Genomic DNA, 144,179 nt, shown 5'->3' on the forward strand with positions numbered 1-144,179 from the left:
GAACAGGACTGGACATTTCAGAAAACACATGCATATTTGGGGCTAGGAAGAATGTGGAGTCACCTTACCGGGCATTAACCAAGACCGGTGGAGAACAGTGGAAGTCTACGATGTTGCAGGCAGGCTCCAGGACCCAAAGCGTTGGACCAGGGCTGCCAGTATATAGACATAGACTGCTTGCTCATTGCTGACTTGTTGCAGACAGCTTCAGTAGCAAGGCATTGTGAGGTCACAGAGTAAGAGGTGACACATCTCTTCACTTGTTTGGATTGTACCCCAGCCAACTTTTCCTTTTCCTTTTCCTTTTCCTTTTCCTTTTCCTGGGGAAGGGTCAGGATTGGCATCAGTGCAGAAGGAATGGCACATCGGGCAGTTCAGCCCTCTGCACTGCTTCACCAAACTGCATTCCATGGAGGCACTTTGCAGTACTGGGGGCAGCCTGCAGTGGCTCCATTAATGACAAAGGCAAACACACCCTTTTTGCCTTTGTAGTTGGTATGGTTCCAGGCCGATTTCCTGTCCCCCTGGGCTATGGAGCACTCCCCTTGCTCTATCTCAGGGATAGGGCTCATCTCCTTAAGAATCCCCCTACAAGTAACATTCGCTCCTGCCATAATTACTATTAAATTTAACAAGATGTTCTGAAGCCTGAGCTGCCCTCCCTAGTCAGGAACGTTGTCTGTATCACACACCTGTGCCTGGGATAGCCCACGAAAGCTTATGCCCAAATAAATTTGTTAGTCTCTGAGGTGCCACAAGGACTCCTCATTGTTTTTGCTGATACAGACTAATCCCTGAGTCTTGTGATTCAACAGACACGCTCCCAGTATCCTTTCCCCCCTTTACATTTCCTGCACAGGTTTCACTGGCTGGACAGAGCTGCTGTGTCCTGTTTTCTTTCTTGCCAAACAATGAGCCTAAGATTTCTGCTTATCATCTTAACTACCAAACTGGTACAATTCACTGGTGGAAATCCAGAAATGAAGAGTGAATTTCAGTGGATGCTTCCCTATACAATCAGATGAAAAGCATTATCACTGACTTTTTCAGCACACTTTAACACTGATGCTGGCCCTGCAAGTAGGCAGATTTCAGACATGGGCATGGACAGACGGCAGAGAGCCTCAGCAGCACTCTCGCTCAGTTTTCTCTCGTTAATCTTCTCTATCACAGCATTTAGCAGCAGTTACTGGTGCGAAGGGACAAGAAAAGTTGCAAAACCTTTCTGTACAGATCAGAGGAAAGGGACTCACTGCATCCGCTTCAATAGCTCTGATCTGAACAATAGCAACGCCGTTCAGTATATCTGGGAGACAGGCGATGACAAGTTCATTGACCGAAAGTTTCACGCTGGCATCTGGTATTCATGTGAGGAGATTATTAATGGGGAAGGTGAGTGACAGCCAGACACATTTACTTCAAAAAGTGTTTAGCCAAAATGTTTCCTGATTATCTCCTGCTCCCTGTTCTCCTGCTGCTGTAGTGCTGTATGTTTTGTTGAGGGGGAAAGGTATCAGCACAAGGGTGCCACTTCTCCAGAGGGAGAAGATCCAAAGCTTCAGGAAGGATCGGAAAGAAACATGTTCAAATAAACCCTTAGAAATACTGTTATGAAGTTTAGAATGGCAGACTGCAGTGCAGATTCTTGATTTCAGTGATTAGCATTAGATGGTTAGATGAGCATTAACTGACTAGGGCTACCACCATTAGAAATTAACAAGATTTGCTCTTCCGGTGAGAGAAGCAAGTTAAAAGGCTTTTAATGAGAAAGGTTTTAAATTGTTTTTTACTTTTCTGATATTATCTGTGAACTGGATTAAAATAAACGTGTCTGATGGGAATAATCTCTTTAGATCCCTGATTGCAAAATAGGAAGGGCAATGTTATTTCTTATTTTAAAATGTCATGTTAATGTACATATCATGTTAATTTACAGCAGCTCTTGCAAATACTACAGAAATGTGAGGAGTGTTTCCTAAGTAAAGAATTTCAAGAGAAGCCCTGATTTTGTGCTAAGAATGACATTTTATTGTAAAAGAAATGGATTCTCTTTTCTGGGTTTCCTCATTCTCTGTGCCTCCCACTAAGGAGATGAAATTTGATCATTTTCATCATGATGCTGTCACTCCTAAACAAAGGCAGAAGGTGCATTTTTCCCCCGCTGAAGAATAACTTGGCCATTTATTAATCATAAATGGTTGTACATAACCTAGCCCCACTCTGAGTAACACTAAACACCGAAATGGCATAGAATGAAATTAGTTTGCCATAAAATGAAACTGCTGATTGATCTTGGATCTTTGTAAAATAAGGCTGTTTATTTAGTACAAGTATGGTGCGCACTATAAGTCCAGATATCCAAGTTACTACAGTTTCTGCCCTTGTAGTCCCAAAGAGAGAGAGAAACAGAAAAAGGACAACAGAAGAGTCAGATCACTCCAGACCTATAAACGTCAAACCCTCGGCAACTAGCAGCCATAAATCTGGGGGTCCCAATTCTGCTGTGCACTGGGCTTGACATCTTACATTGTAAACAACAGGGATCAGCAGAGAAGCCCCTCTGCTAAGACAGAACAAAGACTAAGAGATGGGAAACAGAGACATTCTGGAGGGGGTGATCCCTATAGATTGCAGAGGGGAGAGAGCTTTTATATCTTGTGCTGTGAGTGGCTGAAAAGACGAGCTGATTGGAATCAATTTAATGAGCTTTGTTCAGGGGGCTGGGAGGGGGGTTTGAGACTGACTTGTGAGCGCAAGAGGCTGGAGCCAAGTTTACACAACTCTATGGGAGCAGGAAGCAGGGGCATTCTTTCGATCACCTGGAGGGGAAGCAAAGTGACAGAGTTTGGAGGGGCCACCACCTGTCAAGGGAACTCTGTTTTCACAATGAACCTTTTGAAAAATAATTTGAGAGTCTTCACCTAAGTTCCCCCCCAGCTTCGTCTCTGGCCCCTGATTGAAAGCGGGAGGGATTCTCTCACCTACCTCCAAACAGTGAGGCCACCCTCCCTTTATTCTTTTCCACTGTATGCCCTTGGGGCCCAACTCCTTTGCCACTGCATGTCCCCAGCACCCAACTCCTCTGCTGCTGCTGTTGCTTTACCCAGGCTGGAATGGCTGCTATGTTAGCCCAAGCAAATGCTTCAACACACAGATAGGTGGCACTACAGAGGAAATCCATTCCCTGAATTCACCACTAGATGGAGAGCTCTGCTCCACTCTCATCCCAGCCCCAGTCCTCCCTGTTCTACTTAGGGTGATCAGATGTCCCGATTTTATCGGGACTGTCCTGGTTATTACGGGCTTTGCGTTATATAGGATCCTATTACCCTGCATGACCCCCCATCCCGATTTTTCAAACTTGCTATCTGGTCACCTTAGTTCTGCTCCACAATCCCCTGTGCATTCTTTTCTCCCTTGTTAGAGGATTGGCCCTTTTCCATAGAGTACCCTGGGGGTGGCCATCGCCCTACCAGCCCAATCATGCACACACACCATTCAGCCAGGACGGGGCTCTAGAGGAGCAGAAAGTGGGTGTGAGTGTGTGGTGTCAGTGGGGAAAGGTGCTGTATGAAGACATCTGGATTTCCTAGCTTTTGTTGGAGTTGCTGCTTAGGGGGCCAAGGCAGAAGGCCAGGCCAAATCCCCCTGGGCCACAGGAACTGTCCTTTCATGAATCAAGGTGAACTTTCTTTTCTTATTCTGTGCACTTAGCAGGACAGTGCCAGGCCATTCCTCAAACTCTGGGCCTCGCTTGTCACCATTAGCTGCATCTACTGTCCAGTCTCAACTCCTCTTTATTGCAAAAAGGTGTGCACATGTTATATGATCATACACATTTCATTTTTTTTGTTAAAAATACTATTCATTTTTTGGTCAAAAACTTTTGGTTTGGGGTTTTTCAGTTTTCCAATCAAACTCAAACATTTTAAAGGAAAACAGACATAGTTCATGAAAAATTTCATTTCGTTTAAAACCCAATTCTCAGTCAAAAACAAGTTAACACAAAATGTTCAACTAGCCCTCGTAAAGACATACCTGTGTTTAGGGTTAGGCTGGTGAACCACAGTTATGAAGGGAAGGGAAGCTGGGGAAGAGGGGTCCATTTTCTTCTCCACATCTGGGACATCACAAACTACATCACAAGAGATGGGGACCTGGCCTCTCCCATGCTCTCTACAGTGGTCTCTTATTGATTAATAAAGAATTAAAGGAGGGCAATCAGCCCTCTAATCAGCATGCCAATCTATTTTATGGAAGATAGATCTTGTCAAAATAACTTGATATCTTTTTTTAATGAGGTTACAAGTTTGGTTGACAAAATTAATTGTGTTAATGTAATATACTTAGACTGCTGTAAGACTTTTGACTTGGTACTGCATGGGATCTTGATTAAGAAACTAGAATACTAAACAATTAACATGGCACACATTAAATGGATTAAAAACTTGCTAACCGACAGGTCTCAAAATGTAATTGTGAAGGAGGAATCATCATCATCAAACTGGTGTGTTTCTGGTGGGGTCCCGCAGGGATTGGTTCTTGGCCCTATGCTATTTAATATTTTTACTAGTGACTTGGAAGAAAACATAAAATCATCACTGATAAAGTTTGCAGATGACAAAAAGATTGGGGGAAGAAGACAGGTCACTGATATAAAGTGATCAGGATCACTTGGCAAAGTAGTTACAAGCAAACAATATGAGTTTTAAGATGGCAAATGCAAATGTATATACAACAAGTACCAAAGAATGTAGGCCATCCTTACAGGATGGGGGACTCTATCCTAGGGAGCAGTGACTCTGAAAAAGACTTGGGGATCATGATGGATAGTTAGCTGAATTTGAGCTCCCAGTGTGATGCAGTGGCCAGAAGGGTTAATGGGAGCCTTGGATGCATGAACAGAGGAATCTTGAGTAGAAGTAGAGAGATATTTTACTTCTGTATTTGATGTTGGTGTGACTGCTTCTGGAATACTGTGTCCAGCTTGATGCTCACAATTCCAGAAGGATGTTGATGATTTGAGAGGGTTCAGAGAAGAGCCACAAGAATGATTACAGGATTAGAAAACCTGCCTTATAGTGATAGACTCAAGGAGCTTCTCTTAGTTTAACAAAGAGAAGGCTAAGGGGTGACTTGATTAGTCTACACGTATTTCGTGGGGAGCAAATATTTGATAATGGGCTCTTCAATCTAGCAGACAAAGATATAACACAATCCAATGGCTGACAATTGAGGATTGACAAATTCAGACTGAAAATAAGACATAACATTTTATCAGTGAGGGTAATTAATCATTGGAACAATCCACCATAGGCCATGGTGAATTCTCCATCACTGGCAATTTTTAATTGCATGTTTTTCTAAAAGATCTGCTCTAGTTCAAAGAGGAATTAATTCAGTGAAGTTCTCTGGCCTGAGTTATGCAGGCGGTCAGACTAGAAGATCACAGTGACCCTTCTGGCCATAGAACCCACCCCACCCCCACTCCCCATCCCCTTTCCCAACATCCACATTGTACCATGTTCTGAAGTGTGGGAATGTTTGAGTGGTTCTGCTTTGTATTCATTTGTAGTGTGGGTGTACTAAGCTGCTTGAACCAGAACTGCTGAACAGCTCTTATAAAACAGATAAAGGAGCTAGCGAACAGAAGCAAATGGAAGTTTTGTGAAGGAGTTCTCCAGGTAAAGGAGGAGCAACTATGTGATGCTTGGAGTGAGTTTGTTGTCTATTTGTTTGTTGTTGTGTGCTTGCTACTTGCCATTTGCTGCTTGATGGAAATTTATAGTGTGGTCTGTCTGAGGAGCTGTTTGCTGAGCCTAGCAGCCTGTTAGGCAAGGCTGAGAGCTTCCTAACAAGGTTTTAGCCTGCCATCCTTTGATCCCTACTTCCTGTAGGATCCCTTGATAAGGGGGCATGGCTACTGAGGAACAGGGGTTTAAAAAGCCAGCCCCTAAGCGACCGGAGGAGCTAGCGAACAAGGGAGTGTTGCGAAGGAGTTTAGAGATGGAGCGTGAAAGCCAGACACATCCAGCAGTCTAAATTTAGGCAATAGTGCCCCCATGATTGAAAGAGGGCTCTAACCTGCTGCTTCTGGTTAAGCCAGTGGCTAGCCCTCCTGCAGCTTTGCAAGGGGGGAGTGTGACCAAAAGCATCCCTGTATTCACACCCTACACACCACTGCAACAAGCTTTGTGCAAAATATGCCTTGTTCGGTATCACTGGAAAACTAATAACTTGCTGGTCAATAACATGGTGAACTGTGTGTAGCAATGTTGTATGTCAAGTTATGAATCCCCTGTATGATGTTATTATCACATGTTCAAACCCACACAACCCTACCTAGGCAAAAGTTGTTAATGAGGTTTATCCTAAATGTTACCTTAATTTATAAATAAGTAATAAACAGGGTCCTTGAGACAGCAGGGGAAAAAGATGGCAGGAGACAAAGCAACGTTGCATTTCAGCAAACACAGATGAGGAGAAAGAGCATGGAGCCTCCTTCAACACCAGACTCTATGTTGCCTTCTTTACTGCTTGAATAAACTTTACTTTACAGGGTAAGTCTCAGAAGAATCTACTTCAAAGGTTCATTGGATTATAAGAGAGAGGGGCAGAGAACCCCAAGTTATATCTCTGTCTTTCACCTAAGAAGACAAAGGCACCAGCATCTTTGGGCCATTGGGAGAGATTCTGACCATCTTGCCGGAAGACTGGGGGCGAGAAAAGCCATCTTAACAAAGCCTGGAACCAAAACTTGGAAGATTAAGTTTCAGACTTTTAGATGCATGTTTTCACTTTTATTTGCTTGTAAACATTTCACTCTTAGAATCATAGAAACATAGAATTGTGGGACAGGAAGGGACCTCGAGAGGTCATCTAGTCCAGTCCCCTGCACTCATGGCAGGACCAAGTATTTTCTAAACTGATAGGTGTTTGTCTAACCTGCTCTTAAAAATCTCCAATGATGGAGATTCCACAACCTCCCTAGGCAATTTATTACAGTGCTTAACCACCTTGACATTTAGGAACCAACCTAAACATCCATTGCTGAAATTTAAGCCCAACACTTCTTGCCCTACCCTCAGAGATTAAAGAGAACAATTTTTCTCCCTCTTCTCCCTCTTAAAACAAGCTTTTATGTACTTGAAAACTGTTATCATATCCCCTTTCAGTCTTTTCTTCTCCAGACTAAATAAACCCATTTTTTTATGTCTTCCCTCATACGTCACGTTTTATAGATCTTTAATCTTTTTTGATGCTCTCTTCTGGACTTTCTCCAATTTGTCCACATCTTTCCTGAAATGTGGTGCCCAGAACTGGACACAATACTTCAGTTGAGGCCTAACCAGTGCGAAGTAGAGCATAAGAATTACTTCTTGTGTCTTACTTACAACACTCCTGCTAATACATCCCAAAATGATGTTTGCTTCTTTTTTTTTTTTTTTTTTTTTTTGCAACAGTGTTACACTGTTGACTCATATTTAGCTTGTGGTCCACTATGACCCCCAGATCCCTTTCCGCAGTACTCCTTCCTAGGCAGTCATTTCCCATTTTGTATGTGTGCAACTGATTGTTCCTTCCTAAGTGGAGTATTTTGCATTTTCCCTTATTGAATTTCATCCTATTTACCATTTCTCCAGCTCATTTTGAATTTTAATCCTGTCATCCAAAGCATTTGCACCCCCTCACAACTTGGTATCATCCACAAACTTTATAAGTTTGTCATTATCTAAATCATTGATGACGATATTGAACTGAATCAGACCCAGAACTGATCCCTGCAGGACCCCACTCATTATGCCCTTCCAGCTTGACTGTGAACCACTGATAACTACTCTCTGGGAATGGTTTTCCAACCAGTTACTAGCTGCACCTAGATTGTATTTTCCTACTTTCCTCCTTCCCCTCCCCACAGTGCCTCCTGCCCACTGCTGAACAGTGGCGGGTGGGAAGTGCTGGGGGAGAGAGGTGGAGCTGATTGGCGGGGCCCGCCAGTGGGTGCTGAGCACCCATTCTTTTTTCCCCATGGGTGCTCCAGCCCCAGAGCACCCACAGGGTCGGCAGCCAATCTTTAGTAAACTAATTAAAGATTTATTAATAAAAAAAGAAAAGAAGAGCGTTATTAAAAGGTTAAAATGAATCATATACATTACAGCTGATTTCAGAGTCTCTAGATCAGGATAGTAGCAGTGATGTTAAATCTGCTAGCCTGCAATAAGTCTCTCTGGATCAATCCATCTTGTGGATGTTACCCAGGAACACAACATGTTTGAGATACCAATACATTGCGAAGATTTATAGCTTCATATACAATGACAATACAGGCATATAAACAGGATAACATTGTTCAACAGATCACAACTTTTCCGTTTTCCCTTGATACCTTACAAGGCATACTTTGTATAAGATTTATCACAATTGTGCAACTGTGTTGATACATCAGTGATCATACCTTAGTGTAAGCATGTGTGGCGCTCTGCACCTCAAAGCAGCACCCTGGAACCCACATCTTTCTTTTTCTACAGCATCAAAAGGTGCATGGGGGATGGAGTTGTGGGTGCATGGGGGTGAAGTTGGGAGTGCCTAGGGGATGGGGGTGCATGAGGGTGAAGTTGGGATACAAAGGGGATTGAGGGATAGGAATGGGGATGAAGTTAGGGGTGTATGGGGGTGAGGTTGGGAGAGACTGAGTCCAGCACTAGCTTGGACCTCTCTCCCCTCCCACCAGAGACCACAAATCTCCCTGAATTTATTTGAAAATGTTTGTCATTATGCCCTAACCAACAAGATCTGTTACTGATCACTTTGAATTGTAACAGTTTCAGTACCTGAGGTATTTGCAACCTTTCCATTTTCTGCCAGTCCTAGTCAAATACCCTTTCCCTTAGCCACGTCTGAGTGGTTATTGGGCTGCACAAGGACTGGCGACTCCAAGGCCTAGCTGCTTAAGTACCTACAATGTTTGCTTCCATTGTATTTAATTTAGATGGACTAAATGGGCCCAAAGAGTCAAAGGTTTTAACACAACTCTGGCAATGTCCAGCATTAAACAGTTTTAAACAAGATTTGGCGTTTTGTCTGCGGAGACCTCAGCCTGCTCAGTACAATGGCAAACAACGCATTAAAAATCTTTTTGTTAAAGATACAGAAAAAGGAGAAAGCGTTAAAGCATTTGAAATGTAAAGTATTAAGTAAGTTTTCATTTTAACAACAACCCTTATTCCCTTTCCCTTTAGGTAGAAAGAGTCTTTAGAAAAACTGCCTCCCCCTGTCTGACAGCCATTTAGATGATATTAAAAATGGTAATAGCTGTTCTTTTGGGGGGAAAGAGAAGTTAGTTGAGGAGGGATAGAGCTGTTGTTGCTATGGTTGTCCAATCCCACTTCATGGAAGATAAAACAAGACAAACACAGGAGTGAAAAAGAAAAGAACAGCAAAGATAGAAAATGCAGCTTCTGCATCTGGTGTTGACTCTCACTTGCAACCTCACTGATGGAGAAATATAGGCCCAGCAACATAAGCATGGCACATGGTGTGATCAACCACACCGAGACTTGGGAAACTTGTACCAGCATCACGCTGTTTAGGGAATTGATTTTATTTGCCTTTCTGGTCACAGTGTTGCAAAATATACAATCCTGGCTAAAGGACACTGTGTGTGTGCGTGGGCATGCGTATGTGACAAAGTCTCACATCCCAGGTGGTGTTCGGGATATAACTGGAGCCAGTGAAGGTGATGATGTCATCTGGATCCCTCTCTCTGCCTGGTCTGATCAGGACAGCTCTCAGGATCAGGATGACAAACACATAATGGTGACATGATGGATCCTGGAGCCCCAGGAGACAGGGAGTGTGGCAGCCATGATGGTGAAGATTGCGCCTTCCCCTTTTTTCAGTCAGCAATTGTCCCCTAAAATCTTTTTTGAGGACCCCAGAAGGGAGTGATGGGTGGAATACCCCATCCCTTCATTATTTCGTTCGCCAATTTGGCCTAAATTCTGACACACCAATTTTGGTTCATTAATTTCCAGTCCCACACTTCTCTTGTTTACCCAACTTGATCGTAACACAGTCCTTGAGTTATATCATTTGGCCTTTTGTTTGTACTAATTTGTCTCCCTTTTGCACCTTTTCTCATTAACATTTATTGTTATAAGTTATTGTGACACATTATAAACTTTCTCATAGTTTTTACAGTTGAGCTCACAATTCAGATAAATTTGTCGGCCCAATTATTACACCACCTCTGGGTTGTGGGACACCTCACACTCTACTGGCACCCTAGGTTTACTGAGCAACCCCAATGATTACAATGGTCTTGCTAGTGCCATATACAGAAATTGTATCACCTCCCTATTGGTACTCAATATTCCCCTGTTTATTCATCCAAGTATTGCATTAGGCATCTTAGCCTCACACTGGGAACTTCTCTGCATTTGTTTTCCACTATGCCATCTAAATCCTTTTTGAAGTCATTGCTGTCCTATCTTCTGGTTCATGTGTGTATGACCTTGCATTAGGCTATATCCTATGCAGTCTGAACTGCTCTTTATAACTGATCTGTCCTTATTATCATGTTCCACTCCACCATTTTTGAGTCACCTACAAACTTTTTCGAAAGTGGTCTTATATTTTCTTCTAGATTGGGTCAAAAGAAACCTGATGAGGTTCAACAAGGACAAGTGCAGAGTCCTGCACTTAGGATGGAAGAATCCCATTCACTGTTACAGACTAGGGACCGAATAGCTAGGAAGCAGTTCTGCAGAAAAGGACCTAGGGGTTACAGTGGATGAGAAGCTGGATATGAGTCAACAGTGTGCCCTTGTTGCCAAGAAGGCTAATGGCATTTTGGGCTGTATAAGTAGGGGCATTGCCAGCAGATCAAGGGACGTGATCATTCCCCTCTATTTGACATTGGTGAGGCCTCATCTGGAGTACTGTGTCCAGTTTTGGGCCCCACACTACAAGAAGGATGTGGAAAAATTGGAAAGAGTCCCGCGGAGGGCAACAAAAATGATTAGTGGGCTGGAGCACATGACTTATGAGGAGAGGCTGAACGAACTGGGATTGTTTAGTCTGCAGAAGAGAAGAATGAGGGGGGATTTGATAGCTGCTTTCAGCTACCTGAAAGGGGGTTCCAAGGAGGATGGATCTAGACTGTTCTCAGTGGTACCAGATGACAGAACAAGGATTAATGGTCTCAAGTTGCAGTGAGGGAGGTTTAGGTTGGATATTAGGAAAAACATTTTCACTAGGAGGGTGGTGAAGCACTGGAATGGGTTACCTAGGGAGGTGGTAGAATCTCCTTCCTTAGAGGTTTTTAAGGTCAGGCTTGACAAAGCCCTGGCTGGGATGATTTAGTTGGGAATTGGTCCTGCTTTGAGCAGGGGGTTGGACTAGATGACCTCCTGAGGTCCCTTCCAACCCTGATATTCTATGATTCTATGATTTTTTAGTCTCTAAGGTGCCACAAGGACTCCTTGTTGTTTTTGCTGATACAGACTAACACGGCTACCACTCTAATTTATAATTGTTTGGGAACCTGGACTCTGAATGTCCTGAGTTTTGTGCAGTTACTATAATAAATTTAGTGTTTTATTCACTTAGTTTGGGCTGGAAAATATAGTGCACGGTATAGTAAAACAAGTGCTCCTCTTGGGGCAGTTCTAAACTAAAACCAGCACGTACGTTTATACATGCATTCAGTGAAATGTCTTTCATGACAATTTGAATACAGGAGGACATTTTGCCTTTCTTTGCATTGTAGTCATCTAGTTCTGCATTTTATTTTTAAACTTTAAATTTGTATATGTCTTTTAGGTGAGAAATGTAGAAGTTTTATCAGTCTGACTCCACCTGCAGATCGAGGTAAATATATATTTCCAGTACTTCAGGGCTCTGTAACCTTCCTACTTTACAATTAGCATTCTAAACATTTTCCCCTTTGTGCCTTTGGAAATATCCCCTTTAATCTCTTACGAAGGCTTTGGGGGCTTTATTTGGGTTTTCCAAACTCCAAGATGAAGCCCAAATCTGATAAAATATAAGGGTGGGAGTTTCCAAAGCACTGGACCTGATTGTAAAGGTATTTAGACATCCAGTGTGGTGAGAAAAGCTGTTTTGTTCAACTCTTGCTTAGTCTAAAAGTTTAGGATTTAGAATGCGTGTTTACTTTTTATTTTCATAAGGAACTATCTCTGATCTTTAGGCCTACCACATATAATCTCTTAAAATCTATATTTGTGTAGTTAACAAACTTTTTTTAATGTTTTATCCTTATCCGTGAGTTTGTCTACTAACACGTCAACTCCCTTCTCACCTCAGTGGTGGATAGATAGTGCATTAGCTGAGTAGGATGAACAGGGTACTCTGAATTCTGCTTAGTGAGGCTCAGGGAGGGGGCATAGATGGCTCTTTGCTAACTTCCTGCCTCACAGCCCTGGGGTAACTTCAGGGGTGCTCTAATTTACCCTGGCTGGAACAACTCCCAAAGGGCTCTTCTATCAGCTCAGGCTCCCCACAGTGTAGTGAGCTCTGGCCATGCCTACTCAGACTCCTGGAGGCGAGAAGTGGGTAGTGTATACCTGGCTATGCCAACCTCCCTTTACACAAGGGGAATTCCAGCTACCCTGTAAGAGCAGGATTCCTTCCCCTTTGAGCCACGCGACACAGTGGCAGAGTTCAGGTTATTTTCTAGTGAACAATGGGTTATCTTATGCTTGTCCATGTATGTAGCACTTGTAGGAAATGAGACTACACAAATATCTCTTCACCTTCCATTAACTGTGGATTTCTGCATTCTGGTGTCTAATCTAACTGCCATTTTAGGCACCAAAATCCCAGAATCAGGTCCCACTGGGATTCACAAAACCCCCACTCAGCTGATCCTGAATGCTGTAGGTGCCTAAACTCACTCAGTGTCTCCATTCTTGCAGTAAAAGCTACCTGGGTTTCTGTTTCTGTGCTTTGCACAGTGCAAACCCATGCTAGGCGTCCACACATCTAAGTTCCAGAGCAAGTCACAAACTGGGGGAAAATAGGTGTTCCTCCACCTAGTTTGTCTGCGGGGCCCTATCCAGTGAGTGCTCAGAGCTTTGCCTATCGGATCAAGCCCCTACAGGTGAGCTTACATGGAAGAGTGGTGCGGGGTGGGGGAGGAGGAGGAATTCCCTCATAACTTTTAGCCCGGGGTTAGGGCACTCACCTGGGAACCCCCCACTTCAAATCCCACAGTCACCTGAAAGGAGAGAAGAGATTTGAAAAATGATCTACCATCTCCCTGGCGAGCATCCTAACCACAGGGCCATGGACTATTCTACTATGGCGACTCCCCCATCTCTCCTGTTGAAGCTGCTGCATTGTGGATAATAACTAAAAAAAAAAAAGGTATGGGAGTAGGGGGACTGGATCCTGAGTTACCCATCTCATAAGGGAGCACGCTAACCAGCAAGCTACAGAGTCATTCTCTCTCTCTGTCACGGTCTCTCTCTCTCTCTCTCATTGGCAACAGCTTCACAGGAGAGACTGAGGGAGGCCCTAGATCAGAATATCCCTCAGCCCAGGGATTAGGGCATACATCTGATAGATGGCAGATCCCTGTTCAAACTCCTTCTCCCCCACAGGCGGTCTCCCACATCCCAGGTGAGTACCCTAAGCACAGGGCTAAACGTTAGCAGGGATGTCTTTCTTGCTAAGATGGTGTAGGCACCTACTGACAAGAAAGGGTTTGTAGCTGAGAATCTCAAGCAGAGCTAGGCATCTCCCTGAAGCCCAGATTTAGGCACCTATCTCTGCCCCACCCCTTGCTCTGGCATCTCTCATTGGCTAGCTTACGCAAGGAGCCCCCTAGCATGCTGATGTTTGTGAATTGCAGTCTACAGTGCCTGTCTCTCCCCATTCACTCTATAGGAAGCCTAGGTTCCGAACTCAGGCTTTGTGAATTGCAGGGATTTTCTAGGCACCTAAAAGTTAGGTGTGGTGATGCTCAGTATGACTGTGTCTAAGTTCCTAGGTGAATCTAGCCCGAGGTGTCTGAAGTTGGGCATCAAAATTAGTGAACACTTGCCACTTTTGTCCTTAATCTTCTTGTGCCTCAGTTCCACACAGATAAAGTGGGAGTATGTACTGGGGGCTACAAACCCCATATTGAGCGTAGACAGAGGGAGAGGAGAACCTCTCCTGTTTACAAGCAAGCAGCTTGATCCCACCACCCCGCAGCTGCCAGAGCTGCCAATCACGGAGACAGGCACCCACAGCAGCAAACAATAAAGGAAACAAGACCTGATATCAAGGAGAGAGTTCAGAGATGGAAGGGGAGGCAGAAAGGCCTGGGATAGTAAAGGGGAGACAGCCCTGCACCAGGCTGTCTCCAAGAAAGAACCAAGAGACTGAAGCAGACTGCAAGCCCTATAATCGAAGGCCTTCTAGTCTTAATTAGAGGTGAAAGTCTAAGTATTGACCTGATTGAAGAGATGCTACGGGTAGTCAGCCAGGAGAAGCTGGAGCCCCTTGAAAGACCACACCAATGACCACCACAGGGTAATATCATCCCCTCTCTCAGGGGTGCTGTGAAAATACATTCATTAATGTTTGTAAAACATGAAATGTGATCCTATGGGGATAACTACCATAGAATGCCCAAGAGGAAATTACCAATTGTGTGTTCAGTGTAGGGCTTGAATGGTGTGTGGTAAATAAATAAGGTCTGAGGCCTCTAAATAAGGAGGACAAAAGAAATATTCAGTCATTGAGTATCATCTGTGCCATGCACTGAATAAGCTAAATTAAGTGGATAAATCTAATACTAGTTAATGCTTTAAAAAATCTAGAAGAAAATACAACCTCCTTCTTCAGGGCTTAAGCCTATCTTTAACTATTAGGGATCCAGATAAAACCTTCCTAGGGAGGGGCAGATTATCCTACACCTGCCCATTGCAAGGTTTCTTGCATCTTCCTTTTCAGCAGCTGTTATTAACCAATGTCCAAGACAGAAGACTGGGCTAGAGGGATCTAGGGTCTGATCCAGTCTGGGAATTCCTGGGTTAGAGAATGAACTAAGGTTGGTGGGATGTGGAAACAAAATGCATAATAAAAATGATTTCCTCTTCCCTTCCCTATGCTTTGAGGCAAACCCACAGCCAGACCAGGGCTGCTCACTCACGTGACATGATTCACTACTCCCACAGAGCCTGCACTGACTCAGCTCTCAGGCATGCTGCAGCAGCCTATCCCTGAGTAGGCTCTGGGTCAGATGACCTCAGGCACAGGTATTTCACTCAGCCCAGCAGAGCTGTAAGTTAGTCTGTGCAACAGCGCTACCTGGCTAGAAACCCTCCTACTGCCTCACAGAATCCCTAGGCTTCCAGCCTGACCCTAGCCTCACCTGAGTCATGTTCTTGCCTGCTTCAGTCTTGTCTATGGCCTGCCCTGACCCTGATCCCCAGATTATTGCACTAATTCCAACCCAGCTTTGACTTTTGGCCTGCATTGAGTTCTAACTACGATGCTGATTTCGCTTGTCCATGGATGATAATCACAATTCTGACCCACGGTCTGTCCCTGGGCCCCAGTTTCAGTGCTGCCTTCAGCCTGGTCCTAACCCTATGTTCAGCTTCAAACCTTGGTACCAGTTCTCACCCACTGATCCAACCGCCAGGCCTGACTGCCTACAATCCAGAGCCTGATAGTTTGCACAGACTCCACTGTAGTGGACCCCAGGCCTAGATGGACCACCTGGGTGCTGCAGCCCGAGAAATGTCATCCCAACTCCAGAACCTCGAGAACCAATTGCCCAGCTAAAGTTAGAGAATGCTTCCCTCCAAGTGCTGGTTCAGGCCCCTCCAGGATCTTTTGGCCCACCCATGTTAGAAGCCCTGGAGTGTGGTTCAAAAATTCCCTTGCCAGAGTGGTTTGATGGTGACTGCCACATGTTTTGAGGTTTTTATTAACCAGTGTCACCCACACGATCAGATGAAGGTGGGATTTGTTATCAATGTACTGTCTAGAGAAGCCCTAGAGTGGGCCTCACCCATCCTGGAACAGGTCAACATGATGCTTGGCCATTTTGAGTACTTCATCCATTTCTTCTTGTTAATATTCAGTGACCCCAACCAAGTATGCAACATCAAAGCAGCCCTATAGTTCCTCAGCCAGTGTTAGTGACCTGTCTCCACCTATGCAGTCCACTTCTGGAGCCTGACCACTGGTATGGTTTGGAATGATGCACCCCAAATCTATAATTTCCATTGGGGATTGAATGATGCTGTAAAGGAGGATCTGGCTCTTGTTCCCCTCCCCTTCCCCCCCCCCCCCACCATGCTGAGTTGGTACCCTACATCAAGCTTTGCATAAGAATCAAGAACCAGCTGCTCGAGCATTGCCTGGAAAAGAAATAGGCTTCTAACCATTCCCAGCCTAGTGTCAAGGGCCCCATGCATGTCCTTTGCCCAGTTCCAGACTTGATCCCATGCAAACTGATAGCACCAGGGAGTTCATCACAGATCAACAGAAGGATTACTGGTGCCGAAATGGCCTTGCCTGTACTGCAGAGAAAGTGGCCACTTCACCTCAGAGTGCTCTCACAATCCCAGACTCGCTACAGTGCCAGAAAACCACTCGATCCAGCCCCGGTAGAGGAGTCATGGCTGGACCTAATGCAGAGAGCAAACCCCCAAATGGATCTACTCTGCAGCCTACATTTGCCCATGCACCATTGGAGCACCACCAGCCACACCAGCAGATCCCCCTCCAGCTCTGGGTCCCAGCCACACCTGAAGTAAGCTGTACCCTGCTTTCATTGATCAACTCTGGGTTGTCCAGAAACTTTATGGACTTCACCTATGCTGGAGCCAACCATTTGCCCAGGCAGAGGAAGCGTGTCCCAGAGCAGGTGAAGACTATTGATGGTAGTATGCTGACTTCCGGCCAGTTTCCTAAAAAACAGCACCTCTCCAGGTCAAGATAGGAGACCACCAGGAAATTATGCAGTTTGACATTCTCCTGCTGATCATGAGCTCCTAGAATGGATCAGTACAGCAAAGATCTTCATCAAGCTTAACTTGCATGGTGCATACAACTTGGTCTGCATCAGGGAGGGTGACAAATGGAAAACCACTTTCTGCATCAGGTATTGCCACTATGAGTACCTGGTTATGCCCTTTGGCCTCTCCAAAACCATGGCCACATTCCAGTATTTCATGAATAATATCTTCAAAGATATGTAGACCAATTCATTCTGATCTACTTAGATGACATCCTCATCTTCTTAGAAAACCAGACTCTGCATGACCAGCGTGTCCAACAAGTGCTGAAACACCTCAGGAAAAATGACCTGTATGCCAAACCAGAAAAATGTGAGTTTGACTGCATCACCATTGATTTCCTGGATTACGTCATCTTGTCTAATGAGATCACTATGTATCCACACCATCATTGTGGACTGGGCCTGTGACATCCAATGCTTCCTGAGATTCACAAACTTCTATTGGAGGTTCATCACCCAGGTAGTGTCCCCCATTACCTAACTCTGCCATAAGAATTCCGCATTCATCTGGCAGTCAGAGGCCCAATGGGCTCTTGAGCAACTAAAGAAGGCCTTCATCTCTGCACCTATATTGAAGCACCCAAACCCATCCCAGCCTTTTGTTGTCAAGACAGACACTTCCAATTATGCCATTGGAGCAGCACTGTCAGAATCCCAGAGTGTCACCAAGCATTCTCCATCCATGAACATTCTACTCCAGAAAGCTAAGTCCCACAGAACAGAGCTACAAAATCTATGACAAAGAGCTGCTAGCCACCAGGACCACCTTTGAAGAGTGGCATCACCTCTCAGAGGGTGCATATTTCCCCATCCAGGTATTCACCAACCATAAAAACTCAGAACACTTGTGATCCACGAAGACCAAATCCAATGGTCCCTGTTTGTTTCTTTGTTCTTGTCTGAAGTTCATGCTGCATTATTGTTCTGGAGGCAAATGGCAAGCCTGATGTATTCTCCCACAAGAGGGAGTACCTTGATGGCAAGGAAGGACCATCTGAACTTTCCACCATCCTGAAGACCCACCATTTCACCAATGTATTAGTGAACATGGACCTCTTATCCCTTGTAAAATCCTCTCTACAGAGCTACCAGTTTGCGAGTAAACAGATGTTGCACAATACCAAGCCCGACCCAGGCTTCTCCATTAGAAATGGAGTACTTCCATTCAAATACTGTGTTTATGCCCCCACAGGCCCGTACCATCTTGCAACTCTCTGACTATGCCACAACTCCCCTCTGGACAGCTATTTTGGACATAGAAGACCACAAAACTGATTGTGTGACATTTCTGGTGGTCTAGACTGCACACCTCTGTGAGATCATACATTGACTCATGTGAAGGTTCCCATGCTGTATGAAGGTCCCCCATACTAAGCTGCTGGGATACTTGATCTCCCTACATATTTCATCCCAACCCTGGGAATCAATATCAATGGATTTTATTGTGGAGCTCCCTAACTCCAGAACTGTAGTCATAGATGTAGACCTTCTATCCAAGATGTCTCACTTCGTGCTCTGCTGTAAGATTCCCACGGCAGAAATGACAGCCCATGTTGTCTTTGACCATGTTTGCAAGCTGAATGGGTTATCTTCCAATATCATGTCAGACCGCAGACCGGATTTTGTCGCCCACCTTTGGCAGGAGCTCTTCTGCCTCTTAGATGTTGACCTACATCTCTCCACTACTTGTGATGCCCAAATGTATGGGCAGTCAGAACAGACATGTGGTGGTTTCCACCAGGACAACTGAGTCCAACTCCTACCCTTTGCAGAGTTTGTCTATAACAATTCTAAACATAAGTCTACCCAGCAAAGCCCCTTTTTCTCCAGCTACAGTTTCCACCCCAGGTTCTACCCATCATGAACCTCAACTTCCCACATCCCTGCAGCCTCTGATCTGGTCGAATACCTCCTTCATATCCAGGAGGAAGTAAGCTTGACACCACCAAGGCAGACTATAAGTGGTTTGCTGACCACCACTAATAGACCAAACCTCCCATCAGTGTTGGCTTTACACAAAACACTTGGACACCTCATGTCCCTCACACAAACTTGACTACTGGTACCTTGGTCCCTTCCTTGTCATTTAGCAAATTAAGTTGGTCACTTTCTGCCTCCAGTTACCCCCCACCGCGACATGTTCCATGTCTCCCTACTGAAATAGCACAACCACAACTCCCTGTCAGGATGAACAAAAGCTCTTTCTCCTCCAGTCATGGTGCTAGGTCAGGAATAATAACTGGTGAATCAGGTCCTCAGAGAAGCTCCTATACCTAATAGATTGGGAAGGTTATGGCCCAGAGGAGCACTCATGGGACTGGGAACCAGTGAGCAACATCCGTGGCCCCAACGTGATCTGTGACTTCCATCAGTCCCATCCCAACAAACCAGTCCCAGGAATGCCTGGGATGCACCCTCATAGGAGGGTAAGGAGAGCAACCCCACAACCAGACCAGGGCTACTCATTCAGGTGATATGACTCACCCCTCCAACAGAGCCTGCAGTGACTCAACCATGCTGCAGCCCAGAGCAGGAACTGGGTCAGATGACCCCCAGGAACAGGTATTTCCCTGACCCCACCAGAGCTGCAAGTTAGTCTGTGCAACAGCACTACCCAGCCAGGAACTCTCCTGATGCTTCATGTGTCACAGACTCCCTCGGCTTCCAGCCTGCCTTCAATTCTGTCCCTGTTCCTGCCCCCCAACCTTTCCTGAAGCTTCCTTCAGCCTTGTCTGTGCCCTACCCTGACCCTGATCCAGCCCTGTTCCTGACCTGCTTCAGCTCTGCACCCACCTCCTGACCCCAAGACCATTGCACTGACTTCAACCCAGTTTTGACACTTGTCCTGCATCCAGCCTCTGACTACAAACTTGAATCGGCTTGTCTACAGACATTGATCACAGTTCTGACCCACAGCCTCCCCTGGTTTCCATGCTGCCCTCAGCCCAGTCCTGACCCCATGTCTGGCTTGGACCACCACAACCAGCACCAGACCTGACTGTCTAGAACCCAGAGTCTGACACATGCTCTCTCTTCCAGAATGCAAACTGGGACACCCTCCCTCCCGCAGTGAATGGTAGTGTCCCCTCCAAGTTTCCACCCATAAACCTCACTGCTGTCCCTTGTGCTTTCACAACTCATGCATACTGATGCCAGCGGCAACTGGAAGTATCCAGCATCTCTGAAGATGGGTACTTCCCCTGCCCCAATGCTGTTTCAGCTTTCTTGCCCCACAGACAGTGCTCTCAGGAAGGCAAAGGGATTAATTTCATCAGGTAACCCCTAGATCTTGTATTTATGTGAAGGGGTAAATAACACTTCCTTATTCACTTTCTCCACACCATTCATGATTTTATAGACCTCTATCATATCTGCTCTTAGTCATTTCTTTTCTAAGCTGAATGGTCCCTGTCTCTTTAATCTCTCCTTGTATCAAGTATCAGGGGGTAGCCATGTTAGTCTGTATCCACAAAAACAACAAGGAGTCTGGTGGCACCTTAAAGACTAACAGATTTATTTGGGCATAAGCTTTCATGGGTAAAAAATCCACTTCTTCAGATTCTCCTTGTATGTAAGCTGTTCCATACCCTAGTCATTTTTGTTGCCATTCTCTGCACCTTTTCCTATTCTGATATATCTTTTAGTTTATATTAGCTGCAGTTAGACCGTTTTTAATCCATTTAATGCGTGCCATGTTTATTTTATATCTTTTGAAGTTTTTAATCAAAATATCCCTGTAGTAACAATTCAAATGCCTTACAGAAGTCTATGCATATCTCATCAACACTATTACCTGTATCAGCCAAACTTGTAAACTCAACAAAAAAGGATTATCAAGTTAGTTTGACAGGATCAATTTTCCATAAACCCATGTTGATTGGCAATAATTATATTACCCTCCTTTAAATCTTTATTAATCAAATCCTCTATCACCTGCACCATTATCTTGCCTGGGATAGTTGTGAAGCTGACAGGATCTTCCCTTATTAAATACCAGCACCACATTAGCTTTCTTCCAGTCTTCTGGAACTTCCCCAGTACGCCAAGACTTATTGAAAGTCAGTATTAATGGTCCAGTGAGCTACTCAGCCAGCTATTTTTAAAATTCTTTGCTGCAAGTTGTCTGGACCTGTACAACTTTAGTAGCTGCTGTTTAACATCCTCTTGAGACATTAGTGGAATGGAAATAGTATTATCATGTGATATGACTACATCATCCGTTTTTTTTCTCAAATACAGAACAGAAATATTTATTCAACACATCTGTGTTTTATGCTTTATTATTGATAATTCTACCATTTACATCTATTAACCGACCAATACCATTGTTTGGATTCTTTTTGTTCCTAATATGTTGTAAAAATTCCTTCTTAACTTTGCTGGCCATAGATTTCAGCTTGTCTCCTTTTGCCGCCATTATCAATTTTCTACAATTTTTAGCTTCTGATTTATTTTCATTACCATCAACTTCTCCTTTCTTCCATTTGTTATATATTATTTTTAACTTTATTGTAGCTGCTTTCATTTCCCCTCCAAACCAGATCAGTTTTTTGACCAATACTGTCTTCTTGCTCCATTGTAGGATTATTGCTTTCTGGGGATCTAGTAAAGTGGTCTTAAGCAATTTCCAATTATCAGTCACATTTTTCTGATTAAATTCCTCCTCCCAGATGATTTGGTTCTAAATTTATTTTTGCTTTGTGAAATTGCCCCTTTTAAAGCACCAAGTATATGTATCACTGGTCTGGCCTCTGTTCTGCTTGCATGTTATAAATGTGATCACTGGTAACTTACTTACCATTAATTTTTAGTTCTACGATCAGTTCTTCTTTATCTGTTAAGATGGAGCCTAATGTAGAATGTCTCTTTGGTATCTAAGTATGTTTAAAGTCAGAAGTTGCCTGGGCACCCTCACAGATAGAAATGAAGAAGAAAGAAATGTACTAAATGTCTGTAATGACTGCTAATATCAGTGCTATTGATTTGTCTTTCCAGGTGTTTTGTGGCTGTCTATTGTAGCAGAGCTACTCTATATCATTTTGCTTCTAACTGGAGCCACTTTGATGTCAATAGAAGTGTGCTACTACACTACAATCATTGATGGGTTAAAGCTCAACGCCTTTGCTGCGATATTCACTGTACTAGCAGGTACAGTTTAGGATTTATATATTGTAACTTTTCAAGATGTAACTTTGAGTTGCAATGCTAAATGCTTCTGTGGTAAAAAATTTAATTTATGGACCAGATCCTTAAATCAAAGAGTTTTGCCTGAATGAGGACTGCAGGCTGGGGCCCTGGATTTTTTAATACTACTGTAAATGGCATCATTCATTACATCTAGAAAATGCAACACAGAGAAATCCGACTTGGTTTCAATAAATATGCCCTTCCATACTGAGATCCAGATAGCAGAGCTGGACCCAGCATGGTTTTGTGGAAAATAGGTCTTGTCAAACAATATTGATATCATTTTTCAGTGAGATTACAAGTTGGGTTGACAAAGATGTTTACATAATAGATTTCTGTAAGACATTTGACTTAGTGCTGATTACAGATTTAGCCCTATACAAAATGAATGTAACACTTGTTACATGGATTAAAAACTAGGGAACTGATATATCTCCAAAGTGAATGTAAATGGGGAATCGTCCTCCTAAAGGAATGTGTCTAGGGTTTTCCCAGGGATCAGTTCTTGGCCCAGTACGATCCAATCTCTTTATCAATAATTTAGAAGAAACCATAAAATTATTGCTGGTAAAGTTTGCAAATGAAACAGTAACTGGAGGACTGGTACATAATGATTCATAAATAAAAAAAAAACCACAGTGGACCATTAGATCATCTAGTCTGACCCCTTGTATAACACAGGGCACAGGACTTAATCCAGTTACTCTTGTACTGAGCCTATTAATTTGTATTTTACTAAAATATGTTTTCCAAAAAAACATCCAGTCATAAGTTGAAGACATCAAGAGCTGGAGAACCCACCAGTTCCCTTGGTATTTTGTTCAGTGGTTAATCACTCTCATTATTTAAGATTTGTGCTTTATTTCTAATTTGAATTTGCCTGCATTGGTTCTTGTTTTGCCTTTCACTGATGGATTAAAGAGCCCTTAGTATCTATTATTTTCTTCTCTTGAACATACGAAAACATCCTAATCAAATCACCTCTTGTTCTTCTTTTTGATAACCTGAACAGATTGAGTGCTGTCACTGGAAGGCATTTTTCCCAGTCCTTGAATTATTTTTGCGGATCTTTTCTGCATCCTCTCCAAATTTTCAACATTCTTTTAAAAATGTGGACACTAGAACTGGACACAGTTTTCCAGTATCTGTTCCCCTAATGCATATACAGAGGTAAAATCACCTCTCTACTTCTTCTCACTACTACCCTGTACATACATCCAAGGATCACATTAGTCCTTTTTGGCACAGCATCCCACTGTGTGCTTATGTTGAGTTGTTTGTCCACAGTGACCTTTTCAGAGTCACTGCTTTCCAGGATACAGTCCCCATTCTGTAGGTTTGGCCTGCATTCTTTACTCTTAGAAGAATGACCTCATATTTAGCTGTATTAAAACACATTTTGTTTGATTGGACCCAGTTTACTAATGAGGCCAGATTGCTCCTCATGACTGCCCGATTATCATCATTATTTACCACTTTACCAATCTTTGTGTCAGCGATATTTTATCAGCCTTGATTTTTATATTGATCATTGATATAAATATTGAATAGCATTGGGTCTCAAACTGATCCCTGTGGAACCTGCTAGAAACACCGCCACTCAGTGATGATTCCCCATTGACGACTGCTTTTTGAGATCGGTCAGCTAGCCAGTTCTTAATCCATATAATGCATGCTTTATTGTCATTGTGTAATGCTAACTATTTAACCAGAATGTTGCACAGTACTAAGTCAGACACTTAGACTTCTGTAAGGTGCTTAACATCTACACAATTATCTTTATCAACCAAATTTGCAGTCTCATCAAACAATGAAATCAAGTAGCATCAATTATATACTGTCCTTTACTGTCAGCTTTCCCATGATTTTGCTGAGGATTGAGGTCAGGCTAACTGGCTTATACTCACCCATGTCATCTCACTTTTCCTTTTTGAATACAGGCACAATATTAGTACTCTTCCAGTCTTCTGGAATTTCCCCGTTTTCAAAGATAGATTAAAAACTAACATCAGAGGGCCAGACATCTCTTCAGCCAGCTCTGTTAGGACTTCTGGGTGCAAGTTATCTGGGCTTGCTGATTTAAAAATATTCATCCCTAGTTGATGATGTTCAACATCCTCCGTGGTTAAACTGGAAAATATTTCATCACTTTACATGATATCAGGACACTGTCCTGCTTCTTTCCAAATACAGAACAGAAATATTTACTGAACACATGTGACTTTTTTTTGCTTTGTTGTTAACAATTTTACAATCTTGATTTAGTAATGGACCTTGTTTAGTACCTGTTAGTAAATAATAATACCTTTAGTTCTTTCTTTCTGTATATTTGATTAATTTATATATTTACTATTCTTTAGAATCTTTATCTTAAACAAAGAGTATGTCTGAATTCTAAGGCCCAGAACACAGGTCTTGACCAATAAGTAACCCTATTTAGCAATTTATTCATGATGCTGTATTTAATAACTCTAGGGCGCTTTCATGTCTATAAAACACCAGATATTCTTGTAAACCATCTCCTTAACATATAAATAAAATGCTGACATAAGCATATATAGACTAGGGAAACTAATAAGAGATTATTGTTATAGTAGATGTTTTCTGTTGGGGAAATCAACATGGAAGAATGATTGTGGGGTAAGAAAGACTCACTGAGAGATATTAAATTGAACAATTGTTAGTGCTCTCAGCTGTAAATAATCATGCCTTCACACATGAGTCAGGTAAACTGAGACTGTATAGAAATGACATCACAACATATGTTTCTAGGAGAATATTCTTGGCAACTAGGTTTCCTTTGTCTGAAACCCTATACAGTAAAAGCTGTGTTATCCGGCACTTTACTAACTGGAAAGCTCTATAAACCAGCATTTCTGATCCTCATTGAAAGTCTGGTTTATAGTCCGGTTGGCGCAGGGCCGGCAGGTTCCCTACCTGGCTCCATGTGGCTCCCTGGAAGCATGTCCCTACTGCTCCTAGGTGGAGGAACGGCCATGAGGGGTTCAGAGTGCGGGAGGGAGTGCACGGCTAGGTGGCTCTGCCCCCACCCCACCCTGAGTGCTGGTTCTGCAGCTCCCATTGGCCGGGAACCATGGCCAATGGGAGCTGCGGGGGGTGGCGCCTGCAGGTTCCCGGCCTATGGGAGCTGTGGAGCCAGAGCTCTTGGTGTGGGCAGCATGCAGAGCTGCCTAGCTGGGCCTCCACCTAGGAACAGCAGGGACACGTTGCCACTTACGGGGAGCTGCCCGAGGTGAGCGCCACCTGGATCCAGCACCCCAACCCCTTGCCCTGAGCCCCCTCCTGCACCCAAGCTCCCTCTCAGAGCCCACACCCTGCACCTCCTCCTGTGCCCCAACCCCCAGCACTTAGGCCCCTCTCACAACCAAACTCCCTCTCTCTTAGTTAACTGGCATTTTTTACTTACTAACACCCCGTATCCTCCTAACATGCCAGATAACAAAACTTTTAATGTATAATGATAGTGATATGAAAACTTAAGTTGGGGGAATGAAAACTGTGCATCGCTTCCAGATGCAGGAAAGACACATATCCAGCTCTTACATTACAACCCTTTGTTGTCAGACTATCTATTTATTTCTGTATAGTGCTGTACTCTAATCTCTGATTAATAATCTTAGATTAAATAATTTCAACTGAGCCTGTTATTTCGACAATCGCGAGTCATTAACTCAGACATGCAACAACCTTTACAATTATTAGTGTTTCTTTTGTTCCTGGTATACTTAAACTCCTTATTGTCTTTGGTCATGCCAGCCATTTCCCCTGATTAAATTTAGCCTGCCCAATCAATTTTCTACATTTCTTATCTTCTAATTAATATCGACTACTATTTGCTGCTCCTGTTTTTCCCTTATATAAATTTGATTTCTTCATTTGCCCCCTTAACCAAGATAGGCTTTTAACCAAAATTGTCCTCTTTATTGCGATAAAGGCAGCTCAGATATACAGAGTGATCTGGATCACTTGATTAGCTAGGCTTATTTGAATATGTTTTAAAACAGAAAAATGCAACATCATACATCTAGGAACAAAGGATGTAGGTCACATTTTCAGGTTGAGAGCCTGTATCCTGGAAAGCAGTGACTGAAAATTATGGGCCCATGGTGGAAACCAACTGAACTTGAACTCCCACTGCAATGTTCTGGATAAGAAGGCTAAACTGATTCTTATATGTGTAAGTAGGGGAATGTCGAGTAGTAGTAGGGGAGGTATTACCTGAGTACATGGCTTAGTGAGACCATTATCAGATATTGTGTCCAGTTCAGGTGTCCTTGTGTTATGAAGTTGTTGAAATGTCAGAGTTCAGAAAAGAGCTACAAGAATAATATGCAGACTGGAAAACCCACCTCGGACTGAAAATCTACAGAAGCTCAAGCTATAAAGAGAAGGTTAAGAGGTGATTTGTTCATAGTTTATAAGCATCTACATGAAGAGGAGATTTCAGATAGTAGAGGGCTCTTTAATCTATCAGACAAAGGTATAATGAGATGCAGTAGAAGCTGAAGCTACATAATTCAGACTAGAAATAAGATGCATGTTTTTAACAGTGAAGGTAATGACCCATTAAAGCAACTCACCTAAGAATGTGGTGGGTTTTCCATTATTTTGAGTCTTTAAATCAAGACTGGATATGTTTCTAAAATATGTGCTCTAGTTCAACCAGAAATTATGGTCTTGATGCAGGGATCCCTATATGAAATTCTTTGGCCTGTGCTATGCATGAGGATCAGATCTGATGAACATAGGGTGTTCCTTGAAACCTTAAAAATGTATGAATCTATGAAAACTTTAGTCTGTTAGTTGGTGCTGGCCTTTTTCTGAGAGATCCTGATTTGTGTTTTCCCAGAGTGACCATATAGGATTGCAGAATGTGTAAATTTCTTTGAAGATCTTCTTCTATGGGTGATAGTACGTCTGTGTCCTTTAGTAGGATACCCAGGGTAAGAGATTGTTTCAACAGGGTTTGTAGTTCATTGACAGGTCCCTGTGTACTCTGCAGAACAATGTCACCAAATTCTGTGGTGGTAACCCCCAAATTCCACAATTTTTCTAATTTATTCTATCCCAATGAAATACTCTCTTTATTTGTCCCCACCCGCACCCCCACAGCCACAGCTCTGAAAAGGCTCATTGGCAGAACATTTGTCCCTGCATATTTTGGCCAATGATTGTTTACAATTATGTCTTTTTCACTCTATTCTCCAGACAGTCAGGCTGCCCAGGCCATGGCTGTTGTGTGGTTGTCTAGGTGACCCCACTCAGAACCTTCTTGTTCCAGAGTGTGCTAGGAAGGGGAAGCTTGTAGCCAAGTTTAGTAGTAAATTTCCCTGCTCCCTAGGCCTCCCCTTCTGCACTACTCTCTAGAGAGTTAGGCTATGGAGTCTTGACTGAGATGAATGTGGCAGATCAGAACTCTGGCAAGGGGTGAATTTTGTGGAAAATACTGGGCTGCAGAATGCATGATGTGTATTTTTTAAGAGATTTGGACTGAAGTTATATATCTCTGTTTGACTCTCCTTTCTGGCTTGAAGGCCTCTCTTTGCATGGTGCTTATATGTTATCTTGCATTTGTTATATGGAATGTGGATTTGATGAGGTTCTATGTTTTAACACCAGTTTTATTGTGCCTTGATCCTACACAGTGTCAAACGGTAATGTTTTCAAAAGTACCTAAATGACTTAGGATCAGATTTTAAAGTCTCCTAGAGATACAGATAGGCACCTAGTCAGATTTTCAATAGATCCTAGGCACCTAACTTTTACTGGTACTGGAATCAAGTCCTGCTGGGTGCCTGTCTGCATTTTTAAGCACCTAAATACATTTAAAAATCTGACCCAAAGGTCTAGATCCACAAAGGAACTCTAAGGCATTGCAATGCTGAGCGTTGCAGCGCCTAACCCTTGGGTGTCCTTCCACCAGCTGGAATCCAAGAGCCCAAGTTAGGCATCCGGCTCCCATACAATGCATGGGGAGAGTTGGGCACCTAAGAATGGGATCCACAAAAGCCATCTTGCTAAACTGGGAGTCACCTAAGCTAGCTTGTTACCCAAGGTTTTAAGAATCCAAAACAGTGGTAACTTAACTGTTTCATGCCAACCGGTGTCAGGAATAAATCAGTGGCAACACAACGCTCCGGCTGATGAAAGATTAACACAAGTAAGCATTCTGTTATCTAAAACTACAATTTATTAGATTTAAGTGCACACAGACCCAACAAATAGGTTTAGAACATCCCAAATATTTACCTAAAATCTGGGATGGTATTGAGTAAATTGCAGCAGTTCAACAATGACCGGTTGCTTCCCCACCAGGGAGTGAGTTGTCAGGAAAAACGCCTCTCAGGATAGCTTCAGAGGACTGCTTCAAAGTACACTCTATTATGTAGTCCTTTTTATAACTAACTTTTACAAAACACACAGATCATAGTGACCCCTACTGGGTCATCACTTCTCCTAATGTCAAATTACTTATCAACAAACATTCCTAACAATCTTAGTCATAATAAGCTTCTGTGTCAAAGGTGCCCCAAACCCAAGGTTCCCATCCACTTATTTTCTTTTGGTCTTAAATTGTTGATTCTTTTTCTCCCTTCCTGATTAGCAGAGACTGCAAGTCTGGCAATGTATTTGAACATGCCTCCAGAAGCTCTGCTTGTTCAAATTAACCCTTAACTAGGTGGTGGTCTATTTTATTAATTCATGGTGGCTGAATGCCGGTTCCAATTAGCTAAAATCTGGGGGGAACACATACCAGGGCAACAAGCTAATAGAAAATGCCAAGAAAAGGAGTGTGGTTTAAGCCCCACCTCTCAAAGGGACGTAATCACCTATCTCTGGGATGGTGGAAGGTTTCTGTCTCTGGTTAGGGTTTGGAGCTGTGAACCGTCTCCTGGAGTCAGGCAAACCTAAAATGTTTCTCTTGCAAAAAACAGTAGGAGAAAGAGGCAGCAGTAACCTCTGGGCTACCAGGTATTCTTGCATGGGGCTTTCTTAGTCTTTCTTGTTGAAGCTGTTCCACTATATATTAAATACCCATTGGCCCAGAGAGAGTGTAAGAATTACTCTATAGTTAGGCTTGGGAGAATTCAGATTTTATTTATTTATTTATGGTAATTTTAATGGATAATATCAATGTTATTTTAAAGTATTTTCAATTTTTTTATCAATATAAATTTTCACAGTTGCACAAAATTGTAGGGGGTCAGACAATCGGGGGTAGGGTTAGACTAATTATTTAATGACAGTAGATGCTGAGATTCAAAAAGCTAAAGCTTTATAACTCTTAAAACACACACTGTCAGCATCATGTGACAAAATATACAAAGTAAATAGCCTTCACTGAAATTCTAATTTCTCAAGCAGCATTTTTCTTACTTTGCTTACCCGTACATTTTGATTATTATAGATAGAAATATTTGTTTGCTGGTTTAGGTGTGTAGGATAAAATCAACATTTATCCATAAAAGTCTCATCCTTCCAAGCCTATCTCTAGTCCAGTGGTTAGGGAGCTCACCAGAGAGTTATAAAACCCATTCTGAAATCCCTTCTCCCAGGATTGATTGATTCAAATCAAAGTGACTTAAATCAGCAAGCAAAATTCCTTGATTTAAATAATTGATGACCATCTTGTTTTGCATTTATATTTTTTAGTTTATATAATTTAAAGAGCAGTTGATCCTATTTGTTGGTAACAAAACAAGTTGATTTGCAACTAAATATAGCCTTTACACTACATTTGGAACTTTTTTTTTTGCTAATCAGGAGGAAAGACACATTAATTAAGCAAGTATATAGCTTATTTTTTAATATTTTTATTATGTTAGAATATGGTAAATGATGCATTTCTTATTTGCTAAATGATTTTTTACTCGTGATTTGTGTCAAGTTCTAACTGGATGGAAATTGGAATTCAATTTAAAAATGCACAACAATGGTTTTTTTGCTACTGCTGCTGTTTAGTTAAATAAAACTACCTTAAATGTGCTGGATATGGGGGAGGGACGAAGTAATTTTATTAAAGCATGTTTTGCATTTAAAACCAAGCGGGATGTATTAAACGCAGAAAGTATTATCTGCAATTAGTGAATTGAACTGATTGTTTCTGGTCATCATGTGCTTCAAAGAATTTACAATTAATAGATCTCATCCTGTCACACCTCATTTTTATTCATCGATTTGGAAGAGGAAAACAAACTTGCCTGCTTTTTCAACTACCAATTGGTTTCTTAACTTTGAATAAACTAGTCATTGAAATTAGCAGGTTGAATAAACTGCAGAAGAGACTAGTACTGTCAAAAGCTATTTCCCCACTTCTAAAAAATCTGGTTCCAGGTACTCACAGTGGCTTCCACCGGTTCAGTGGTTTGACTTTAAAACTTTGGCAGCAAACATGTTAAACTGCTTAGCACTTTTTAAAATTTAAATTATTTTAATAGGTTATAGTAAGTTTAGGCCTTCATGTGTGTTATCAAAATTTCAAATATAATTTTAAATATTTTTATTTACAACATTTTCTTTTAAAAATAAATCTATCAGATTTAAATAAACACTGATTTACATAAAAATCTTTAATTAATAAAAAAACAAAAGAACCATTTGGTTTTTATTCACCCTGCCTTTACACACCAGGCAGAGGGTGGAATTGAGCCTGGGTGTTCCATATACCAAGTGAGTGCTGTAGCCCAGGGGTTCTCACAACACATTTTTGGAGGCCTCACAGTGAGGCCACCAACTCTCACTGGTGGCCTCATTGATAATTTCCCTCTAAAATACTTAATTAACTTTAGGAAAAACAATTAAATGTGCCGATTCACATCCAAATCACTGTAATATATATTTGTAGGGTGTTTTGGCAGACTCAATAACAAAAATAATGCTGCCTCCCTCTTCAGTCCCCCCACCCAGAGCTTAGACTGGGGCTTGCTGTGAAAAATGATATTTGTATATTTGTTAATATCACAGCACACTTAGTAGCTACCTGGGAGGCTCTGAAAAATATTAACAAACATACAAGTATCACTTTTCACAGATAGCTAGTATGTCTGCTGTAAAAAGTGATACTTGCATGTTTGTTAATATCACTTTTCTCAGCAAGTCCCAGGGCCCATTAAGCCCTGGATTGGTGGGGGAGGGAGAAGGCAGCAGGAGCCAGAGGCGATGGTGGGATGGATGCGGGCCCTGGGGAGGCAGCTGGGGCCCGGGGCAATGAGGGGGATGGATACAGGGCCGGGGGCGATGGGGGTGGATGATGATCCCCACTGTTTCATAGCCAGAGCCAGGGCCTGATGTCTGCTGCCATGCAGCCAGAGCTGGAGCTCAGTGACCACGGCCAGAACCCAGAGCTGGGGACAGGAACTTCGTCGCTGGAACCAGGCATTGGAGCCTGCTGCCATGCAGCCGGAGCTGTGGGTCAATGCCTAGGGCTAGTGCCTGCCACCACAGTGCTGGGTGCTGGAGCCCATGAGTGTATGGCTGGAGTCAGGGGTCAGCACCCACCGCTGTGAGGTTGGAGCCAGCACTCACTGCTGCGTGGCCAGGGCCAGGGGTCAGCACCTGGGGCCAGCTCCTGCCACCATGTGGCTGGAGCCCGGGAACAAAGCTGTGGGTTGGTGCCTGCTGCCGTGCAGCTGGGGCAGGGGATCAGTGCCAGGGGCTTGGTTTGCACAGCCGGAGCCTGGGGCCAGCGCTCGCCACCACATGGCCAGAACTGGGGTCCAGAGGCCGACTGAAGCTCTGTGCTTGGAGCCCGCTGTCATGCGGCTGGGGATCGGCGCCTGTGGCCAGCGCCTGCCACTGCACAGCTGGAATCCGGGACTGGAGCCGGGAGCCAGCACCTGCTGCCACACAGCTGGAACCAGGGGCTGGAGGCTGAAGGGCTGCATGGCCAGAGCCGGGCGGGGGGCGAGGGGGAGTCAATACCCGCTGCCCCTTGATTTGAACCCAGGACCACATGGCCAGGTTCCTGAAGTTCTGCTGCTGGAGCCTGCACCCAGTCCCCCTCCTCCCAACGTGGGTCAAGAACTCACTTTGCTCCTGCAGCATTGTGCGCCATCTCTCTCCAGAGGTGGTGCAGGATAGCGCATCCAGGAGCAACATGGAGAGAGGGGGAAACGCTGATATTTTGCACCCCCATCACCGCCAGGAGGCTGTCATGGCCACACAAAAAGGCCCTGGTGGCCATGTGTGGCCATGGTGGCCACATTTGAGAAACATTGCTCTAGCCACTGGGCTAAAAGTTATAAGAAATGCCTCTTACTCTTCCTTTCTCCGGAGCTCCCAGAGAGCAGCACAATAAGAAGTGGGGCGACCCTGAATGCAGTTGTATGAGGATATCTGCTGTCAAGAAACCAACTTTAGAGAGTTACAAATCTCGAGTTCCACTGTGGTCTCCATTCCATACACTGTCCCCTTGCAGATCCTTTATTTAACCCTCAGGGCTTGTCTTCACGTACAGGGCTGCTGTACCGCTCTAGTGAAGATGCTGCTATGCCGACCGGAGAGCTTCTCCTGTCCGCATAGTTAATCCACCTCCCTGAGAGGCAGTAGCTGGAAACTATCTACATGGAAGGTTAGGTCAGTTGCTCAGGGCTGCAGATTTTTCACAACAGTTCTATAGGTCTGTAGTGTAGACCTGGCCTCAGCCTCCCTGTCCCTCCTGCCACACTCTTTGCTTATTGTCACCCCTAGTTGTGTTGTATCTAGTTTGGATTGTGGCAGTTTGGGGCAGGGATCTCTTACAGTACACTCACGTTTATCTGAGTGGCATGGGGACATCCAAAACGTTCAGATAACCAAGCAGTTGGATAAACAGATGTGCTATTTTGAGCTTCAGTTTCACTGATATACAAATATGGGTGACAAAGGCAGTAATGCTGAAATTTGCTTAATACTTTGCACTTTATTAAAGAGTAAAAAATAACACTTTGAGTTTATTAAAACACCAAAATTGCATTAAAACCACAGTGGACGTAATTTAATTCTGAATGACTTAGCTCTTTCTATACAGTTTCTGCTTTAGATTCAACACAGAGCTTTTTCTTTTCAACATTGTCCTGCCAAGCTGCTGTTGCTGCTGAAATGGACTTAGGTCTTGGTAACAGCAGGTAACCACTCAGAACTGCTACACAAATACAAAGCCATTGATTAGCAGTAAAAGGCACTAAGAGGTAATTAGTGAAGAGAAGTTATTGGTGTGTGATTAACATAGGGATACATGAGAGACACCCTGTGGAATCGGATAACAAGGAAATTTGGATAACTGGAATTATGCTGTATATTTTGTCAGGAAAAACCTGACAGAATAAATGAATAAGTCACTAGGGAGGTGCCTGGCAGTGACTCCATAGTGTGGGTTGTACCACTGTAAAATGGGGTCTGAGCTCCCTGGCTTTTCTCTAAAATTAGGTGATCATTTGGTGGAAAGTTTCACACAGGGTTCACTTTTATGCCCTTTTGTGTGTAGTTTTTCTTTGATTTTCTCCTCAGAAGTTTTTAATGGAGGTCTTTCCGTTTGAACTCTGGCTGAAATGTGTCAACAGCAGCTCTCTGTCACAGCAAATTGCTCTCAGCACAAAAGGTGGCACAGAGGTGATCCTGAGTAGATGGGGAGTGCAATGGGGGAGGGTTATTTAAAAAAAAAAAAGTTGAATGTCGGGTCATTTTTGCCATTAGTTAACTGACAGTTTAGACTTTGTACCACAACCCTGGTTGAGAGCTGTGTGAACATAACATCTCGGTCAGGAGCTGCACTCTTTTGCCAGATTTTATCTTACAGAGAAAGCCTTATATTCAACTGATGGCACGTGGCGTGTCAGCCACAGCAGCTGACAGAAAATATTGTATCCATCATGAGCTGCACTTTGGCTCCCAACAGACCTGCCCCTCTGATATCATAAACCTGCCAGTTCTCCAGCGTGCTGCAGAAAAAGCAGGGAGATGATACCTGATTTATAATGTGAAAAAGAGGCAGAAAAATAATTAAAAACAAACAAACAAAACCTTCAGCATAAAGAAGCAACAAAGGATTTTAAAAATGATTAGATATTTTAATTTAATAATGAGCTGAGATTGATAATCTTTGATTAAATAATTGCATTTGAGCCTCTTATTTGACAATCAAAGATTAATACAACACTATACAGAAAGAATAGATACATTACTCTCCCCCTCCCCCCTTGGTGTAAGGCAAAGAGCTGGCCTCTGTGTCTCTCTCTTCTGTAACTGGTGGGGTGCTAGCAGTCTGCATTCCCCAACCCACTTCCAAACCCTCTGTCTTTTTATCAGGGATTAAACAAAGAAATTCCGTTTTGGAGGGGAAATTGCTTTTCTGTGGGTAGTTTCACTTTGTGTTCTGTTTTTGATGTTTTCATTTTACCTAATTACTTATGGAATTTCTTTTATGGTAGCAGTAAGTTACATGCTGGATAAGATAAAGGGAATTCTAATCCAGTCATTATTACTGATAGCTGTGACTATTGGCAGTTCTTAATCAGTTAAAAATCATCTTTCAATGGATCCTTATTTCATCCATTACAGAAAACGTCTGCACTAACAAGTACCTCTTATCAATCACAGAACATAATTACATCATAGGCACGCCTTATCAATCACCAAGTCTTGTTTACATCATACTTCTGCAGACTTTTTTTTTTAGTTTGAGGGGTCTTTTCCCACGACATCTATAGTCCCACAGACTTGGAGGGATGAGCATTAATGAGGAAAAATACAATACTCAATCACATGAATTTCCTGAATACAGGTCGCTCAGAGGTTGAGAACCAACAGTCTGTGCCTTGGAATTCAAACACTCTTTGCTAATATCCTAAAGATTCTGGAAGAATAGTTAATATGCAAAATAATTCAGTATACAACAAAAAGAGGACTAAAAAACGCTAATATTTACTAGCAAATACTAACACATTTATTCCCTTTGGAGGTAAAATTCTAAATCCGGTGGAGTGTAAGAGGAATGCAGAACCCTGAAGGGTATTCTGGTGAAGCAGTAGCTATACCATGGTTAGGAGTAGAGAGCTTATTTTACCTCTGTATTTGGAACTGGTGCAAATGCTGCTGGAATATTATGTCCAGTTCTAGTGCCTACATTCCAAGAAAGATGTTGATAATTTGGAGAGGGTTCAGAGAAGAGCCCTAAGAATGATTAAGTGTATAGGGAAAAAATGCCTTTATAGTGACAGACAAACAGAAAGTTAAGAGGTGACTTGATTACAGTCTGTAAGTACCTACATGGGGGAAAAAATATTTAACAAGGGGCTATTTAGTCTGGCAGAGAAAGATAAAACACTGTCTAATGGCTGGAAGTAGAAGCTAGACAAATTGAGATTGGAAATAAGGCATACATTTTTAATGGTGAAAATAATTAATTCATGGAACAATTTACCAGTGGTCACAGTTGATTCTCCATCACTGTCACTGTTTAAATCAATATTGGATGTTTTCCTAACAGATATGCTTCAGGTTTCAGAGTAGTAGCTGTGTTAGTCTGTATCCGCAAAAAGAACAGGAGTACTTGTGGCACCTTAGAGACTAACAAATTTATTTGAGCATAAGCTTCAGGAATTGTTTTAGGGAAATTCTCTGGCCTGTGCTATAAAGGAGGTGAGACTAGATGATCACAATGGTCCCTTCTGGTCTTAGAATGTACAAATATATGGTTTAAGGGTTTTCTGGTGCAGCAATAGCTGCACCACAGTCAGGTGTATACTGGTGGAGTGGTAGCTTTCCCGTAGTTAAGGATATTCTGGTAGAGTGGTAGCTGTATGCTAGTTACAGATACTATGGTGGAGCAGTACTCACACCATGCTTAAGGATAGTTTGGTGCCACAGTAGCTGTGCCATTGTAAAGGGTGTTTCTTGTGGAGCAATATCTATGCCACGGTTAACAGTATTCTAGTGGAGCTGTACCTTCACCATAGTTAAGTGTATAGTAGTGGAGATTACCTGCACAATAGTTAACGGTATTCTGGTGGAGTGGTAGCTTTACCATAGTTAAGGATATTCGTATGGAGTAGCTGTGCTATGGTTAGGGGTATTCACATAGAGTGGTACTTGCACCATAGTTAAGGGTATTCTGGTGGAGCAGTAGCTGCAATCTAGATAAGCATATTGTGGTGGAGTGGCAGCTGTGCCACAGTTAAGGCTGTTCTGGTGGAGCAGCACCTGAGCCATAACTAAGGGTGGAGTGATAGCTGTACCATTGTTAAACGTGTTCTTGTGGAGTGGTAGCTATGCCACAGTTAAGGGTAGATACATTTATAGTGAAAACAAGTAAAAGTTTATTTAACAAAGTATAGAAATTCAAATGATAGCAAGTACAAGAGTATTGGAAATAAATGGTTACATAGCAAATAAAATCATAACATGCATTCTATGGCACAGACTTATTTAACTAGATACTTTTCTGTCTCATAGCTGTGATCTTTCGTTCATGAGACAAACTTGCTGTCAGCTTGCCTCCTAGATGAAAGATTCAGGGTGTCTGTTTGCACACCCAGGTATATCAGAACAATCCATTGTCCTTATTAAGAAACAGGATCCCCCCCATCTGGTTGTATTTTCCTGTGGCTTTCCTCTCTTGCTGATATTGCAATCTCCTGATTAGCCTCAGGCTCAGGATGCCAATGGACGTGCAGGGTGAATGGACAGTGCCCATTACACAATGACCAGTAAGGGTCTGTTACCACCTTCCTGAAAGGAACATTCCTGAAATATGTCATCTCCTGGTTAACCTGCCTTAAAAACATAAATTTCAGTATAGACCTGTAACTCCTTAAATAAGAACATAAGAACAGCCAAACTGGGTCAGACCAAAGGTCCATCTAGCCCAGTATCCTCTCTTCTGACAGTGGCCAATGCCAGGTGCCCCAGAGGGAATGAACAGAAAAGGTAATAATCAAGTGATCTATCCCCTGTCACTCATTCCCAGCTTCTGGTAAACAGAGGCTAGGGATGCCATCCCTGCCCATCCTGGCTAATAGCCATTGATGGACCTATCTTCCATGAAGTTATCTAGTTCTTTTTGGAATCCTGTTATAGTCTTGGCCTTCGCAACATCCTCTGGCAAAGAGTTCCACAGGTTGACTGTGCATTGTGTGAAGAAATACTTCTTTTTGTTTGTTTAAACCTGCTGCCTATTAATTTAATTTAGTTCTTGTGTTATGAGAAGTAAATAACACTTCCTTATTTACTTTCTCCACACCACTCATGATTTTATAGACCTCTATCCTATCAGCCTTAGTGGTCTCTTTTCCAAGCTGAAAAGTCCCAGTCTTATTAATTTCTCATATGAAAGCTGTTCCATACCCCTAATATTTTTTTTTGCCATTTTCTGAAACTTTTCCAATTCCAATATGTCTTTTTTGAGATGGGGTGACCAAATCTGCATGCAGTATTCAAGATGTGGGTGTACCCTGGATTTATATAGCGGCAATATGATATTTTCTGTCTTATTATCTATCCCATTTTTAATTATTCTCAACATTTTGTTTGCTTTTTTGACTGTCACTGCACATTGAGTGGATGTTTTCAGAGAACTGGCACAGTCAAGGAACTATGATGTGATTGGAATAACAGAGACTTGGTTTCGTAACTCACATGACTGGAGCACTGTCATGGATGGATATAAACTGTTCAGGAAGGACAGGCAGGGAGAAAAGGTGGAGGAGTTGCACTTTATGTAAGAGAGCAGTATGATTGCTCAGAGCTCCAGTATGAAACTGGAGAAAAACCTGTTGAGAATCTTTGGGTTAAGTTTAGAGGCAAGAGCAACAAGGGTGATGTCGTGGTGGGCATCTACTATAGACCACCAGACCAGGAGGATGAGGTAGATGAGGCTTTCTTCGGGAAACTAACAGAAGTTTCCAGATCACAGGCCCTGGTTCTCAACCACCCTGACATCTGCTGGGAGAGCAATACAGCAGTGCACAGACAATCCAGGAAGTTTTTGGAGAGTGTTGGGGACAACTTCCTGGTGCAAGTGCTGGAGGAACCAACTAGGGGCTGTGCTCCTCTTGACCTGCTGCTCACAAACAGGGAAGAATTCGTAGAAGAAGTAGAAGTGGGTGGCAACCGGGGTAGCCGTGATCATGAGATGGTCAAGTTCAGGATCCTGACAAAAGCAAGAAAGGAAAGCAGCAGAATACAGATCCTGGACTTCAGAAAAGCAAGGAACTGATGGGCAGGATCCCCTGGGAGGCTAATATGAGGGGGAAAGGAGTCCAGGAGAGTTGGCTGTATTTTAAAGAAGCCTTATTGAGGGTGCAGGAACAAACCATCCTGATGTGAAGAAAGAATAGAAACATATGGCAGGCGACCAGCTTGGCTTAACAAAGAAACCTTCCATGAGCTTAAACACAAAAAGGAAGCTTTCAAGAAGTGGAAAGATGTACAGATGACTAGGAAGGAGTATAAAAATATTGCTTGAGCATGCAAGCATGTAATCAGGAAGGCCAAAGCACAACTGGAGTTGCAGCTATCAAGGGGTGAGAAGGGTAACAAGAAGGGTTTCGACAGGTATGTTAGCAAGAAGAAGGTGGGAAGTGTGGGACCCTTACTGAATGGGGGAGGTAACCTAGTGACAGATGATGGGGAAAAAGCTGAAATACTCAATGCTTTTTTTTGCCTCGGTCTTCATAGACAAGGTCAGAACTGCTGCACTGGGCAGCACAGTATGGGGAGGAGGTGAGCAGCCCTCAGTGGTGAAAAAACAGGTTAAGGACTATTTAGAAAAGCTGGACATGCACAAGTCCACGGGGCCAGATGCAATGCATCCGAGGGTGCTGAGGGAGTTGGCTGATGTGATTGCAGAGCCATTGGCCATTATCTGTGAAAACTCATGGAGATCAGGGGAGGTTGGAGGAGAGGAAGGTGATCAGGAACAGTCAACATGGATTCACCAAGGCCAAGTAATGCCTGACCAACTTGATTGCCTTCTATGATGAGATAAGTGGCTCTGTGGATATGGGGAAAGTGGTGGACATGATATACCTTGACTTTAGCAAAGCTTTTGATACGGTCTCCCACAGTATTCTTACCAGCAAGTTAAAAAAATATGGATTTGATTAATGGACTATAAGGTGGATAGAACACTGGCTAGATCATCTGAATCAATGGGTAGAGATCAATGGCTCGATGTCTAGTTGGCAGCCAGTATCAAGCGGAGTGCCCCAGCGGTCAGTCCTGGATCTGGTTTTGTTCAACATCTTCATTAATGATCTGGATGATGGGATGAATTGCACTCTCAGCAAGTTAGCAGATTACACTAAACTGGGGGGAGAGGTAGATAAGCTGAAGGGTAGGGATAGGGTCCAGAGCGACCTAGACAAATTGGAAGATTGACCAAAAGAAATCTGATGAGGTTCAACAAGGGCAAGTGCAGAGTCCTGCACTTAGGATCTAAGAATCCCATGCACTGCTACAGGCTGTGGACCGATTAGCTGAGTGGCAGTTCTGCAGAAAAGGACCTGGGGATTACAGTGAACAAGAAGCTGGATATGAGTCCATTATACTCCAGTTTACACCTTCAAAATAAGAGTTAAGTGAGGCTGAGGTGGGACATTGACTTTGTGCTCGCACCATCCCTTGCAGAACGACCTGAAATGATAACCATCATCTTCTTCATCACCATCACCTTCCCTCTCATCACTGGTGGCCATCATTCTGGCACCTCCCAAGGACTACATCTCTCTCTCTCTCGCTCTCCTACTGCCCATAGGCTGGGATGCAACTTGATAATATGTTATGCTGATGCCACTATGTTTGATGCATATTCAGTAGGTGTTTTCCCCCTTTTCCTTATTTGTAGTTCCTCCCCTTACTAACGTTGGAGTCTCCTTCTCCTATAGATTAGTATATCAGTGATCTCAACTTATTATCATATGCATTAATTCATTGTCGTTGCCCTCTTGTGCTTAGGTATCAGCAGATGTAGCTCATGTACCTGTTATTGTTATGTACAACAATTCGTTGCCTTGATACTCTTGTGGTTGGACTCATGTTCCTGTGGTCTGAAATTCCCCTTAAACGCTCTATTTTCAGCTCCCCAATATTTGGGTTTTCCATTGGGCCATTTATCTGTGCCAAATTTCATAGGCCTCAAGCCTTATGCTAAAACTGCTGAAGCTAATGTCTTACAGGATACAGGCCTATAGGTTCCTTGCATTACAGCTGAATATAATGAAGGCAAGCTAACCCTATGAGCTACACTACTCAGGATGAATTTCATATAAGGTTTTCAAAGCAGCTTAAAGGAGTAAGGCACTCCACTGCCACTAAAATTCAATAGGTTTTGTACACTTTAACTCCCTTAAATACCTTTTAAATATCCCAGCCTCATTCCCCAGTGTACAGTGAAGGTTTGCATGGTGCTGTAGAGGTGACCGTAACAACTCAGTCCCTGATAGAAGGGGCTTCCCATGTATGAGTTGCTAGTTTGTGGAGCAGCACCAGCAGTGTGGTGGGTGTTACATTCTCTTTACAATGCAAAGTATTTTTTCAGCTATTTTTAGACCTTTAAATACTTCACAAAACATTCTCCATATTCAGGAATAATCTCTAATAACGTGTCAGAAATGGTTTTTGCATGTGTTTATTTTTTAATATATCTTACAAAGTTATATTTTTCTAGGTCTCTTTGGCATGGTCGCTCACATGATGTACACAACTGTATTTCAAATGACTGTCAATCTTGGTCCAGAAGACTGGAGACCACAGATGTGGGATTATGGCTGGTCCTATTGGTAATTTTTGCATTAAAATATCTAACTGTTTCATTAACATTTAAATTGCTGTCTCTGCAATTCTTGTCCTCAAGTAACTAATGGCTCTGATTTGAGCTTTCCACTGAGGATGTAACACAACAACCAACTTCTTTATTTGTAATTTCTGTAGTCTTGTCTAATGGTATAAGGTCCCATAGTTCCAGGACAGCCAGTACCAGCACTACCCAGGGCATGCAGGTGCCATGGCTCCCACTCTATCACCCACCTTCAAGCACAGGACACGGTACCGCATGAGGAATTATTGGTTAAATTGGAAAAGATGGGGATATATATGAAAATCCAGAGGTGGATAAAGAACTGGTTAAAGGGTAGACTGCAGCGGGTAGTACTGAAAGGTGAACTGTCAGGTTGGAGGGAGGTCACCAGTGGGGTTCCTCAAGGTTCGGTTTTGGGTCCGATTTTATTTAATCTATTTATTACTGACCTCGGAACCAAATGTAGGAGTGGGCTGATAAAGTTTGCGGATGACACAAAGTTGGGAGGTATTGCCAATTCGGAGAAGGATCGGGATATCCTGCAGGGAGACTTGGATGACCTTGTAAATTGGAGTAATAGTAATAGGATGAAATTTAATAGTGAGAAGTGTAAGGTGATGCATTTAGGGATGACTAACAAGAATTTTAGTTATAAGCTGGGGACGCATCGGTTGGAAGTAACGGAGGAGGAGAAGGACCTCGGAGTCCTGGTTGACCGCAGGATGACTATGAGTCGACAATGTGACGTGGCTGTGAAAAAAGCTAATGCGATCTTGGGATGTATTAGGCGAGGTATTTCTAGTAGGGACAAGGAGGTGCTGCTTCCGTTATACAAGGCGCTGGTGAGACCTCATTTGGAGTACTGTGTGCAGTTCTGGTCTCCTATGTTTAAAAAGGATGAACTCAAACTGGAACGGGTACAGAGAAGGGCCACTAGGATGATCCGAGGAATGGAAAACCTTTCCTATGAAAGGAGACTCGAGGAGCTCGGTTTGTTTAGCCTAACCAAAAGAAGGCTGAGGGGAGATATGATTGCTCTCTTTAAATATATCAGAGGGATAAATACCAGGCAGGGAGAGGAATTATTTCAGCTCAGTACCAATGTGGACACGAGAACAAATGGATATAAACTGGCCGTGGGGAAGTTTAGGCTTGAAATTAGACGAAGGTTTCTAACCGTCAGAGGGGTGAAATTTTGGAACAGCCTTCCGAGGGAAACGGTGGGGGCAAAAGACCTCTCTGGCTTCAAGATTAGGCTAGATAAGTTTATGGAGGGAATGGTTTGATGGGATAACGTGATTTTAGTCAATTAGGCAATAACGTGCCATCGCTGGTAAAATGAGGGTCCGGCTGGAGAATCTTGCCTGTATGCTCGGGGTTCTACTGATCGCCATATTTGGGGTCGGGAAGGAATTTTCCTCCAGGGTAGATTGGCAGAGGCCCTGGAGGTTTTTCGCCTTCCTCCGCACCATGGGGCAGGGGTCACAAGCTGGAGGATTCTCTGCTACTTGAAGTCTTTAAATCACAATCTGGAGACTTCAACAGCTGAGTTAAGGGAAACTGGGTGGGTCAGCTTTTGTGGCCATCCACAATGGTCCCTTCTGACCTTAAAGTCTATGAGTCTATGAGACACTGTTGGGGGGCCTCCCACCCCTCTTCACCAATCAGGGGCCTTCTTGCCCCAAAGGTCTTATTATCTATTGTTACTATAGATGGGGCTTTTAGCACCCTTTATTATTAGGGTCTGACCCAGTATGGCCGTTCTTATGGTCTTAACTTCCCTCCAAGATTTTGTTAGTGTTGCAGTTCTTGGACCTCCACTGTTAGCTGCATTAGCAGAAAGTTCAGCATGCTGATTTAGCAGACCTCGATGTTGTTAATAAAGACCACAGCATGGGTGGCGGGTATAAGAGGCCAGGGGAGGCTAAGCATCCATAAACAGGGGAGGCTAAGCATCCGTAACAGGATGCAGCGCACGTCCCTTTGGAGGCTCACCAGCCCGCAGCCAAAAGGGCCCCTGAGCCATGGTCTCACCCAGGATGGAGTGGGGGTGGAGTGTGGGCAGGGCCTTGCGGGGAGGAGGCCAAGCAGGAGTGGGCCTTGGGGAGAAGCCAGTGCCCCTCCCTACTTATAGGGATCTTCCAGCGCTCGCGCCCAGCCTCCCCAAATGTAGGAGTCAAACACCGCTCATGGACCACAGGCTTGGTGGTGAAACCATTCAGCCAGGTTTATTGTCAGGAAAGTAAAGTACTAGTTCTCTGTCCAATTGGGCCAGAGGGACACTACCACATGTATGCCTGTGACAAGGTAAAAGCTCAGGCAACATAAGAGGATGCCGTCCCCTCGACTGAAGCAAACATGACCCTCCTATTACTTCTTCTTTTATACATTGATAGAAACAACTCATGTATTGGAATGGTGTCCCTAACCTCTGTTTGTCAGAAGCTGGGAATGAGCAACAGGGGATGGATCACTTGATGATTACCTGTTCTGTTCATTCCCTCTGGGGCACGTGGCACTGGTCACCATCAGAAGACAGGCTACTGGGCTAGATGGATCTTTGGTCTGACCCAGTAGGGCCATTCTTATGTTCTTATTACACTCTAGACGGTGTTAGTTACAACTCTTATAGTTCAAACAAAACATCCTCATCTATTATCCTGTCATTCCATCCTTATCTTACAAGGAGTCAGTGTGTTCCTCTACAATCCCTTGAGAATTTGTTTACTCATTTACTTTTGAAGTCTGGGTGTTTCTGTACCATCCTCTTAGGCCAGGAATGTGCTTACTTGGTATTAGCTAATACTTGGTGCATTGCTATTCTGCCAAGGCCAGGCCTACTCTGGTTCACAGCCTTTGGTTCACACTGTTAGTTATGCCTAAGGCTCTAGCAAGGCCTACACAAGACTAATTGAAAAATCAGTATTAATAGTCCAATAAGCTCCTCAGCTAGCTCTTTTAACAGTTTTGATGAAAGTTATCTGCACCTGCTGATTTAAAAATGTCTAACTTTTGTAGCTTCTGCTTAACATCCTCCAGCGATACTAGTGGAATGGAAAGAGTATTATCATGTGGTATGGCTACATCATCTGTTTTTTTCCCCAAATACAGAACAGAAATATTAATTGAATATCTCTGTCTTTTCTGCATTATTATTGATAATTCTATCATTTCCATCTAGTAATGGACCAATATCATTGTCAGGATTCTTTTTGTTCCTAATATATTGAACAAACACTTTCTTATTGTCCTTAACGCTGCTGGCAATTGATTAATTTTTTTGTCCCTTTGCATCACTTATCAATTTTTTACAATTCCTAGCTCCTGATTTATATTTTATATTCATTGCTATCAAATTCCCCTTTCTTCCGTTTGTTATTTATAGAAGACAAGGGGGCCTTGGGGAGGGGGCAGAAAGGAGCAGGTGGGGGGCTCGAGGAAGGGGGAGGAGAGGAGCAAGCAGTGGGCAGGGGTTCCTCGGAGGAGGGGGAAGAGAGGATTGAGCAGCAGGTGGGGAGTCCTCAGGGAAGTGGTGGACAGGAGCAGGCAGTGAGGGGGAGGTCTTTGGGGAAGAGGTGGAGTGGGGGCATAGCTTCAGGGGACAAGGCCAAGCGGTAGCAAGACTTTGGGGCAGAATGGGGGTGGAGCATGGGCAGGGCCTCGGGTGGGAGGAGGCTGAGAAGTGGCTGGGGCTCAGGGTGGAGCAGGGGGAGGGTCCATGGTCCAGGTACCGGTGGCCCCTCCCACTTCTAGGGAGCTTCTGGCACTTGCGCCCAGGCTCCCCAGATGCAAGAGTCTTGCATCTCCTATGCTGGGCACCAAACGTGGGGCTGAGGATTGCACTGGGTGGCAGGATGCCTAAACGGTAGATGTTGCAACACTCAGCATTGCAGTGCCGAAGTTCCTGGATCTAGCCCTTATACACTGTAATTAAGTCACCTCTCGATCTTCTTTTTGATAAGCTGAACAGACCAAGCTCTTTAAGTCTCTCATTGTAAAGTATTTTCCTCATCCCTGGAATAATTTTTGTGGTATGCTTCTGCACCCTTGTGGAGTTCCTTGGTCAGTTTTGTGAGGCAGGGACGGAGAAGGCAAGTAAATAGCAGAAACATGCCACTGAGCCCCATTCCCTGTCAGTGCAGCTGAGCTGCTTTATAGCCCTCAGCTACTCACTGTAAGCAGGGTCTGAACGAGCTCTCTCCTGCCATCTCGGGCAGGAGGAAAAGATGGGGGGAAAGGATGTCAGGAGCAGACTGTATTTGCATAGACACCCCTATTCTGCCTAGGTAATCAGCAGAGAGATATGCTGCCAAAGTGATCAATTTTTGCTGTTTCTTTAAAGATTCGCTTTAATATTGAATGCTGAGACAATGAAATATTGTTCTTTTTATTGTATGAGTAAAGGGCAGCAAAACTGGACTCAGCATGCCCTATTGAGGGGGGTCGCCCTAAATTGGATCTCACTTGTTACGCAGGGACTAGTGACGCCACATCCTAGTGAAAGTTAGAGAAGATGGGCACAGGTATCCTTGCCCTGTGGTGTGGTTCTGTTTAGTGGGTCTTTAGATTTATTTGATCCTTTCTTGTCCAGTGTGTAAAAGCAAAGCTGACTAGACTCAATTGTTGTTAGTGATTACTGGAGCTGCATGTACTGATATTCAGCTCCTTTGGAGCAGCTTCTTAGCCCACCTGTGGAGATAGTGTTGCAGTGAAAAGACAATGTAGAAGAGCTAACAGCAGAGATGTTCCCCACTACCCAGTGAAATCAGCAGAAAGTTGAAATCAGTGAGAATTGGGCTAAGTGGTGGAACATCAGAACACAGCATTGCAGAAAGAGGCAGCAGGCAGGGTAGAATGACCGTGGCAGAAACTGCAGTGATGTTGATGAGCAAAGGTGGAGGTGTTACTCAACTACGCTCTCCCCTTGGGGCCAGGAGGCAAACCCACCCAAATACACTCCTGGACTCTGGGGACATTTTATAAATGGAGATATCCTATCTCCTAGAACTGGAAGGGACCTTGAAAGGTCATCGAGTCCAGCCCCCTGCCTTCACTAGCAGGACCAAGTACTGATTTTGCCCCAGATCCCTAAGTGGCCCCCTTAAGGACTGAACTCACAACCCTGGGTTTAGCAGGCCAATGCGCAAACCACTGAGCTATCCCTCCCCCCGGCATTGCTGACCTTGGACAACAAACCGTGAATGGCATGCAGTGGAAGAAAAAGGGGAATGGCATGTTAGAGACACATCCATCTGTTGGACTTTCACATCACAAGGTGGAAAACAGAGCCAAAGGATTCTGCCCAATAGTGGGGCAGGGGGGTTATTTATTGGTTGTATACTTTCAAGTAATTGTTGCAGTGTTTTCTCAAATCAATGCTTTGTTTAGTTCTTTAATAAAAGGTTTCTTTTGTTATATACATTTTGAGTAAACCATTAATTTGGGAAAACAATTTTGTTATATTTTTGGGAAACTACACTTTCTATAATGGCTGTATACACGTTAGAGGAATGGAGCAAGGGGATGAATATTGGCCCTAAGACCTGCTTTCTAGTAGAGAAGTAGTAGTAGTAAAAAAATGAGCCATGACATGGGACCTGGGTGGCAAAAAGGAGCTGGACCAAAACCACTGTCCAACACATGCAGTGGGCTCCATGGGGCTAACCCACCCCTATTCAGCATGGCTCAGAGTGAGACTGAAGAGGAGGACACTACCATGGTGTATCTTAGAATGGAGAACAGATTCTGGTCTCTATCTACTGAACTTTTTTGTCTTTAAACCCCACAGGAGAAGCATTTAGGCCTGTTGCTAGCACACCCATTCCACCAGTGCAACCAGCCTATGGCAATGAGTCTGCCCCACCAGCATTCCCATATCTCTTGAAAAAAGACAGGACTCTGATGATACAGCTAGGTTGTTGGGCAGGGGGACATACAGGTGGAAGGTGTCCCTGATGCTCCAGACCCTCCACTATTGGAGCAAGAGATGCAGAGGCCTATGCCAGTGTCTGAGGGACCATCAATGGAACTGTTACCATCCCTTGCCAAGGAGAAGTCCTCACTGACCCTGCAATCACTATTCTCAATAATAGTGATAAGGTTATCAGGCCAGTAAACAGGTTAACTTATGAGCACCTGGGGAGGTTAGAGAAGAACTGATACATGTAGCTCACAGGTTTGAATCAGCAATAGTAGTCTTCTTAAGACTCTATGGGGAGAGTTCGTGGACCCGGTACAATATGGAGTGTGATTTGGCAGGACAACAAATTCTTGGCTGGGAGGAGAATGTAAGCAGGATCTGAATGAGTTTCCCCTGCTGTCTAGTGAAGAACTGGGGGGGAAAGCCTCAGGAGCAGATTGTATTTGCATAGACCCTGCCTAGGTGATAACCAGCCAAATCTGCTTGCCTAAGTGGTCACGTTTGGATATTTTGTGTAAAGATTCAACTTTAGTATGAAATGTTGTTATCCTTATTGTATGAGTAAAGGGCAGCAGCACTGTACTTCATATGCTTCAATTGAAATTGGACCTCACTCACTAAGCAGGGGGTAATGATGCCCAATCCAAGTGAAAGTCAGGAGTGGAGGTAACATTTTTTACCTGATGGTGTGGTCCTGTTAAAGTGTCTTAAAAGTTATTTGATCCTCTTCCTATGATGTTTTGGGGGTTTATTCATCCTAGTAAGGGGTTCTTTCACTTCTTGCCCTCTAACCTTGGGTGCTTCTGTGCTGTATAGCTTTGATTGAGACCTCTGACACCAGGATCCTGCTCACAGCATAATGGTCTCACTCTGGCTTCCACCAGCCCAGTTACTCCTTACAGAGTGACCCTAACAACACTTCTGGTCCCAATTCTCCCCAAAACCATCTCCCCTGCAGTGTCCAGTTCCTCTTATTGGAGACTCATAGAGGTAACCCCGAGTTCACTGCTTCCAAAGAGCCAGTATAGATAACAGCTTGGTAGCTCAGCTGGGGTTATACACTCCACCCTACTACACAGAACTGAAATGATTTGTAGTAAAAACTAAGAATAAGTTTATTAACAAAGAACATTGTGACAGGATGCACCTGGCCCTTTGTCCCCTGACTGGAGTCCCTGCAATCCCATTGCACTCTGCCCCAGGAAGGAGTAGTGAAGGTGAGTCCTGCAGGCCTACCTAGAAAGGCTACACCGAAGCAGCCAATCAGAGCCCAGTATGCTCAAATAAAAGGGGCTGCACGGTTGAACAGCTCAGTCTCTGGCTAGGATTAGAGGGCTGCTCTGCTCTGGCACAAGGTGTTTGGAGGGCTGCTTTTACTGGACCTGAGAGAGAGAGAGAGAGAGAGAGAGAGAGAGAGAGAGAGAGAGAGAGAGAGAACCTAAGAACTGTAACCCTGAGGTGCTGGTAAATAGATAAGGTAAGAAGAATCCCAGGGAAAAACAGCAGCAACTAATTAAAGGAGGCAGCATGTGGCTGCTCTGTGTAGGATCCCTGATTTAGGACCTGGAGTGGTGGGCAGGCTTGGGTTTCCCCACTGGGAAAGTGGCCCAAACAGTGAGAAGGGGACATGGCTTTTTAGAAGCCTGATCTAAGGGTGGGATTTAAAGGGCCCAGAGATAGAGCTGAATACCCTGGTGAGGGCTAACAGTTTGTGAAACTTTTATAACCCCTGGAAGGGAGTTACTTTTTGATTATGTGACTTGTCTGGAGGGCTGAGCCACTGAAAACCTATCTAGTGAGGTCAGCAACCTACAGGGAGCACCAGGAGCAGGAAAAGGCCTGCAGTACTAAATGGAGCAGCAGGTGGTGCTCAGGTGAGTGTCCCTCATTACCAACACAGATTTCAATGATTTCAAGCAAGAGTGAAAGAGCTATGAAAGGGTTACAAACTGTTTGAAGAAAAACACAGTTCTCACTCTTTGGTTGGTTGCAGCAAAGTCAGATACTTTATTTTCTCAAGCAATTGCGTAGAGGGAGAGAGTGCACTAGGACACAGGGTCTCTCCCTCCTAGGCAGGTCTTTCTACAGGTAAACAATTACAGCAAGCCTTTTGTTACAGACAGTAATGAGCAACAGCTGCATTTTGTTTATATATAGGTCATCCTGATATCTTATTTTTCTCACTTATTTAGACTCTAGTCTACATTCCATATTATCTACACATTATCTACACAAGGTCGCAACAACTTCTCACACAGTTCTTTCCCACTCGCCTCACACAATCCTTGCTTCTACAAATCTCACGTTATTAGGGTTACAGTTAGCCTGACTCTTGCTAACAAACTGTCATGCATTGCAATCCCCTTCCTGTCAGTTCTTTCTCTGCTTCCACAAAACAAAATGAAAATAACGTGCTTTCTAGAGTCTAAAACTTAATTCTAGCAAGATATAGCTTCGCTTAACATAAGTTATCCGCATGCTCCAGCTTGTTTCAGCAGGAGGGACCCTTCTTTCATAGATACTCACTTATGCCAAGAATCATTTTGTTCTAAAACACAAAACTATGCTGTTTAATGTTCATACAGTTGAAGGCGAGCTTTGAACTTAAGTACTCAGTTAACTCTGCTTCATCTTGAGCTGTGTAGTTCTACAGTAGCTGTTAAAACCTTCCACTAGGAGTCTGTTCCCCCATTTAATCCATACTTTATAGCAATAAATGGATAGCTTGATCACTTTTGCTACAATGTATTTGGGAGACACAGTAGTATGATGTGGATGCAAAACTGATGTCACTTTCTAACAAGCCTTTTTGTTGACAGCCTTGCATGGGGTTCCTTCGCTTGCTGTATGGCTGCCTCTGTCACCACCATTAACAGATACACAAAAACTATTTTGGAATTCAAGCGCAAACGAAAAAAGCTGGAGAGAAGATTAAAGAATAAACGCAAGTTTCCAGATCCTGGAGTTCCAGAAAAAGCTTGGAATATGTATGTCAGCTCTTTTCATAACACTACAGAGGACTTGGTGCATCAGTTAAAGGACATACATAATCCAGCCAGCATTTCAATGTTTGTAGATTTAAACAATATCCCTGAGCCACACCGTGAAGAGTATTGCTAAATATGTTCTACGATATTTATTAATTTAAAAATGTATCTGTATAGCATTATTTATTTTTTGTAAAGATCAATGCTTTTATCAATGCTTCAAGCAAGACATAGTGTTTGTGGAGCTGATCCAGATAGAGTGGTTCATAAAAGACAATAAGCCATATTCTCCATTGTCCTGCATCTTGTACAGCCATTTACACATGTGCAAAGTGGGTGTGAACACTACTACATCAGCATAGCACTGGCTTACACCCACTTTACTAGTGGAAATGACAACACCAGGACCATGGCAACAAAGAATCTGGCCCACAATTTGGTCCAGAGCTGAAATAGGTTATTTATCATTAAAGATGCAACCTCCCAGCCAAATTCAGCACATTTCAGGCTACACTGATTAGTTTCACCCTGTGATGGAGGTCACGGGGAGCCACATTGTGGTAACTCAAATAGGATAAACTATAAGGAATGGGGTAGACAATCCCCAAAGCTGGTGGATATTCCAATACTTAAATTTACCAAGCCAGCACAAAACAGCTTCTATAATACCTTGCTAGTTACCCAGAAGCCAGCAACAGAGTTCCCTTTAAGTAACCCAGCCTCAGGCCTCCACCCAGACACCCAAGTCAAATATGATGAGGATTACTAAAAATCTTATTCATCATATAAGAAAGTTCTACCAATCCCAAAGGATCAGACAATTTACCCTCCAGGGTAAATGAATATTCCAGATCTTACACAAATACACGCTTACAGCCAATTCTTATGAACTAAACTAAAATTTATTAAAAAAGAAAAGAGAGAGCGTATTGGTTAAAAGATCAGTATACATACAGACATGAGTACAGTTCTGAGATCAGATTCATAGTAGAGATGGTGAGCTTTGTAGCTGCAAAGAGTTCTTTCAGAATTAGTCCACAGATTATAGTCCAATGTTCATATTCAGGGTGATCCAGATGGGACTGGAGATCTCAGTTTTACGACTTAAGCTTCCCCTGCATGAAGCATCAAGCAGATCTGAGATAAAAAGGATCAGGTCCCAAGAGTCTTTTATATAGTTTTCTAGCAGCCTTTTGACCATACAGTCCTTAGGCAAACAACAGGCAATCATCCAGACTCTGAAGTAGACCTGTTTCCTAAGCATCACTGGTAATTAGCTACATGGATTAACATAAGGCAATTTATGCATTAGGCAGTTTTTCACAAACTTTAAAGAGACATACAGACAATGACATTATTTCACCCAAAATTCATCTAAATGTTAATATTCCCTTTTGATCTCTGAATCAATAGCTATAGTAATAGACAGGAACTGTCTGTTTACATGGCTAACATCTAACAAGATATAAATAAACATGTACAATTAGTATCACCTCTAATTCTCTAACAATACAGGTTTGCATTTCAAAGTTCTAGCCTATCTAACATGGAATGGCCCTAATTACCATTTACATACTTTTCTAACATGTCTCTAAAGGTTGAATTTGGGTCATTTATCCTGCAGGAAGCTTAACCCTTTCTGGCCATGCATCACACACCAGAAGGATGGTGGTGGAATTCGAGGCCTATAGACAAGCTGGAAGTGATGGGGTGAATGAGAAACCCATGCTGTGAGTGCTGGTGTTTTTGTGCCAAATGACCCCGCTATCACTATGCTGATGTGCATGTTGATTGGGAGTCAGTTTACTGAAGACCACATGATACAGTGTCTGTGACGGTATTCCAGGCACAGAGGTCTGTGCAAAGTTCTGGTTCCCCTTTCATCTTGCAGAATTGGAAGGAGCAGTGGAAAGGATTAAAGTCTTGGAAAGATTTTCTTATGAGGAGAGACTGTTTAGTATATAGAAGAGACTAACAAGAGGGGATGTGTCAGAAATATACAAAATAGTGAATGGTCTAAAGATGGTAAATCAGGTGCCTTTATTTGCTTATTTGCAGAAGGGGATATTCTATTCTATTGAAAGGCAAAACATTGAAAACTGATTAAAATAAATATGCTTTTACTTAACACATAATTAACGTATGGATATTTCTGTCATAAGATATCCCTGAGGTGAAGATCTTAGTAAGAGTTTTAAAAAATTAGATGTCCCTAGGTATAATGATTACATCCACAATAACATTTGGTAGGGAAAAGTGAGAGCGAGATGAACCTTCATATTTCAGTAAATAAGCCAGCTGCTAACTGAGAAGGGTTAGGAAGGAACATCCTCTATGGGATGGTTATTTCATAACTGTCTACTACAGAAGTTTCTTGTACCTGTCTCTGAAGCTGATGGTGCTGGTCAGATCAAGACAGGAAACTGGACAAGATGGACCCTGGGCTAATCTGCTCTACCAATCCTTGTATACAGATTGAATGGTCCCATGGATTCTTACATGTTTTTAAAATTGTAGATTTGGAAAGATGAAACTTTTTTTTTTTTACTTTGTGAGCATTAATGTGAATGAGAAGCTTTGGGAGCAGGAAAGACATCAGTCATGCTCACCACAATTAAGTGTCATGCCTGAGGATAGACAGAGGTGGATAGAAAGCTGGCTAGATCATCGGGCTCAACGGATAGTGATCAATAGCTCCATGTCTAGTTGGTAATAGTGTTGATGTCATAAACTTAGACTTCTCTAAGGAATTTGACTGGTATTACACAACATTTTGATTAAAAAACTAGCACAATTTAAAATTACTGTGGCACACACTGAATGGATTAAAAGCTGGCTAATTGATAGGTCTCAATGTATGATTGTAAATGGGGAATCATCATCAAGCAGGCATGCTTCCAGTGGGGTACCACAAGGATCAGTTCTTTGCCCTATGTTATTTAAGGATTTTATCAATAACCTGGAAGAAAACACAAAATTATCAAGATAAATTTTGCAGATGACACAAAAATAGGGGAAATGATGAATAATGAAGAGAACAGGTCACTGACAGAGTGATCTAGATTGCTTGGTAAATTGGGCACAAGCAAACAATATGTGTTTTTAAACAGTTAATGTAAGTGTATGCATCTGGGAACAAAGAATGTAGGCCATACTTACAGGATGGGGGACTCTATCCTGGGAAGCAATGACTCTGAAAAAGATTTGGGGGTCATGGTGGACAATCAGCTGAACATGAGCTCCCAGTGCAAAGCTGTGGCCAAAAGGGCTAATGTGATCCTGGGATGCATAAACAGATGCTCAAATAGGAACAGAGAAATTATTTTACCTCTATAGTTGGCAGTGGTGCAATCGCTGCTGGAATACTGTGTCCAGTTCAAGAAAGATGTTGATAAATTGGAGAGGGTTGCCTTTTAGTAATAGACTCAAAGAGCTCAATTGATTTAGCTTAACAAAGAGAAGGTTAAGGGGTAAGTTAATTACAGAGTAGAAATATCTACAGGAAGAACAAAATTTTAATAATGGACTCTTCAGTATAACACAATCCAGTGGCTGGAAGGTGAAGCTAGACAAATTCAGACAGGAAATAAAGCATAACTTTTTTAATCGTTAGAGTAATTAATCATTGGAACAATTTATCTAGAGTCATGGTGGATTCTCAGTTACTGACAATTTTTATATCAATATTGGATGTTTTTCTAAAAGATCTGCTCTAGGAATTATTTTGGGGAAGTTCTATTGCCCATGTTATATAGGGGGTCAGATTAGATGATCAGAATGGTCCTGTCTGGCCTTGGAATCTATGAATCACTTATTACAACAGGGCCTCAACCTGGCCTGCACTTCTTACAGTGCATGTTTGCATGTGCGCTCCCCCATACGCACATTCTTTGGGTGCTAACACTTGTGGTGATGATACAAATAAACTGCTTTGAATGGATACTTTTATCGCAGAGCTTCTTTTTTTTCCTCAGGAAAGCACTACAAGGAACAAAGTGAAGGTGGCTAGTGCTTTAGATGTAGATTTTCATCCACTCAGACATTTCAGTTAACCTTGACTTTGAATTTCCCTGGTTTAATGTTTGTTTTTTTATAGCTACAAAAGTTATTGTAACGGTTATTTTCTCTTATTTTACTAATAGGTACTTTGGGCTAGATCCACAAAGAGACTGCTATGTTAGCCACCTAACTCCCCTGAGATCCTCAGCCCCCCTGTTCAGATGCTGACTGTTCATGCAGATACATAGTTTCTGCCAGCAAAGTGCTACATTTTTTCCAGTGGGTATGCACATGTAGTTCAGTGCCTTAGCTCAGACCTAAGCCCCAGTAGGATTCTCAAACGAAGTGTGCCTCTGTCTATCTCACCTACAGAGCCCAATTGAATAGGCATGCTCAGAATATGTCCACTAGATCAGGCCTGACACAAAACACAGAGAGGGTGTGGTGTGTTCCAGAATACCCAAGAGCCCAGGGGTTAGGGCAGTTAGCTGGGATGTGGGACTTCAAGTCCCTGCTCCATATTAGAGCAGGCAGGGGCGCCGACTTCCCCTCTGCCTGGTAGGTGCTTGACCCCCCACCCCGCCCCTGGCCCAGCCCCTGGCCCCGCCCCTGGCCCATCTCTTCCCGCCCCTGCACCGCCCTCGCCCCACCCCCATTCCACCCCTTCCCCCAAGTCACCACCCCTGCCCTACCTCTTCTCCACCTCCTCCCCTGAGCGCACCACATCCCTGTTCCTCCTAGAAAGTCCTAAGCACTGCCAAACAGCTGTTAGGCAGCGGGGGGGGGGGGGGACTGTGGTAAGTGCTGGGAAGGAGGGGGAGGAGCGGGGATGTGGCACGCTCAGGTGGGGGGAGAAGGAGGCGAGGAGGGGGGAGCTTGGCAGCTGGTGAGTGCGGAGCACCTGCTAATTTTTCACCATGGGTGCTCCAGCCCCCACAGGGAAACTCCTTTTGTGAGGTGGTGTTTAGGCCACATCCCTTTCCTCAGCATTTCCCACTGGCTAGCTTAGGTGGCTCCCTGCTCAGCATGCTGGCTTCTGTGAAGCCCATGCTTAGGCACCTAACTCTCCCCATGCATTGTATAGGGAGCCTGAGTGCCTAATTTAGGTCTAAGGATTCCACTGGTTTGCAGGGTGCATATGAGTTAACTGTTGCAATGGTCAGTGTTGTGAGGCCTGTCCCTTTGTAGCTCTAGTTCTTTACTCTCAACCTTAATTTCAGCTTCACGGACAGTTTTGCCTGGGATTTCCTTAGGCTTGAGTTTCTTTGCATTTGTAGTGTGTTCACTACATATGTGGGGTAGGGTTGCCAACTGTCTAATCACACAAACCCAAACACCCTTGCCCTGCCTCCTGCCCCTCCCCTCCCTGAAGCCCAGACCCTGCCCTGCCCCTTCTATGAGATCCCTCCATGCTCACTCCATCCCCCCTCCCTCCGTCACTTGCTCTCCCCCATACTCACTCACTTTCACTGGGCTGGGGCAGGGGGTTGGGATGTGGGAGGGGGCATGGGCTCTGGGCTGGGGCTAAGGGGTTTGGAGTGTGGGAGGGGACAATAATGTTCAGTAGATTATGAGTTTTTAAATAATACCTCAAGACATACTTCGTACAAAATTTATCATGGTTTTGTTTAAAGGATATACATAGGGGTACAGTCTGTCATAGAGAGTTCTTTTAATCTAACAGAACAAGCCCCCCACAAGGGGAATGTAAGTCTAAATAAATTCAGACTAAAGAGATAGTAGACATTTTTTAAAAATAAGAGTATTTAACTGGTGGAAGATCTTACCTAACAATATGAGAGATTCTCAAGATTTCTTTTCTTTCTAAAAAAGATATTCTAGCTTAATCAGAAATTATTCCCTTATATGGGAATTTGGCATCCCTACACCTGCTTAGCAAGTGTGGTTCAGTTTAGGGTGACCACCTCATTCATGGTATGCTAAGTACAGTTCTGCTGCCCTTTGTTCATACAATAAGGATAACAAAATTTCATTATCCCTGCATTTAATACTAAAATGAATTGTAACCCCAAACCAACTAAAAGGGATCACTTTGGCAAAGCAGCTCTATCTGCTGAGCATCTAGGCAGAATAGGTGTGTCTATGCAAATATGGTCTGCTCCTGAAGTCTCCCCACCCCCCATTCACCACTAGATGTTAGGGGATAGCTCATTCACACTCTGCTTATGCTTGCTAGCATAGTAGACAATCAAAGCATCAGACTTTCTGAAGAATTCTGTCCTGTCCAGATAGAACTGTATAGCTGTACAAACTCTGAGGTAATTCCATCTTTCTCCTCTAGGGTTAGAAGGATAAAACATTTATTTTGGTTAAGATGATATGGAGCTATGGTAGGAATTTTGAAGTAATTTGAAATACTATTTTGTCAGGAAAAGTCTGAAGAAAGTGTTCCTTAATTGAAAGGCCATTTAACAAATTGATCCTTTTGGCCCAAGTGATTACCACAAGAAAAGGTACTTTCATAGTAAGGATGTGGTAGTCATAGGTTTGAAGGCTTTTCCAGCACTAAATTCAGCTTCCAGTTTTTGAGAGGAATTCTGATAGGAGGCAAAACCTTCATTACTGCTTTAAATATACATGGAAATATGCTGATGTGAAGGCCAATTTCTTTACCACATGACACGTGCCAAGGAAGCTAAGACAAACTCAGTTGATAAAGCACAACAACAGGGAATTGTGGGACAGCTTTAGCAGTCCTTTGGGTGCCATTAGAATTAAGAATCTGTTTCAACAAAATCAACATATGGGGTCCCACATCACACAAACAATTTTGCAAGGGACTTCTCCAGGTGAAGGAGGAGCGCTTATGTGACCCTTGGGGTAAATTTGTTATCTGTTGTATGTATTTGTGTTTGTTGTGGTGTGCTTGCTGCAGGACTGAAATAGACCATGTGGTCTGTTTGTTTGGGGGACCGTGTGCTGCCCGTGTGGGTGCTGAGCCTAGTGTCCTGCTAGGCAAGGCTGAGAGCTTCTTAACGAGGCATTAATCCCTAAGCCCTTTTGCACCCATCAGCCCATAACCAGGGGGTGGGGCTACTCAGGAAGACTAGGGCTTTAAAAAGCCCGCTCCTAAGCGACCAGAGGAGCTAACGAACAGGAGCAGCTAACAGGGGAGTTTTGCATGGGAGCTTACAGGGAGAGTGGGGGGCTAGATACACATAACATTTCTTAAACTTTTTTAAACTTAAAGTCAAAAACATCCCGTGATATAAACAAAACCTCAGCAAAGGAACTAACTTCAGCAGTAAAAAGAGAATTCAGGCAGAAGTCCAGCAACAGAGTTGGGGCTACCCAGTTTATTGCACCCAATGCAGCATGTATGCTTACCTGCCCTATGGGCAGGTGGTGTATATGTGCATTTGGTGCAAGGAGCTCCTGGCCCTCAGAGACCATGTATGGGCTTTGGAGACCAGGATGGCTGAGCTGGAGGAGCTAAGAGAGACAGAGAAGTACATAGATGAGACTTTCCGGGACACAGTAGAATGGTCCCACCCCCAGTCTGACAGCCTCTATGCTGTTGAGGAGGATGAAAGTCCCGGGGAAGGAGAACATCCAACTGGAGCAGAGTGAAACGATCCAATAGATGGGACACTCCTCCCAGATGATGTTGTGGTATCATCTCACATTAAGGATACCTCTCCGGGGGAGGGAACTCCAGTTATTAGGAAGAGACAGGTATTAGTAATGGGCAATTCAATCATTAGAAACATAGATAGCTGGGTTTGAGATGATCGGGAGAACCGCATGGTGACTTGTCTGCTGGTGCGAAGGTTGTGGATCTCTCGAGACATCTAGATAGACTTATGTGTAGTGCTGGGGAGGAGCCGGTGGTCATGGTACATGTAGGTATTAATGACATAGGGAAGGGTAGGAGAGAGGTCCTGGAGGCCAAATTTAGGCTGGTAGGTAAGAGATTGAAGTCCAGGACCTCCACGGTAGCATTCTCTGAAATGCTTCCAGTTCCACGCGCAGGGCCAGTTAGACAGGCAGAACTGCAGGTCTCAATGTGTGGATGAGATGATGGTGTAGAGAGAAGGGGTTTACATTTATTAGGATCTGGGGAACCTTTTGGGAAAGGGGGAGCTTATACAGGAAGGATGGGCTCCACCTAAAGCAAAAAGGAGGCACTTAAATTTAAAAAAGTCATTGAGCAGTTTGTAAACTAAGGGCTGGGGGAAAGCCAAAGCGTGGAGGAGCACATGATTTGGACAGAGACATCCCTTAGGGGAGAATCTACTAATGGAGATTGTCTATGTCCTAGTAAGGAGGAGAGGATGGAAGATGATAAAATACAGGGAGGATTTAATGAGAAACAGTCAAATGAAAAAAAGGCCCATCCAATTACATTGTGTAATGGGAGACAGCTAAAAAGTGACCAGTTTTTAAAGTGCTTATATACCAATGCTAGAAGTCTAAATATTAAGATAGGTGAACTAGAGTGTCTTGTATTAAATGAGGATATTGATATAACAGTGTAACCCTTCTGCCCCTCTAAGTTGGCAGCAACAAGGGCCGGGTGATCTGAGTGTATCCGGGCTGGGAATCCATAAACTGAGAAATATTTTTCCCACAGTACTCGAGCGACAGTGGTGGCCCTCTGATCACGTGTGGGATATGCCTGCGCATATCGCGTATAATGGTCAGTCACTACTAGAATGTTCCCAATATTCCTCCTGTCTACTTCTAAAGACAAGAAATCAATGCATACCAGCTCCAGAGGCTTGTTGCTGGTGCTATTCTTCAGATATGCAGCCCTCATGGGCAGAGTTTTCCTTTGCACACATCGAGCGCAGGTCTCACATTTCCTGCGAACATCTTCAGCCATCCGGGGCCAATAGAACCTACTACGAATAAGTTCCAGGGTCCTCTCCATCCCTAAATGTCCAAAGTCATCATGCAGGGCCCTCATGGCCAGGGCTCTGTACTCTTTCGGCAGCACTAGTTGAGTCCGTTGCTTTTGTAAAGGGTCTGTGGTCACTCGGTGTAGCACTCCCTGAATCAGTTTTAGTTTGGTCCATTCTCTCAATAGTAGTTTACCCTCTGGGTTAGGTGGGACAACCGCGGCTGGACTTCGCCCCTCCCTTTTGGCAAGTAGTGTATCACGAATGTCAATATCTTGCAGCTGTGCTTCCTGCCAGTCAGCCGCATTGAGCATGGGCAAAGGAGATTGGTCCAACGCAATATAGTTCACTGAAGCAGAAGGCACGCATTCAGGGGGCAGGCCCAAAGCTTCTGCAGCACATCCATGAAGGCTCTCATGGGCCTCTGGCTCTCAGCGACTCACACTGCAAATAGCTCTCACTCCATCTGTGGGTATCACAGCAACTCCTTGTGCCTGTGGACGCTTGGACAATGCATCTGCATCTACATTGCTTCTCCCTGATCAGTATTGAATGCTGAAGTCATAGCTAGCCAAAGTGGCCACCCATCTTTGCCCTGTAGCATCCAGCTTAGCACTTGTTAACACATAAGTCAGTGGGTTGTTGTCCGTCCACACCTGGAACTGAGCACCATACAAGTAGTCTCGAAATTTCTCAGTGATGGCCCATTTCAAGGCCAAAAACTCCAGCTTGTGGGTGGGATAGCGAGTTTCACTATCAGACAATCCTCGGCTGGCAAAGGCTACAGGTTTACGTTTGCCTTCCACCTCCTGGTACAGTACTGCTCCCAGACCCTCCAAACTGGCATCAGTATGCAGGATAATGGCTTGCTTGGGTCAGCAAAGACTATGACAGGAGCATGAGTTAGGCAAGTAATGATTTCTCGAAAAGCCCTTTCACATCTTTCATCTCACCGTGGCCCAAATGGTTCGAAGGGGCCATAGTGTCTCTGTACAGGAGGCTTTGGGGACCTCCCCTTATTCTTGGTCTTAGATTTGTTCTTGCTGGACTGCTATCCCTTGGTAAGATCATTCAGAGGTTTTAGAATCATAGCATAGTTTTTCACAAATCTGCGGTAGTAGCCACTAAACCCAAGAAAGGTCTTGAGTTCTCTGTAGTTACCTGGACAAGGCCATGTAGTGAGTGCTTCTATTTTATCGGGATCAGTACTCACACCCTCTTGGGACACGATGTGACCCACATACTTCACTGAGGTCCTGCAGAACTGGCATTTGTCAATTGAAAGCTTCAAACCATAATCCTCCAACCTATCAAGCACTTTAAGAAGTCTTTCTTCATGCTCCTCCAAGGTTCTTCCAAACACAATCAGGTCATCCAAATAAACTAACACTTGCAGTAAATTCATGTCTCCCACAACTTTCTCCATAAGACATTGAAATGTGGCAGGTGCTCCAGAAATCCCTTGGGGCATGCGTTCGAACTGATAAAACCCTAATGGACAGATGGAGGCTGTCTTCTCCTTATCTTCTTCACCCAGAGGGATCTGGTAGTATCCACTCCGAAGATCCAACACAGAGAACCACTGGCTTCCCAGCAAACAGTCTAAGGCATCTTGGACTCGGGGCATGGTGTACTGGTCAACCACAGTACGATGGTTTAGGGTGCGGTAGTCAATACACATCCGGATTTTCCCATTCTTTTTATGGACCACCACAATGGGTGAGGCATATGGGCTGCGGGACTCCGTAACGATGCCATTCGCAGCCAGCTCCTGAAGATGTTGTCGCACATCTTCCATCTCAGAGAGAGCAGTCCTCCTAGATCTCTCCCTGAAAGGTCGAGAGTCATGTAATCTGATTTTGTGCTCTACTCCTTTTGCACATCCCACTCATGCAATGAGAACACCTTGGATCTTTCACAAAGTTTCCTCCGCAGGCGATCTTTCCACTCCTCGGACAATGGTGAATCTCCAAAGTCAAACTTTGCTGGGTCTATTGTTGGAACTTGAGTCTCACACTGGGGTTTTACAATTGATTCAGGCTCAAAGAGGTCTGCTATCTTTTGCCCTTGCTTCACAACAACATCTCGACTTGTTTCATTAGAAATCAGTATAGTAACCTTTTCCTGGTCTTCAGCAGGTAGGGTTATGATGCCACTGGGGACCAGCACTCCTTCCAGGAGCTCTCCTTCAACCGGCTGCTCTACCATTGCTAATGTCCCTTTACTGCCTTTCAGCCTGGTACTCATGACAAGCACTTCCTGCTCTGTCCTTGCAGGCACTACTAAGGGGGTTGTGCCCATGTACTTCAGCGCCCCAATCGGTAGCTCAGATGTCTCCTTTTTAGCGTTCTCAATCTTCCTATAGGCTTCAGCATAAAGCGTATGGATCATCAGGGTATTCAGGTACTGGTCCCCAGCCCGTCGTCTGCAGTAATCCGCGAGCACCTTGAAGAGACTGGAGTTGGTCCCTATCAGCACAGACACGTCAGGGCATATTAAGGCAGCTGTGTCTACCTCTTCCCTTACCCCAGCAACCTCCTCTGGGAATTCCAGGTGCACTATGACATACCCTTGGTAAGGGTATTCATCCATGCTGAGGCCACACAGACCAACGCCAGTCAGTGACTGTATAGGCAGGTGCCTAAGCATCTGTTGGTAGAATGACTGAAATATAATAGTCACTTGAGATCCAGTGTCAAGCACGGCTTTACACTCCGATCCTTCAATCCTCACCGTGACCTCTGCTCGAGGCCCTATCAGTCCTGCGGGGATCCCAGCTGGACGGTCTTTTCTGGGGGAATCTTCAAATCCTGCAGGCCTGGGTGGTTCCCGTCCCCAGACCCTCTGGCAGCTACCGGATCTCTCCCAACTGATCCTCAGCTTTCCATACACTATGGAGGGGTTTTCATCATTATGGCACTTGGCAGCACTGTGCCCATCCTGACCACATCGGTAGCAGAAGAATTGTCCTTTCCACCTTCGCCTGGGTGGGACGGTGGCTCTAAATGCTGACTTCTCCATCACCACAGTCTGAGGCTCCTTATTCCTGGAAATCTTAGCTCGGTCAATGATGCTTTGCAGCTCCGCTATCCGTTCTGTCAGGACCTGCATTTGTTGGGCCAGTTCCTCTGTGGTGCTCACCATCAGCACACTGGCCATTTGCAGTGGTGTTGTGCTGGCTGGCTCCAATGTTTGAGCTTCCCAAAACTCGCTGGCAGCCTGCCTTTCTTCCTCTTCCCTGACCTCCTTTATCAGCTGGGAGTAACTTGGGGGATGTTCCTGCCGTTCTCTTAGCCGGAGATGAAGTAGAATCGGGTTCTGATACTGAGTCCCTCTTACAACTTGAGCCAGTCTGGTCTGATCCATCTGCTCAGCAGTCACTGCTCCCCTCATGACAGCTCTCTGAAGCAGTCTCTCCAGCCTCTGTATATAGGTTGAAATCTTCTCGCCCCTTTGCTGTTGGGAATTAAGGAACTTACAGTAACTGTCTTCAGGGCCCTCTATGCTCCCAAAGGTATGATCAAGGGCCTCTAGGCAGTCCTTCACACTGACCCCAGGGTCAATGAGCTTCAGGGTGAGAATCACATCTAATGCTGGGCCACTAAGGCTCTCTATTAGACATCTTCGCTTTTCTGCATCGGGTACGGCCCACTCCCGCAGCATTTCAGTGGTATGCTCCAACCAGGGTTCAAACTCCTCTTCCCCAGCAAATAACCTTAACTTACGACAATAGTTTGATGTAGCATGGGACAACACAACCTTTTCCAATATTTGCCCCAGTGCTTTTGCCCAATCATTGGCTGAGGCTGCGGCCCCTGAGCTAGAGGCTGCAGGGCTGGGGCCCAACAAACCCGACATATTAGCCATTATACAAACAGTAATTTCCTCAAAATATAAACACAATTGTTTCCCAATGCAGTGGAACACTCAACAGGTGCTTGCGAGGGGTACTGACCCAGGGATCCCGGATGAGCCCCCCAAAATGTAACCCTTCTGCCCCTCTAAGTTGGCAGCAACAAGGGCCGGGTTCGGTATCTAGGGGTTCCGTTTCAATAACGCAATGCAAAACCGGCTCGAGCCCCCACCCAGTGACCTGGGACAATTACATAACACCCCCCTGGGCGCCTCTAAGAGGCAATACTTCCCCTCTTGCAAGCATGGAGTCTGAGTGTAGCAAAAGCCTTTTAATAAAGGAGGGAAACAATGCGGCATCATGTTGGGGAAACACCACAAACAGGATTCATAACACAAACCATGAGCAAAAGACCCACTTCCAAGTAAGTTTGGCAGTGTCCTTTTCCCCTCAGGGTCTTAAGTCCAATCACCCCAAAGTCCAACAACCCCAAAGTCTCTGTCCCTGGTCAGTGCTGCCCCAGAGTTCAAAAGTTTATCTGCAGAGTTTTACCCCCCCCCCCCAGCCTGGGTGGAAATGGGGGGGGGGGCCACACGGGGTGTTAAGGGGCACCTTACGTGGTCCGAGGCCAACTGCCTCACCTCTCCGTGGAGTTCTGCTGCAGCCTTTACCACGAATGACTCCGCTCTACCAGCCACGCCGCGCCGCACCACTCCGCTCAGCTCCTCCAGCCGTCCCCGCAAACTGCTCTGCTCTCCGTTCCGTGGGCCGCTCCAACCATCCCACAAACTGCTCAGCTCTGCCAGCCGCTCCACTCCACCAGCCGTCCCATGAACCACTCCAGCTGCCCCCGCAAACAGCTCTGCTCCACTCGCTGTTCCGTGGGCTACTCCAACCATCCCACAAACTGCTCGGCTCTGCCAGCTGCTTAGCAATATTTCTTCAGGATCCCCCACTAGTTAACACAGTACTCGGTGATTTCAGCTCAGCAATTTTAGCGATTTCAGCTTGTAGTAGGGGAGCCCCAGTGCTGGTGCAGCATTGGCCCAAAGTGAACTCAGCTCAGCAACTTCTAATTAGACTCCTAATGGAAGCAAACTTAGCTCTGCTATTCAACAGCAGAGAAAGAGAGTAATGCAATTGATGTTCCAGGCCCTCAAAAGGGGGCCCATGCCATCAGAAACACATACCTATCCCCAACCTCTCTCAATTCACTAGGCTTTGTAACCCATGCCCCTTGTCTAGCGAGTGCTACTTAGTTACTGGTGTGTCCCTCTGTCATACAACAGTTCCACTGGCCTTGATTCACAGAATCAGGGTAACAACACTTTATTCTTCCTGCCCCAATAACAGAGAAACTGGGGATCCCACACCAGCCAAAGTAACCACTTTCAGTTGTTATTGTCCCAGGCTGGGCAGGTGGGTGTGCCTATGCAAACAAGATCAGCCCCTGAAGTTCTTTTCCACCCTTGCCATAATTCACCACCAGATGTCAGGGTAGAGCTCATCCTGACTCTGCTTACAATAGGCATCACAGAAACTAGGTGGAATGAGGATAATAAATGGGATAAAATAATACCAGGGTACAAAATATATCGGAAGGACAGAATAGGTCATGCTGGTGAGGGAGTAGCACCATATGTGAAAGAAAGTGTAGAATCAAATGAAATAAAAATCTTTGAAAAACCAAACTGTACTATAGAATCTCTATGGATAGTAATTCCATGCTTGTTACTGGTTTGGCTGAATTTAGTTATAGACTATGCTACCAGTTTGGGATGTCTTCCCTGTTTTCTGACAGTCTGACTTGAGATTGGCAGTCTTAGTTATGCGCTACTCCAGACATTGTGACCAAAGTATCATTTGAAAACTCATAATTTGCTGTTTGGTATTGTCCTGGTAAAATATGTGTGGCAACATTGTATGTGAAGTTATAACATTCCCCTGTATGGTGCTATTAACACATATTCCAAACTCCACTGCCTTGCCCTAACAGAAGCTGGCCAACAGGTCTGTCCTAAACAAAGGAATGTGTACTCTGCTTAATTTGCGTTTACAACAGAGTCACCAATCAGGGAGTGAAACAAAGAAAGCTCCAACAGGTGAGAAAAAGCCAGCAGGGAACATTCTTCCACATTACATGCATCCGATGAAGTGGGCATTCACCCACGAAAGCTTATGCTCCAATACATCTGTTAGTATTAAAGGTGCCACAGGACTCTCTGTTGCATTCTTCCACATAGACTCTTTGTGTCCTAGTGCCCAGTTGGAAATGTTTTTCGGTGGGGGGGGGGACCTGAAACTAAAGCAAGGAGAGACAAACACACCAAGGAACCCCCCCTCCATCACATTCACTGCACCTGAAGAGAAAATGGAAGTAGACATTGGACACTGGGGGAGGGGTCCTGACTTCAGAGTTTGGTCAGTAATCTTTTAAATCATGTGCTGAGAAACTTTGATTGAATCTAATATAATTTGTTATATTAGGCATTAGTAAATGTTTTATCTTTATTTTTCTTGTAATGATTCCTGACTTTATGCCTCATTACTTGTACTGTACTCACTTAAAATCTCTCTCTTTGTAATTAAGAAACTTGTTTTACTGTTTTATCTAATCCAACGTGTTTAATTGGAAGTGTCTGAATAACTATTTGAGCTAATAAAATGGCATACTATTCCATTAAAGGAATAGCGAACTTAAAATATTTGTACTGTCTAGAAGAGGGCTGGGCAGCACAGAACATACATTTCTGGGGGAAATCTGGGACTGGGGTATGTTGGGGTCACCCTGCAGTATAACCCAAGCTGGTGAGAATCAGAGTGTAAGCCAAGTGTGGCTGGCAGGCTCCAGTTGCACACAGACACTCAGGGTGTGACTTGCATTCTGGAAGCCTGCTTGTGAGCAGCCCAGGTGGAACCTACTTCAAGGCATTGCAAGGCACCCAAGGTTGCAGGGCCAGGGTGACACAGCCTGGTCTGGAATGTACCTTGGAATGTCACACACACATAGTTATTATTGGGGCATTTAGTGCACTAAATGAGGTAAACCATACATGGATCTTGAAAGGTGTGTTTTAGGGGGTGTTGATCATCATAGCAGTGGAGATATATTTGTAGGTTTTGCATCTGTTGTTTTGGTGGGTCCCAGTCTGTAAGAAGCTTGTTTCTGATGATGAGATTCAAAACATTGGGGGGGAGGTGTTTGAAGGCCAGAAGAAGGGGTTCAGGAAAAGTTTATTTCAGAATGTGGTCCCCATCAAGGATGGGTTGTAATTGTTTAATGATACCCTATATGGGTTCGAGTGTGGAGTAGCAGGTGAGAACTAGGGGTGTCCTGTGACTGCAGGGGTGTTAACAGGCCATTTCACCTTGAATGGTCCCTTAGAATATGTGTTAACTACTTATACGAAACAATTTTTTCCACCTTGTATTTAGCAGTGACACTCTGAGTACATTTCCCAAACCCAGAGGCAAGCTCAGTGTAGCTTTCAAAGCTTTTCTTCTTCACCAACAGAAGTTGGTCCATTAAAAGAGATGACCTCACCCACCTTGTCTCTCCAGGATAACAGGACAGTTGAATGCACGTTCATCTGATTATCACACCAGTCTCTCTTCCTCTTACCAGTTTAGAAAGCAAATATCTCCTGAGAGAAGTGCAGAGATTGAGCCACAAGGCAGCTGCAGCAGGTACAGCTACACTGGGTGAGGTGGGGGAAGAAGTAGGGAGGAAGTGGAGTACAGACACAGGCAGCTGTAGCAGGGACTGACTGACAGACACTGATGATGTAATCAGGCTGCTTTCTGCAGTGTTCCTTTGGGCCAGTCTCTGTCTTGTATTGATTGGCTGTTTGGCTCCAAACACCACCCCCTCAAACAAAACCATTAAAACAATCACCCCTTGTGGCAGTAACATGCTGCTTGGAGGCTGTCTTTCTGATCTGTCTGCTTGGAGGTTGTAAGTAGGTTATAGTGGAAATGAAATTAGTGGTGGATTTGGCTAACATAATGCTTTGGGGGAATGAGGAAGGATGTGTCATGCCCATTGCTGCAATTGTGGAATCAATTTAAAATGCACAGAAAATACCTGTACAAAATGGGCAGGATATGTCTGCATGGGTACCCCAATTAGTGGAGACCTTTTTGGAGGTTTCCAAGTTCAAACTGGAATATTGTCAAGTGCACACCTACATTTTACTTGTAGGAGAGGACTCACTGCCCCAGAGGCAGTCACATGAACATAAGGAATCCATACATCCAGTTCAGGTAGTGGAGGCATTGTTAGAGATGACTGTCAGCAAAGCAATTGAGGTACTATCTGTTCTGCAGATAGGGGGTGCTTAAAGCTATTGACTCCAACAATGGGAGTGGATTTGTGGAGTCAGTTGTCAAAGAACTGTGCAACCTGCTGGTCAGTGATCAAAAGTTTCACATTCCTTGTCATCCAGCAGCAGCAGGACAGGTTAAGCAAATGAATAGAACCATCAAATCAAATAAAAAAAAAAATTGCAACAGGCAGCAACTGGAATGAAGTATTACCACTGATACATGGCACATCAAACCTAAGGAATGCAAATCCACAGGATTTCCCCCTGGCTAGGCCTTAATGGGAAGGACAATGAGATTGTGGGAGGATATAACTGATATGGTTCCAGTCCACCTGGTTACAACGGCCCTGTCAGAAGCCTGGGTTCAGATGCAGATTTTACAGGTTCAAAAGATCATAGTAGCAACTGACAAGGCAAAATTACAGAAGAACAAAGAGATCCCGACCACCACCCCCAAGAGCCCTGTGGACACTTTGGGGGAGCATGAGTCATGTGAACAGCAAGGAGGAGGTGGAACAGGAGGAAGAGTATGGGGGACAGGTGACCAGGGGAATCCAGTGCTGCAGTGAGCCCGGACCTGTTTTTGACTCCTGGGCAGTCCAGCCCGTTCCTATGGTCCAGCATGGGTGAGCCTGATGCAGGGGAAGGAACCTCTGATAAGTATTCAGTTTGCTTTGAAATTGCAGGGATGGAACTCCCAAAGTAGCAGGACACATATGTTGATTACTCTGAAGCTAGAAGAGGTAGTGAAACAACCAATAGAGGTAGAGTTGCTATCTGCTTCTCATTCCCCTATTGAGTTAGAAAGAGGGGGCCATGCGGAACAGTTTGTTTATGTGCATCAGGATGTCCCATGAATCTTCCATTAAGATCTCAATGAAACCTTCCTGGAGGAGGTCTGAAATCCTTTGTCAAATGTTTCTTGGGAGGGATGCTTTATTTCTTCCACTATGGTAGGACCCTTTCCCACATCACTCAGTGATTACTTCAGCATTGCAGCACACAGGCTAGCATCATACAGCCCTGGTCTGCAGCCAGACACCTGCAGGAGCTGTTCCGTTTCAGTCTCTGTTACCCTCCGGAGTGCGATATTAACTAAAATCACCACTGCCTCTGGAAAATGGTGTCAGTATCCAGTTCAATTGCCCTATACACATATATTCATGCCCATGAGCTATCTCCCAACTCGCCCCCGGGCCCTCAGACTGTACTCACCATAGCTGGGAACAGAACATGTTGCACAGGGATTGGTTCCTGCAAAGTAACCAAGCCAATCCAAAAACATGTAATGCAATGTATAGTAAATGCAATGAGATGTATAATGAATATAAAGTGAAAGGGTTTCTGTGTAACTTTGGAACTGATATACCCTGCATCCATCCCACTGGGTCTGAGTCTGATCAACTCAGCCTAGCATTGCTGGATGCCAAATAAAAATACCTGAGTGACAATGCCTGGAGTTGAACTGAGTACGTGGGAAAATGAGTGGACGAGGTCTCAGGGGAGCCCCAGCAGGGGTTAGCACTCTTCCCTCCACCCTCTGTCTGTCTTGTCTAGTTATAGACTGTCCGCTATCTGGAGCAGGGGCTGTCTCTCACTCTGTGTCCATGCAGCACAGTGGGGCCTTAGGTGCTAGTTTAATACAAATAACAGAACCACTTTATCTTAGTCACGGGCTCTGGGAGAGGTGCAATCTTTAAAGGCATTTGTGCTATTCCCTGCTGTAGTCTGGCAGCAACCTGGCTTTACTGGCAGCTTTATTGTTCACTGAAAGGGAAGCTGAAAATGCTCACTCTTGAAACACAGACTTTATTCAGGCCACAAACAGAAAAAAGAGCTGAACAAAATCATTTCTCTTCTACCCTCTGCTTTTCCTTAACACCAGATGCAATGATGGCAAAAAACAATTCCGGAAAGAAAGTGCGAATGTAAAGAGCTGCCTTGGGGATGGCGTTGGCCATAAACACCTCCTGTTTCTTTCTGCTCACTGTGCACAAAACTTCCTCAGCAACCTCCATTGGATGCACGCCATATGCCAGCTTTCTGAAAAAGACTGTAAATCAGACCAGAGAGGAGTGAGCAGCAGCCAGATGGTGTGGAGCAGGACAAAAGTGTAGCCGCACTGAGGCAGACCTGGGGAGCGATGGAGCAGCAGATAGACCAGCTGTGAATTAGTGCTAAGAAGACCCCAACCTGCTTCCTGAACCCCTAGTTCCTCCCACTCCCACCCTCCATCTGTCCCATCCCCTCCTCTCTCCCTCCATCCCCAGCTCATTTAATCGTTTTACAGCTCTCATCTAAAAAGATCTCCTTCTGTTCCCTCTTTCTCCTGGCTTCCTTTTTCCCATACACATAATCCTTGTGTGAATTGGAAAGTCTACAGGCCTTTCCAACATTGAGCACATCTTTAATGTTTTTAAAACCCTGAAGAAATTTTCAGACAAGAAGCTTTGTTTAAGAAGAAGGTTAAAAGCATATTTCAATGGAGTTCAGGTAACATTACCAGTTGCCACCACCAGCACCAGCACCTAAAAATATTACACTTAGAGCTATAGAATTCCCGTAAATTAAGGAAAAAACCCTTAGAAACTGTTAGAAAGTCTGGAAATGCAATTAAGGTACCCAGGTAACTCCTCACTGCCACATAATAATCACTGAGCATTCACTCTCATCTCAGGAGACATGCACACCCTACACAACCCTACATGTTTGTCTTTGTTTCTTTGTTAGGAATAAAAGCCTGGTTCTGAATGTCCTTGTACCTGTTGTATAGAGCTCTGTGATGTCAATGGAATTACTTCTGATTCCAAGAGAGAGCGATCAGAGTCAGGCCTGGTGTTTTATGCATAGTTCTGAATACACATTTTATGTGATATATTGTGAATATCAAAAGAAGCCGGCAATCGGGGGATATTATTGTGGAGGGATACTTGGGGGAGGGGGGGAGAATATGTTTATGAATTAGGACTGTTAAACGATTAAAAAAATTAATCACAGTTAATTGAGAGATTAAAAAAATAATCACAATTGCAGTTTTTATCGCACTGTTAATCAATAATAGAATACCATTTATTTAAATATTTTGGATGTTTTCTACATGTTCAAATATATTGATTTCAATTATAACATAGAATACAAAATATACAGTGCTTACTTTGTATTATTTTATTACAAAAATTTGCACTGTAAAAAAGAAAAACAAAAGAAATAGTATTTTTCAATTCACCTTGTACAAGTACTGTAGTGCCATATCTTTATCGTAAAAGTGCAACTTACAAATGTTGAATTATTATATTTTTACATAACTGTACTCAAAAATAAAACGATGTAAAATTTTAGAGCCTACAAGTCCACTCAGTCCTACTTCTTGTTCACCCAATCACTCAGACAAACAAGTTTATTTACATTTACGGGAGATAATGCTGCCAGCTTCTTATTTACAATGTCACTGGAAAGTGAGAAAAAGCATTTGCATGGCACTGTTGAAGCAACCGTTGCAAGGTATTTATGTGTCAGATATGATAAACATTCATATGATCCTTCATGCTTTGACCACCATTCCAGAGGACATGCTTCCATGCTGATAGGGGGTTCTGCTCAATAACGATCCAAAGCAGTGCAGACAAATACACATTCATTTTCATCGTCTGTGTCAGATGCCACCAACAGAAGGTTGATTTTCCTATTTGGTGGTTCGGGTTCTGTAGTTTCTACATCAAAGTGTTGCTCTTTTAAGACTTCTGACAGCATGTTCCACACCTCGTCTCTCTCAGATTTGGGAAGGCACTTCAGATTCCTAAACCTTGGGTCGAGTGCTGTAGCTATCTTTAGAAATCTCACATTGGTGTCTTCTTTGCGTTTTGTAAAATCTGCAGTGAAAGTGTTCTTATATTGAACAACATGTGCTGTGTCATCATCTGAGACTGCTATAACATGAAATATATGGCAGAATGAGGGTAAAACACAGAGCAGGAGGCATACAATTCTCCCCCAAGGAATTCAGTCACAAATGTAATTAACACATTTTTTTTAATGAGCATCATCAGCATGGAAGTATGTCCTCTGGAATGGGGGCCGAAGCATGAAGGGGCATATGGATGTTTAGCATATCTGGCACATAACTTTTGTAGCCAGCATTGCAAGGCATTTATCTCCTCTAAATGTAAACTTGTTTGTCTTAGCGATTGGGTGAACAAGAAGTAGGACTGAGTGGACTTGTAGGTGCTAAAGTTTTACATTGTTTTGGTTTTGGGTGTAGTTATGTAAAAAAAACAATAATTCAACATTTATAAGTTGCACTTTCACGATAAAGAGATTGCACTACAGTACTTGTATGAGGTGAATTGAAAATTACTATTTCTTTTATTTATCTTTTTTACAGTGCAAATATTTGTAATAAAATAATATAAAGGGAGCACTGTACACTTTGTATTGTGTTGCAATTGAAATCAATATATTTGAACATAGAAAAACAGTATCTTCAGTATCTTCATTGATCTGACAAAAGCATTTGATGCAGTCAACAGAGGAGGATTATGGATGATCCTCAGCAAATTTGGTTGCCCACCAAAACTGGTAAAGATCATTCATTTATTCCATGAGGGGATGCAAAGTCAGGTACTTTTTAATGGAGATCTTACTGTCTCCTTTCCCATTTCAAATGGAGTCAAACAAGGCTGTGTCCTTGCCCTGGTATTATTCAATCTCTTCTTCACTCAAGTTCTCAACCATGCTACAAACAGGCTCAACAGACGCATATACATCAGATACAGACATGACGGATCAGTCTTCTAATAAGAGAAGCAGTCTTTGCGGATGATTGTGCCCTCCTAGCACCCACAGATGGAGATCTCCAGTGTATCATAGATTGCTTCACTGAAACATCAACATTGTTTGGCCTCACAATTAGCCTGGGGAAAACTGTGGTGTTGCATCAGTCATCTTCATCACTCCATGCCATATCCCCTAGCATCTCCATTAGTGGAACCCAACTAAAGCAAGTTGACAATTTTACCTGTATCAGCAGCAACATCTCCAATGATGGATCTCTTGACAAACAGATCATGAACAGGATACAGAAAGTTTCTCAGTCATTAGGAAAGCTACGCAACGAAGTCCTGAAATCCCACAACAGAACCCTCTCAACAAAAATAAAACTTTACAACACTTTTGTGCTCACATCTCTCCTCTATGACTCTGAGACCTGGACACCATACAAATGTCATATCAAACAGCTAGATCCCTTCCATATGCAATCTCTGCACACCATTATGGGGATCTGCTGGCATGACAAAATTACCAACCCACAGGCTATCCAAAAATCAAATGCCACAAGCATTGAGGCCATGCTGATAAAAGCCCAACTACGCTGGGTTGGACACATCATTAGGATGCCTGAACATCGATTCCCCAGAAAAAATTTCTATGGATAATTGGCACAAAGACTTCAGAATCAAGGCCACCCCAGAAAGTGCTACAAGGATAGCACCAAGAACAGCACACACTTTGGTGCAATAAAACCGGATGATCTAGAGAATGCTGATCAAATAGATCAGCATGGTGACACACAACACTCAGAGCTTTCCAAGCCTTTGAAGAGGACAGAAATAATTGACTGTCAGCTGCAAGGGAAAAGCTTCATACCACTACTATAGCTACCAAGACACTCACCAATGACTTTGTCTGCCCGATCTGCTCACGAGCATGCGTGTCACACTTTGGACTTCAGAGTCACTCCAGAATCCACAAAAAGAGATAGCATGAAAACATCATTGTCGAACCAACGGACTACACAAAACAGTGCATGTGAACAAGTATCAGGGGGTAGCCGTGTTAGTCTGTATCTACAAAAACAACAAGGAGTCTGGTGGCACCTTAAAGACTAACAGATATATTTGGGCATAAGCTTTCGTGGGTAAAAACCTCACTTCTTCAGAGAAGAACTAATGTTAGTCTTTAAGGTGCCACCAGACTCCTTAGTGCATGTGAAGACACACTGTGTGGAGAATGCCATTTTGCTCTTCAAAATGGCATCTTCCTTGCTGTCTGTGGTCCCAGGAGGATAAATCACTAAAATGGGGTCATATTGGCAAAAAGTTTGGAAGCCCCCGCATTAACGCAAAGTACAGTGGGGAGCTTGAGTCATCAGTGCTCAGACCCACCAAATTCATCTCTCACACAGACCACCAAACACCCAGTTTTTAGCCCACCTGACATAAGGAAAAGCCTGAAAAGGTGAACTGAGTGAAAACTAAAGACTGAGACCAGATGGTAAAGAAACAGACCCAACATTTAGTACTCTTAAAAAAATCTTATGATTTTTAAGTCATTCTCATGATTTCTAGGGTGATTTCATGATTTCAACTCAACAGTGCTTTGGGTTGGCGATACAGGATCAAATTAACTGGCTGCAAAAGCTTTCCCAGTTGAATACTCCTCTGGCAGAATGGTGAGTAAAGTTGCATGGTCTTTTCTGTCACCCAAGCTGAACTCATTCACTGTTTCTTCTCAATACCCCAATTATACTCCTTCTCCACTGTCCTTCCCTTCTTCACCTGCCCTTCTTGCTGGCCTTCTCTTCCATGCTCCCATCACACCTTTCCCCATCTCCACTTCCTTTCCCCATCACAGCCCCCTCACTTTCACTTTTCTGCCTGGCACCTTTCTTTTCACACACTCCATTACACTCTCCCTTGTTTCTCCCTCCTCTCCCTACACTGCTCACATGACTTATGCAATCTCTCTTTTATTCCGCCCCCATCATCTGTTCTCTCTGGGGGCTTGTCTCAAGGAACACTTATGGTTTGTCTAAGGACGGGAGTGGGCTTCAGAGCCCAGGCCCAAACTGCAACTTCAAAGGGCTGTCAATACATCTATTTTTAGAGCTGTCCACCTGGGCTGAGAAGCTCACTTTCACAGGCTGGATAGACATACCCTTAGTTCACAGCAAGCTGGGATGCAAATCTACCCTGCACTAATGTGTGGACTCTGCTGCCATGCACCAACATTTCTCCAGAGCATTTTGATCAGCTCTGATCCACTTTAAAACATGGTCCTCTTGTCTCCCTTCTATCCACCCACCCCCTACCTCACTATCCTCCACTTTTACCACTCCTTTGGCTCTCATTTGTTCTTTGAACCTTACATTTCCAAATGGAGGCCTCCCAGTTGCCAGGCTCTGGTTGAACATGGTATGAACGGATGAATGTTGGACTCACGGTGCTGATACAAACATCAAATTCTTCCACTTCAGCTCTAAGACAATCAAAAAATCCTTGTGTAGCGTGCTTAGAAGCAGCATCTAAGAGAAAAGCAACAGGAGAAACAGCCTTATAAAATGCAGAAACACTGACTTATGCATACCTTGACATTTCTGCTTCGTAACTCTGCCTGCACATGGTAACAGTTTTCCAGAGAGAGGAGAGGAAACCAAAGTCAACGATCGAAGAGATTCACTCTGCACAGGGCCGGCTCCAGGGTTTTGGCCGCCCCAAGCAGCCAAAAAAAAAAAAAAAAAAGCCGCGATCGCGATCTGCGGCGGCAATTCGGCGGGAGGTCCTTCGCTCCGAGCGGGAGTGAGGGACCGTCCGCCGAATTGCCGCCGAATAGCTGGACCTGCCGCCCCTCTCCGGAGTGGCCGCCCCAAGCACCTGCTTGGCAAGCTGGTGCCTGGAGCCGGTCCTGACTCTGCAACTGAGGACAGGTGAAATGGACACCCAGTAGTACATCATACAGATACAGTTATGAAAGCACTGAGCATCACTCCATAGCTAAGTTGTAAATAGATTGTATCTCCCCAAACTTACATCGCTTATTCTTTGCATACAGAATAATTTTTATAAGAATTTACAAGGAAATCTGTTAATCGGTGTCTGAGTTAAAAATAGTTGCCAGCTCCGGCCATTTCATCGAATAACCCAATTTTGAGCCCTGCTGGAGCTAGGCTAGCATTATTGAGAAACACCAGCCATCACACATTTCCAGTCCAGCCTTCTCTGCTCAGGAAGTAGGGGCAGGGGGCAGGCCGAACTTTCCCCCCTGCCATGGGAGCCAGAGAATACTTTTGTGTAGGAGGGCAGGGAGAAGGAGCAGAAAGATCCCAGGAGTTCAGGGCAGCTCCCCATGTAATGGGTCACTCTGCTCCCTGCTCTTCTGTCCCTGAATCCTGCAATACCAGGCCTGGGAAAAGGAGGAGGGGGAGTGAAGAGGGGCCAACTGCAGCTGACCCTCCAAGGCCTGCAAGCAGGCTGTGAAGATCCCCCAAGAGCTGCAGCAGAAGCAGAGGTGTAGGCTAGAGGGGGCACAGGACTGATGCTGGGCCTGGGTGACTGTCAGCTATGGGGGCAGAATTGATTTGAAGTCTGAGGAGCAGAATTAATTGCTGAGCAGGGTGGGGGTGCAGACATTGGGCAAGCATTGACATGCAGTGGGGGCATATAATTAGTGGCAGGGCTGGGGATTAGGTAGGTGTCAGGGTGGGAGAGACAGAATTAATTCATGGGATTTGGGGGTCTGAAGAAAAGCTGAATATTCTGCACCATCAGACAGCAGCGAGGGCTCCTGCTGCTGGGAACAGAATCACCTCCCTCAATAAATCTGGGAGAGTTGGTGTGACTGAATACACCCCTGTATTTACATCCTACACACTATTCTAATAATCTTTATACAAAGCATGCCTTTTGTTGAGATTCCCTCTGAGACCTTTTCCACTTGGCTTATCCAGAACCCCTTTTCCAGTTCTGGGAGAACACTTCATCCAGTTCTCTGGGATCCAAAACACTCAGTTCTATTCTGGATTTCATCATTCAGGTTCCTTTATTTGACATACAGCAAAGCTACTCTGTGTTTATCAGACTCGAAGGTAGGGGTGGATATAGGGCATACCACATATCCAAAGTTACACAGAAAACCTCTTCCTTTATATATATTAACACATTACTTGTATTTGCTTTACATTAAATCACACATTTTTTATTGGATTGGTTACTTTGCAGGAACCAATCCCTGTACAGCATGCTCTATCCATGTGCTGTTCACAGGGAACCTGATCTTTACATTCCAGTTTTATCTTGTCCATTGTCTCTAGCATCAGGGTGTTACTGCTTATCTTAGTTAGCACTATCCTGACTCTAGCATACAGTTTGTCAAGCCCCCATTTATAACTCAACCTTCCATTCACCTTTCCAGTCATGCCCACCTAGAAATGAGGCAAGTCACTTATGTTAAGCCAGACCTACACCTTGTATGGTATCATTTGAAAAATCATAATTGGCTGGTCAGTATTGTCCTGGTAAAATATGTATGGCAACACTGTATGTGAAATTATAAGATTCCCCTGTCTGGTGTTATTAACGAATGTTCCAAACCCCACAGCCCTGCCCAGGCAGAAGTCAGGTCTGTCCTAAATAAAGGAAGGAATGTGTGCTTGCCTTAATTTGCATTTAAGCAGGAAACAGAGTCATCAAGCAGAAAGGAAAACAAAGGAAGTTCAAACAGGTGAAAAAAACCAGTAGAGACTGTCCTTCCACATAGACTCTTTGGCTCCTGGTTCTCAGCTGGATGTTTTTGAAGAGGGGACTCAAACTATAAAAAGGAAATGCAAACACCCCAAGGCACCCCCCCCCACACACACACACTGCCCATCACATTCACTGCACCTGAATAGACAAAGGAAGAGGCGGTTGGACTCTGGGGGTGGGAGGGAGTCCTGACCTAATGAGTTTGGTCAGCAAGACTGCTGAAAGCATGTAGTGAGAAAACTTTGCTTTGAATCTAACATAGTTTATTAAGTTAGGCACCAGTATGTGTTTTATCTTTATTTTCCTTGTAACCACTTCCGACTTTAATGCCTCATTATTTATACTTACTTAAAATCTAGCTTTTTGTAGTTAATGAACTTGTTTTACTATTTTATCTAATCCAGTGTGTTCAAGTTGAAGCATCTGGGTACCTTCATTTGGGGTAACAAATTGGGTGCATATTATTCTGTTAAACTAATAAGGAACTTAACATATTTGTACTGTCCAGTAGAGGGCTGGGCAGTATAGAACATATATTTCTGGAGGAAAACCTAAGACTGGGAGTGTGTTGGGGTCACCCTGCAGCATAACCTAGACTGGGAAGAGCCAAGGTGTGACTGGCTGGCTGGAGCACACACAGACGTAGATGGGAGTGATTTACATGCTGGAGGCTGTTTGTGAGCAGTCCAGGCTGGAGGCTACAGCAGCAAAGCAGAGTAAAGGGCACCCCAGATTACAGGGTGGGATGACACAGCTACTCATTGATCTGGATCGTACCCTGGTATGTCACAGCTGGCAACTCTAATTATCACACACACACATACTGGGGGGGTGGGATGGGGGAAGGAATCAACAAGGAAAAGACAGATCCAGAAATCTGATATAATCATTTTTTAAAAGTTTCATGATTTTTTGGGATCTGACCTATAATTTTTTAACCTTTGGAGCTCATGATACTTCAGCAGTGTGTGTTAGTAGGACAGTCGAAGAAAGACAGAAACCAGGCCAAAGAGAGCTGTTCAGAGAGGGGGTGTCTTCACTGCAGAGTTAGTTGATCAGCACTTGGGCCTGAGCACCCCAATTAGCCTTGTCAGGGTGGGAGCAGCCACACTGCAAACCATACCCAAATTACTGTGTCCTCACTGATGCTGCACTTCTCTGTGTGTTTCTGGGGACAGAATGGTTTTTAATGCTGCAGTCAGCTGGATCACTTTAAGTGAATTATGGGGAAACTTGCGTGTTGTTCTGGGCACACAAGGACTTGTGAGAAGACACTGGAAGACTATCAACACTGGAGAATTAGCCTGCATCCTCACTGCAAGGTGAAAGCAGCACCCAGGCTCTAGCCTATAGCCTGCTCTGAACAAGGCTGGCCTAGACTGAAAGCACTTCCATACTCATGAGAGAGTGTTTGTGTGTGAATGGGAGGAAACACCCACATAAATTAACTTTGCATAATCTTAATGTGTTAATATGTTAATTTGAAAATAGGTACCTCTCCAGTCTGGCCAACTGATTGCACATCCTGCTTCTTTGTAGATTGCTATAAATGAATGTGTTGGTTAAGCTGGTACCAAGGAAGGGAAATTGTCTCTTCCAAGCCTAGAAAGAGGACCAGAACTCTTTGTTGAAGAGAGCAAGGTTCCATGAAGAACACTGCTCCTGTATCCAACCCTGCCTGTACTAGAACCCCATCCACTTGTAATGTAATCCCAACCAGCAAGTGGGAATTTACTGAGTTCACAGTGAACAAGCCAGACTCCAGTGAGGGCTTTCTGCCCCTCTGGCCCACAGGATCTCCTTCCTATGAGGTATCTGGTGCCAAATGGTGGCTTCTTCCTTTGCCATTGCACAGATCCCTGCTTATGGAGGATGTCCCTTGGTGAAGCATATTGGGGTATGATGCCTCCATTTTCTAAAGGCCCATCACACAGCTTCCTCCAAATGGCAAGGATCTGACTCCAGTGATTTGTTACTCCAGAAGCAAATGTCCTCATGTTTTGGTTCCCCACATGATATCACTCCTTTAGCCATCACTACTCCCTTTACAGTACCTAAGCTCCTTCATGTCCCCAGCTCTGGGTGAATACAAAAGACCATGACATCTGTTTCTTATGAGGATGCTTGTTGGGATGCTCATCACCATAGACTAATGAAATTTAAGGCCAGAAGGGGCCATTATGATCAGCTAGTCTGACCTCCTGCATAGCACAGGCCATGGAATCCTGTGACTCCTACACTGAGCCCAATAACTTCTGGTTGGACTATAATGTATCTTTTAGAAACAAGTCCAGTCTTGATGTAAAGACTGCAAGTAAATGGGAATCTGCCACATCTCTTGGGAAGCTGTTTCAATGTTCCAGTTACTCTCACTGTTAACTATTTGTACCTTATTTCCAGTGTGAATTTGTCTAGCTTCAACTCCAAGCTGTTGGCTTTGGTTCTGGCTTTGTTGGGTAGATTAAAGAATCATAGACTTTAAGGCCAGAAAGGACCTCCAGGTAATCTAGTATGACCTCCTGTATATAACAGGCCACCAACCCTTTGCACACTAAACCCAACAACTGAAATTAAACCAAAGTATTATAGCCAACAGGAGACTAAACTATTGTGAGTCACAGGGAGAGAATTGGAGGAACCAAGGTACACCAGTGCCCGAGGCCCCTGCAATGATAGGGAAATGATTTAGTGAGAGATATCCAGATGATCCTGGCAAGAGACCTGTGCCCAAATCTTTCATGATCCAGTTAAACCCTGAGAATGTGAGCAAGAACCAGCCAGCTAAGCATCTGAGAGAGAAAATTCTCAGTGCCACTTCAGGGCCCTGGCCTTCCCCATCTGATGTCCCATCTCCAGACATGGCCATCCTGAAGCTTGAGAGCAAGGAGAAAAAGAAACAAACAAAAAAGCCCTCCAGAACCAGAATACACTGAGGGGAAAAAATCCCTTGCTGGTCCCTGCAAGTGACCAGCTGAAGCCCTGAAACATGATATTTTAGGACATGAGACATGAACCAAATGGGACCCCCAGGGCTGCTGAACCAGTCTTCCCCCCATCATACAACTGCACTCATAAATATATCCAGCTTGCTCTTAAAACTAATGAGGTTGTTTGCCCCACAACTCATAGTGGGAGGCTATTCTAGAACCTCACCACTCTGATGGTTAGAAATCTTCTTCTAATTTCCAGTTTGAATTTGTTCCTGACCAGTTTATACCCATTTGTTCTTGTGACAACATTGTATTTTAGCTTAAATAGTTTTCATAGCTCTATTTTTAGAGAGCAATCAGATCCCCTCTCAGCCTGCTTTGTGTTAGGCTAAACAAGCCAAGCTCTGTGAGTCTCCACTCATAAGACAGGTTCTCTGTTCCCCTGATCATTCTAGTAGCCCTTCTCTGCACTTGTTCCAATCTGATTTCATCTTTTTTGAACGTGTGACCAGAATTGTACACAATATTCCAATTGCGGTTTTACCAGTGCCTTGTGCAGTGGCATTAATACTTTTCTATTTCTACTGGAAATCCCTCATTTGATATATCCCAGGATTGCACTTGCGCTTTCTGCAGCCACATTACATTGGAGGCTCATTGTCATCCTGTGATGAACCACAACGTGCAGGTCTTTCTCCTCCTCTGTTGCTTCCAACTGGCTCAGCTTGTAGCAGAAATTCTTAGTGTTAAACCTTAAGTGCATGACCTTGCATTTCATACTATTCAATTTCCTCCCATTTCTGTTACTCCGGTCTTCAAGGCCATCCAGTTCTTTCTGTATATTCCAGTCTTCCTCTGTGTTGATGATTCCTCTTTGTATCTTCAGCACATTTTATTGTACACTCCTACTTTTTGTGCCAAAGGTCATTAATAAAAATATTAAATAAGATTGGTCCCAAGACCAGTCCTTGAGAAACTCCACTGGTAGCCACCCTCTAGTCTGATTATTCTCATTTCAGCACAATCCATTGTCCTCTCCTGTTTAGCCAGTTCCTTGCACATCTTATAATTCTTATACTGATCCCCATCTTCTCTCATTTAACTAATATCTTCCCATGTGGTATAGTATTGAATGTTTTACAAGAGTCCAAGTTATAGAGAACCTTCTGCTGTCACATATAGGACTCCTTGAAAACCTGCTGAGCAGATCCTGGCTGTGGATCTCCAACACGGGATACCCCATGTTGCTAGAAGTCCTGTTGATTCCATGTAGATGATGATTTCTTCAATGAGGCCACAAAGACTAAAAACGACACTCTGTGGCTTCTCTTTCCTGGCTGGTAATGGCCCCTGAATCTCAGGAATATGTCTGGCAGGGGGGTTTAATGCACTACATGGGACACCTGGAAATTCATAAGCACTGCAAATACCTTCTCACTTATGGTTCTAATACTCAAGGCATGTCTATGCTACAAACACAGCTGCAACTACTCTACTGTTGCACTGTAGAGTAGACACTTGCTACAGTGAAGGAAGGGGATTTTCCATTGCTGTAGTAAATCCACCCCTTTAGAGGTGGTAGCTGGGTCAATGAAGGAATTCTTCTGTCGACCAAGCAGTGTCTACACTGGGGGTTAGATAAGCTTAACTACTTCTCTCAGGAGTGTGAAAAATTCAGAGCTCTGAGTGCTGCTGCTAAATCAATCTACCTTTTAGGTGTAGAGCAGGCCTCAGAAAGGCGATGACCTTGTCTACTTCTTGGCAGCTGAAAGGAAGTGCTCATAGTGAGGAGGCAGGCACAGATGAAGATCATAGAGAGATCAGACTCCTCAAACAGTATAGCACCTGATACTCCTCCTTAACTACTCAGTTACTAGGTAGTAACTTCTCAGTTCCTCTCCCACACAATATCACCATGATCTGGTCTTCCCACATCAAAAACATCCCTTCAACACCACCAACACCCACCTCTCTATCTGCTGCCCCCTCACCAGTTTAGCCTTCACTTCCAGACTCTTTGAATGTGTCTCTTGGAGTTCCTGTCCTCTAACTCTAGCCAGGATAACACCAGTCTGGCTTCAGCCCTCTCCACTCCCCTTAAACTGCTCTTGCCTAAGTTTCTGAGAACAGCTTCCTGGGGAACTTTCAGGGCATCTCTTCATTCCTCATCCTCCCTGACCTCTCAGCTGCATTCCACACTGCTGATCACACTCTCCTTCTTCACCCCTTGTTTGCTCTTGGCTTTTGTGACCCTTTCCTCTTCTGGTTCCTGTTCTTATCTTTCCCAGGCACATGTACTTAGGGTCCAACCCTGTGTATTCAGATTACTAAAGAGTTAACATTATTTTAACCTGATACTTGTCCAGGCTTCCTACCTGCCACACCACACTAGGGCAGACAATAAAGCAGTCACCAAAGGTTTGAGTATCTTAATCTGTCAGTCATACCTGAGCTATAAACATTGCACCCTGCAAGATACGCTTGGATCCACTAGATTCTGAAGAAACATATGGCTAATATAATGCAAGTGATTTTTGTAAAATATATTTGAGTAGCAAATGTGGAGGATAATTATTTATTGGAAGGAAAGAAGAGAATTATGAAAAGCTGGTTTAGAAGACTTATAACTAATTTTTGGCAACAGTCCTCCCAAACAGTGGGCCAGATCTTCAATAGGTGTAAATCAGTGTAGCTCTATTGGCTTCTGTGGAACTATGCCAATTTATACCAGCTGGGGATCTAGCCCATTACCTCTGTCCCCTCACTGCCTCGTAAGAATTAATCTTGAAATGTATGTAATAAGTATGTAACTAAAATGTGGTTCTGGTAAATGTTGTATTATTATCTCAGATCTATACATTGCTGTTATTTCCAGAAGCATATAGATTCTGGGATATTTTTATGTACCCTATCAATAACACTAGTGGGGCCATCAGCCCCTGTCCCGCAATCTGATGCAGGCATGTGCACCCATGGGAAGCCTCATTAATTTCCGTGCCCACCCACTGCAGGATCTGGGCCTGATTTGATATTTCCCAGTTGGCCAAGGCCATGGTTGTTGTGAATTAAAAAACTATATTAACAACTGCACAGAACATAATGACAAATTAAAAAAATAAATAAAGCCCAATACCACACTAGCCACTTCTTTGCAATTTATTCACCCCAGAAGTCATAGAGATGATTTGCTGAACCCTACTCCAAATTAGCATATTTAATGAGCTAATATCATAATCTTCATGTCATAGGTATAGTTCACACTTTACAATGTAAATTTTGTCTTGTAATGACTTACAAGCAGCACGAAATGGGACTCCTAATTTTCCTTGGATATTATTTACTAGGACAACTTGGCCAGTTCTTCTTGAGATCATGTTGGGAAGAAGGGCTGAAAAAACAAAAACAACAAGAAGGAAAAAGTGAAAAAAAATGAATGTGAACTAAGCAGAGATACAGAAATTCTGTTGTAGCCGTGTTGGTCCCAGGATATTAGAGAGACAGGTAATATATTTTATTTGACCAACTTCAGCTGCTGAAGGAGACAAGCTTTCAAGCTTTACACAGAGCTCTTCAGGTCTGGGAAATGTACTCAGAATGTCAGCTAAAAACAACCTGGAACAGATTGTTTAGCACAAATAGTTAACACATATTTCAAGGTACCATTCAAGGGAAAGTGGCCAGTTAACATCCCTCCAGTCATGGGGGGGAGGAAGGGAGAGATTAAAAAAGGCTGGGGAGGGGGATTAGTTGGTTATAGATTGTTTTAATAAAAATAAGCCATACATTTAGTGGCTCTATTCAGTCCATGATTTTTAGTGTCTAGCAAAGTTATGAATTTAATCTCCCAGGCTCATCTTTTGAAGGTGTTGTGAAGGTTTCCTTTGAGGATGAGGACTGAGAGGTCAGATATGGAGTTATTGTTTTGTGAAAATTATTTGCCCATGGGTGGTAGGGTGTTTTAATCTTTTATTATTTTTTTTTCTGTGAGAGTTCATTTGAGAACATAGTGATTATCTGATTTCACCCACATAGTTGTTATTGGGGCATCTAGTGCACCGCATGAGGTACACCACATGTTGTGATAGGCATGTATAGGACCCAAAGATCTTGAAAGGTGTGTTGTGGAGGGTGTTGATCATTGTAGCAATGGAGATATGTCTACACATTTTGCATCTGTTGTTCTGGCAAGGTCTGGTGCCACTTTGAGTTGGTATTTCCTGGTCTGTGGGGACTGGCTTCTGATGATGAGCTTGGAGAGGTTGGGCGGTTTTTTGAAGGCCAGAAAAGGGGGTTAAGGAAGGATTAATTCAGGATGTGGTCCCCATCAAGTATGGGTTGTAATTAGGGCTGTCAATTAATCACAGTTAATGCCTGCAACTAATTGAAAACAAAATTAACATGTTAATTTTTAATGTATTAATCACATACCTCTGGGTGGCGAGGGAGGTGTTGGAGGCAGGGGGAGGGGGTTGAAGCTGCAGCCCACAGCTCCTCAGGCGGTGCGGGAGGCTGAAGCCCCAGCCTTGAGCTCTGTGGGTAGTGGGGTGATAGAAGGCCCAGCCTGGCCATCCAGAGGTGGTGGCGGGGGGGCTGAAGCCCCGAGTCCCACACCCTGAGAGGAGCTGAGCCTGGACCCTGGAGCCCGAGCAGAGCTGAAGCCCTGAGCCTCAAGCCGGGCTGATGCCTGGAGCCCTGCATACCGAGTAGGCTGAAGCCCTGAGCCAGGATGAAGCCCAGAGCTCTAAGCCTCAAGTGGGGCTGAAGCCTGGAGCCCCCTGCCTTCAGCAGGACTGAAACCCTGAGCCCTGCACCCAGTGGGACTGAAGCCCCCTACCTGAGCCCCCTAACACCCTGCGGCTGAAAATGGGGGGGTCACAATTTTTATAGGGGGGCATCACTATTTTTTTTAAGTCCAAATGGGGTCACCAGCACAAAAAAATTGAGAAACACTGCCAAGGAAAACAGGGGCCTGGCAAGCTCAGCCTCCCTGCACCAGCCTCTCTGCCCTTGCCGCATGTCAACCCCCTGAGGTAAAATCCACCCTCCTTTGCAAGCAAGGGCTCACTCAGCTGAAGGGAATTATGTAATAAATAAATAAATAATAATAATAATTCTACATTTCTAAGTTAAACTTTAATGATAAAGAGATTGCATTACAGTACTTGTATGAGGTGAATTGAAATACTGTTTCTTTTGTTTATCTTTTTACAATGCAAATATTCATAATAAAAATCCTTCTTGATCATTGGTATGATGGGTATAGCCCACTCACTGTGTGAAACCAGTGACAAGATTCCAGTGTTCACTGAACGGTCTAAATCAGCTTCCTCCAGAGGCTTCAGAGCATAAGGCACAACTCTGGGCTTGCAATATTTCAACTGAGTGTCAGACTTAACAGTGAGCTTCCGTGACCTTCTGCTCATCTGCCCAGGTTCTTTTTTAAAATTTTTGGAAAGTCTGTCCAGTATTTCTTGAAGATTTTGAGGTGCTTTTGTGATCTCGGTCCAATTCACCTTGAGCATCACAAGCCAAGGTCTGCCAGATTATGGTGGACACTTCCCTTTAATCATCTACAAGGGTAAATGACTGATTGTCCATCTAGCTGAATTTTTGCCTGGAGTATTCCTTCCTGGACTAAATTTTCTCCAGTATAAATCCTCAAAACTGCAGAGGTTTCTTCCAGGGGAACTTGTGACAAAGTCTGGTGATAGGCAGAAATCAGTGAAACAGCAGCTCCAGTATCAAGCTCCATTCTTGTAGGAACTCCTTCAATCAAGGGTGTAACCTAGATACCATCTCAAAATCCAGCTTCTGATAACACATGCAGTGCTAGGTCTTGGTCAATGTCACTACAGCTCTTGTCTTTTTCCACATTATGAATTCCTGATTTCAATCCTTTCTTAGGTTCAGTCTTCATAGGTGTCTTCTTGGATGTACAGTTACTCTGTGTTGCTGGTCGCTGAATTGTGTGACAGGTCGCGGTGAGATGTCCTTTCTTCTGGCACTTTCTGCCAATAACCTGAGGTGCCCAGCAATCCTTCTCAGAGTGTGTAGTTTGTGCATAATGGCCCTCACAGAAATTTTTTGTGTTCCTTTGGTCTTCTGTTGCACCGATGCAGGAGGAAAACTTGGTTCACACACCTTCTCTGAGGTCTTCACTGCAACTTCTACTTCAACAGCCTTCTTGAACATAAACATTGATACAATCAGTACCTTCCTCCATTGCATAATCCAGAGACTAACTGGTCACACAGGGCATCACTTAATGTTTGTCCAAACTGACAATGCTCTGATAATTTCCTTGAAGCAGCAACAAACTGTGCTACTCATTCTCCACTTCCCTCATGTTGCTGATGGAACTGATATCATCCTGCTATCATCAACGGGATAGGACAAAAATGTTCCTGCGTTGCTGGAGTAATTGCAGTGTCCGTGGCAGTCCAGGTACAGGTCATGCAGCAGTTCGTATGCCTTTGGACTTGTCACTGTCAGCAAGGTTGAAACTCTGCCCTTCTGGAATGGAGTTGCAGGTTACAGATTGCTCAAAAATATCAAGTTATACCACCCATGATTTAAGGTTTTCATCAAACTCACTAACATTGCCCACAAAAGGTGCCATTTCTCTGTTCTCTTGTTGGACTTCACCCCTTTTCCATAGGGATTTTTCCCCCCTGAACTGTGTGAGCTGGATCACCCTCTATTGGCTGTGTGCTTGCATGCGCCTTTGGCTATACTTGGGCTCCCTCTGCTGGCTATAGACCCTCAGTGCAAGCTAAGCTGTTCGCCTGCTTGCATGAGGTCAGTCAAGATGGCTGCTTGCTTCCACTTAGCTATCTTGTTTGAACAGTCCCAGCAGTAACTGTAGTACTTTTATGTTATGTTCGATCTTGATTTTCCTACTTCCTCCCTCTGGCTGGCTGGTTCATGCTGTCCAGGAGCAAAAACAGCAGTCTGTCACCTTATGCCTCTAGGGGGAGGGAGAGCTCAGTGGTTTGAGCATTGGCCTGCTAAACCCAGGGTTGTGAGTTCAATCCTTGAGGGGGCCACTTAGGATGTGGGGCAAAATCAGTACTTGGTCCTGCTAGTGAAGGCAGGGGGCTGGACTCGATGACCTTTCAAGGTCCCTTCCAGTTCTAGGAGATGGGATATCTCCATTAATTTATTTAAATTTAATTTATTTATAGTATCAGGTCAGGCAGAAGCAGCACTGAACACAATTGGGATATAAATTCCTAGTTGCTATGGTTGCCAGGTGTCCAGTTTTCAACCAGAACGCCTGGTTGAAAAGGGATCCTGGCTGTTCCAGTCAGCACTGCTGACCAGGCCGTTAAAAGTCCAATCGGCGGTGCAGCGGGGCTAAGGCAGGCTGCCTGCCTGCCATAGCTCTGCACAACTCCCAGAAGCAGCGGCATGTCCCCCATCTGGCTCCTATGTGTAGGGGAAGCCAGGGGGCTCCACACGCTGCCCCCACCCCAAGCACCAGCTCTGCAGCTCCTATTTTTTGGGAACCACGGCCAATGGGAGCTGCAGGGCAGCACCTGCGGATAGGGCAGCACACATAGCCTCTGGCCACGCCTCTGCGTAGGAGCCCAGAGGTAAGCGCTGCCCGGAGCCTGCACCTCTTACCCTCTCCTGCGCCCCAAGCCAGACATGCCAAACCAGTGAAAAAAACGCAGAAATTGGGCTTGTTTTTGGCTTAATTGGCTTGTGAGTTGCTTGTTGGCTAGTCTTTGGCTTGTAACTTGTTGCTTGTTTGGCTTGTAGCTCGTTGCTTCTTTTTTTTGATCGGCTCCCAGCAAGCAGGGGCAAAGTACAAGCAGGGGCTAGAGGAGGAGAGAGTCAGGGGTGCACAGCGGGCCCACCACAGTCCCAGACTGAGCACCAGGGGGATCTAGTCACATAGAGTGTTGGGGTTCTTAGAGATTGGCTTGTTTTGAAATGGGATTAGCTTGATTTTTGGCTTATTGTGAAAGTCTGGGTGTTTATTTGCCGCATGAAAGTTGGCAGCTGTGCCCCAACCCCCTGACCCAGCCAGGAGCCCCCTTCCGCCCTCCGAACCCCTCGATCCTAGCCCGGAGCACTCTCCTTCACCCCAAACCTCACATCACCAGCCCAAACCCCCAGCTGGAGTCCTCACCCCCCCCCACACGCCCAACCCCCCTGCCCCAGCCGTGATCTCCCTCCCACCCACCAAACTCCTTGGTGCCAGCCTGGAGCACCCTCCTGCACCTCAAACCCCTCATCCCCAGCCCCACCTCAGAGTCTGCATCCCCAGCCAGAGCCCTCACACACATCCCAGCCCCAACCCCCTGCCCCAGCCCACAGTCCCCTCCTGCACCCCAAATCCCTCATCCCTGACCCCACACCAGAGCCCGCACTCCCAGCCGGAGCCCTCACCACTCGACACCCCAACCCCCTACCCCAAACCAGAGTCCCCTCCTGCACCCTGAACCCCTCATTTCTGGCCCCACCCCAGAACCCACACCCCAACCCCCTGAGCCAGCCCACTGAAAATGAGCGAGTGAGTGAGAGCAAATGACATAGGGAGGGGGGATGGAGTGAGTGGGGCCAGGGCCTCAGAGAATGGGCAGGGCCTCAGACGAGGGGCGGAGTAGGGGTGGGGCAAGGGTGTTCGGTTTTGTACAAGTAGAAAGTTGGCAACCCTACTACTTGCCAATGTTTTATTTCTAGATCCAGCAGAGAAGGAAATAGACAGTCAGATGCAGGGGGAGCTGATGGACGCACAGCTCTGGGCTGTGCTGGCTTTATGGTTCTGGCTGTAAAATTGAAACTAACACTAAAGTGAGTCTTTGCCCTGTGGAGGGGGGAGCACAGAGCCCCTGAACATTTAAAAGGACAGGATATCACAGGATCACTTGCTGCTTAGGATGAGATAGCGCCAGAATTTGTATGTTCTTTTCTGTATGTTGATTAGCATCGATCATTGGTGGAATTCCTGTACACTTGACGTATTTGTTTACAGAATTTCAGATGTAGGATTTTTATCTGTCTTAGGTTTTTATCTGGCCTCCACTATCATAGTTACTGAGCACCTCACTGTGACATTCTATACCTTGGGGGAGCATCCTGGAACCCCCATATTCCTCATTTTTATATAATTGTGATATTATATATAAAGCATGCCTTGTAATGGATCAGGGGAAAGGTTATGATCTGCTGAAAGTCATTTTTCTATCCATATATGTATATCATTAATGAATATGAAGTTATGAGAATTTTGTTGTATGGTTGTCACTAAAACATGCTGTAAATTGGGGAATCAGCCAGATATTAGCTCCCCAGAGGCAACAGCAAGGAAAGTAACCCACGCCCGGGTGGGGTGTGAAACAACCCATCAACAGCCATTGTCCAGCAAGGGACCTACAATTCAATGACTCACCTGCATGAGGCCACACCAGGGGAATTGATCAACCTTGCCTGGAGACTCAAGCCTTGTCTACACTGGCAAGTTTCTATACAGTAAAGCAGCTTTCTGTGCTGTAACTCCCAAGGTGTACACACTGCCAAGCCACTTAGTGTGCAGAAACTGCACAGTTGCAGTGCTGTAAAAAAGCCACCCCAACGAGAGGGGTTCAGCTTTCTGCACCAGGGCTACAGCACCGCAGTGCCAGTATAGACACCCTGGTCGATTACAGCGCTGCAATTGGCTTCTGGGAGGTAACCCACAATTCCTGCTCTCGCCTCTCTGATCATTGGTTTGAACTCTACTGCCCTGCCCTCAGGTGACCAACTGTGAGCCCCACCCATTAAATTCCTTGGGAATTTTGAAAGTCCCCTTCCTGTTTGCTCGGTGACGCATTCAGTGGTCTCAGCACATCTTTCCAGGTGACATGCCTGCTCCATGCACCAGGCAATCCCCCATTTGGAGCAATGCTGAGCTACTGGACCTCATCAGCATTTGGGGAGAGGAGGTTGTCCAGTCTCAGCTGCACTCCAGCGGTAGGAATTATGATACCTACAAACAGATTTCATGTTGCATGACAGAAAGGGGCCATGACCGGGACACACTGCAGTGCAGGGTCAAAGTGAAGGAGCTGCGGAACGCCTACCACAAGGCACGGGAGGCAAACTGCCACTCCAGTGCTTTGCCCATGAGCTGCTGGTTCCACAAAGAACTGGACACGATAGTTGGTGGTGACCAGTAGAGTAGCTAGCGGGGTGCAGGGGAAGCAGCCGCTTCCCCTCAGCAAATTTGCCAAAAGCTGCGCCTTTCCAAAGGCAGCCGGAGGAGCGAGGGAGGGCGCAGGCTGGCCGCCCTCAGCGTGGCCGGCAGCCATGGGGGGGCAGTGGGCACGTGGCCGGAGGAGCGTGGGGGGAGGGGGGGGGCAGCTTAACATAACCATCACACTGCCAAGCTGACCTGGGGGGAAATTCTGTCCCGACCCCAGATCTTGGGATTAGATGGACTCTGAGCATGTGCGCAAGCCTCACCAGCCAGGCATCTGTACTAGCTACTGATGAGACCCTTGCGCTGTTCTGATGCCCACACCACAAAGCCAACGGTTGCTCCAGCCTGGAGTGCAGCATGCGGCCCGCAGCGCGGCCGGCTGCCGTGGCCGGAGGAGCGGGGGGGGGGGCAGGCTGGTGGCCGGCAGCCGCGGGGGGGACGGTGGGCGCGGCCGGAGGAGCGAGGGGGGGGGGCGCGGGGGTGGCACGGCAGGGCCGGAGGAGCCATGGGGGGGGGGGGGGGGGGGGGCCGGGGGGGGCGGCAGACGGGGGGGGGGGGGGCGCGGAGCAGCCGGGGGAGGAGCCAAGGGGGGCGTTGCCAGAGGAGGAGCCAGAGGGGGATGCCTTTTTTATGTTTGCTCCCCCTCCTCTTAGAAGCTGGCTACGCCACTGGTGGTGACCCCACCTCCACTGCGAACATTCGGTGGTTTGCGTGCCAGTCGAGAGTGGACCGAGCCAGGAGGAGGAAATCTTGGATGAGGATGTGGAGGGGGAGGCGGACCCAGAAGCAGAGGATGACTCAGAGGTCAGAGATGCATGCAGCCAGGAGCTCATCTCTACCCCAGAGGAGGCTAGCCAGTCACAGTGGTCGGAGCTTGGTGAAGCGCAAACAGGAGAGGAGGATCCTGGTAAGTGGCTTTGATTTTGGGAATCACTGAAGCGAGTTGTTGGGGGCAGGAGGGTTGCAGAAAGCAGGCTTGTGTCTGTGTGATGCGTGTACCACCACATGCCTTGTCTGAGCGGTGGAACAGGGTATTGATTGACTCCCTCACTTCACGGGAATCTACCTCATGGAAACTCTCATGGAGATACTGGGCAATCTGCTGCTGCAGGTTCTTTGGCAGAGCTGCTTTGTATCTTGGACATTGTGCCATTAAGGGTAACTTTTCTGTGCCACTCTGCTGTCACTGGGGAGGGACCATTTCTGCACTCAGGCGAGCCGCATAAGGGCCAGGGCAGAAGCTGCAGTCTTGGAGAAGACCCTCCCTTGATTCCCTGCTCACCCTCAGCAGCGAGATATCTTCCATAATGAACACAGCCTGTGGAAAATGTGGGCACAGTAATGATTATAAGGCGCCCCCTACAGGGCTGGCTCTCCCCAAGAGCCACGTGCCCAGTGTACAGCAGGATCTCAGAAGAGTGATTTCCCCTGCCCCTGAGGTAACTCACCATTTTGGGGGTCGTGTGGCTCATGTGTGCTTGCCTGGGGTCAGCCAGTTAGTGACAGGTATATGAATAGTGGCTGTGTTTTAAATCACTGAATCAGTGGTCTGTGTGTTGCAAACAATACTGCTTCTGTAAACTGTTGCATTTTGACTTCACAGATATGACCTTGGGAGTCCAGCCTCCCTCTTTGTTATCACCAGCTGAACGGCTGTGCAGAATTAGAAAGCAGCTGAGAAAGGAGGACTTTCTAAGTGATGTCATGATGAACTCTGCCACCAAAAAACAAGAATTGAAGGAGTGGCTGGACAGCGAGAAGAGGAACCGAAAGGAGAACATGGCGCGCCAGAATGAAGCCACGGAGTGGCTCTTAAATGTTATGAAGGCCAAGCAGACACACTCCAGGTGCTACTAGCTCTGCAAACCAAGCAGTTCCGCGCCCACCCTCCCCTGCAGCCGCTGTTGCAAAACTCTTTCCCATGCACCCCCCAGACACCACCAACACACTCTTGTCAACCTCCTGGCTCCAGTCTGTAACCGCTGCATTCCACTCCTGCCCCGTCACAGTCCAGCCCTGCAGACTCCCAGTACCCACTGCATTCAACACCCATCCCTCTGCAGTTTAGCTCTGCTGAAGAACAGTACCCGCTGCACTGTACTCCAAAGGACAAGGTTGCATATGATACCTGGACATACACAAATCTTTAACTGTCCCAGGATCCCACCCCGTCCTGGGACCCTCCCTTTCCCCATCCCCCACAGTGCTGATGTGTTTTTTGTTTGTCTCTTTCCTCCCGTTGTTGTTTTTTAATAAAAGAATTGTTTTGGTTTGAAAATAATCTTTATTCTGTTAACTGAAAGCAAACAGAGCCCAGAAGAGCAACAGGCAATTTTATTAAACCATCACAGTGCATCGCCCACCCCAATCCCAATCACCTCCTAGCATTACAAGCACTGCGCTCCTGAGCATAGCAACAAATATTAGTGGCTTTCAGCTTCAAATTGCTGCCTCAAGGCATCCCTGATCCTTATGGCCCTGTGCTGCGCCCCTCTAATAGCCCTTGTCTCTGGCTGTTCAAATTCAGCCTCCAGGCGCTGAGCCTCAGCGGTCCAGCCCTGAGTGAAGCTTTCACCCTTCCCTTCACAAATATTATGGAGCGTACAGCACGCAGCTATAAGCATAGGAATATTGTCATCAGCCAGGTCCAGCCTCCCATATAGGCAGTGCCAGCGGGCCTTTAAACAGCTAAAAGCACACTCAACAGTCATTCTGCACTTGCTCAGCCTGTTGTTGAAGCACTCCTTGCTGCTGTCCAGGTTACCCGTGTATGGCTTCATAAGCCCCGGCATTAAGGGGTAGGCAGGGTCTCCCAGGATCACAATGGGCATTTCGACTTCCCCTACGGTGATCTTCAGGTCCGGGAAGAAAGTCCCTGCTTGTAGCTTCCTGAACAGGCCAGTGTTCCGAAAGATGCATGCGTCATGCACCTTTCCGGACCAGCCTGCGTTAATGTCCGTGAAATGCCGATATTGATCCACAAGCGCCTGGGGAACCATTGAGAAATATCCCTTCTGATTAATGTACTTGGTGGCTAGGTGGTTTAGTGCCAGAATTGGAATATGCGTACCATCTATCGCCCCTCCGCAGTTAGGGAAGCCCATTTGCGCAAAGCCATCCACAATGTCGCGCACATTGTGCAGAGTCATGGTCTTACGGAGCAGGATCCGATTAATGGCCCTGCACACTTCCATCAACACGAGTCCAACAGTCGACTTTCCCACTCCATGCTGGTTAGCGACTGATCAGTAGCTGTCTGGAGTAGCCAGCTTCCACTGTGCAATTGCTACACACTTCTCCAGTGACGGGGCAGCTCTCATTCTCATGTCCGCAGGGCTGGGGCGAGCTCATCACATAGTCCCATGAATGTGGCTTTCCTCATCCGAAAGTTCTGCAGCCACTGCTCATCATCCCAGATGTGCATGACAAAGTGATCCCACCACTTAGTGCTTGTTTCCCGAGCCCAAAAGCAGTATTCCACTGTGGTCAGCACCTCCGTGAATGCCACAAGCAATCGTGTGTCGTAGCTACTACGAGTGGCGAGATCAATGTCACACTCCTCTTGCCTTTCTAGTTAAGGAATAACTCCACTGCCACTCGTGACGTGTTGGTCAGAGCAAGCAGCATATTGGTCAACAATGCGGGATTCATTCCTGCAGCCTGAAGAGGCAGAGTGCACAGTACAAAAACCGTTGAAAGATGGCGCCAAATGCGGACGGAAGCACAGGGATTGCTGGGATGTGAAACAATGCATCATAGGGCATTGGGACAGGACCCAGGATGTCCCACAACCCCCTCTGCCTTCCCACAACTCTTAGCGGAAGAAGAGGAAGAGATGCTTTCTGGGATAGTTGCCCAGAGAGCATTGTTCTGAATATCGATGCAAGTTCCGCAAGTGTGAACATGCTATTGCACAGGCAACTGACAGTGTGAACACACAACAGTGGTTTCCCTTCAGTGCTCTCTGAGTGGCAATGTAAGCACATGGGACTGAGGGTATAAAACAGAACAGAGCAGGCCCATGCTTCGCCTTTCTCCTGCCCCAACCTATGCTGCAAGCAACAAAGACACTCAGAAGAAGACAAGACTCCAACAGAGGAGACTGGCCCAGGTTTAAGGGACAAACCTGTATATTAAGGACTGCACTATCCAGTAGGGTGAGAAAAACTGCTTAATCTAGATGTTGCCCAGTCTAATAGGGTTGAGAATTTAAGTCTGCGTGGTTATATTTTATTTTATTTTGGTAACTAACTCTGACTTTTTGCCTATCATTTAATATCACTTAAAATTTATCTTTTGTAGTCAATAAATGTGTTTAACTGTTTATCTTTACCAGTGATTTTGTATGAAGTGTGTGGCAAAACTGCTCAGGTTGACAAAGGCTGGGGTATATCCACTTTCCATCAATGAAGTGGTGAACCAATTAATAAATTTGCACTGCCGACCTTGAGCAGTGCAAGATGGTATATTCCTGGGGTAAAGTGCTGGGAGGATTTGGCTGGTGCCTTTCTCTGTGTGATTCATGAGTGGCTTTGGAAGCATTCTTGCAACCTAGCTCGGTGTGGGGCTCCACCTGCTGTTGTGCTGAGTGATAGCAGCTCCTGGAGGGGTTGCTGCTGGTCACTAGCAAGGCATTGTGAGACAGAGCCCAGGCTGGAGAGAGTTAAGGGGGCACAGCGGTCCCACAGTCCCAGGGTGCACCTGGGGATCCTGTCACACTTACAATTTTTAATATATTTATTCTCACAATGCCCCACAAGGTAGGAAAGTGCTAGTATCCCTTTTTTACCAATGGGGAACCAAAGTACACAGAAACTAAGGACTAGATTCACAAAGAGGACTTAGGTGTTGCAAAGCCTAAATCCTAGGCACTCTAGTGCCCAGTGGAATTCACAGCCCTGAGTTAGTTGCCCAAGCTCCCTATGCCTTGTATGGAGAGAGTTAGGTGCCTAAGAAAGGGATCCTTAGAACCCAGCAAGCTGAGCAGGATGCTAGTTAAGCTAGCCCTCAGTGAAATGCAGAAGAAAGGGGTAGGGTTTAGGGCCCAGATCCATATCTCTCCTGTTTAAGCTGTTCCACTTTGTATAAAATAATTCAATATTCATTGGGTCAGACAGAGAGCAAGGAAGTGAGAGGTTGACTCTATAGTCCAGTGGTTAGAACACTCCCTTGGGAGGGTCATGTTCAAGTCCCCACTCCAATGGTTCTCTGCCATGGCTGGGTTGCCCGAGGGTCTGCCCCTGGCACTGATGGCTGTGGTGTAGCTGGGATCTTCTTGTCTATTTAGTGTAATTTTGAGACCCACTATTTTCCTCCCATCTCTTTCACATGAAGAGATCTGGCAATTGAGAATCCTTCTGCAGCCTCTGCCAGAGCCTGACTCCAGCTTGCAGCCTTCCCAGGGGCGTATACAACAGCTTAGTGTTTTGGAGAACACACTTTCAAGTATACATTGTCTGATGGCTGGGCTGAGGAAAACCAGACTGTTTTTTCCTTAAGAGTGAAAAATGTTAAAAAGTTAAAAATGAACGTGAGCAAGTGACTGGCAGTTCTAGAGGTGTCCTCCCTGCAACAGAGCTGATAGCAGTCTTGAGATGCTTTGCCTGGGATGATGAGAAAGAGGAACAGGGTAGAACCAAGAGCATCTGAATGATACTTTGGTTGCTCTTGGGACAGCAGACAAAGAATGAGGGAGGGAAGGAGGAGAAAGGTGGGAGAAACAGAAGGCAGCAAAATATCTGGCACTCTGAGGTACCTTTATAAAATCCCTCTGCTCTAAGGGCTCGATCCTGTATGGTGCTCTCACCCCAGTCCACTAAAACACTTAAACATGTGCTTAACTTTACCCATAAGGGTAGCCCCAGTAAAGTCAATGGGACAACTCACATGCCAAAAGTTAAGGATGTGCACAAGTGCTTTGCTGCATCAGGACCAGAGTGCTCAGCACCTTGCATGATCGAGCCCTAAGTGCACCCCCAAATTTGTACACAATTATGTGCTGGATGCACTCTTGTCATGGCTAAGTTTTAGCCTGGCTGCATGCACTCCTTACTGATTTGTGACAGTCGATGTCTTCACAGCAGAGCAGAAGCACATGCCTAAAGGGGTCACTGCAAACATACAACTGGGTGTTTTGAAAATGGGGCCATGATATTACTTATTGTTGATAAACACTCTTCTCTTCAGACTCAGGGGACCTGATTCTGTTCTCACTTGCTCCAATTTCACACCACTGATTTTCAGTAGAGACTCTTCTGATTTATACTGATGGAGCTGAAAGCAAAATTTGACCCAAGCCATACCATAACATGACACAATGACTTGGCACCCAATCTTTAAATAGCACTTTCAAAAGAAGAAAAAAATCAGAATACCTTTTGTTAGTGTTATAGGTCCAAAATAGTTGGCATCCATAATCTTTTTATCGAGTTCCAATGAGATACTCTGCACTGGTCCTTTCACCTTCATACTAGCATTGTTGATCAGTATATCCACACATCCATAGCAATCCAATATTTCTTTAGCTACATCTTGAATGCAGTTTATGTCTGAGAGATCCAGAAGTACGAGCTTTGGTGTAAATGTCTTTTTTTTAAAAAAAGGAAATAGTATTTTGTTATTTCAGACATACAAGGTTACATGAAAGGAGACTGTGTCTGGTCTCTGTTTTAAAGTGTATTTACTGTCATATGCGAAGAAAGTGCTCTCACCATCATTTTGAGAATATTGTTTTTCCTTTTCACCCACTCTCCTAGATTCATTTGTATGTAAAAACTGTGCCAAGCACCAGATCATTAATATTTTCCCTCCAGTTCTGTACACTTTGACAAGGCACAAAGCAAGGAGAGGACATACTTACCACACTGGGGTCTGCCACACTGATTAAAGCATTATACAAGGCTTCTAACTTCTCCCATGTCTTTCCACACAACACTAACCTCGCTCCTCCAGAGTGAAAGACTCGAGAGCATTCTGGAAAATAAATATATTAATAAGGAACAGTAACAAGTCAGTTGGAGTAATTTCACTTTGAAATGATTGTTCTGCTGTTGACGAAATTGAATGTTTTTTTCAAACTTCATTAATTTTGGAAAAAGCAAACAATAAAAAATAACGAAGAAACATAAAACCCCTTCACGGTACAGGAAATGTATACATGAACAGTAAGTACAAAACAGATTAACACCTTTTACAATATTAAAAGCACGCAGAATGGTGCACTCTAGCCCCATGATCTAATCAAACTCTAAATAGCCAAGGAGCTTGCAGGTCATGGCTTTGAGGCTACATTTACACTGCAATGAGGATGTAATTTGCAGTTCATGGAGCTGTACCAGCACTATCTTTAATCTAGCTAGCTCAATCTGACACAGATGCCCATTGGTGGTTCTCTACTCTGTGTCAGCAACTCTTGTCAGGCCTGACTGACTGTACCTGACACACTGTTGTCAGAATATGTATCTAAAAGGTGTCATGTAAGGTATCATATGCAAATTGGTAACACACTAGTCTCAAAACTCATTGTGTGGTGCATGTATAGGGTGCGTACAAAGAGTTATGGATATGTATTGGAATTATGTCCTTAAGAAGTGTCTGGCAAGCAATGTCTAAGACGAGTCTGCTTTAGACAAAGGAATGTGGATTTCCTTGGCTGACCTGCCGGCCCATCAGGCAGAGACAATGAAAATACATTTACAAACAAGATAAACAAAGCTATCAAGCTAACACACAAGGGAGACTATAGCATGACATCTAGCTCAGTGGTTTGAGCATTGGCCTGCTAAACCTAGGGTTGTGAGTTCAATCCTTGAGAGGGCCATTTAGGTATCGGGGGAAAAACTGTTGGGGATTGGTCCTGCTTTGAGCAGGGGTTGGAGTAGATGAGGTCCCTTCCAGCCTTAATATTCTATCTATATTCCAGCAGAAGAGAAAAACTTTGTTGGGACTTACTTTTCAAAGAGTTATTGAACTACTAAAGAGAGGGAGAAAGAACCCCTAGGTTATCATTCAAGTAGAGTCAAAAATCAAGCATTTTGAGTTTCATATGTTGGGTCCTGGCTAAAGCTATATAAGCCAACCATGCTGGAAGAAAGACTATGGTGAGAAAAACATCTTTGCAGAAAAGACTCTAGTTTGTTGGGGTTTTTTTCTTAGAAGCATATTTTTACTTCCATTTGTTTGTAACCATTACTTGTTCCTTATATTTGGCATCACATAAACCTATGTACTTTTGTGAATAAACTAAGTTAATAAGCTGCTGTGAACTCTCTCTTTGAAGGCACAACAAATTTGATAAGGTTTATGGATGCTAAAGTAAGAAGAGCAGAACACTGCAGAGAGAGGCATCTATGAGGAACTTGGGAATTGAGGTTCACTGACTATTACATGCTAGGCAAGGCAGGGCCGGTGCAAGGATATTTTGCGCCCTAGGCGAAACTTCCACCTTGGGCCCGCCCCCAGCATCACTTATTTAAAAACTTTCAAAAATGAATACTGCATAATGTGGCATTGTTAATTAGAATTAATACACGTTCGGCTTGAAAATTTATTCGTTTAATTATTTAGTCTACATATTTAATGAAAATAAATGAATAACCTGACAGTGCTGACATTGTTATTGTTTTCACTTTGCACAACATAGCATGGCTCTTAAAATAAATCACATACATTATACACAATACACTGTCACAGAGTAACACGTTATAATTTAGAATTTATTTTTCCGCGGGGAAGGGAAGCAGACCGGATTCAGTCAGTGACCGTTCAAGTTTGGCCGGGAGGAGAAGGAAGCAGACTGGGTTCGGGTCAGTGGGGGATTGGGTTTGGTGGGGAGGGGAAGCAGACCGCGTTCGGGTTTGGCTGGGGAGTGCAAGGGGAGCAGACCGGGTTCGGTCACTGGGAGGATCGGGTTTGGCTGGGGAGGGGAAGGGAAGCAGACCGGGTTTGGGTGTGGAGGGGGGCGGCGGGCAGGGTAGGATTCAAAGAGCCGCAAGGTGAAATGGGCGCTCTCCTCTCCAGTCCCTAGCATGCAGCAGCAGTGGGCCAAGTGCACTTGCAACAGGGCATTGGGAGCGTGTGGCCTGCTTTGCCTTCACGAGTCCGTCCTGTGCCCGGGCTGGGGAGTTGAATGCTGGGCTCTCGCTCTGGCAGGGGGGCGTGGGGCAGGCAGGACTGTGAAGGCAGAGAGGGCACGGCCCTCACGCCAAAGCAGGGTCGGGAGGGTAGAAAGCTGGGGTCCAGGGAGGTGGGTTAAAGCGGCTTAGCCGCCCCTCCACGCAAGACAGCCTGCAGAGCTGCCAGCCGTGGCCTCCTTCCCTTCTCTCCCCAGGGAGCAGAGCCTCTGCCCTGGAAAACCTGCAGCCCGCTCTCCGAGGAGCATGCCATGTGCAAGCCGGCCCCGCTTGCACCACACTGACAGCACAGCTCAGTCCCTACACTTCCTGCCGCAAGCTGCTCCACTCTCCTTCTGGCTGCTGCTGTGCAATCTACAAGACAGAGGAGCTAGTACTGTAATAATGTACCTACCAACACAGCAATCTGTAAAATTATCGATTCACAATCAAAGGACTTCGCTGGCTTTCTAAATGGCAGGAGTCGGAGAGCACTTCATTGGGAGCCTGGTTCTTATCACGTCCTCCCTATAGTCTGCGATCTAATCAAAGGACTTCCCCGGTTTTCTAAATGGCAGGAGACAGGAGTCGGAGAACAATTCACTGGGAGCATGGTTCTTATCATGTCCTCCTCCCTATAGTCTGTGATCTAATCAAAGGATTTCGCTGGCTTTCTAAATGGCAGGAGTCGGAGAGCAATTCATTGGGAGCGTGATTCTTATCACCTCTCTATAGTCTGTCTAATCAAAGGACTTCCCTAATCCCTGGCTGTCTAAGGCTAGGTCTACACTACAGCGGGGTTCCGACCTAAGATACGCAACTTCAGCTACGTGAATACCGTAGCTGAAGTTGCGTATTTTAGGTCGGCTTACCTGGCGGTGAGGACGGGGGAAAGCCGACCGCTGCCGCGCTGCCGCTGACTCCGCTACCGCCTCTTGTCGAGGTGGATTTCCGGAGTCGACGGTAGAGCCATCAGGGATCGATTTTACCGCGTCCTCACGAGACGCGGTAAGTCGATCCCCGATAAACCGATTGCTACCCGCCGGATCGGCGGGTAGTAAAGACGTAGCCTAAATGGCAGGAGAGCAATTCATTGGGAGCGGGGTTCTTATCTACGTCCTCCCTACAGTCTGCGATCTGCAGCCTGCATCTTGATTGCTATCTGGTCCTATTTTTAGGCACCGCTTTTCAGCGCCCCCCAAATCTTGGCGCCCTAGATGGCCACCTAGTTTGCCTAGTGCTTGCACCGGACCTGAGGCAAGGTTATGACTGGCAGAGCCCTGAAGAGTTTGCTGGCAAGGCAGACAGGCTAGAGAGTCAGGAAGCTGACAATACGCAGAGCTTAGCAGCAGCAAAGTCCTCACTTGCTGAAGCAGGGCGTGTAACACAGTTGTGGGAACCTTGACGGGTCATCACACTGACTAAAAATTGCAGTGAGACTCCAGTGCCACCGGCTTCAGCTTGGGCTGCACAAGCCCACCGGCACCCCTGACACCAGTACAGGCCCAACCATTAGGACTGACCATCCCCACCATGGTTTCTGACATTTCCAGAAATTCAGGTTGCTTGCTGGTGCACTGGAAAAAGACTACAGTCGTGCCTGTCCTTTGCTCTACCTGCATCTGAGTGTTAACACCTGCTGTGAATTATAAATAAGATGAAATCTGATGACTGAGCAGAGATCTGGTGATAAATAACACACAAACTTTCTTTTGTGTGACAATCCAAATCAATCAGCTGGCCACTTCCTAAAACTGGGTACCTAATTAGTAAGGAAGTGTACATGCTTTAAAGATTGTCACAGATTACACTCTGTGGCCTTCTTTTGTAACAGGTTCCAACCAAAATGATTGTAAAGTAGCTTTGAAACTGAACAAGTTAATGTTAACTAAAACTGTGAAACACTGTACATGTGGCTACCATAGTTACTGGTTTCATATTGCCTTCCAAGTTCTAGTATACAGATATAAAATGAGACCAAGTGTGCAAACTTGTTGAACAGCACTAGGCTGTCATAAATGCAGGAATTCATCTTAGGTAGTTAGGAGTCAGATACTGGGGCTAATATAGTTCACTGGGAAATGGATTAAAAGGTTTAACTGCTATAAATCCATGGGAAGGAGATGTTGGTGAATTGACAAGTAAGTAATTGGCCAAATTGTCTTGTGGTCCAGCTTTGGATTGTTTTTCTTCTGTTGTGTTAGTGACACCAGAGTTGATAAACAATTGACACAACTAAAGCCCTATTTGACTCTTAGTCAAGAATCTAAACAAAGTCACCTTCCCAACATAGTAATTGAGTATACGTGTTATTTTCTAGTGTGATTTGATTCTGAAAAACTTAAATGGATATATTGACCAATTTTCTACTTTATGTTACGCAAATCATAGTCCAATACTATTTTTTTTTCTTATATACTATTAAGCTGCCATTAAGGATATTTAATATAACTCTATAAAGCTAAATTCAATTCTCACGTCCTCAGGAATTAAAATTAAAAGAACCTTAGGAAAAGTGGTACAGGTATCAGCTAAGCAGTTGCTTAACTAAAGTTTGTTTTATGCCCTGTTTTTCTAGCAACTGGGTGGCAGGGTAGCTAAAAGTTAGGTGCTGCAATGCTGAGCACTGGAACACCTAAATCCCTTTATAGAGCTAGCCCCATCTTCCTGTGCACTTACACACATGATGGCTGGGGACAATATCCGTTCATGATGAGCTGCATCCCTGGTGCTGGATTATTGCAATAGCAGTAAATATGGCATAGATTGTCCCATGTTCCTTTTCAACTGGGATTCCATGGAACAGCTGTTAATAAACAGTATTTTATTTTTCAGGGCAGATGCTGCTGCAAGGTGGTCCCAGGCCAAGTGAAGGATTAGAACCAGTGTACTGTACTGCAAGCTCAGCATAGTGTCTCATTCAGTTTTCTGCCTCAGACTTGGCCCTGTAAAATGGACTTGTCCCTCACCTCATGCACAGTGACAATTTCAAATACTTTATAGGATAGCGCACTGCTGGAACGACCTGGTGTCATTGCCCATTTAAAGATGCAAGCCACATCAGTAATGCAGAAAGACAGATTTGATATTTGAAACAGGATTCTCTAAGGAAGAGCTCACCACACCTAGTCATGAAGAATTGTATTGTTTCTCTCTGGCTTTGCAGGAAAGCCATACTGAATTACAGTTGGGCCTACTAGATTCTGTTTCACAGAGCTGTGTGTTTGCAGAGGATGCAGACCTGCTTTCTGTATTACTGCCTTGTGTTAAGAAACCAACTGTATAAATAGCATTAATGTTGGGTCTTCCAGTTTATGTACCATGCAGTGTGAGAAGTGCCTTTGGGATATGGAAACTGCTGAGGGAGCAGGGGTAGGAGTGGAGATGTTGATCTTCCAGCAGACTGGGCACACAGAAGAAGGATGTTTGCAGCTATTTGTCTGAAGGAGTTGGTTGTTCTGAGTATGTGCTTGCTTGACTGGTTTTGCATGGGATGCTGGCCTAAGTCTCTGAAGGGGGTTCTCTAAATGCTTTTCAATGCACGTTCTTATATTTTGTGTGGCAGGACTGTAGAGTAGTGCAGACACCTGGCTAAGATGCTAGATATCAGAGAGTTCAGGAGGGAGGTAACGTTGCTCCCAACTCCATTCCCTTTCTCATGGCAACTGTATTCCCTGTTTATTTACACATACAATAGCCTGGTTTCCTTTTCTACCACACAGATAATTCCCTGAAGAAAACTTCTGAAAACAAAAATCCATTCCAAACATCTCCCATTTAGTGTAGGAAAAAAATGGAAAGAAAAAACAAAGTGTAAAGGCTGTGGTTCTTGTAAACCAAACCAAACCAAATCACAAAGGCACAATTTTAAATATTAAAACATTCCTTTAGAAGGCATGTTCTACGTGTAATATGAGAACGTATGAGCAAAGAGCAGCAGCTGTCCTGTCCCCAGAGAGGATGGAAATGGCTCAGCCCTTCTACGCTGGAGGGAGTGGTGAGGCCCCAGAAAACACAAACAGGTGAAGTAGTTTTTTAAAAATGAAATGAAATAAAGGTCTAATATACTACTAATAATCAACAAACCATTAAAAAGGAATATAAATGAATATTTATAGATTTTTCAATTAATAGAGATTAAAATATAAATAAAATAATGTGTAAGTGCAATGTGATACATCTAGAGCAAGTAACCAAGACAGACATGCATCTAAATGAACCGCTATGCTAGCTTTATGTGACTATATAGCATGAACTGAGATAGCAGTGCCATTTGGTCACTGTGATACTTACTCTCTGCTGCAGCACACACAGATGTGCCTGTGCCTGTGTCATTGCAAAGCCACTTGGTTAGGCCCAGATCCTGCAAACCTTTGTACTGTATTGAAGCCCATGGGACTCCTCATGCTTAAAGTTAAGCATACATATAAATGTTTGCATGATCAAGGCCTGATGGAGCTGGAGTGGTACAGACCTTATGGGTTATATTGGTTATATGAATCATCTATTTATAGTGACATGCTGCCACCTGATAGTGACTGTACCTGTAATTAGATCTCACAGTGACAGCATGCTAAAAATAACTCCATCTTCATTTTCCTCTCAAACTTCTTATTCAACTGAGATAAATATATATACATTAAAAATATAGTCCATTTAAATCAGCAGCAGTTCCTCTAAAGGGGAACAAAGAGTGCACATTCCAAAATTGTAGTATGTGTTTCGTTTTATATTTGCTTTCTCTTCATTTTGCAGGTGAACATATCCTATATTAGGTAACAGACATATAAGGTCATCTGACAATGCCCATGCTAGATACAATGATTCTTTCTCTCTATAAAACAGTGAAAAAAACCCCAAACCCGACAACTTACCCTTGCCCAATCCAGAGATGGCATCGGTAATCACTACCACTTTGTTTTGCACAGCTGACTTTGACATTAGCCGACCAACTGCTCGGTAAATATATATAATTCCACTGATTCCAAAAAGGAGCAAAGGAAGAATAAGCACAGCAAGGACACCCATTTTTACCTGAAAGAAAATAGACCAGGTTAGAGTCACAATAGAAATGAGCCATTCTTCATATTTTTCAAGATATCTTTTAAAATGAATCCTTGTCTCCATTCATGGAAAAGATAAGCAGAATGTATGGATTATATTACACAGCAGCAGCCACAGCATGTCACCAGTTTTTAACAGTTTCAAGAGAAAACTTAGCTTGAAAATCAATGGTATAATGTGGCCCTATTTTTATCAGATAGGCTTCATTTTCCTTCTCACTATTACACATTATAGTCAAAGCCTTTTGTCATTTTATTCATGACAGTTCTCTTCTAGAAACAGAATTGCAAATTTGCAAGAGTGAATTCATTTTAACCAAAGGGATGTAAAATTATGTTACATTAATCTCTGATACATTTTCCTATTGTATTGGAACTACATAGATAAAAGCTTATCATTGTTATCACCAGATATACACATTTCACATATTACAGAAGTACTGAGAAGAGAATAACTTACTATGAATATGCAGCAGTCAAGGAGCAGATAAGTAACTAATTTATTCTAAGATTTTAATCAAATTTGTTCAGCATTTCTGGAAAGCAGTCTATGTGCTGAGGCTACTTGTCTTGAGGGAGAACAGCTATGTATAGTTCTCAGCTGCATACGAGATTTTTTAAAAAGTAAATATAGTATCTACAGCACGATCCACATGCCTGACCTATTTAGTTTCACAGGGCTGGAAAGTCTTTTTAGAGCTCTTTGCACTGTCCTAATTCAACTGCACAAAGAAGCTTCAATGTTTTTGTGTCTTGCCTTTATGATAAAATGGAAATATGTTCCTTGGATCACCTTGTTGTTTGGTTTAGGCCTTCAACTGATATTATGCATGAAAACAATTTGTACAAGCCCAATAACACTAGAAAGGTTCTAGTGTCTTTTTCTTTTTCAAAAGTTGCTGTGGAAATAGTTTGTGTTTGTTCCATCTGAATATTCACTCCTCCATCTACTATCTAATCGCCCAGCTAGCTGTTAGGAGAGAGTTCATTCAGAGCTGGGCCCTTGGCTTCGAACAAAAGTTCTTAACCAACACAATATCCGTCTCGCCACCAATTGAAGATCTACAGTGCAGTGGTTCTAACATCTCTCCTGTATGGATCTGAGACATGGACTCTTTATAGATGTCACAAAACAATCCTGAGAAGGGAAAAGCTCAGGGGGCACTGATAGGAGAGGGGATAAATTCAACAGAGAGAACTGGGCACCTGAGTTGGAATGAGCTGTGACATGGATTAGAAAAGAGTTAGGGAAACTCAGAGAACTAAACCAATGGAAAACAAGTGCTGGGAGCCATGGGAAGCGCCACCAGGACCCCACACTCCGAACCCCCACCCGCACCCCAACTCCCTGCCCCAGCCCAGAGTCCCCTCCCACACCCAAACTCCCTCCTTGAGCCTACCCCCCCCAACACCCCAACACCCTGCCCCAGTCCAAATCCCCCTCCTGCACCCCAAACCACTCATCCCTGACCTGCCCCCAGAGCCCATACCCTCAGCCAGAGCCCTCACCCTCCTCCCACATCTCAGCCCCTGGCCCCAGCATGGTGAAAATGAGTGAGGGTTGAGGAGCGCAAGTGACAGAGGGAGGGGGGGATGAAGCGAGTGGAGGCTGGGCCTCAGAGAAGGGGTGAGGCAAGGGCGGGACCTCGGTGAAGGGGCAGGGCAGGGGGTCCCCGAAAAATTTTAAATCAAAATAGGGGTCCTCAGATTGCTAAAATTTGAGAACTGCTGGCTTATACTAAAAATACCTGTGATAAAAATCTTGGATGGGGGGGGGGTCGCTGGAGGTGTGTGTGTGGGGGGCCACTGTAGGGGGACACCTGGGGCCAGCGGCACCAGCTGCCAGGGGCCGTGGATCACAGCTGCTCTAACAGGCCAGCCGGGGACTGCTGCCCGGGGCCGCGGACCATGGCTGCTCCAGATGGCCAGGGACTGCTGCCCAGGGTCATGGACCATGGCTGCTATGGCCGGCTGACTGGGGATCGCTGCCAGGGGCCACGCACTGCAGCTGCTCCAGCTGGCCGACCAAGCACCGCTGCCGGGTGCCGCCAGAGCAGTGGGTGGTGTGGCTGTACCCAAGGCCATTCCAGCAGTGGCTTGTGTGTCTGTCCCGGGGACCACCTGAGCAGCTGACCCAAAGCCAACTGCTTGGGCAGCTCTGGGATCGGCCACATTGGCCCCTGCAGAAGTCACGGAGGTCACAGAAAGTCATGGAATCTGTGACTTCCACGACCTCCATGTAAGCCCTATACATAAGACTTCAGATTCCATATATCAGATTCTTAGCAGCATTGGTGAGTTGGCTGGCTTGAAAGTCCCTCTGGAACACATCCAAAGCTTGGATGGGTCATTCCGTCCTTTGTTTAATGCATCAGTTTGTAGAGTAGTTGTTCCAGAGATTAGAAGCAGGACTGAAGACAAAATGGAGAAGATGCAGCTGCCTTTTTATATTCTTTGCCATGTGGCTTGTACTTCGTTTGTCCCAAACACAAATTCACAGATGGACATGGAAAAGCACTTGCAGTCTGCTGTCCACAGGCATGTCCCTATATGTCCTGCTGACTCATAGGTGTAACCCCGCCTTCTCTCAATGGGATCATTGTATAGCTGATTGCCTTTGATATGCCATCAAGCAGGCTGGATAGTGCTGATGTCAATCTGTTCAGGGGTGTCACCAGAAACACAGCACAGGTTTGAGATACAGCTATACCACACATATTTATAACGCATGATACAAAAATGATACATTGACTTCAATAGATCTTAGCCAACTGATAACTCCTGAAGATGTGGCCAGTTACAGAGCAGCCTGTGTAACTACCTGCATCCCCAAGAGCATCTCCAGTCAGTGCTTCCTTCCCACAGGATTAACTTCCTTTTCCTGGTCCCAGGAGGCTGCTCCCCAGGCTCCCTCAGTCAGTCCCCAGATTCCCTTCCTGCAACTGAATAGACAAGTGGCCAGAGAGCCATGAAGACTGGAGGTCTCTGTTTATCCTGGACCTTTTATAGGTGCAGCAGCCCCAGGGCTGGCTGCCCCCTGCAGAGTGCCAGGACTTTTCTAGAAGTGAGGACTCTGGCAGGGGAGCAGAAGTAGTACCCAGGCCAAGAACAGGCACCAGAGAGAACCTGAGGCCAGGTGAGGAGGGGACAATTGCAGTCAGCAGATATAATTCTCACCTTCTTCCCTACACCCCTCCTCCATTTTGCCCCTTTTCACTTTCTTTGGTGGAGCTTCCAGCTCAGTAACTGCCCCAAACTTGTTTTTTCTTTCTTCTGTGCCTGGGTTCAAAGCCCTCTGCCCTCCCGTGCTGCTGCTGTTCAAAGCATTCTGGGAATCACTGTGTTTGCACCAATAGCTGCAAATGGCACAGACTGAGGAATTCATCCCTCCAGTCTCCTCCCCACTGTTCCTGGATGCCACAGAAAAACAGCAGAACTTCTCTGATTAGGGTGACCAGACAGCAAGTGTGAAAAATCGGGATGGAGGGTGGAGGGTAATAGGAGCCTATATAAGAAAAAGACCCAAAAATCGGGACTGTCCCTATAAAATCAGGACATCTGGTCACCCTATCTCTGATAGGGATAGCAAAATAAAATAACTCTTGGGTCTGCTCCCCGTAGGCTGGGGGTGAGGCTGATCCTCCTGGCAATGAGACCCCAGATAGAATATCACTCTGTTCCTATGATAAAGGCTGATATTTCCCCTTCATACCAGCACCATCGTATGATAACTCTGAATACGTTCTTTATTCTTTCACTTTCACACTCACCTCACCAGCTGCAGTACAAAGGGGGCATTCACCTGCTGAGTAGTCATTAAAGTTAAAATCCCAAGGACAGATGAACACCGTACACTCAGATGAGACAATCTGTAGCTTAGAATAAAAGTTGAAAGACTTCACTAACAAGTTAACTTCTGGATTGACTTTAAATTCCAGGAGCCTGAAACTACTGAGGAGTTTCTAGTACATTCACGATGTCCCTAAAGAGTTCTCCCATCTTCCTCCTCCCTGAGACTTGTAAGCTGAGTCTGTGTTCTGTTCAGGAGGAATAGTACCATATCAAGCTGAGCACAGGACAAAGGATCTCCCCGGTACTAGTCAGTGGCACTGGAACCAGGGGGTTGGGAGGGGCCATATCCCTTCCACTTTTTGCCACAGTGGGCCCCACCCCCTTCTCCTCCTCTTCCCCTTGAGGCCCCGCCCCCTGGCCAGGCCAGCATGGAGCCCAGTTGGGGAGCCCGGGCAGTTGTGGGAGCCACCTGGACCCTCCACCTGCCTGCATTGTGCTGGGGCTGAGAGCAGCCCCTGACCCGTGTCCCCATCCCCTGGGCTCCCAGACGAGAGCAGGTGGAGGTGGAGGGTCCGTGACTCCATGCGGGCTCACCACAGCTGCCCACATGGCTATCCCTGACCCAGCTCCAGCCCGGGGGCTGGAGGAGGGGACCTTGGAGCTGCAGCCTGGCCATGGTAAAAGCAGACGGGCAGCTGTGGGGAGCCACAGCGCAGATGCTCCACCTGCCCGGGTGGGCAAGGACACAGGCCAGGGGCTGCTCTCAGCGGATCCATTGCATCACAGGCAGGAGGAGGGTCTGCCGTGGCTCCCACAGCTCACAGGGGAGTGTCTGCCGTGGCTTCCCACAGCTCACAGCACAGCTTTTATCATGGCTGGGCTGCAGCTCTGAGACACACCGCCCCCCGCTAGAGCCAGGTCAGGGAGAGCCTCCACCTGCTCTGGATGGGGGCTGGGGAACAGGGACACATGCAGGGGCTGCTTTCGCCCACCCCGGGAGAGGGCAGACGGGTCTGGGTGGCCTCCCTGGCCATGCTCCAGCTTCTGGCTTCTCTGGGGGCGGAGGCCTCTGGGGGAAGAGGAGGGCTGGGACCTTTGGGGGGGAAGGGGACAGGCCTCACTGGTGTGGGCCCCCCCACTTTTGGGAAGGCTCTCACACCCTCGGTGCTAATTCCTGTTCTGTCCCTCTGGGTGAAACCCACCCACAGTCTGGAGAGCCACTGGAACCCTCTGTGACGTTACTGACATAACCTATGACTGTATAGACCATGGTTGCAACCACTGTTATATATTTGCAGCAAATATTGTACAAAGGTTGTCGTGTGAGGTGTCTATAAAAAGGTTATGCTTTGTTGATTATGATTATGCTATCTGTATGGGTGTATCAATTTTGTAGTTAAAGTTATGAATATTGGCTATGTACTAGTATCTCAATGTGTTTTGATTCTAAGAAGCTTCAGTGAAGCATTTGGTCAGCTTCTTAAGAAAGGGCTATTCTCAGTAAGTGCCCAATCAAGAAACACTTGGCTGACAATGAACTTTGGGAGACTCCAATCCACATCTGAGCTTTCCTGGGAACGTTCAAACTAACATGTAAACAATGGCATCGGCCTGTAAAGAACTGAGTCAGGCATGGACATGTGGCTTGCCCATGTGACTCCAGGCTCCATCTTGCTGCTGTGATCTTCCACAGGGCAGAGGATATAAAAGGCCCTGAAAACTCCTCCATCTTGTCTTCAATCCTGCTTCTGACCTCTGGAGGAACCTTGCTACAAACTGAAGCTCTGAACAAAGGACTGAATGACCCATCCCAGCTGTGGATGTACTCCAGAGACTTGATTTGTGCCTGCAGTTTATTCCATCACTGCTACAAGCCTGAACCAAGAACTTTGCCGTTACTGTATGTAATTGATTCCAATTCCAGCTCTCATCTAGATCTTTTTCCTTTTATGAATAATCCTTTAGATTTTAGATTCTAAAGGAGTGGCAACAGCGTGATTTGTGGGTAAGATCTGATTTGTATATTCATAGAATCATAGAATATCAGGTTTGGAAGGGACCTCAGGAGGTCATCTAGTCCAACCCCCTGCTCAAAGCAGGACCAATCCCAACTAAATCATCCCAGCCAGGGCTTTGTCAAGCCTGACCTTAAAAACCTCCAAGGAAGGAGATTCCACCACCTCCCTACGTAACCCATTCCAGTGACGTGGGTCTGGGTCTTGGTCCTTTGGGATCAGGAGAACCTTTTTTCTTTTACTGGGGTATTAGTTTTCATAACCATTCATCTCCATAGCGAGTGGCACTGGTGGTGATACTGGGAAACTGGAGTGTCTAAGGGAATTGCTTGTGTGACTTATGGTTAGCCAATGCGGTAAAACCAAAGTCTTCTCTATTTGGCTGGTTTGGTTTGCCTTGGTGTGCAAAGGAACCCCAGCCTTGGGCTGTAACTGCCCAGCTTTAAGCAATTTGTCCTGAATTGGTAGTCTCAGTTGGGTCCCACCCAAGGCAGCATCGTTACACCCACACCATGACAATCCCTAACCTGGGGCTGCAGGGAGGGAAAGTAGCTCCAGCACACCATGGAAGGGGAATCCAGCATCACCAAGTGGTGCAGAGGGGCTGCAGTCAGCCTTCTAATGCTGGAATCCTATGGCCTGGCCCCAGGATGGGGGTGGCTTTCACCTTCCGCTTGGTGCTGGGGAAATCAAGTATTAGGGATCATGGGATAAGAGAGGAGAGTACAGGGAAGTGTGGTGCTGCCTCTTATCACTCACCCCCTCTGCCCCTTTTCCCTGCCCCCTCTGCATTCAGAAAGCTCCATTGAGAGGGTCTGATTTCCACAGGCTCTTTTGTGGGAGGCTTAAAGGCTTCAGGATCCCACCTCTGCCTCCTCAGCATCAGCCTCAAAGGGTTTTTCTGTGGTGGGAAAAGTGGCTGGGATTAGCTAGCAAATCTCCCCTTCCCCCACTTTTCTTTGTCTAGACTGACCCCAACCATCTTCTATATTCTGATTCCCCCCCATTAGCGGAGTGATTGTTCGAGTCAGTGAGTTCCCCCTTTGGGGAGAGATTGTCTCATTCCCACATAGTCTCACATTGCTCCAGGTTATGTCAAAAACATTTATTTTTTGTACATTGACTCCCTTAGAGACCAGAATTAAATAGATTCTAAAAGTGCTGGAGCCAGGATAGGAAAATGTGGTGTTTTGGATTCTATGTTAGTCAAGGGTGATGGGAAAAGTGGGAGGGATTCCCTCCTCCCCCCTTCACTGTCATTCTCCGCCCTGACACAACAGCCTCTGGCTGAGCCTTGGAGAGTTTATCTTCTCTCCATTCTACCCCCTTCCCCCCCCCACACACACACCTCCCAGCACGGCACTTCCAACAGTGTTCTTTGCTCTCCATGCTTAGGAATCACACTTTGATTTCTTTGATCCTGACATCTTCCTGAGGGCTAGAGGTGAAAGTTTCCCAGACCTGGAGGGGGATTCAAGTGAACCCTAAAGCTTTGTTTCAGCTTTCTGAACTTAAGTCCCCATTTTCGTCTATTGGTAAAGTGGCTTCGGAGCTTACACCAGCCAAGTCCAGAAGATTTGTAGATGAACAGATTTTGCCTTTTGTTTGCTTTTGTTTCTTTTTTTCTTTCTTGCATTACGATGATGTTGAAACTTTTGTAAATGACACAACGAAATAATGAGAAGGTGCTGAGTGCAACAGGTTTAGCCAGTTCAGAAGAAAAAGGATGAATTTGTTTTCCTTCTTCTGGGAGTTATGATTCTGTGGGATTTCACTTTATGAATCTGTAAGTGTCAATGTAGGCCACCTTGTAGTGTTGGTTTGTCTCTCTTACTGAAGGCCGTTTGGTCACATACTTTGATATTAGTTTAGTTTGACAGGATCTAGCACAGCTTTATTGAAGACTTTATGATACAAATGTCAGCAGAAGAGTCCTTTTTAAATTTTATTTTAACCTTTCTTTACCCTTTATCATGAAATTTTTGTGTTGTTTGAACAATGAAAATTATCAACATCTCTCAGCCTGAAAACCAAGGGTGAATGCTAGATTCACACTCTGAAAGGCTGAGACTGAATGGGGATGGAGTTACTGCCTGATTCCTTCAGAGATGTGAGATACAGTCAGGAGGTGGAAAGGGTTGGAGGTGAGGGTGTAACCGTACCTCAGTGGGTCACAGCTGAGAATTCCAGATTCTTTACAAACTGCTGAGAAATGGGGTAGATCCATCTCAAACTGTTGGTTATTCCTCCACAAGATATACCAAACCAGTAACAAAAGTAAACTTCTGTCTTAGCACACTTGTCAACAAGAAGTCAGAAAAGCAGTCTCCCTAGGTATCCCCATACTTGTTTCAGCACCCAGACACTAGATTTTATGAGTGGTTATTTAAAACCAATTTCATAAAACAAAGAGTTTTTCTAATCCCAAGAGGTCAGCCATATACCCAGGTCAATATATAACTCAGATCTTACCAAATAATCACAATTTTGCCAATTCTTTAGTATCTAATATCTAAAGGTTTATTTAGAAAGAGAAAAGAAAGAGGAGAGAGTTAAAATGATCAAAGGAATCAAATACATACACTCAATGCAAAGATCTTGTATGAGGCTTGAAGCAGTGATGGAATAAACTGCTGGCTTGTAAAGTCTCTGGTAACTTCCAAAAGATTGGAAGGTCCTCAGTCCATTGGTTGGAATGCTCCTTTTAGTGTAAGTCCATAGTCCATGTGACAGGTTGGACCCTTGGGATGTCACCTGATGAGCTGAAATACCACTGAGCCCGCCTTTTCTGCCAGCCTGGGCACCCTTTACCTGGTCTTGCTGGGCCAGGATCACAAGCATCTTCCAGCCAAGCACACAGGCAGGGCCGGGCCCAGCTGCAGAACAATATAGACACTGAGATCAGCTCTGGGAAGACTTAGCTTAAGGGACCTGCCACAGCCCCAGGTGTTCACCTGCCTTGGAGTACAAACCCAAAATTATATGAAATTCGGCTCCTCCCTCAATGTGAAGGAAGGTATGCACAACTTCCTGCCCCCAGTTAGAAATTACATAAACTGGGTTATATTATAAGCCAGAAATAAGTTTATTAACTACAAAAAAAGGTGGATTTTAAGGGGTTAAAGAAATAGCAAACAAAACAAAGCGCATTACTAAGAAAATAATACAAAGCACGCCAACTAAGCTAGATTCACTAAAGAAATTGGTTACCAATAATAATTCCTCACCCTAGATATTGTTTTAGGTAGAGTCCTACACAGGCCAAAGGTGTCTTTCCAGCCTGGGTCCAGTAGTTCTTCCCTCCCCCCTGACCCAGTTCAAGTCCTTTTGTTTCCAGGTGTTTTCAAGTATCCCTTTGGGTGGGGAGGCGGGGGAGAAGCAAACGGTGTTTGTGCTGGTGCGGTGTTTGTGCTGGTAGAAGCCAGGGGAAGCCCTGGGGCCACCAGGAGCACTGGGGACTGAGGGTTACCCTCACCAGTACAGGATAGGTGTAGCAGCATACACTCCACACAGTGCCTGGCTCCTCTGGGGTGCTCAGTACAGCTGGCAGTGCCTTTTGCCCCTACCCATTTGCCATCAGGGTACTTAGGCAGCAGCAATATTATAGCTTCCACATGCATGGGAGTGCTGAGGAAGGGAAAGGCCTTCTTGGCCCTCTTCTCACCTCCACCACCACTAATGCCTCTGTGATGGCAGCCATATTTTGACCCTGTAATAAATAGATAGGAACTGCTTCTCCCAGGAAAAATTTCAGGTGAGCATAGATGGCCCTCAGTAAGGGAAATAGGAAATGCAAAATACTTCTCTCTCCTTTCTACCCAGCCCCCAGAGAATAAAATATACCTGCATGGAGACAAACTCATCTGGCTCATCTTTACTCTACAGACTTCAAAATTTCTTTCTGAACAAGCCCTTTCATCTCCAATGAGATATTACCCCAGGAACTTGCTGGAATCTACACTCCCTTTGATCACAACCTTTCTCAGTCAAGGCAACAGGACAGTGCATTGCTGCCTGTGCCTGCCGGCTGAGTTGATGAACGGTAATGGTCAGAGATCGCACCAACACAGAAGTATATTAAATGCAAACCCTAAGGAAATAAAGAGTTTAAATTATCCTCCACATGTCCCGTGTCCCACTAAAATGAATCCAACCCACAGGTCACTTGGGCACAAGTATCAATGTCAGGATGCTACATTGTTAGCCCAGCAAATTAAGCTGCAAAATAAATGATGTTTAAATGATCTCACTCTATTTTTTTACAATTCTCTATTAAGAGGTAATTGATACATACGTACACCAGGCAGGGTCATTTGGAAGGCGAAGACTTTATGCTTCCAACCCACACCACTGTCAAGATTTAGCAAATTAGGACAAGTCAGCAAATAAGAATAACCTTACCTATGAGCAACTGCGCTAATGGTAACAATTCGCTACCTCTCACTACTACTGGTACCAAATTACATCAGATAGCAGTTTTTTACAATACCAGTTTTTTTAACAATCCCTTACATATGAGTAACAGGTACAGGTAGCAAATTCCTACAGGCAGCAGTTTCTCGGCTCCCACACCCCTATATTCCCCAGGTATTGCTGTCCCAGCCCTCCCCACGGCATGGGCTGGCTTCATGCGCCCTGAAAACAATGGGAGCTGGTGGCAGCTTTCCTGGGCACAGGGCAGGGAATCGCAGCCAACTCAATTGCACCCTCTCCCTGCAGCCAGGATGGAACCAGGAGGCACCCCTCCCTGGGGCCACCGGGGGTGGGGGAAGGTTTCTCTTACCTTCCCTCCAAGCACTGCCCTTCCTGGGAGCAGGGGCTGGGGCCCAGGAAGGAGGGGTCCTGGCCAGGCTGGGGTCTCTGCACTGGAAGAGGCTTTTCCTGCAGTTATTGAAGCTTTTACCACAGTCCAAGTATTTATGGGTTCTCTCTCTTGTGTGGATTGTCTGATGTGAAGCAAGGTTTGTTCTTTGAATGAAACTTTTCCCACAGTCGAGGCATTTATAGATTCTATCCCATGTGAATCCTCTGATGCTTAGGAAGGTATGAGCGGGGATTGAAGCTTTTCCCATCATCCAGGCATTTATGGGGTTTCTCTCTTGTGTGAATAGTCTGATGTCTAATAAGGTTTGAGTTCTGACTGAAACTTTTCCCACAGTCCAAGAATTTATAGGGTCTCTCTCCTGTGTGGATTCTCCCATGGTTAATAAGATATGAGCGCCGACTGAAGCTTTTCCCACAGTCCAAGCATTTATAGGGTCTTTCTCCTGTGTGGATTCTCCCATGGTTAATAAGATGTGAGCGCTGACTGAAGCTTTTCCCACAGCCCAAGCATTTATAGGGTTTCTCTCCTGTGTGGGTTCTCTGATGTTTAATCAGAGTTGATTTCTCATTGAAGCTTTTCCCACAGTCCAAGCATTTATAGGGTTTCTCTCCTGTGTGTGTTCTCTCATGTACAATAAGGGCAGATGGTGCACTGAAACTTTTCCCACACTCAAGGCACGTACAGGGTTTCTCTCCCTTGTGGATTCTCCTATGGTTAATAAGCACTGAGTGATGACTGATGCGTTTCCCACAGTCCAAGCATGTATAGGATTTCTTTTCTTTGTGATTTGTCTGCTGGGCTGTGGTTTCATTGGGATCCTTTCCTCCTCCTCCACATTTGATTGATTCATCCAGTTTCTTAGTTTGGCAGTTCCCCAGCTTCCTCTCTGACCCGTGGCAATTACTCCAGACTTTTCTCTGTTCCAAGCACTGGGAAAAATTCCCTTCAGCTCTTCTCAAAAAGATCGCCTGGAGTTCCACTTGATCAGGACCTTCCTGCTGTGGATTCCCCTCACTCATTGTCTCATCACCTGCTGGGGGAGAGAGAGAGAATCCAGGCAGGAGTTAGTGCCTGGGCTGATAGAAAGGACAGAAAAGAGTGAAAACAGAGTAACTGTTGGGGAGACTGAGAAATTGGATTCTCTCTCCACATCCCATCCGAACACTCACAGGGGGGTGAAGTCAGGCAGAAAACTCCTAACAGCTAACAGAGTGGGTGGGAAGGCATGAGCGATATCTGCCATGATGATGCGACACCTTCTGATCAGAGCCTCACCTGTGTGAGATGAGGCAGAACTGAGGGGGCTCACACCACATTTTGGGGATTTTTAGCTTTTTCCTCCATTTGCCATATAGTTTCTGTGTTAGTGTCACTGACTCTTCGCCTGCGTGCATACCTCTTGGGATCTTCCTTTCCTCGGAGTCCTGGAGATCCGGGATCCACTGCTTTTCCCCTGCTTCCAGCCGGGCGATCAGGTCAGGTTTGGGAATGGGGAGTCCTGCTCAGGGGGTGAAAACAAGCATGATCTGAGTGCACTGAGGATTGGTGGAGTATTTGTCACAAAGGGCACATCTTGAGTTTAAACTGACCCCATGATTTCCTGGAGGGTTGTGGGATCTGAACAGATGGGAACATGGTAACTGAGCCCCCTTGGGAGAGGCAAATATCTGGGGGAGTTTTCACACCCTCACTAGGAGTTTTCAGGATCTGTGGGCTCTGGGGAACTTGCTGAGGCACAAACAGCTCTGGTGTTAAACCTCTGCCTATGTCTAAACCACCAGAGCCCAGAGCCCTCCCCACATATGGAGCTAGTCCCAGGAAGGGAGGTGCACAGAGATACTGTGTGTGAGTGAGAATTAATGCAGATAGGATAATACACTGCTTCAGCTGGAGGGATGGGGATGAGTTAGCATGTCCATTAGGTTCATGACTCCCCTATCCCATTATAGGGGGTTTGGAGGTGAATGGCTCTCTCACATTGGAGTTGTGGACTATGTGACTTATTTCGCTCTAATCTAACTGACCAGGGAAGAACCTGACCAAATGTAAAAATGCAGACCCCATGGCTTCAGATAGCTGAGGGGAAAGAAATCCTTACCCAGCGAGGTGACCGTCTCATAATTCTCCTGCATGACATCCCTGTAGAGGGCTCTCTGACCGGGGTCCAGCAGAGCCCCTTGCCCCTCGGTGAAGTACACAGCCACCTCCTCGAAGGTCACCGGCATCTGAAACAACAGGTGCTCCCCAGTCAGTACCTGCTGCCCCAGACAGAATCCCACTATTCATGAGGGAAGAAGCTCAAAAATAGGACAGCTCTGGGAGGGCGAGGGGAGAAGAATCCCACGCATTCTGCTCACAGTGGCCAGGAGGCTCCAAGGGTACGTCTACACAACGGGATTACTCCGAAATTACAGAATTCGATTTTGGGCAACCGATTGTATAAAGTCGAGTGCGTGCGGCCACACTAAGCACATTCATTCGGCGGTGTGCGTCCATGTACCGAGGCTAGCGTCGACTTCCGGAGCGTTGCACTGTGGGTAGCTATCCCATAGCTATCCCATAGTTCCCGCAGTCTCCTCCGCCCATTGGAATTCTGGGTTGAGACCCCAATGCCTGATGGGGCAAAAAACATTGTTGCTGGTGGTTCTGGGTACAGCCTCACCCCTCCCTCCGTGAAAGCAACGGCAGACAACCATTTCATGCCTTTTTTCCTGGGTGAACTGTGCAGACGCCATACCATAGCATGGAGCCCACTCAGCTCAAGACAGCAGTAATGAACATTGTAAACACCTCGCGCATTCTCGTGCAGTTTATGCTGAACCAGAACCTACAAAACCAGGCGGCGAGGAGGCTGCGACTGCAGCACGGCAACGAGAGTGATGAGGACATGGACATGGACACAGAATTCTCTCAAACCGCGGGCCCCGGTGCTTTGGAGATCATGCTGTTAATGGGACAGGCTCTAGCCGTGGAATGCCGATTTTGGGCCCGGGAAACAAGCACAGACTGGTGGGACCATATAGTGTTGCAGGTGTGGGATGATTCCCAGTGGCTGCGAAACTTTCGCATGCGTAAGGGCACTTTCATGGAACTTTGTGACTTGCTGTCCCCTGCCCTGAAGCGCCAGAATACAAAGATGAGAGCAGCCCTCACAGTTGAGAAGCGAGTGGCGATAGCCCTGTGGAAGCTTGCAACGCCAGACAGCTACCGGTCAGTCAGGAATCAATTTGGAGTGGGCAAATCTACTGTGGGGGCTGCTGTGATGCAAGTAGCCAAAGCAATCACTGAGCTGCTGCTACCAAAGGTAGTGACTCTGGGAAATGTGCAGGTCATAGTGGATGGCTTTGCTGCAATGGGATTCCCTAACTGTGGTGGGGCAATAGAAGGAACCCATATCCCTATCTTGGCACCGGAGTACTAGGCATCCAGTACATAAACCGCATGGGGTACTTTTCAATAGTGCTGCAAGCACTGGTGGATCACAAGGGATGTTTCACCAACATCAACGTGGGATGGCCGGGAAGGGTTCATGATGCTCGCGTCTTCAGGAACACTACTCTGTTTAAACGGCTGCAGCAAGGGATTTACTTCCCAGACCAGAAAATAACCGTTGGGGATGTTGAAATGCCTATAGTTATCCTTGGGGACCCAGCCTACCCCTTAATGCCATGACTCATGAAGCCATACACAGGCAGCCTGGACAGTAGTCAGGAGCTGTTCAACTACAGGCTGAGCAAGTGCAGAATGGTGGTAGAATGTGCATTTGGACGTTTAAAGGGTTGCTGGCGCACTTTACTGACTCGCTCAGACCTCAGCCAAACCAATATTCCCATTGTCATTGCTGCTTGCTGTGTGCTCCACAATCTCTGTGAGAGTAAGGGGGAAACCTTTATGGTGGGGTGGGAGGCTGAGGCAAATCACCTGGCCGCTGATTATGCACAGCCAGACACCAGGGCGATTAGAAGAGCACACCAGGAAGCGCTGCGCATCAGAGAAGCTTTGAAAACCAGTTTCATGACTGGCCAGGCTACGGTGTGAAAGTTCTGTTTGTTTCTCCTTGATGAAAACCCGCCCCCTTGATTAACTCATTCTCTGTAAGCAACCTATCCTCCCTCTTCGATCACAGCTTGCTTTCAAAGGAAATAAAGTCACTATCATTTAAAAATCATGTATTCTTTATTAATTGATTATAAAAAGAGGGAGAGAACTGACAAGGTAGCCCGGGTGGGGTTTGGGAGTAGGATAGGAGGGAAGGAAAACGCCACTAAAAAAGTTCAAAATAATGACAGCCTTTTGGTTGGGCTGTCCACTGGGGTGGAAGTGGGAGAGTGCACAGAGCCTCCCCCCACCGCGTTCTTACATGTCTGGGTGAGGAGGCTATGGAATATGGTGAGGGGGGAGGGTGGTTATACAGGGGCTGCAGCGGCACTCTGTGATCCTGCTGCTGTTCCTGAAGCTCCACCAGATGCCAGAGCATGTCCGTTTGCTCACACAGCAGCCCCAGTGTTGCATCCTGCCTCCTCTGATCTTCCTGCCGCCACCTCTCATCTCTCCTCTCCTTACGTTGGTCCCTTCTGTCCTCACGTTGGTCCCTCATGTCCTCACGTTGGTCCCTCCTTTCCTCACATTCACTTGCATCTTTCCTGTACTTTGATACCGCGTCCCTCCACTCATTCAGATGAGCTCTTTCATTGCGGGTCGATTCCATGATTTCAAAGAACATTTTGTCTCGCATCCTTTTTTTCTGCCGCCTTATCTAAGATAGCCTTCGGGACGGAGGAAGGAGGCTTGAAAAATTTGCAGCTGCGGGAGGGAGGGAAAAAAGGGAGAGAAGTATTTAAAAAGATATATTTTACATAATAATGCTTATACTCTTTCACGGTGAACTACACTATTCACATTACATAGCACATGTGATTTCAGTACAAGGTCGCATTTTGCATCTTAATATTGAGTGCCTGCAGCTTTGGTGTTAGAGATCACAGACGCAGGTCCAGGCAACAGAATTTGGCTTGCATGCAGCCATGGTAAGCCATTGTCTTTCGGCTTCTGCAGCCTTCAGAAAAGCAGCGCCCTCCTTTCCCACATACCAAGCAAAGCCCGTTGAGTGCTGCGGTTTTCCTGTTAACTTGCAGCAGCAGAAACCAAACTAACCCCCCCGCATACAATTCTCTGGGATGATCACTTTATCCCTCCCCCCACTGCGTTGCTGGTATTAGGGAAGATCCCTGCTAGCCAAATGCGAAAAGCTCAGCGCCAATCGTCCCCCCGTTTCGCCCCCCCGCGCTTGGCTAACTGCAGGGAAGGATTTCTTTTCAGCCACAGGCAAACTGCCCAGTAGGAACGGCCACCTCTGTCCCCTTAATTAAATTCCCGTATTTCAACCAGGTTACCATGAACGATATCACTCTCCTGAGGATAACACAGCGAGATAAAGAATGGATGTTGCTTGAATGCCAGCAAACACCGGGAACATACGCTGCCAGGCTTTGTCATGCAATGATACCAGATTACTTGCTACTAGCATGGCGTGGTCAAGTGTCCTACCATGGAGGACAGAATAAGGCTGCACTGCCCAGAAACCTTCTGCAAAGGCTTTTGGAGTACCTCCAGGAGAGCTTCAGGGAGATGTACCTGGAGGATTTCCGCTCCATCCCCAGACACGTTAACAGACTTTTCCAGTAGCTGTAATGGCCGTAAATGCATCCCAAGTCCTCAGGGCAAATTAATCATTAAAAAATGCTTGCTTTTAAACCATGTTTTATATTTACAAAGGTATACTCACCAGAGGTCCCTTCCATGGCTTCATGGTCTGGGATAATGCCTTGGGAGGGTTAGGAGGGTACTTCAGTCAGGCTGAGAAAAAGATCCTGGCTGTTCGGGAGATCGGAGTGCTGTGTGCTCTCCGCAAGCTCGTTGTCCTCCTCCTCCTCCTCATCTTCCCGTCCGCAGAATCCTCAAGCATGGCTGAGATTACCCCGTCCTCGGAATCCACGGTCAAGGGTGGGATAGTGGTGGCAGCCCCCCCTAGAATTGCATGCAGTTCAGCGTAGAAGTGGCATGTCTGTGGCTCTGCCCCGCACCTTCCATTTGCTTCTTTGGTTTTCTGGTAGGCTTGTCTGAGCTCCTTAACTTTCACGTGGCACTGTAGTGAGTCCCTATTGTGGCCTCTCTCCATCATGCCCTTGGAGATTTTTTCAAATGTTTTGGCATTTCGTCTTTTGGAACGTAGTTCTGCTAGCACGGAATCCTCTCCCCATATAGCGATCAGATCCAGTACCTCCCGTACAGTCCATGCTGGTGTTCTTTTTTGATTCTCGGACTACATGGTTACCTGTGCTGATGAGCTCTGCGTGGTCACCTGTGCTCTCCACACTGGGAAAACAGGAAATGAAATTCAAAAGTGTGTGTAACCCTTCTGCCCATCTAAGTTGGCAGCAACAAGGGCCGGGTTCTGTATCTAGGGGTTCCGTTTCAATAACACAATGCAAAACCGGCTCGAGCCCCCACCCAGTGACCTGGGACAATTACATACCACCCCCCTGGGTACCTCTAAGAGGCAATACTTCCCCTCTCGCAAGCACGGAGTCTGAGTGTAGCAGAAAATGTTTAATAACATGAGGTAAACGACATCAGCAAAAAACTGGAAAAACACCACAAACAGGATTCATAACACAAACCATGAGCAAAACCCACCCCAGCAAATGGGGCTGTCCTTTCCCTTTGGTTCTTGAATCCAGCAACCTAAAAATCACCCAGAGTCCCCCAAGTCCAACAGCCCCAAAGTCTCTTGAGTTCAGCAACCACCCAAAGTCCCAAAAGTCCAACAACCCCCAAAGTCTCTGTCCCTGGTCAGTGCAGCCCCAGAGTAAAAAGGGGGGGGCACGCAGGGTGTTAAGGGGCACCTTACGTGATCCAAGGCTGGGCCAGCCGTCTGTTTCTCCGTGGGGGTTCCGCCGCAGCCTTCACCACAAGCCAGTCCACTTTCCTGCCACCCCACGAACTGCTCCGCTCTACAAGCTGCTCCACTCCGCTCCGCTCCGCTCACCGACCTGTGAGCCGTTCCAGCCGTCCCCGCAAACAGCTCAGCTCGCCGTTCCTTGGACCACTCCAACCAGCCCCGCAAGGCTCCACACCACTCACTGCTCCTCCAGTCGTCCCCACAAATTGCTCCGCCAGCTGCTGAGCAATATAGCTTCAGGCTCCCCCACTAGTTAACACAGCACTCAGTGATCTCAGCTCTTAATAACATCAGCTCTTTTGTGATTTCAGCTCATAGTATAGTAGGGGAGCCCCAGTGCTGGTGCACCCTTGGCCCAAAGTGAATTCAGCTCAGCAGCCTGTAACTAGACTCCTAAGGGAATCAAAGTTAGCTCTGACATTCAACAGTGGAGAGAGGAGGTGGTGCAATAGGTGTTTCAAACCCTCAGAGGGGGCCCATACCATCAGGTACAAATACCTGTCCCCATCCTCTCTCAATTCACTGGGTTTTGTAACCCATGCCCCTTGTCAAGCAAGTGCTACTTAGGTAATGGTGAAGGACTCACTCAGTCCTTCTGTCATACAACAGTTCCACTGGCCTTGATTCACAGAATCAGGGTAACAAAACTTTATTCTTCCTGCCCCAATAATAGAGAAACTGGGGATCCCACACCAGCCAAAGTAACCACTTTCAGTTGCTGTGTTTCATGCCAGGCGAGTGGGTGTGCCTATGCAAACAAGATCAGCCCCTGGAGTTCTTTTCCACACTCGCCATAATTCGCCACCAGATGTCAGGGTAGAGCTCATCCTGACTCTGCTTACATCCTCCCCCCAGCCGAGAATTTGTCGTCCCGACAAATCACACTCCCTATTATACCAACTCACTGGTTCCCTCCAAAGGGCCTCAGATAGCCCACTTTAGCTTCCACAAGCCTGTGTGCTAAACATATTGGTTCCTCACTAGTCACCCCAGGTGCATCATAAGTCAACCATTTTACTGGTCTTATTACCCTGTCTCGTCTATTGAGACTCTCTGTTACCGTGGTAGAGTGGACAGCCTCTTGAATGACAGATGGGGAGGTTTCCTTTGAGGGCCCCTCGGCTACTGGCATAGGCCCCTGCAGTTCTAGTTCTAACAGTGGAGGGTCCAAGGTGCCCAGGACATCCTCCACCTGTATGTCTCCACTGTCCAATAACCTGTGTGTGTCATCACATGGGGGTCCCACCTGTGGCCCAGGGGTGTCAGGAATGGGCCTAAATACTTCTGCCATGGGGTTTAGGGAGGAAGAGGAGGAGCTCTCTTTTGATGCTGATCGAGACTGAGATCTTATCTCCATCCCAGGATACACCATGGTTGTGTCTTCCTCCTCAGACTCACTCTCGCATGTGCTGCATAGGGGTAGGTTAGCTACAGGGGGCTGGCTGTCCATGTTGGAGGGCAGCTTTGGTCCAGCACCTTCGTTCCGCCCGGTTGCCCTGTTGTGGCCCATCTCATACGGGGTGTCTACCAATTCCCCCACAGGGAGCAAAAGGTTTCTATGCACTGTCTTTGTCTGCCCTGGACCATCTTCAGGTTTGATCTTGTAGACCGGCAGGTCTCCTAGTTTTTCCATCACCAAGTAAGGTATTGCCTTCCATCTGTCAGCTATCTTGTGTTTGCCAGTAATACCCAAATTTCGCAGCAGGACTCTGTCCCCCGGCTGGAGTTCTTGCAGACGTACCCTAGCATCATATCGATGTTTGTTCCGGTCTGCGTTCTTCCAAGCCGCAGATGTAGCTAAGTGATAAGCATCCCGCAGCTTTTCTCTTAGTCAGGATACATATTGCTGATGAGTTTCATAGCTATCTCCATCCTCTGATACACCAAAGCACAGGTCTATGGGTAATCTTGGTTCTCGCCCAAACATTAAGAGATATGGGGTGACTCCTGTAGCATCATTCTTTGTGGCATTGTAGGCGTGCACCAGAAATGCGACATGTTGGCTCCAGGTTGCCTTCTGCTCTGGCCGCAAAGTCCCCAACATATCTAATAGGGTTCGGTTGAACCTCTCTGGCTGTGGATCACCTTGAGGGTGATAAGGCGTTGTCCTAGACTTTTTAATTCCCGCTATCCTCAGCACCTCCTTCAGAAGGTGACTCTCAAAGTCCCGCCCCTGATCCGAGTGTATCCGGGCTGGAAATCCATAAACTGAGAAATATTTCTCCCACAGTACTCGAGCAACAGTGGTGGCCCTCTGATCACATGTGGGATATGCCTGCGCATATCGCGTATAATGGTCAGTCACTACTAGAATGTTCCCAATATTTCTCTTGTTTACTTCTAAAGACAAGAAATCAATGCATACCAGCTCCAGAGGTTTGTTGCTGGTGATGTTCTTCAGATATGCAGCCCACGTGGGCAGAGTTTTCCTTTTAACACATCGAGCGCAGGTCTCACATTTCCTGCGAACATCTTCAGCCATCCGAGGCCAATAGAACCTACTACGAAGAAGTTCCAGGGTCCTCTCCATCCCTAAATGTCCAAAGTCGTCATGCAGGGCCCTCATGGCCAGGGCTCTGTACTCTTTTGGCAGCACTAGCTGTGCTCGTTGCTTTTGTAAAGGGTCTGTGGTCACTCGGTGTAGCACTCCCTGAATCAGTTTCAGTTTGGTCCATTCTCTCAATAGTAGTTTACCCTCCGGGTTAGGTGGGACAACCACAGCTGGGCTTCGCCCCTCCCTTTTGGCAAGTAGTGTATCACGAATGTCAATATCTTGCAGCTGGGCTTCCTGCCAGTCAGCTGCATTGAGCATGGGCAAAGGAGATTGGTCCAACGCAATATAGTTCACTGAAGCAGAAGGCACGCATTCAGGGGGCAGGCCCAAAGCTTCGGCAGCACATCCATGAAGACTCTCATGGGACTCTGGCTCCCGGCGACTCACACTGCAAATAGCCCTCACTCCATCTGTGGGTATCACAGCAACTCCTGGTGCCTGTGGACGCCTGGACAATGCATCTGCATCTACATTGCTTCTCCCTGATCGGTATTGAATGCTGAAGTCATAGCTAGCCAAAGCGGCCACCCATCTTTGCCCTGTAGCATCCAGCTTAGCACTTGTTAACACATAGGTCAGTGGGTTGTTGTCTGTCCACACCTGGAACTGAGCACCATATAAGTAGTCTCGAAATTTCTCAGTGATGGCCCATTTCAAAGCCAAGAACTCCAGCTTGTGGATGGGATAGCGAGTTTCACTATCAGACAGTCCTCGGCTGGCAAAGGCTACAGGTTTACGTTTGCCTTCCACCTCCTGGTACAGTACTGCTCCCAGACCCTCCAAACTGGCATCAGTATGCAGGATAAATGGTTTGCTTGGGTCAGCAAAGACTAAGACTGGAGCATGAGTTAGGCAAGTAATGATTTCTCGAAAAGCCCTTTCACATCTCTCATCCCACCGTGGCCCAAATGGTTCGAAGGGGCCATAGTGTCTCTGTACAGGAGGCTTTGGGGACCTCCCCTTATTCTTGGTCTTAGATTTGTTCCTGCTGGACTGGTATCCCCTGGTAAGATCATTCAGAGGTTTTACAATCGTAGCATAGTTTTTCACAAATCTGCGGTAGTAGCCACTAAACCCAAGAAAGGTCTTGAGTTCTCTGTAGTTACTTGGACATGGCCATGTAGTGAGTGCTTCTATTTTATCGGGATCAGTACTCACACCCTCTTGGGACACGATGTGACCCACATACTTCACTGAGGTCCTGCAGAACTGGCATTTGTCAATTGAAAGCTTCAAACCATAATCCTCCAACCTATCAAGCACTTTAAGAAGTCTTTCTTCATGCTCCTCCAAGGTTCTTCCAAACACAATCAGGTCATCCAAATAAACTAACACTTGCAGTAAATTCATGTCTCCCACAACTTTCTCCATAAGACGTTGAAATGTGGCAGGTGCTCCAGAAATCCCTTGGGGCATGCGTTCAAACTGATAAAACCCTAATGGGCAGATGAAGTCTGTCTTCTCCTTATCTTCTTCACCCAGAGGGATCTGGTAGTATCCACTCCGAAGATCCAACACAGAGAACCACTGGCTTCCTAGCAAACAGTCTAAGGCATCTTGGACTCGGGGCATTGTGTACTGGTCAACCACAGTACGGTGGTTTAGGGTGCGGTAGTCAATACACATCCGGATTTTCCCATTCTTTTTACGGACCACCACAATGGGTGAGGCGTATGGGCTGCGGGACTCTGTAATGATGCCATTCGCAGCCAGCTCCTGAAGATGTTGTCGCACATCTTCCATCTCAGAGAGGGCAATCCTCCTAGATCTCTCCCTGAAAGGTCGAGAGTCATGTAGTCTGATGTTGTGCTCTACTCCTTTTGCACATCCCACATCCCACTCATGCAGTGAGAACACCTTGGATCTTTCACAAAGTTTCCTCCTCAGGCGATCTTTCCACTCCTTGGACAACGGTGAATCTCCAAAGTCAAACTTTGCTGGGTCTATTGTCGGAACTTGAGTCTCACACTGGGGTTTTACAATTGATTCAGGCTCGAAGAGGTCTGCTATCTTTTGTCTTTGCTTCACAACAACATCTCGACTTGTTACATTAGCAATCAGTATAGTCACCTTTTCCTGGGCTTCAGCAGGTAGGGTTATGACTCCACTGGAGACCAGCACTCCTTCCGGGAGCTCTCCTTCAACTGGCTGCTCTACCATTGCTAATACCCCTTTACTGCCTTTCAGCCGGGTACTCATGACAAGCACTTCCTGCTCTGTCCTTGCAGGCACTACTAAGGGGGTTGTGCCCATGTACTTCAGCGCCCCAATGGGTAGCTCAGATGTCTCCTTTTTAGCACCCTCAATCTTCCTATAGGCTTCAGCACAAAGCGTATGGATCATCAGGGTATTCAGGTACTGGTCCCCAGCCCGTCGTCTGCAGTAATCCGCGAGCACCTTGAAGAGACTGGAGTTGGTCCCTATCAGCACAGACACATCAGAGGTCCCTTTAGGGTCAGGGCATATTAATGCAGCTGTGTCCACCTCTTCTCTTACCCTCGCAACCTCCTCTGGGAATTCCAGGTGCACTATGACATACCCTTGGTAGGGGTATTCATCCATGCTGAGGCCACACAGACCAACGCCAGTCAGTGGCTGTATAGGCAGGTGCCTAAGCATCTGTTGGTAGAATGACTGAAATATAATAGTCACTTGAGATCCAGTGTCAAGCACGGCTTTACACTCCGCCCCTTCAATCTTCACCATGACCTCTGCTCGAGGCCCTATCAGTCCTGCGGGGATCCCAGCTGGACGGTCGTTTCTGGGGGAATCTTCAACTCCTGCAGGCCTGGGTGGTCCCCGTCCCCGGACTCTCTGGCAGCTACCGGATCTCTCCCAACTGATCCTCAGTTTTCCATACACTAAGGAGGGGTTTTCTTCATTATGGCACTTGCCAGCACTGTGTCCGTCCTGACCACATCGGTAGCAGAAGAATTATCCTTTCCCCCTTCACCCAGGTCGGATGGTGGCTCTGAATGCTGACTTTTCCATCGCCACAGTCAGAGGCGCCTTATTCCTGGAAGTCTTAGCTCGGTCAATGGTGCTTTGCAGTTCAGCTATCCGTTCTGTCAGGACCTGCATTTGTTGGGCAAGTTCCTCTGTGGTGCTCACCATCAGGACACTGGCCGTTTGCAGTGGTGTTGTGCCGGCTGGCTCCAATGTTTGGGCTTCCCAAAACTCGCTGGCAGCCTGCCTTTCTTCCTCTTCTCTGACCTCCTTTATCAGCTGGGAATAACTTGGGGGATGTTCCCGTTGTTCTCTTAGCCGGAGATGGAGTAGAATTGGGTTCTGATACTGAGCTCCTCTTACAATTTGAGCCAGTCTGGTCCGATCCATCTGTTCAGCAGTCACTGCTCCCCTCATGACAGCTCTCTGAAGCAGTCTCTCCAGCCTCTGTATATAGGCTGAAATCTTCTCGCCAATTTGCTGTCGGGAATTAAGGAACTTACAGTAACTGTCTTCAGGGCCCTCTACGCTCCCAAAGGTATGATCAAGGGCCTCTAGGCAGTCCTTCACACTGACCCCAGGGTCAATGAGCTTCAGGGTGCGAATCACATCTAATGCTGGGCCACTGAGGCTCTCTATTAGACATCTTCGCTTTTCTGCATCAGGTACGGCCCACTCCTGCAGCATTTCAGTGGTATGCTCCAACCAGGGTTCAAACTCCTCTGCCCCAGCAAATAATCTTAACTCACGACAAGAGTTTAACATAGCCTGGGACAGCACAACCTTTTCCAATATTTGCCCCAGTGCTTTTGCCCAATCATTGGCTGAGGCTGCGGCCCCTGAGCTAGAGGCTGCAGGGCCGGGGCCCAACAAACCTGACATATCAGCCATTATACAAACTGTAATTTCCTCAAAATATAACCACAATTGTTTCCCAATGCAGTGGAACACTCAACAGGTGCTTGCGAGGGGTACTGACCCAGGGATCCCGGACGAGCCCCCAAAGTAACCACTTTCAGTTGCTGTGTTTCATGCCAGGCGAGTGGATGTGCCTATGCAAACAAGATCAGCCCCTGGAGTTCTTTTCCACACTCGCCATAATTCGCCACCAGATGTCAGGGTAGAGCTCATCCTGACTCTGCTTACATGTGTATCATGCTCATTCTGCTGAGCTTTTCTCCTGTCCTCAATGTCCCTCTCCATTTTGTGAGAGACCATGACCTCCATGCTTCCTGCTTAGTGTTCGCTGCTCCAGAGGTTTGCATGATCTCTGAAAACATGTCATCCCACGTTCTCTTCCTTCACCTCCTTATCTGGTTCAGCTTCTCCACTGGTGTGGAAGGAGAGGTGAAGGTTGCATTTGCATCTGCAAAAGATACAATGTACAGAGGCACTATTGTGAGTGCATAGTCCAGCTATAGGGCAAGCTTGCTATATTGAAATCACTCCCCTTAATCCATGGAAGTTTAAAGAAGTATATTCTCACTTTGGCCAGGTATTCATGGATAGCGTTGGCTATCCCAGCCATGGTGAGTAGGGCCCCGGCGGGGGTGGGGGTAGGGAGTAGGGGATGGGCTGGCACAAGACGGGGGGTCACCGTAGTGTTTGCGGTTTGGGCAACTGAACTGAATACAGGCATTGTTTCCCACAGGCAGTGGTGACTTTAGCTGATACCTCACTCCTGAGGGTAACAGAGGTGGAAAGGGAATAGCTGCTGCACAATCCTGGTCCATATGGTCCTAGCCTGTGTGCTGCAATAATGCCTTCTGAATTAATAGATGAGTGCTGTAGGAAATTGTCCTACTATGGCAGAAGAAATAAGGTAGCCCTTCCCAGAAACCTTTGGCAATGGACTACAGATTACCTCCAGGAAAGTTTCCTTGAGATCTCTATGGAGGATTCAAGGGACATCCCAGTGTGCATAAACAAACTGTTTTGCAGAGTCCCCTTTGCCTAGCTGTGCCGGGCAATGAGAAGCAGACAGCCACTCTACCTCCACTGGTTATTTCACTACCTCTTGTAACACAACTAAAGAATAGTAAATGAGAAGATGTGTTCCTACAATATCAATGCAAACTGCATACGTACCAGAGGTTCCTTCCCTGGCATCACGGTTGCCCATGCTGGACTGCTCCAGGGTTACAAACAGCTCCTGACTCAGTATGACAATGGGTCCCTTGCTCGCCTGTGCCCCATTCTTCTCCTCTTTCTCGTCCAATACCTCATCCTCAGGGTTGCGCTGCAGTGGCCTCTGACTCCAACTCCAGGGGCCCCTTGGTGGTGGAAGTCGGGTCATCGCAGAGGATAGTATGCAGCTCCTTGTAAAAGTGGTGGAACTGTGGCGCCGCACTAGAGCAGCTGCTTGCCTCCCTTGCCTTCTGATATGTCTGCCGCAGCTCCTTGGCTGTGTATCTCTCTTGTAGCCCTTCTCCCCCATGCCCCGAGTGATCTGCTTATCGGTGTCCACATTTCTATGGCTGGATAGGATCTGTGGCTGCACAGCCTCTTCCCTCCACAGACCCAGGAGATCCACCATTTCCTGTAAGCAGTCCAGGCAGGGACACATTTGGACAGTGTAGCCAGCATGCTCAGCTGGGCAGTTGCTACATGAGGTCTCCATGCCAAGCAAACAGGAAATGGAATTTAAAAAATTCCTGGTTCTTTAACAGGGGAGGGGCTTGTTCCGGTGCACCTGGCTGCTGGACAGCGCAGTTCAAAATGGTGACCAGAGCGGTCACAGTGGAGCATTGTGGGACACCTCCTGAAGGCCACTAAAGTCGACATAAGCAATGCAATGTCTACAGTGTTGACCTAACTATGTCAACTTAAAAGCTACGTCTCTCACAGAGGTGGAGTTAATAAGTCAACATAGAAGGTGAGTTACATCAGAGAGAGAAACTCTGGAGTGTAAACGCTGACATTATTAGGTCAACATAAGCTTGTGACACTCTATACCTTGGGGGAGAGCCCTGTAAGCCCCATATTCCTCATTTACATATAATTATGATATTGCATATAAAGCATACCATGTGAGGTATTGTGGGAAAGGTTATGATCTGCTGAAACCCACTGTTCCATCTAAATATGTGTATCATTCATGTATATAAAATTATAAGAATTGTGTTGTATGGTTTTCACTAAAATATGCTGTGGGTTTGGGAAGAGCCCAGATACTAGCTATCTAGAGACAATGACAAGGTAACCAACTCTGGGGTGGGTGCTGAACAGACGTCACCAGTCATTGTCCAGCAGAGGAGTTACAATTCAATGACTCACTCACAGGAAACACACCAGGGTATTCCCTCACCCTGTGACTCAGCAATGTCCACCAGACATGCCTGGACTTGTGTTCTCCAAGCACATGGACTAAGGATATAAAACAGAACACAGTGGTCTCATGCTTGGCCTTCTATCCTGCACCAAACCTATGCTGCAAACAACAAGAACATTCAGAAGACTGAAGACTCTAACAGAGGAGACTGGCCCAGGTTTCAAGGGTGAAACCTATGTACTATGAATTGCAATATCCAGTGGGGTGAGAAAAACTGCTTAATCTAGATGTTGCCCAGTCTAATAGGATTGAGGGTTTATACAGCATGCTTATATTTTATTTTGGTAACCATTCTTTTTGCCTATCACTTATAATCACTTAAAATCTATCTTTTGTAATCAATAAACTTATTTTACTGTTATTTTACTGTTCATCTTTACCATTGAGTCTATATGAAGTTTGTGGCAAATCTGCTCAGGTTTACAAAGGCTGGTTTATATACACTTTCCATTGATGAAGTGGTGAACCAATTAATAAACTTGCACCGCTCATCTTGAAAAGTGCAAGATGGTATATTCCTGAGGTATAAGGCTGGGAGTAGGGGGGATTTGGCTGGTGCCTTTCTCTGCAAGTTTGCAGATGACACTCAACTGGGAGGAGTGGTAAATATGCTGGAGGGTAGGGATAGGATAGAGAGGGACCTAGACAAATTAGAGGATTGGGCCAAAAGAAATCTAATGAGGTTCAACAAGGTCAAGTGCAGGGTCCTGCACTTAGGATGGAAGAATCCCATGCACTGCTACAGACTAGGGACTGAATGGCTAGGTAGTAGTTCTGCAGAAAAGGACCTAGGGGTTATAGTGCACAATACAGCGGTGCACAGACAATCCAGGAAGTTTTTGGAAAGTGTAGGGGACAATTTCCTGGTGCAAGTGCTGGAGGAACCAACTAGGGGCAGAGCTTTTCTTGACCTGCTGCTCACAAACAGGGAAGAATTAGTAGGAGAAGCAAAAGTGGATGGGAACCTGGGAGGCAGTGACCATGAGATGGTCGAGTTCAGGATCCTGACACAAGGAAGAAAGGAGAGCAGCAGAATGCGGACCCTGGACTTCAGAAAAGCAGACTTTGACTCCCTCAGGGAACAGATGGACAGGATCCCCTGGGAGAATAACATGAAGAGCAAAGGGGTCCAGGAGAGCTGGCTGTATTTTAAAGAATCCTTATTGCGGTTGCAGGAACAAACCATCCCGATGTGTAGAAAGAATAGTAAATATGGCAGGCGACCAGCTTGGCTAAACAGTGAAATCCTTGCTGATCTTAAACGCAAAAAAGAAGCTTACAAGAAGTGGAAGATTGGACAAATGACCAGGGAGGAGTATAAAAATATTGCTCAGGCATGCAGGAGTGAAATCAGGAAGGCCAAATCACACTTGGAGTTGCAGCTAGTAAGAGATGTTAAGAGTAACGAGAAGGGTTTCTTCAGGTATGTTAGCAACAAGAAGAAAGTCAAGCAAAGTGTGGGCCCCTTACTGAATGAGGGAGGCAACCTAGTGACCGAGGATGTGGAAAAAGCTAATGTACTCAATGATTTTTTTGCCTCTGTCTTCATGAACAAGGTCAGCTCCCAGACTGCTGCACTGGGCAGCACAGTATGGGGAGAAGGTGACCAGCCCTCTGTGGAGAAAGAAGTGGTTCGGGACTATTTAGAAAAACTGGACGTGCACAAGTCCATGGGGCCAGATGCGCTGCATCCAAGGGTGCTAAAGGAGTTGGCGGATGAGATTGCAGAGCCATTAGCCATTATTTTTGAAAACTCATGGCGATCGGGTGAGGTCCTGGATGACTGGAAAAAGGCTAATGTAGTGCCCATCTTTAAAAAAGGGAAGAAGGAGGATCCGGGGAACTACAGGCCAGTCAGCCTCACCTCAGTCCCTGGAAAAATCATGGAGCAGGTCCTCAAGGAATCAATTATGAAACACTTAGAGGAGAGGAAAGTGATCAGGAACAGTCAGCATGGATTCACCAAGGGGAAGTCGTGCCTGACTAACCTAATTGCCTTCTATGATGAGATAACTGGCTCTGTGGATAAGGGGAAAGCAGTGGATGTGTTATTCCTTGACTTTAGCAAAGCTTTTGATATGGTCTCCCACAATATTCTTGCCACCAAGTTAAAGAATTATGGGCTGGATGAATGGACTGTAAGGTGGATAGAAAGCTGGCTAGATCGTCGGGCTCAACGGGTAGTGATCAATGGCTCCATGTCTAGTTGGCAGCCGGTTTCAAGCGGAGTGCCACAAGGGTCGGTCCTGGGGCCGGTTTTGGTTAATATCTTTATTAATGATCTGGAGGATGGTGTGGACTGCACTGTCAGCAAGTTTGCAGATGACACTAAACTGGGAGGCATGGTAGATACACTAGAGGGTAGGGATCGGATACAGAGGGACCTAGACAAATTAGAGGATTGGGCCAAAAAAAACCTGATGAGGTTCAACAAGGACAAGTGCAGAGTCCTGCACTTAGGACGGAAGAATCCCATGCACTGCTACAGACTAGGGACCGAATGGCTTGGTAGCAGTTCTGCAGAAAAGGACCTAGGGGTCACAGTGGATGAGAAGCTGGATATGAGTCAACAGTGTGCTCTTGTTGCCAAGAAGGCTAACGGCATTTTGGGCTGTATAAGTAGGGGCATTGCCAGCAGATCGAGGAACGTGATCATTCACCTCTATTCGGCATTGGTGAGGCCTCATCTGGAGTACTGTGTCCAGTTTTGGGCCGCACACTACAAGAAGGATGTGGAAAAATTGGAAAGAGTCCAGCAGAGGGCAACAAAAATGATTAGGGGGCTGGAGTACATGACTTATGAGGAGAGGCTAAGGGAACTGGGATTGTTTAGTCTGCAGAAGAGAAAAATGAGGAGGGATTTGATAGCTGCTTTCAACTACCTGAAAGGGGGTTCCAAAGAGGATGGATCTAGACTGTTCTCAGTGGTACGAGATGACAGAACAAGGAGTAATGGTCTCAAGTTGCAGTGGGGGAGGTTTAGGTTGGATATTAGGAAAAACTTTTTCACTAGGAGGGTGGTGAAGCACTGGAATGGGTTACCTAGGGAGGTGTTGGAATCTCCTTCCTTAGAGGTTTTTAAGGTCAGGCTTGACAAAGCCCTGGCTGGGAAGATTTAGTTAGGAATTGGTCCTGCTTTGAGCAGGGGGTTGGACTAGATGACCTCCTGAGGTCCCTTCCAACCCTGATATTCTATGATTCTGTGTGATTCATGAGTGGTTTTGGGAGCATTCATGCAATCTGGGTGTGGGGCTCCTTGTGTGGTTGTGCTGAGTGATTAGTGTCTGCAGAGGTTTGCTGCTTTTCTCTAGCAAAGCATTGTGAGATACAGCCCAGGATGGAGAGAGAGAAGAGGGCACAGCAGTCCCACGGTCCCAGGGTGCACCCCAGGGTTCCTGTAAGAAAGCTGCCTTATGATGACCTAACTCTGTAGTGTGGAACAGGCCTTAGTGTGCTTTACTTTCCCCTATCTCCCCACCCCCGCATCCAGTTTCAGTGACAGAGTGTGACCCATGATCTCAAGAGTCCTCCCATATCATAGAGAACAGTGATAAAGGGGCTGCACAATCCCCGGGACAATGAGATTGGCTTCTCCATCTCAATCACTCCCAGCTGTCTATGGTTTGACAGTCCAGACCCCATGGAACTTCCAAGGTCAAAAAAATTGCACAGAAGAAAGTCTGCATAGAGACAGGTGTCTACATAGAGACTAGACAGACTGATTTCAGGGTCCCCAGTGGGGTGTTCCGCCCATGTCTCAGTGACACACTCTGAGCTGGGATCTTGCCCCCACCCAGAGACAGGGGTGGATTCTCTCTCCAGTGAAAGAGGCTGGCGGGAAAGTGAAGATTGGGGCCTCATTATCAGCATCAAAAAATGTCACCTGCCCCCTTTCATAGTCCAGACAAACCTGGATCTTGCTGGGGACCTGGCTTGGGGTCAGGGGAGGTGAGAGCTTGTTACCGATCCACCTACCGCATCACAGCCCAGATCCCCCCCTCAGGGTTACGTCTGATCCCTCCCGTCCTCCTCACAGACTCTCTGGCCACCCCCACAGCCCCGCACATCCCATCCTCCAGCTCCAGCTCCCAGCAATATCTCCCCGAGGTGAATCCCTCACAGCCCAGCACACCGTGCTCAGTGTCAAATTTCTCATGATTGTCAGGTAGATCCCGCTGTGTGAATCCCCAACTCACACTTTTCCAATCCTCAGACAGGATGAGTCGGGGATGAGCCGTGTCTGGATCCAGAGTCACATTCACTGAGGAGAGAGAGAATCAGAGCATTAGAGGCAGAGCTCAGCCCTGGGGGAGGCTGAGACCATTTCTCACACTCTCCAGCAGCAGCCCTGTTCTGGCTGGGACAGTCCTGGATACTGGGCTCCTGAGACTGAGCAGAGATCTCACTGCAGTTTCTCATTCTCTTTAATGGGAGCTGCTCATCAGTTTCTCATTTTTTACAGGGGCCGCAGCTCCCTGCTCCCCCTGCTGGGGCTGCTCCATTCCCAGCAGCTGACACAGCCAGGAAGGTCTCAGAAGTTTTTAGTGAGGAGGGAGCAAGGGAGGCAGGTACCAGCTCTAAACCCCAGAGAGAAGCTCCCTCTGCTAAGTGCAGCCTCCACTCCCAGGCCAGTGAACAGAGGAAGGTGCAGCATTGGGGAAGAGCCACTGAAGACCACTGATTAGGAGGTTGCATTGTGTGGGGGACAAGCCACTTTTCTCCAGTTCAAAGCACAGTTTCTGGAGGGGGCAAGGACAACAGAGATGAGATTTCAGGCTCTCACATTTATAATGGCGTTCCCACTCTTAACTCACATAACTGTCTTTTAATTAGCCAGAGAAACAGACTGAGAAGGACAGAGACACACTCAGGTCTGTAGTATAAACTAATTTCCCATTTCCTCTTTCATTCTGGCATCTCACAGCACTGGAAACCACAGCCACTAAGCCTCACAACCATTGTGACACTGTATGGAATATGTGGGACACTTTCTGATATTGTTGACACCAATATTGTAACATTACACAGAATCTGACCAGTTATGCTGTGTAAGGTATCTGCGAAAATTTTATAATTTGCCAAGTATGATGATCTTGTTTATATGTTTGTCATAACTATAAAGGGAAGGGTAACAGCTCTCCTGTGTACAGTACTATAAAATCCCTCCTGGCCAGAGACTCCAAAATCCTTTTACCTGTGAAGGGTTAAGAAGCTCGGGTAACCTGGCTGACACCTGACCCAAAGGACTAATAAGGGGACAAGATACTTTCAAATCTTGGGGGGGGGGAAAGGCTTTTGTTTTGTGCTCTTTGTTTTAAGGGGTTGTTCGCTCTTGGGACTGAGAGGGACCAGACATCAATCCAGGTTCTCCCCATCTTTCTAAACAAGTCTCTCATATTTCAAACTTGTAAGTAAAAAGCCAGGCAAGGCGTCTTAGTTTTACTTTGTTTTCTCAACTTGTAAATGTACCTTTTACCAGAGTGGTTATCTTTGTTTGCTGTACTTTGAACCTAAGACAGAGGGGGGTCCTCTGAGCTCTTTAAGTTTGATTACCCTGTAAAGTTATTTTCCATACTGATTTTACAGAGATGATTTTTACCTTTTTCTTTAATTAAAAGCCTTCTTTTTAAGAACCTGATTAATTTCTCCTTGTTTTAAGATCCAAGGGGGTTTGGATCTGTATTCACCAGGAGTTGGTGAAAGGAAGGGGGGGGAAGGGTCAAATTCTCCTTATTTTAAGATCCAAGGGGGTTTGGATCTGTATTCACCAGGAGTTGGTGAAAGGAAGGAGGGGGGAAGGGTCAATTTCTCCTTGTTTAAGATCCAAGGAGTTTGGATCTGTATTCACCAGGGAATTGGTGAAAAGTTTCTAAAAGCTTCCCAGAGAAGGGAATGGTGGCAGCGGACCAGAACTAAGCTGGTAGTTAAGCTTAGAAGTCCTCATGCAGGCCCCCACACTTGTACCCTAAAGTTCAAAGTGGGGATACAGCCTTGACAATGTTTGTATCACATTTGTATTATGAGTTATAGATCTGTAGGGTATATCTGTATTTCCAAACTTGTGCTGTGTTTCTGGGTGGCACCCTCAGACAGATTGGCATCAGCACTGCCTGGCCTGTTCGATCAAGTGTCATCAGTTGTAAAATAAATCTATTGAAAGACCAGGGACTATACCTAATGAGTCAGCAAGACATGTAGGAGCATGTCTATGGACAGAACTCTAAGGATTTTCCATGCCGTGTGCTGTGGAGCTTGTGTTTGGGACACAGGAAGTACAAGCCACATGGCAAAAAGAATCATCTCCATTTTGTCTTAAATCCTGCTTCTTACTTCTGGAGTGACTTTTCTACTGAAGCTCTGAACAAAGGACTGAATGACCCATCCATGCTTTTGGTTGGGTTCTAGAAAGACTTTCAAGCCAGCAAACTCACCAGTACTGCTGAGAACCTGATATATGGACTTTGAAGTCTCTATATGTATTTGCTTGCTTTACCATTAAACAACTCTCTTCTATAACAAATCTTTAGTTTTGGACACTAAAGGATTTGCTGGCAGCGTAGTATTTTGTGTAAGACCAAACCTATACTGATCTGGCAATGTGGCTGATCCTTTGGGGTCAGAAGAGCATTTTGTATAGTGAGCAGAGTTTTTTAAATAACTTCTCACTTTACTGGACCTAGGTGCTGAGTGGGTAGGGATACAAGGCTGGCGAGCTGGGAAATTGGATGTTGTCTCCTGTTTGTCCTTGAGTGGCTTAGGTAAAGCACTGAGGTAACTCAGTTAGGTGTGTGGCATCACCTGCTGTCATTGGGTGATAACAGGGCCTGGAGGGGCTGGCTGTGTATCACCAGTAGAGCAGAGTGAGAAAGGCCAAATCAGCTGAATTGTTAGGAGACACAGCAGTTCCAACCACTCCCAGACTGCACCCTGGAGAGTGACAACCTATCATAAATGGGACCAGACGCAACTGAATAGTGTAGCTCTCCTAAATGTGCATCAAGACAATGTCAGGGAACTACATGTAAATAAGATTATTGACAGTTTCATCCAGAAAACTACAGTGAGACATACTGTCTTTAAACTGGGACGTTAGTGAAGACACCTTCTAGGTGATTGCAATGATTTTAATATACTGTAATTCATGATAATGTAATTATGTAGTTCATAACAATTTAATCATTATTAAAATAGTAAAGATACCAATGACAGGCACATTTAATAACTAGAATATGAAAGAAGTGTATAAATATGCTGAAAATAGCCTCCCCCAAAACTGGCAGAGCCCCGCCCCCAACACACATACCTCTTCAAAAGCACCCACCAGCAAAAACAAAAGTCAGTGCCTATGGTCTACACCAGTGGTTCTCAAAGCTGGTCCTCCGCTTGTTCAGGGAAAACCCCTGGTGGGCTGGGCTGAATGGGGCCATGGGTTTTGCTGCGCTCCTCCCGGCGCTCTGGCCGGGGGAATGGGAACGGGGGTTTCGCCACGCTTCTTCCAGCGCTCCGGCCGGGGGAGTGGGGCCGGGGGGTTCACCGCGCTCCATCCGCTGCTCCATCCCGGGGAGCGGGGCCGTGGATTTCGCCACGCTCCTCCCGGCACTCCAGCCGGAGGATTGGGGCCGGGGGTTTTGCCGCGCTCCTCCCGGTGCTCCATCCCGGGGAGCGGGGCTGGGGGTTTCACCGCGCTCCTCCTGGCGCTCCGTCCCGGGGAGCGGGGCCGGGAGTTTCCTGCGATCCTCCTGATGGAACGGGGCCGGGGGCTTGCCATGCTCCGCCTGGCGCTCCTCAGTGATGAGCAGTCATTTTTAGCACCATTTTCAGGGAAGATTCTGCATGCAAAACGCCACATTCCTCAGGTATGACCTCACCACCCCTACGTAGCAGCCGCATGCCAAATCCCCTCCCTGTTTCCTGTGGCCCACCCTTGAGTGGAGGGAAACCACCCAGGGCAGTAGCTGTTCCCGTCTGGGTTCCTCTGCAGGTGGCACAGCTGCCTTGGTGTCAATATAGAGCCAATACTTATAACTTTAAATACAAAAATAATATATGCATACAGATAGCAACCATAACCAGCAAACCATAACCTTGTCTTAGACACCTTATTTGACCTCCTTTATACCAGATTTGGTGCCACTACAGGATCTTGGTTGCAATAATGATCTATATGGTCCCAGATTATATCAATAACGTAACAGGGTCTCATTTCAGCCACCAGAGAAAGTTCCCACCTGGGCTGGGCACGGAGGGAGCTTTAATGAAGGTCTCTCCCCAGCACAGACTGCACTGGGGGAGCAGCAGCTACTCAGGTTCCCAGATCACAATGCAGGCAGCTGCATCTGCCCAGGGAAACCAACTCCAGAGCTCTAATACCATGATCGGAGAGAAGCAAGGTGGGTGAGGTAATAACTTTTATTGGACCAACTTCTGCTGGTGAAAGAGATATGGGTTTGAGCTACACAGAGCTCTTCTTCAGGCCAGAGAGAGGCAGACACCAGCCTCTTCTCCCTCAGTAATACCGAGATCCTGCTGATGGCAGCAGCTAATGACTGTGCCCCCCTGGGCTCCCTGGGCAGCCGCAGGGACAGCCAGGCAGATGCTGATCCCATTCGCCCATCTGGACCCACCCCCTGTTATTCTGGGGGTGACTCTGAGCCCTGAATCTGCACAGAAATCCAAGAGGGGCCCTGGTCTGTCCTGTCATACCAAATAGTCCCAGTCAGGAGCCAGAGCCCAGAAATCATGAGATTGGCCTAAGAAAATAATGCAATAGTATGTCTGTTGGGGGCCAGTTCTGTGGAGATATTCACCTTGTAGGTTCGGAGTTAGTCCTCTGCCCCCTCCACCGCCAACAACAGTTTGACCATTTCCAGTAAAAACAAAATCCCCCGTGGCTGCTGGGTGGGAAAAACCTTGGCCCCTCGCCTGCACCATGGGCTGGGGGAGCTGCCATTGTAGCTCTCACCATCCCTTTACTTTATCACTAGCCTCTCTCCCCCTCCCCCAGCCAGTGTCCTCTGTCACTCTCCCTCCAGCCCCCCAGTTTCATCCCCCCACTTTCTCCCCCTCTTCCTTTCCCACTGTCCCACATTCACATTTTCTTCTCTCCCAGCCCTGTTCCCATCCGCCCCTTGATTCTCCCCCTGCAGCTTGATTCCCAGGAATTGACTCATCCTCCCTGCAGTGCACCCACTGCCCCCCCCCAATCCCATTCCTGTTCCCTCCCTCCTGCCCCCTCACACATCCCATTTCATCCCTCATTCCCCTCTGGCCCACACTCCCCCTGCCCCTTTTCAGCCCTCTTCTGGATCCAACCCCCTCTTACTCCTCAGGTGTCGCTGTCCCAGCTGTCCCCACGGCACAGGCTGGAAAAGGCTGCCAAGTCTCACAAGATACTTAGGGCTAAATTCACAAGGAAACATAGACACATAAATCTGGGTTTAAGGGTTTAATCTCACTTTCAGGCTCCACTGATATTTCTAAAATTCCTGCCAAACTCTTTAGGTGTCTAAACTCACTCAGTGCCTACATTCTCACGGTAAAAGGTCCCAGGGACCCTTAGTTTCTGCTTTAGATCATGTGCACTGCTCCTTTTCTCCAGGCTGCTGGATGCCTGTTTCCTGCCTAAGCCCCAGAGTGACTCACAAACTAGGGATGATGGGGAGGCAAATGCTTATCTTGCTTGTGTGGCCCAGTCCTGTATCCATGCTCAGAGCCTGCCTACTTGATCAGACCTCATTCAGAATCTGGTCAGAGGATGAGGACATGGTTTCTCACCACCCGTTGTAACTTTTGACCCAGTGGTTAGTGCACTCACCTAGGAAGTGGGAGACCCTGGCTCAATCCCCCCATCAAGCAGAGAAGGAGAAAGGAGCTGAAAAAGGATCTCCCACATCCTAGGGGCTCACCAGTGGGCTAAAAGTTCTAAGGTGGGCACCATCCTCCTCCTTCTCTGAACATTTTAGGTGGAGTTAGGCTCCTGCCTAGCTCATTCTCACAAGGAGGAACAGCTTAGGTGCCTGAGCCACCTGACTCCCGGAGATGGGTTCCTATTCATGGATCACTAGGCAGAGCTCGGCATCTACCTGCAGTGGGGAATTAGACACCAAACTCTGAGCCATGCGTTACTTAGGACACATGCTCTGTCGGCATCTCCCATTGGCTAGCTAAGGCGGCTCCCTGCCTAGCATGCCAGCTTTTGTGAATCACACGCTAAGGTGCATATCTCTTCCCATTCATTGTACAGGGAGCCTAAGTGCATAATTCAGGCTTTGTGGGTCACAGAGTTAATCCTGTGACTTTCCAGGTGCTTATAAATTAGGTGTCGTGGCAATTGGTATCACACCATCTAAATGCCTTGCTGAATGTAGCCACTAGGCCTTATCCTCACTGCTGAAAAAGGGGATTTTTTTCTTTTTTCTTTTTTAACCTTTGGGTAGCTAAGGTGCGGGAGCTATTCTGAGGTAAGAACACAGTGAGGACAAGGCACTTCTGTTTTAACAGTGAGGAAAAGGCTGAAGAAAATGTTTCTGAAATACGACCAGAGGGCAATGGGCTCAGCTGTGTGTGCCAAAGTACCGAAACGTTGTGCTGAAAATGTGTTTAATATGTGTGTCATAACTATAAAGGGAAGGGTAACAGCCCTCCTGTGTACAATACTATAAAATCCCTCCTGGCCAGAGACTCCAAAATCCTTTTACCTGTAAAGGGTTAAGAAGCTCAGGTAACCTGGCTGACACCTGACCCAAAGGACCAATAAGGGGACAAGATACTTTCAAATCTTGGTGGGGGGAAGGCTTTTGTTTGTGCTCTTTGTTTTGGGAGTTGTTCGCTCTTGGGACTAAGAGGGACCAGACATCAATCCATGCTCTCCAAATCTTCTGAACAAGTCTCTCATATTTCAAACTTGTAAGTAACAGCCAGGCAAGGCGTGTTAGGTTTATCTTTGTTTTCTCAACTTGTAAATGTTCCTTTTGCTAGAGTGTTTATCTCTGTTTGCTGTAACTTTGAACCTAAGGCTAGAGGGGGTTCCTCTGGGCTCTTTGAATTTGATTACTCTGTAAAGTTATTTTCCATCCTGATTTTACAGAGATGATTTTTACCTTTCTTTCTTTAATTAAAAGCCTTCTTTTTAAGAACCTGATTGATTTTTCCTTGTTTTAAGATCCAAGGGGATTGGATCTGGACTCACCAGGAATTGGTGGGGGGAAAGGGAAGGGGGGAATGATTAATTCCTCCTTGTTTTAAGATCCAAGGGGTTTGGATCGGTGTTCACCAGGGAATTGGTTGAGGAGTCTCTCAAGGCTACCCAGGGAAGGGAGTTAGCACTTGGGAGTGGTGGCAGCAAAACCAGATCTAAGCTGGTAGTTAAGCTTAGAAGTTTTCATACAGGTCCCCACATCTGTACCCCAAAGTTCAGAGTGGGGAAGGAACCTTGACAATGTGTAACAGTGACAATGGGGGGAAGTCTGAATAAGGAACAATGGGAGATTTTCTGCCTAATGGCTTGTGTTTAAAACGTTACTGTCAGTGTCCTGTGTACATTAAATGTTTATTTACTACAGAAACTGTGTGGCCTATGTGATGCTGGCAGACCAGGTACCAGCTCATGCCAAGGCTCCTCAGTTTCACTGCCCCCTGACAAGGGGCAGGGATAGCTCAGTGGTTTGAGTATTGGCCTACTAAACCCAAGGTTGTGAGCTCAATCACTGAGGGGGCCACTTAGCGATCTGGGGCAAAATCAGTACTTAGTCCTGCTGGTGAAGGTAGGGGGCTGGACTCAATGACCTCTCAGGGTCCCTTCTAGTTCTATGAGATAGGTGTATTTTCATATATTAATCTCACTTATAACACCTGCATCCTACCTTTTAGGGTAACATTTAAGTATCTGCTTGGTAACTATAAAAGTGTTTGGCCTTGGCTACACTTGCGAGTTACAGCGCTGTAAAGCCGCCCCCAGCGCTGTAACTCACTCCCCGTCCACACTGGCAAGGCATTTGCAGCGCTGTATCTCCGTGGTTGCAGCGCTGCATGTACTCCACCTCCCTGAGAGGAATAGCGAGTATTGCGCAGCCGCTGCAGCGCTGCAGCACCAGTGTGGTCGCCCAATGCGCTGTGAATGGCCTCCAGAATTATTCGGCAGTATCCCACAATGCCTGTTCTAGCCACTCTGGTCATCAGTTCAAACTCTACTGCCCTGACCTCAGGTAACCAACCATGTGACCCACCCTTTACATTCCCCAGGAATTTTAAAAATCCTCTTCCTGTTTGCTCAGCCCAGCATGGCGTGGAGTGCTATCAGCAAATCTTTCCAGGTGACCATGCCTCCATGCGCCAAGCGAGTCCCAGCAAGGAGCAATGGCGAGTTGCTGGACCTCATCAGTGTTTGGGGGGAGGAAGCTGTCCAGTCCCAGCTGCATTCCAGCTGTAGGAATTACGATACCTTCGGGAAGGTATCAAAGGACATGATGAAAAGGGGCCATGACCGGGACGTCCTGCAGTGCAGGATTAAAGTGAAGGAGCTGCGGAGTGCCTACCGCAAAGCCCGTGACACAAACGGCCGCTCGGGTGCTCCCCCCGCGACCTGCCTATTCTACAAAGAGCTGGATGCGGTACTTGGGGTTAACCCCACCTCCACTCTGAACACCACCATGGACACTTCAGAGCCGGTGTGGGGGGGGAGGAGGAAGAGGAGGAGGAGGAAAACGAGAGTGATGGTGGTGGGCCAGATGGAGACACCCCGGAATCCCTGGAGCCATGCAGCCAGGAGCTCTTCTTGAGCCAGGAGGAGGGTAGCCAGTCGCAGCAGCCGGTACTTGGTGGAGGACATACTGAAGAGCTGGTTCCCGGTAAGCGGTTTTTTTTTTCGGGAAGGAATTTTTTTGGTGCAGGCTCTTTGGGAGAGGAGGGTTAGGCATGCATGCCTAGATGCGGAATAGTGCATTGATGTGGTTTATCACATCGCGGTAATCGGCCTCGGTAATCTCCTCGAATGTCTCATCCAGAACGTGTGCAATGCGCTTGCGCAGGTTTATTGGGAGAGCCACCGTGGTCCTTGTCCCAGCCAGGCTAAAGTGTCTGCGCCACTGTGGTGCGAGGGGCGAGGGGACCATTGCTGCACACAGGCAAGCTGCATATGGGCCAGGGCAGAAGCCGCATTGCAGTAGAAGACCCTCCCTTGCTTCCCAGGTCACCCTCAGCAGCGAGAAATCGTCCAGGACGAACTCCTGTGGAAAATGTTGGGACAGTGTTCAATGTAGGTGCCCCCTGAAGCTGTTGGCTCTCCCCAAGGCACAGAAACCCAGAGGACAGTGCAGCCCTGAAACAATCAGTCCCCCTTACTCACCATTTTGAGGCTCCCGTGGGATATGTGTGCTCTGTTTCGGACGGGAAAATTATGCTATTGTGTAGACCCTGTGTGTTTTCTACTCCTTAAGTGCGGGGGGAATCATTACTCTGTCTGGTATAAACAATGCTGCCTCTGTTAAATGTTGCATTTTGCCTATACAGCTGCATCAACCTTGAGACCTCAGCTGTCCCTCTTATCGCCCGCTCAGAGACTGCAAAGACTCAGGAAGAGACCGCAAAAAAGCAAAGAAGACATGCTGCAAGAAGTGATGCAGCAATCTATTAAAGAGAATGAGAAAGCACAGAACTGGAGGGAGAGAGAAAGCAGGATCCACCAGGAAAACGCAGCGCACTGGCGGCAAAGCACTGATAGGCTCATAAGCATCCTGGAGCGCCAAGCAGACGCTATCCAGCAGCTGGTAGCCATGCAGAAAGAGGAGCAGTACCGCAAACGCAAACGCCAGCCCCCCCTACAGCCCTTGTCCCAAAACTCTTTCTGTTGTGCCCCACTGTCATCTCCAACCCACTTTCCCCAACTTCCGTGTTCTTCACGCCACCCGCTGCCTCCAACACCAGTATCTTCACCACCTAACTCTGAAAACCACGACCTTTACCCTCTGCACTCAACCCC

At 45.8% G+C, this 144,179-nt stretch overlaps 2 protein-coding genes and 2 pseudogenes across 2 annotated transcripts; 1 reads left to right on the forward strand and 3 right to left on the reverse strand.

The window, feature by feature from the left end:
* The first annotated feature begins 1,097 nt into the window (after positions 1–1,097).
* On the forward strand, positions 1,098–50,064 carry GSG1L2 (GSG1 like 2). Its single transcript, XM_024206444.2, has 5 exons — positions 1,098–1,392; positions 11,824–11,871; positions 22,040–22,192; positions 40,896–41,007; positions 49,764–50,064. Exons 1-5 carry the CDS (start codon positions 1,098–1,100, stop codon positions 50,062–50,064), a joined length of 909 nt encoding a protein of 302 aa, XP_024062212.1.
* An 18,699-nt stretch (positions 50,065–68,763) lies between these two features.
* DHRS7C (dehydrogenase/reductase 7C) lies at positions 68,764–104,359 on the reverse strand. Its single transcript, XM_024206437.2, has 7 exons — positions 104,241–104,359; positions 103,592–103,751; positions 96,467–96,579; positions 95,982–96,192; positions 82,714–82,806; positions 74,115–74,270; positions 68,764–69,023 (listed from the first exon to the last, which is right to left on the reverse strand). The coding sequence occupies exons 2-7, from the start codon at positions 103,743–103,745 to the stop codon at positions 68,818–68,820; spliced, it is 933 nt and encodes a 310-aa protein (XP_024062205.2). The 5' UTR covers positions 103,746–103,751; positions 104,241–104,359; the 3' UTR covers positions 68,764–68,817.
* A 6,082-nt stretch (positions 104,360–110,441) lies between these two features.
* Positions 110,442–116,637, reverse strand: LOC115271248 (annotated as a pseudogene).
* Positions 116,638–133,961: 17,324 nt separating this feature from the next.
* LOC113407066 overlaps positions 133,962–144,179 on the reverse strand; it is a 106,294-nt pseudogene continuing 96,076 nt past the window's right edge.

This window comes from Terrapene carolina, unplaced genomic scaffold (genome assembly GCF_002925995.2).
Source record: "Terrapene carolina triunguis isolate 2854851 unplaced genomic scaffold, T_m_triunguis-2.0 Scaffold192, whole genome shotgun sequence".
Lineage (NCBI taxonomy): Eukaryota > Metazoa > Chordata > Testudines > Emydidae > Terrapene > Terrapene triunguis.

Bases quoted from the DNA above. Each gene is read 5' to 3' on its own strand.
- DHRS7C (XM_024206437.2), bottom strand. From the start codon at position 103,745: ATGGGTGTCCTTGCTGTGCTTATTCTTCCTTTGCTCCTTTTTGGAATC. The intron at 96,193-96,466 runs GTAAGTATGTCC...TTTAAAAAAAAG, and splicing joins GTGTGGCAGACCCCAGTGTG to ACATTTACACCAAAGCTCGT. The intron at 69,024-74,114 runs GTAAGGTTCAAA...TCTGATTTACAG, and splicing joins GGAGGCCTCCATTTGGAAAT to TCTTTTTCAGAAAGCTGGCA.
- GSG1L2 (XM_024206444.2), top strand. From the start codon at position 1,098: ATGGGCATGGACAGACGGCAGAGAGCCTCAGCAGCACTCTCGCTCAGT. The intron at 1,393-11,823 runs GTGAGTGACAGC...TATGTCTTTTAG, and splicing joins GGAGATTATTAATGGGGAAG to GTGAGAAATGTAGAAGTTTT. The intron at 22,193-40,895 runs GTACAGTTTAGG...ATATTTTTCTAG, and splicing joins GATATTCACTGTACTAGCAG to GTCTCTTTGGCATGGTCGCT.